Source organism: Mustela erminea, chromosome 4 (genome assembly GCF_009829155.1).
Source record: "Mustela erminea isolate mMusErm1 chromosome 4, mMusErm1.Pri, whole genome shotgun sequence".
In the NCBI taxonomy this organism is placed as follows: domain Eukaryota; kingdom Metazoa; phylum Chordata; class Mammalia; order Carnivora; family Mustelidae; genus Mustela; species Mustela erminea.
The window spans coordinates 133,280-274,741 of NC_045617.1; the positions used below are offsets into that span (position 1 = coordinate 133,280).

At 54.5% G+C, this 141,462-nt stretch overlaps 3 protein-coding genes and 1 pseudogene across 3 annotated transcripts; 1 reads left to right on the plus strand and 3 right to left on the minus strand.

The window, feature by feature from the left end:
• Window positions 1-15,894: 15,894 nt before the first annotated feature.
• FAM120B (family with sequence similarity 120B) lies at window positions 15,895-93,723 on the minus strand. Its single transcript, XM_032338412.1, is given in 11 exon segments — window positions 15,895-16,370; window positions 34,481-34,532; window positions 38,684-38,776; window positions 40,632-40,740; window positions 41,927-42,133; window positions 63,919-64,011; window positions 67,384-67,556; window positions 75,556-75,657; window positions 85,880-86,060; window positions 91,910-92,325; window positions 92,328-93,723. Coding segments are annotated over 11 exon segments (2,787 nt in total). The 5' UTR covers window positions 93,676-93,723; the 3' UTR covers window positions 15,895-16,357.
• Window positions 21,533-29,131, minus strand: LOC116587929 (annotated as a pseudogene).
• Window positions 93,724-102,892: 9,169 nt separating the features above from the next.
• LOC116587913 (translation initiation factor IF-2-like) lies at window positions 102,893-105,374 on the minus strand. Its single transcript, XM_032338399.1, has 4 exons — window positions 104,880-105,374; window positions 104,298-104,822; window positions 103,485-104,140; window positions 102,893-103,298 (listed from the first exon to the last, which is right to left on the minus strand). The coding sequence occupies exons 1-4, from the start codon at window positions 105,372-105,374 to the stop codon at window positions 102,893-102,895; spliced, it is 2,082 nt and encodes a 693-aa protein (XP_032194290.1).
• A 12,936-nt stretch (window positions 105,375-118,310) lies between these two features.
• DLL1 (delta like canonical Notch ligand 1) lies at window positions 118,311-127,533 on the plus strand. The gene is made up of 11 exons (XM_032338413.1): window positions 118,311-119,355; window positions 119,539-119,835; window positions 120,472-120,532; window positions 120,769-121,026; window positions 123,314-123,374; window positions 123,880-124,010; window positions 124,103-124,272; window positions 124,370-124,586; window positions 125,644-126,424; window positions 126,663-126,780; window positions 126,908-127,533. Exons 1-11 carry the CDS (start codon window positions 119,302-119,304, stop codon window positions 126,911-126,913), a joined length of 2,154 nt encoding a protein of 717 aa, XP_032194304.1. The 5' UTR covers window positions 118,311-119,301; the 3' UTR covers window positions 126,914-127,533.
• The last annotated feature ends 13,929 nt before the right edge of the window (window positions 127,534-141,462 follow it).

Sequence of the window (141,462 nt, forward strand, 5' to 3'; positions counted from 1 at the left end):
CATGAAGGCCACAGAGTGCAGGACCCCCTCAGCCTGGTGGAGGGTGGCCTGGGCTGTTCTCCACGCACGCCCCGCACACCCAGGCACACTCCTTGTTCCCGTGAGCACATGTGGCGCTCACGATCGCAGGGCAGACCCTCTACTCGTTGATCAAAGATACCGAGAAGCATCTGTTTCAGTCAGCCCAGGAGGTCGAGATGACTGTAATCATGACCATGCGGCCGAAACAGAACAGCTGTGCGGGCGTAAACCTGGAGCCGGGCCCTGCCAGGGAGGGGCACCCAGCGGGAGGTGCCCACCCAGCTGCCCAGCAACAGGTGGAAGCTTCCGGAGCCAAGGCTCGTCTTTAAATCAGAACGCGATGCCATCCCCAGTGAAGGAAGGCACTTGGGATAAAGAACTAAACGTGCTCCGTTTGGGAAAGATGGTTTTCTGCGTGTTTCCAATATTCCGAAATCACAAAGGCTCTGATGCTCTCCTTTGCCTGCCGCTTGGTAAAGCCATGAGTCCTTCTCAGCTGGGGGATCCGCTGGAAATGTGTGCCAGGCTTTGTGTGGGGCTGCTGGGGGAGGGCGAGGAGGGGCCACTTGCCAACCCGGCTGCCAGAGGCAGGTTCTAGCTCCGCACTCCAGGCCCCGGCGACCCATGACAATGTCTGGCCTGCTCTGTGCGTCCTCTGTGGCCTGGCCGGGCCCAGCTGGGGCCTGCATGTGTTGGGGATGTGACCCGAGTCCCAGGGAGGAGCCATGTCAGCCACATACCCAAGTCTGCACCCCAGAACCAGAAATCCCGTGGTGAACTGCGTCCGGGCTCTGGCCCCTTGGACTGTGTTCACACTGAGTTCATTCTACAGAGAAGATCTAACTTCCATTTCTTCCCTGAGTGAACTCGCCCCACGTGACCCATGGATTCTCTCCTCATCCCTTGAGATGCATTTCCGGAGAGGTGTCACCTCTTGGGCCGAAAGGCAGGGCCCCGTGCTCCCCGTGGGGTGCGGCGCCCCGACCTCAGAAAGCACGTCGCTCATTCTCTCCGTCCCACTCACCCACTCTCAGACCCCTGCCCGCGGCCGGGAGGGGCTGTCCTGCTCCAGGCCCCCCCCCGCCCCGAGACTGAATCCTGGTGCAGTGCACGGGCAGCTTCGTGGCTTTGAACAAATTACCGGGAAATGTACTGAGGGTTTTTCACTTTGTAAATTGTAGAAAGGGCCTAGAGGCGTTGTTTCTGGGCTGCCGTGTTTTCTCTGGGAATTAATCCACAGGCGACAAACAGGCCCTCCCTCGGATCCACACTGACAAGTACAGCAGGAAGAGACGCTCACTCTCCATTTGGGAGACTTAGAAACGCCTCCCAGGGCCTCGCTGCTCTAACCCCCACCTCTACACGCTCCTCTGGGCCCCGGGGCAGCTTGTCTGGGCCTGGCTGAGACTGTTCTCCTAAAACCAGAGAAAGCTAATTGCAGTGCAGGCTGACTTGGAAAAGCCATTTTGAATGGCCCCAGTAGGACCTCGGACTGTATCTTCCCGTCCTCATCAGGGCCGGGGGTGGGGGGGGTGCGGTTCTCGCAGCCCGAGTCTGGCTGAGTGGGAGCAGAGCTCTGCTGTGTCTTGGAGATGAGGTCACCTCGTGGGCCTTAGACTCTGACCTCCGCTACAAACCAACCGGGGGACACAAGTGCCATCCGGACTTGCTTCCTTGGTGGCTGGGTGGTGGGCTCCAATGCCCCTCGGGCAGGGGGCCCAACAGGGGTTTCCCCTGCATTCCACAAAGGCCAGCTCGTGTCCAGGAGTCTGTGGCCATGGTGGGTCCTCCCTCGCAGCCAAGATCCCAGAGGATGCTGGGGCCTTATGGCCCCGTTCCCCTGCCCTCAGTGGGGGCCCTGTGTGACCTCGCAGCAGGAGACTCAAAGCCTTCGGGGCACCACGGGCTCCGCAGTGGTGAGGACTGCTCACCCGCCACCAAGGTTGGGGCCCCTTAAGGCCTACTTATCCAGATCGCCCCCTGGGGCCGCAGACCTCGGGCGCTGGGCAATGCGAGGCCGCTGGCAGCGCTTGGGGGCACGAAGGCGGGGAAAGCCAGGAGCAGACCGCGGCCTGGGCACCGCCCTGTGCGTCTCAGGGCTCGGGCTCCAAGCAGGAAAACCAGGAAAGAGCCCCTGTGTCAAAGCCCCGGAGCTGGAGGCTCTGGAGCCCCCCCTTCGTGCTCACGCGGCAGGCGCCGGTCATGCTCTCGGGCGCAGAGCCGTGCGGACCGCTGGAAGGCAAGGCCAGGAGGACCTCGGGCCTGCTGCGGAGCGGCCCCCCACTCAGCCGTGATGGAGTCTCTGCTTTCACAGCCTCGGTTTGTCCTGCTGTCACAGAGACGGCCCTGCTGCTGGCGTCATCCCGCTGTCCATGGGGAAACGCTACTCCTGGGGCCGGCAGGCTCTCGAACCCAAGGCACAAGTAAGGAAAGACACAGGTTTGGGTGCTGACAGCCCCTCCATGGTTTGGAAGAGGCCCCGTGCTCTGACGGGAAGCAGGACCGTTCTGCGGGAACCATGCGCAACGGGCTGTGTGCTTGGAAACTCCCGCGGCTTGTGGTCATTCTCTGGGGGGGCCCACTGGTGGGCTCCGTGACCCTTGTGGGCAGAGAAGCTGGCGTGGGCGCCACTGCTGGTGGCCCGACAGCCCTTCGGCGTTTGGCGTTTGGCGCCTCCTACCACTGGCGAGGCCCATGTCAGCCTGGGAGCAGCTACATTCCAGAAGGTGCCCTCCTGCTGGTGGTTCTCACCCAGAAGTCTGGGCGCCACCAGGCTGCTCCGAGCCCTGCTGATACCGTAGGAGTCAACATGAGGCTGGGGGCGGGGGGTGGCACGTCCCCTGAAGGTAGGGACCTTACGGTGAAGGGACAAGGGTCACTCTAGGATGGTCTGTGACCAGGAGAGGACACAGTCCCCTTGGTTCTGGGCTCACAAAGCCACTCACACCTGCCCCAAGCCTGGTCCTCACTTCCCCAGCCCAGCCCAGCCCTTCATACCTGGGCCCTAGAGTTTTCCTACAGACGCACCCTCGCACCTCCGTGTCACTGTAGGGAAATCTGCTTCCCAGTGATTTAAACGCTTTTATGCAATGTTTGCGAGCATCTTGGGTCCATGCCCTGCTTGTGCACGTACCAGCGGGACATACTTTGTAGCTTCATGATGCTCTAATATGTGAAACAGCTTTTTCTTTTGGGTTTGTCCAGCCTAATCTTACTTCGTTTCTCACACGAATTTTCATTTAGCCTGTCTAGATTCCTCGAAAGCAAGTTAACGTTATTTAGAAGATTTTATTTATTTTATAGATAGAGAGCCAGGGAGCGAGGGGTGGGAGGGGCCAAGTGGGAGGGAGAGCCTCTCCAGCAGACCCCCCCACCCCCAGCTCGGAGCCCGACGCAGGGCTGGATCTCATCATCCTGAGATGGCGACACCATGACCTGAGCCGAAGTCCAAAGACGCTTCTCGAACGGAGACCCCAGTTGCCCCCCCCCCCGAGTTAGAACTTCACTGGGAGTTTGCACCCCCCAGGCAGGTTAGCTTTGCAGAAAGGGCGTCCTCACCACAGGACGTTCGGTCGAGCACCTGCCTGCGCCGGCTGTCCGGGCCCCTCGGGGATACTGCCCAGTTTTCCTGCTACGGCAGCCGCATGTCCTCCTCACCGCACACGTCCGTGGCGGGTCCTCTGTTGATAAAGGCAGTCTTTCCTTCTAGGGTATTTCCCAGTGGCTCTTTTCCCGATTTTATACACTTCGCCAAATTCTCTCACCTTTGTGCGTCTGTTTCTGTCGTTTCTCTAGGGTTTCCAGACGGACCATAAAATAACCACACGATCCCCTTGACCCTCGTAATTCCACGTTCTGCAGCTGACAACACCGTGCGGGCCGGGGACACGGACCCCAGTCAAGGCGTCCGCGGCTTTGCCTTCTTGAGGCCGGGATGCACTGAAGGCCGTGGGCACGTCCCTGGCGCTCCCCAGCCGTGTGGCTGTCAGGTCGGGGCACGTCATCCGTGATGTCAGGAAGTATTCATCAATTTCTAGTTGATCGTGAACGTTTTAAAAAGAGAGTGAATGTCGAATTCATCCAGTGTTTTGTCAGCGACTATGGAGACAATCATTTTCTTCCCTTTTGTTCTACAAATGGAGTTTATATCCATAGATCTGATACTGAGCCGTTCCTGCTACGGTGGGACGAAACACTTGGTCACAGTATGTCATCTTTTTAACACACTGCTAGATTCTGTTTGCTAAGAACTTCTTTGGGATTTTCAGTGTTATTTATATATTAGATTAGTTGATGGTTTTCTGTTTGCTGAGTTGTTTTTTTGTCAAAGTTACGCCTGCTTCCCTAAAACACCCTGGAAGCGAGGCTCAGGATGTTGTTCCCCTGAAAGAAACAGAACACCGACCGTCCGTCAGGCTTCAGTAGTGAGTGACGGATGCTCTCTGTCCTCTGTCGGGGGCAGACAGGGAGGGGCCCGGCCCGACTCGGGCTCTGCATTTCCCACTCTACCCAAGTAAGCTGGAAACAGGTCTTTCGTGCGCAGCTGCTGGAAATTAGAAGATGAATGATACTGAGGGAGAAATTTATATTTTTAATTTCAGTTGAGATAATACAGACTAATGGGAGTTTTGTTTTTGGGAAATCTCCAAGTTCGATTTGTTCTTGTGCCACTCGGTGCCCAGCACGTGTTCGTCAGGTAGCTTGGAAGTCGTTGGGAGGCCAGATTTTAATTATATTTAAAAAACATTATTTTATGCTCATAAGCTGTAATAATGAATGACAAAGTAAAATATAATTTAAGAAGCAACGAAGTGCCTGCATTACAGAGTTCAGGTTCCTACAAGACAAGGAGGGACTGCTTGCTGGACCAACACCGGGTGGGCACGACACATGGGATGCACACGACACCCACGCGGACACACGTGCACACGGACACATGTACCCACGGAACGCACACAGAGAGGTGCACATGACACCCACAGGGACACATGTGCATGTGAACACCCACATGTGTAAACACATGCACACACACGTGCTCACGGAGGAGGCCTTAGAGAAGCTGGTGTGATTGGAGTTTGGGAGGGGTTTGGGAGGAGGACTCCAGTAAAGGTCGGAGGACAGGTGAGCCCAGGTCAGCCTTGGCTGTGGGAAGGGCCATGCTGATAAAATGTGCGGGGCGCCAAGACCAGGACAGTGACACCAGCCTCGGTGACTGTGGGAAGGTCACGTTCTCAAATTTGCCACAAACCAACCCCTAAAGGGAATTTCATGGAGCACTGGGAGCAGAGTGGGTCACGGCAGTCCAGGGCCTTCTTTCTTTGGGGAACGGGAAGGCTCTGGGTGGGCCTGCCAACGGCCACTGAGGTGGGCTCCCTTGTCACAAGAGGTGGCTCCTCAGCTCGTGTGGCCGCCAGGAGCACTGGTTCCCAGGGAATCTGTGGCTGAGACCGACAGGCTCTCTCAGTACAGCACGTGGCCCAGCTTCTTGCTCACGAGGGCCCAGGGGCTGGCTGGCCTCCATGTGCAATGGAGTGTCTGTGCTGCCGGGCAGCGTCCCCAGGCCCTACCCAAAGAGAAGGCAGCCCCCGAGTCCCATCCAGGGAGGCGGCTCTTGCCGCTGACACTGAGAACTGGTGGGACAGATGGAATCCGGCTCTGTGGTGTCCAATTCCCAGGACACAACAAAGGTTCTGTCTTGCCCGAGACCTCTCATCCCTTGGCAGGTGCCCGATGCTTCAGTACCGGGGACATTTGCCTGCTTTGGGGATGGTCACCCAAGCAGGCAGCACAGGACTCAGGAGGGCTCCACAGCCACACGCCCTGGGCAGCCTCCTGGTGCAGGGGAAGAGCCTGGGCCTGGGGTCAGTGTCCTTACAGCGCTGTGACTGCCCCCCCCCCACCAGATCTGTCAGCGGAATTCCCAGCTGCACCTGCTCACAGGGCTGCCGGCCCAGCGGTGGGGGGGGGGGGGCACTGCGGGCGGCACACGAGCAGGGCGAAAGGGAGACACAGGGGAACCTGCCCCTCCTCACGCCCACCCGGCTCCTCTCCTTGTGGGGCCCCTCCCCCAGCCCGAGGCCTGCCCCCTCCCCCAGCCCCATTCCGGAGCACAGATAAAAGAGAAACCTGAGCAGCGAATGTTTGTGGTGCCACCGCCAATCAAGGACTCTGTTGCCACGGTAACGGGGACACTTCATCAGCTCGGGAGCAGATGGTCAGTGAGCAACAGGCAGCATCTGGTCCGTAAGCGCTGACACGGGCACAGATGGACGGTGGGCAGGGCTCTCGGGCGACGTGTCCCCTCTGCCGCTGGCTGGCGCTGTGCTGCCCGCGGACGTGGCGGGGCCGCCGAGCGGCTCAAGGCTCTCTCTAAGCAGGCGAAGCCGGGCAGGGACCTGGTGACGCTCCTCGGGGCCCTAACGGACAGCCCTGCTGCTGCCAGGGTGTCTGCGGCTTTTACAGAAGAAAGCAAAGGTCCGGAAGGTTTTCAGGCCTGGGGGCAGATGCGGGGCCCAGAGAGGTGGGGGAGGGGAGATGCGCCTCTCGGACTCCAGGTCACCGGCTGCATGTTGGCCAGTGACTGGACTCTCGGGCGGCAAGCAGCAAGCTCCTCATTTCAGTCTGCATCTGGGGCTGCCCCTTGACGTCAGGCCCAACCCTCTGGTTCCACCGAGGCCAACAGCCCCAGCCCCTGCTCACCACGGACGCCGGCCCCCGGATGCGCTGGACCTTCTGCAGCTGGCCAGGCGGCTCGGGCAGGGTGGGTGTCGTGGGCTGGGGTCTTGCGGTCGCAGGACACAGGGCAGGCTGGCTGGGCGCAGCCAGGCCTTGGGGGAGGGTCCCGGCCTGGGGCCGAGCCCCCACCAGGTGCGCGGGCACACCTTGTCCCGCGGGCATTCTCCTGAGCCGGGGCGCCCTGGTGTATCTCTGCAGGGTCCACGGCCGGGAGCGTCTCACACCCGCAGCGAGGGTGCCTCGGGCAGCGCCCGCCCGCCCAGCGCGGTCTGCTCTCTGCCTGCCGGCTGCCGGGGTCTCACTACCTCACCGCTCGCTGGTGCCCGGCAGCAGCGCGGATCTGGCTCTCCGGGGCCCATTCATTCCGGGGAATGTCCCATGGGATTCTGCTCGGGTCCACGTGCCCAGGTCCTCGGCAACCCCCTGGGGGAGCCCCGCCCCTGCCCAGATGCCATCCAGAGCTGCAGAAGTCTCCTGCCAGCTGGAAGGTGATCGGAAGAGGTCTCAACCAGTCCTCCTTTCCATAACAAATCAGGAGAGACCGACTCAGGTCGGTTAAAAACAAAGGCCTGGCTTCCTTGGGAGGCTGCCCATGCCACCTGCCAGGTGTCTCCCCTGCGCTGAGGGGCGGAGGGCCTCCTCTCCCCTCTCTGGATTTACCAGCATGCGACAGCGCAGACCAGCCAGGGCACGGTCCCACTGGCTTTTTTCTCAGAGGCTTCTCGTGTTACGTCCACGTCTGTGTCTCTCCCGGGTAAGCCAGCACCAGAGGAACATTTGAGGGGACAGGCCGCGTCCCTCCAAGGATCAGCAAGGGTCTTTTGAGTACATTTTACAGATGAAGCCCACGACTGTGGCATCCAGTTCATGGCAGCAAGTGCGCTGGCACATCCTGTGACGCTGGGCCTCGCCAGGTCACAGGCACTGTTTTGGGGGGGGCAGGACAGCAGGTAGGGGCTCTCTGGGGGTAAGGTGTCCTGCCCTCTGTGGAGCTGCTTTAGCAACAACCTGCTCTCAACTGGGCCCAGAGGACTAGTGCTCTGTGGCCCGCGGGGCCCAGCACGGTAGCGCCCTGGAAGCCCACTCCCTCTGGTCTGCTCCCTTGGGCATCCCCCGTCCCTTTAGGAAGCGGCTCAGCTCTGCAGGGTGATAGAGCAGGGACCGCACTCCAGGGGCACGTGGCGGAGGTGGGGAGACACAGAACACAGATTTTCTCCATGTGCACTTTCAGAACCAAAACTGCAGAACTGGACGGTCACACTGATGTGTTTCATTCAGAGTCGGCTATGTCCCGGGCTGACGGGGCTTCTCAGATTTACAGAAGAGCTACGGGTTCCAAGGGGCGTGTGGATGATGATTTATTTTTTTGCTCATCTCCACTGGTGTCGATCTTCAGGGCCTGGCAGGGTGGGCCTGTGGAGAGCCCTCCGTCATCTAACAGCCGAGCGTCCCAAATGCCAAACACGCCCTACCCAGGCCGCAGCACCTCCCCGGAGAGCCCTCTGGGGAAGCACGACACAGGCCCGGAACTTGGTCATCGCAGAGGCGTCCCGGGGATGGGACACGGTGAGTGCCCCCCACTGTCCGCCCACACTGCCTAGGTGACTGTGTGGACGGACAAAGGGCCGCTGTGTCTGGGGGCCTGCGGAGGCGCCGGGCGGCTGCTTCTACTCCCTGAGGGGTGCGGGACCCAATCAGAGCGTCACCCTGGCCTGCTGCACAGTGCATGAGTAAAGGTGGGAAACGCCGACGTTCAGAGTACTACCGCACAGTCTGTGCTCTCAGAACGCAGAACACCTGTATCTCACCCACTTCCGTCTCTCTTTTTTGGACTCTGGAGTTTTCAGTAACAATAACCACCAAACACTGTCACGGGTGTGGGGTGAGTCAAGAGCAGGCATTAGGTGCGATACCGACTCAACGATGTCCCTGACATGAACCACGCGAGGCCCGAGTCCTGGAGGGAGCCTTTCTGGTTTCCTAACAGTTGCCACAGCCCTGAGTGCGCAGGGCCTCAGCGCGCCGCCGCGTCGCAGGACGAGCCGGGAGCGGCCCCAGGAGACCCCCGCCTGCCGGACGCCCTCCTGACTCCCACACACGCTGCGGTGCGTCCCTGGCCTTCTCGGGCTCGCGGGGGGCCCCCCCAGGGGGCTCATCTCCTGCCCAGCACGGCACTCGGTGGTCGCTCAGTGAATGGGATGAGCAGACGAGCGACTGATGGTTCCCCGGGAACAGGGGACCCCGGGACAGCTGAGGGCTCCGTGGTTCTAAAAACTAAGCTTCAGGTGAGTTAAAGGACCAGCTGGAATCTGCGTGACAAAGTACCGAACACGGGCGCTGAAACGCGGACGGCTGCCCCCAGGAAGGACGTTCTGCGGCTTTAGGAAGAGTAACTTCAGGCCGGCGCACTCTGCCGGGACGCAGCCGAGACGCAGTCCAAGGGCTGCGCGTTCCCCCCTCTCTGCGAGCACCCTTCCCGGCCGCCTCTGCGGGCAGCTTTCGCGGGGAGACCCGGGGAAGATGGACCCACCTCCTCGGGGAGCTCGGACAGAGCCCAGCGCCGCTGCCAGCAAGCATCACGGGGAGGGACGTCGTCTCGTCTCGAAGGGCCATGGGCCCCACAGCCCTGTCCCCCGAAGCCACACTGGAGCGGGCGTGGGCCCACAGCCCTGTCCCCCGAAGCCACACTGGAGCGGGCGTGGGCCCCCGAAGCTGCACTGCCCTCCGGTCTCCGCTGCTCCCCTCCGGCCCCAGCCGCAGGGCACGGGGCCCTGCGGTCCTCAGGTGCTGACCTAGGGGGAGGTCACCTGCTGGACGGGCAGGTTCTGTGCGCCAGCTTCTTCTCCCTTCCGGACGTGCGGCCCCGGCAGGCTGCCCCAGGGTCTGCCTGCACAGGACCCCCGAGTGCCAGAAGACCCCACCCTGAGGCCTCCACACACAGGCTGACGGGGAGGCACCCTGGGGACACGGAGTGCCGTAGCCTCCTCTCTGTCTCTACCTGATCTGTGATGCACAAGGGGTCAGAGGAGACAGTGAGCTCGGGGCATGAGAGCATTTCCAAACCAAGGCAGGGATTCCCGGGCATGCTGCCCTGGGCCCCGAGAGTGTCGGGTCTACTAGCTGTACCACAGCACAATGCGGTGACCTCTTCACTCTGGCTCTGATGTGCGGCTGCCGCTCCCTGGCCGTGTGGCGGGGAGCAGACCCATCGCTGCTCCAGGAACTGCCTCTGGTGGGCCGGGGCCTGTGCTGAGGAGCTGCATGGAGCTCAGGGCCCGGGGGGCCCACTCACACTCACGGGGGGCCCTACGCCCCACGCGATGGGACACACACCCTGCTCTGTGCACACCCGAGATATACGAGGGGGCTCACTTGGGCAGCAGGGAACAGCCTGTACCCCGGCCCCTCCAGGCCACCCCCAGGCACCCACTGGACACAAGCTTCTGCTTAGGCCAGAGGTGAGAGAAATGGGGGGTCTGGGCGACAGCTGGGTAGGAAATGCCGGGCCGAGTTTATTTTCGGTGAAGACAAGGCGATCTACGGTCCCTGGGGAGACGGAGACACAGACCCAGCGTCAGAGACGAACACACAGAGGGAGATAGCGACACGGACAGACGGAGACCGGGGGAGCACAAGTGAGCTCAGATCGGGGGTGGGGAGTCGGGCCTTGAGCGGACGTCGCGTCTGAGGGCCCCACTGACGTCGGCAAGCTAAATGACACGCAGGGAACTCTTGAATTTAAAAGTATAACCTTGCTTTTTATTGGTTTGTTTCCAACAGCTAATAGCGCAAAAAAAAAAAAAAAAGACCTTTACCAAAATTAAGTCCTAGTGGAAGCAACTGATTGACACAAAACGCTTGCAGTCAGCACCGTGTGGGAGGGAAAGCATCTCCATGAGGCAGGACAGCCCCCGTGCTGGCAGCTGGCGTGTGTCCCAGGACCCTGGAAGCCCAGGCATGCTGCCCGTGTGCCTGCACACACGTGTGCACACGCGGCCCCACACAGAGGCTCACCCCACAGGAGGCGTGCGGCGGTGGGCCCCTCGCGCTCAGAGACCCTACGCGTCATGCAGGCTGGTCCCTGGGTACTGGGCCCTGTGCTCGCTGCCCCCTGCCCGCAGCGGAAGGGCTCCCTGCTCTCAGGTCCCCCGAGGGCGAGTCTCCTGAACACAGGACAGAAACCACCTGAGTCAGGGTTAGTCATCAGACGGACCTGTTTCTTTGACGATGAGTTTCTTATCTGCATAGGTGTTTGGAGTTGGCTACGGGTTTGAATCAGCTTCCCCTGAATCGCTCACATTTTAGGGTTTCAATGCATCCACTTTTCAGAGTCCACTGAGGCGTGAGTCTGGCCGGTGGCGCGCGCCTCCCCAACACAGCCGTGGCGGGGACAAGAGAGGAGAGGCAAGGAAGCATCACGGAACGGCCTTCTCAGAGAAAGGCGCGCTTCGTCGTCGTCTTCACTTCTAGCCCTTCTACAACCGAGACCTCCCCCCGTTGCTACGTGACGGTGCTTTACCGTCACCAGGGGGTCCCGGGCTGCTCTGACCCTGTCCTGCAGCAGCAGTGCTGACCTGGCAGAGGCCGTCTGCACAGAGGGGAGACGCCCAGAGAGAACCAAGAGCCTCCTGCACACCTTGCAGACTCAAATCCAAACCACCCGTCGGTGTGACAACTCCAGAAACCATGTTCTCGGTGGACAGGGTCTGTGACCATTTAGCAAAAGCCCTTCTGCGAGGACCCCACGTGGCTGAGCACAGACCGCAGGCTTGCAAAGGCAGACGCCTCCAAGAGACCCCGTTCTCCCAGCATCTGGACACAGCCGCGGACAAGTGCCCAGTTTCTGAGCGAGCTCGGGAACTGCGGGGACCCCCGTGGCGACGACCGCCAGCCTCTTTCAACCCTGCTCCTCCCGGACGGCCTCCCCCAAACTCCAGGCGCCCACAGTCCAGCCCAGGCCCTGTGGGCATCGGGGTCCTGCGTCCACTCTTCCCTGTCCCTCCCCACGGCCTGCCTGCCAGGTGACAGCACAGGTCACCCTTTCTCTGCTGTCTCGGCTGAACACATTCTGTCCCACAGCTAGGGTGGGCATGCGTGTCCCAGCTGCCCAACCCCAGCGCACACTGGGTGGCTGGTCTGGGTAAAGCCACCTCGGACCTGGCCACAGCTGTCCCTCAGGCGAACGCCACATCTGGAATGCTGCCCTCAGAGCGACTATTGGCAGACGAGGGTTCCCCAGCCTCCCCCACGTCATCCTGAGGCTCCTGGGTGCCTCTGTCCACTCCCCCTTCCTCTGGTTCCCAAGGCTGTTCCTGGGATCAGGCATCTGCACCCCTAACCCCCGACTACACCCTCAGCGCATGAAGGGGCCAGCGCGCTCTTCCCCGTTCAGAGGCGAGGCCTTAGCACGGCAGCGTCTCCAGACCGACTTGCTGCTTTCGGTCCCCGCTTGTTCCGAGCCAGCTGGAGCATACGCAGAGCTCCCGGAACGACCCGGCACCCGCAATCACGGGGGCTCACCTCTGATCGCCCGCGGGGAGCGACCTGCACGGCTCAGCCGCACAAGCACGGCTGGCCGAGGGACCGAAGCGTGTGTGACAACTGCGCAGAGGGAAAAACCCATCCAAGGCGCAAGACAGACCAAGGGACGGAAACCCAGGAACGGGGAGACACCCGTGTTCGCCACGTTTTCAGGTCCCGCACCGCGCCTGGCTGGGAGGCGCCAACGGGGCGTCCACACCTCTCCAGGAGGGCCTCCGTCCCCTCCCCCGGAGGCCTGTGAGGAGGGGTTTCCTCAGGCCTTCAGCCAAGACGATGCACGGCCGCAGGTGAGCGCAGAAGCAGGCGTGAGGGCCTGGTTGTCCTTCATAAAACCAGACATTAAACACATTCGCAGAAGTAACGCACTCCTCTTCCGGTTTTCTGCAGGTGGATACAGGTTTGAACCAAAAATGTCAGCCCTCGGGGCGCCTGGGTGACTCAGTGGGTTGAGTCTCTGCCTTCGGCTCAGGTCATGATCTCAGGGTCCTGGGATCGGGCCCCGCATCGGGCTCTCTGCTCAGCGGGGAACCTGTTCCTCCTCTCTCTCTGCCTACTTGTGATCTCTGTCTCTTTCTGTCAAATAAATAAAATCTTAAAAAAAAAAAATCAGCCCTCATTTGGTATACTGTTATTTTTAAATAAAAATTTCCCTCACTTGAAATTTTCAACATGGTAGAAAGGAAGGAACCCTTAATAATAGTGAAGAGTGAAGGGGTCTGAGACCAGAAAGCAAGGGTTGCTTCTCAAAGGGTGACGTGGCTTTTGGGTAAGAAGCCACGGTTTCCACGACTCCCTAATTTCTGTCCCGACACATGGCCGGGGAGGGCTGTGGCACAGTGACCGCTGCCCCTTTGTGCAGGGACCGGTCACGAGCCAGGGACGTGCAGGTCAGTCCCGTGACACCCGCGCCCTCAGGCTCGCGTTCGCGCCCGCCGGCCCGTGGGCCGTGACGTGCCCCTGGCGCTCCGTGGGGGACGCCGGCCGCCCCACAGAGCTGCGGTCAGCCGTCTCAAGCCAGCTCTCGGCCTCGGGAAGGTCAGACTGGGAGAAGGAAACGTGCAAGAAGAGAGCGGGGCGGGGAGGTTCTGAGGACAGCACAGGAGTCTGACTCTCCGGGAAACGCTTCCAGAACGTTTCAAACCCCGTAGCCCGAAGGGGCCCCGCTCCTTCCAGATGCCCCTCGGGTCCTGCAACGTGGTCTCCTCGGGACAGCTTCCCCCTTCCTCATGGACTCAGGTGTCCCCAAGCGCAGTGGCTTGTCCCCTGCTCCGCTGCCTGGGCCGCGAGGGTGGAGTCAGCTGGAGAAGGCGCCAGGCTGACTTCCGCGGCAGGCGACAGGCCTCCCGACAGGCTTCCGTCTCACTCTGGATCGCACTGCTCTGGGCTGCGGCTTGAAGCATTCGGTTCATCAACAGACAGGTGGCTTAATTTAATGGAATTATTTGCGTTTCCTGTGTTTTAAAGCTACAGGGACCACGACTAGGGAGGGCGTGTCTCAGACCACTTCACGGGGCCTTACAGATCGGAGGCGAACGGGAGGCTGAGACGCCGAGTGGCGAAATGAGCTTCTGAGCCGAGCTGGGGCGGCGCTGCCCGCGGCGCGTGTCCGAAGACGGAGCGCACAAGAGCCGGTGAGAAAACCCCGTCCTCCGATCCTCCCAGAGACGGTCCTTCCCTGGGTTCCTCCGCTCGGTTTCATCAGAAACTACTAAGATCTGAGTGTGCCAGTGGGGACACTCCGTTTGAGGATGAAGGGAACACGGACGTATGAGCTTTAGCGTGACGTCCTAGCGGCGTGGCGTGGCGCTGCAGGTCCCAGGGGCCGGGTCACGCGTGCCCTCGGTTTAGGTCTCCTGGCTGAGGGGTCGCTGGAGACACGCCAGCCCCGGCCAGGCCTGGTCACAGGCCCCCGAGGCATCGCCGGGACTCATCGGGTGTCCCACAGGGTGTCCGACCTCTGCCTCTCCAGGCCCACCCGTCTGTGCTGAACGGCTGTTTCTCACCTCTTCTAGTTCAGAGGGCCGGCCGAATACCGAAGGGTAGAATTAACCTTTTAGTTTCCTTCTAACACTTAATGAAGCTACCATCATGACAGTAATCACCGTCCCGCAGTGGTTTTCAGAACCACACAGAGCTCACGAACGAGGGCTGTGTCGTGTCCACACGCTGCCCAGACCAGTGGCCATGAGAGGGGACGGCCACTGGGGGACAGGGACGGCCACTGGGGGACAGGGACACAGGCTACCAGGCCTCAGGGACACAGGCTACCAGGCCTCAGGGACACAGGCTACCAGGCCTCAGGCATCACCAGAGACTGAAGGGGATTTGGATGACGAAAGACCTTCTGAGCTCGGCTCAGGATGAGGGAAAAGAGGGGCTCCTGGGGGCGGAGTCAGTGCCCGACTCTCGGTTTCAGCTCAGGTCACGATCTCAGGGTGCTGAGGTCGAGCCCCACAAAGGCTCTGCGCTCAGTGGCGAATCTGCTTGCTCTGCTCCCCGCCTCTCCTCTAGCGCCCTTGGGGAGGGGCTTTCTAGCTCTCTCGCGCACTCACTAAATCAAATCTTAAAAAAAGAAAAAAAAAGATGAGATGGGGTGACAGACACGGGGGGGTCACTGGGTGACGGACACGGGGGGGTCACTGGGTGACGGACACGGGGGGGTCACTGGGTGACGGACACGGGGGGTCACTGGGTGACGGACACGGGGAGGGTCACTGGGTGACGGACACGGGGGGGTCACTGGGTGACGGACACGGGGGGGTCACTGGGTGACGGACACGGGGGGGTCACGGGGTGACGGACACGGGGGGGTCACTGGGTGACGGACACGGGGGGGTCACTGGGTGACGGACACGGGGGGGTCACTGGGTGACGGACACGGGGGGGTCACTGGGTGACGGACACGGGGGAGGTCACTGGGTGACGGACACGGGGGGGTCACTGGGTGACGGACACGGGGGGGTCACTGGGTGACGGACACGGGGGGGTCACTGGGTGACGGACACGGGGGGGTCACTGGGTGACGGACACGGGAGGGTCACTGGGTGACCGTCACCCAGTGACCCCCCCCGTGTACGAAGGATGAGGAAGACCGTGACCGTGGCCAGCCCTGTGGACGCTGAGCCTTGCAAACCCCGCGAGCCCAGGCCTTCTTAAATCCACACACCTGAGCTCTCACCACGGCCACTGGCCGTCACGCTTTCCTCTTTTCAACTACGTCATACACAGTCATTCTGGCTGCAGAAATTCATGGCTACCGCCACGTCCCTGTGGAAATCAAGTCCCTCTTGGAAGACGCGTGACAGGCAGCCCGTGGCGAGCCGGGGGAGCACACTGGACGCCCCCTGGGGCTCCGCCACAGCAGAGGCCCTACAAGCTCAAGGAAGGGATGCGTGCTCAGGGCTCCAGTCACGGGCACCAAGGGTGACAGCGATGGGGAGGCCTGTGCCCACCGCCCTTCCCCCAGCATCTGTCCCTCCTGTGGCCGCGGGCGGTGCAGCTCCCGGAGAAGAGGCCTGCCCCATACGGACCTGCTCCTCCCGAGCACGGGGCCGACCAGCCCCCCGGGAGCTGCCGGGGACTGCGGAACACCACTTGTTTCATCACCAAGTTCCACTTTATTGACACGACAACTTGGAAGGAAAGCTGCATTAGGAGAGATCAGAGCAGGAGGACGCGGACACACGTGCAGGTATGGAAGTCGCTCTGGAGCCACAGCGGCGGACTGGCACAGGGGTCACCACGTTTTTGTCAAGGGTGTATGCAGACTTACACTGGGCAACTGCTGAACTCGGCAGAACCCTGGCGTGAAGACGCCGGCACCGAGCCCACAGGAAACCCGGCTGCAGGCGGTCGGCTGCCTGAGGCTCTTCCAGCTGGACAGCAACAACGCCGGGTCCAAACGCGGCACAGGGGCAAAGAAGCGGGTCTTCTTTCCTTGTTCTAGCAGCAAGCTTGTGGCACAGAGGGGCATCAGAACACAAAAGGCCTTGTGATCAACGTCCACGCTTTGAAGCAACTCTTTCTTCGACCGCGAGGGTCGGTCCTGTCCCAGCGGGCCTCAGTTGGGCCACCTGCAACACAAGGGACCGTGTGAGCCTCCGGCCAAGTGCAGGCTGGCAGCCGGCCCATGGGGAGAGGGGCCGGGGTCCCGCGTCCTGCGGAGGGCATGCCTGGCCGGGGTTGGGGGGGGCGGCTGGCGTGTGCGTGCCTGCGCACACCTTACTCGTGAGTCTGGGAGAGGAGACAATGTTCCACGCATGTGCAGCCTGATTCCAGAATGAGCTGAGGACACACCCTCACCGAAGGAAGAACACTGGCCATCACTGTGACTTCCTAGCTCACGGAGCAGCCATCACCTGTCCTGACACCATACACTGCGTGCTTCCTATGTGCTGACTCCTGCGGCCCCGAGGGCCGGCACCCTCCATACTCTGGGGATCATTCCCACCGTGGCGAGGGAAGGTGCCCACTGCCCTCCCTCTGAATGCCCCTCCCCAGGACGCAGGGCACCAGCTCACCAGCCTCTCCAGACCCCTCAAGTGGCCCCTGCATAGATGGTGGTAGATGCTGGCGCCCGGGGTCTGTGCTGACGGACTCCAGCCCTGCCAGCCCCTGCTCCAACTCCTCTGACAAGTGTCCAGTGCTGCAGAAGCCGCAGAGCAGGTGATCACTGCGGGTCTGCATGGTGGTCACACGGGAGCACACGCTCCCTCTCACTGACATGGGGGTGGGGGTGACATCACCCCTTAGGTTTGCTGTCCAAGGCCATACATGGAGCCAGAAGCCAACCCACAGCCAGCAGGCTACAGAGCCAGAAGCCAACCCACAGCCAGCACTGGCACCTCAATCACAGTGTATCCAGAAGCTTTCCTCCCCTCGCATTTCCTACCCAAGTTAATGGCACTAAAATCCGAGCCTGACGTGAGTCAGAGCCCTGAGGATCGTCCCACGGCCCTTACGCACTGCTGCCCTCACCCCAGTTTCAAGTGGCCGCTCAGGGGTTCCCTGGAGTTTCTTAACCGTGTCATTCCCTTGGTGTCTCCAGGAAGAGTGGCAGACTCGTCCTCGGATCGGGAGTGAAAGAGCAGGGACCCCCAAGGGTAAGGGTCCTGTGGCTGGAAGTCCCACCCGGGGCACAGACTTCCAGTGGCCTTTTTAGTACCTGACTCTTCAACACAACGTGCCTCAAGAATTACCAGCCGTGTGAGAAAAAGAAATCTAAAAAACAAGGGCCAAAGCAAACACAGAGAAACCTAGAGGAAGAGTCTGTGAAGGAAAAAGAAAAAAACGAAATAGAACTACTGCTGGCAAAAGAAATGCTGCAATTACAAAGCAATGAAGAATCTGCGTTAAACAAAGAAAAGAATCAGAATTCCACAATTTAAAGAAACCGCAAAATTAAAGACCAGAAAGGAGGGGAGACGAAGCTGGTGAGATCGCCCAGGACAGATACTAAGAGGGAAAACACAGGACGGTTCCGGAGCTGGAATACGGTGCCTAACCTCCGAGACAAAGGGCAGAGAGCCAAGAGGAGGAGGAGGTCAGAGAAGAAATCCCTGGAGGAAAGCTCCAGGTCTGAGAGACAGGAAGCAGCTTCCTGCCGGCACCCGCCAGGTGGGAAGGCTCCAGGGTGGGCGGGCTTGGGAGGCGCTTCCCACTGCCCTCGGGGTGGGGACTCTCTGACCCACCGGTGGTTCAACCTCCGAGCGTTTGTGTTCCGTAATTGAGATCCTGTGAGTGAGGCTACTTTCATACCACCGTGGGGGGAAAGGATGCTTGACATGACTTTTAATCTTTTATTTTTGTTTAATTTTTTATTTTTAAAGATTTTATTTATTTACTTGAGAGAAAGACGGTGAGAGAGAGCACGAGCGAGGAGGTCAGAGAGAGAAGCAGACTCCCCGTGGAGCCGGGAGCCCGATGCGGGACTCGATCCCGGGACTCCGGGATCATGACCTGAGCCGAAGGCCGTCGTCCAACCAACTGAGCCACCCAGGTGTCCCGACTTTTAATCTTTTAAATTAAATCAAAATTTTTTATCTTTTTTAATTTATTGAGACTTGTTTTATAGCCTAACGTGATCTATCCTGGACAATGTTCCATGCGCACTGCAAAGAATGTGTATTTTGCTGTTTGGGGATGAAATGTTCTGTATTTATCTGTTAAGTCCATCTGGTCTAATGTATCATTCATTCAAAAGAATGTTTCCTGGTTTTTTGCCTGGACGATCCATCCACGAGGTAAGCGGAGTGTTAAGCCCCTACACGCCTGAATTACTGTCAACCTCTCCTCATGTTAGTCTTTGCTTTGTGTGTCTAGACGTGCCCACGCTGGCTATCCACACATCCACACTCGCACCCTCTCGCGGGTTGATCCCTTATCGTTACGTAATGTCCTTCCTTTGTTTCTTGTTACAGTTATTTTAAAGTCAATTTTTTTCCAAGAATTGCGACCCCAACTTTTTTCCCGCTTCCATTCTCATGGAAAATCTTTCCCCGTCTCCCCACTTTCCGTCTGCGAGTGTCTTTAGATGGGAAGTGAGCCCCTGTAGGCAGCACACAGATGGGTCTCGTTCCTACCCATTTTATTCATTCCATCACTTTGTGTCTTTTAATGGGAGTACCCGGACCATCGCCTTTTGTGTGTGGACTCCCTGCCACTTTGGTGTTCTCTGGTCTGTCTCTTGCTCTCTTTCCTCGTGACTGACGGCTTCCTTTACTGTTACTCGGTTTTATCTTTATTTCTTATGTATCGATTGTACCTTTTTGGCTTGTCACCAGCTCACACGCGCATCCGCAGTTCGCGGTCGTCTGTGGCATGCTGGCAGGGACGTGAGGTCAAGCACATCCTGGAAGAACGTTTCTAACTCCTTCGCGCTTCCCGTGCGCGCCGCCGTGTCTCACATCTCTCCGCGCGTCCCCTTTGCTTTCCTGACCTGCCCCCTCCTCGTCAGGGCTGTCTCTTCCAGAGAAGTCCCTTCAGCACTTCCTGAAAGGCCAGTTTAGTGGTGACGGACTCCCTTAACTTCCGTCTGGGAAACGCCCTCTTCTACTCTGAATGGCGGCCGCTGGCAACGGTAGTTCCGGCCACAGTTTTCCTTTCGGCACTTTGAACAGATCGTGCCCTCCTGTCCGGCCTGCGAAGTTTCTGCTAAAAACCAGCTGACGGTCTTACAGGGTTTCCCGGGCTTCTCTGGCTGCTTTTAAAACTCTGTGTCTTGCCGCTGACTCCGACACTGCTTCCTCTGCAAAGTGGGCCTGCAGACGTTCCGGTCCACTTAGATGCGTCCTGTCCGGGACCTTGTGATTCCTGAACCTGAACGTCCGTTTCCTTCCCCAGGGAAGGTTTCAGTTATTCCTTCACACGATTTTCTGACCCTTTCCCACTCTCCTTTCCTTCTGGGACCCCTATAATGTGAACGTCTGTGTGCCTGATGTTGTCCAAGAGATCCCTTAGCCCATCCTTATTTGTGGGTGTGTTTTCTGCGAGTCACCATACAATACAGCATTCGTTCCGGACCCCGCGTTCCAGGATTCCTGTGCGCACCACACCCAGCGCCCCACGCAGTCCGCGCCCTCCGTCGCATCCCCACCAGGCTCACCCACCCCCCACCCCTTCCCTCTAAAACCCTCAGTTTTCAAACATTCCTTTTTCTTCCTATCCAGCTTAGGTGCTTTCTATCCCGCTGTCTTCCAGATCGCTGATCCGTCGTCCTGCGTCTCCCAACCTACGGCTGGTTCCCTCTAGCGCGGTTCCCATTTCAGCCGCAGCATTCTTCAACTGTTTCTCTTACTTTCTCGCCATGGAGGTTCTTCTCTGCAGTCTAGTGGGCGTCCTCATGACCACGACCATCAGACATGCTGCTCACCTCCTTTTATGTTCAACCTACTTGTGTCCGGGGCTCTAACAGGAATCTGTCAAACAGAGCACGTGTCCCATTTTTAAAAAAATCTGTTCTGTCAATCTCTTTTGACTGGAGACGTTAATAAATTTAAATCTAAAGTAACTACTGCTAAGTAGGGACTTCTGCCACTCCGCATGTTCTCTACGTGCTCGAGAGCTTTGGTCCTTCCTGTCCTCCATTACTGCCTTTTTCGGTGTTTTAACGGTTTTCTGGTGGATTTTGTTTCGTATAGACACATTTTAACTCTCTTCGCATTTCCTTGTCTGTGTATATATCCAACAGCTATTATCTTTGTGTTTACTGTGGGGATTACATCTAACACCTTCAAGTTGTAACACTCTAAGTTGAATTTAACCAGTAACTTCAACAGCATCACTCTGCTCTGTGGCTCCTCAGAAGGGTAAAAACTGCCCTATGACCCAGTAGCTGCACTAGTGGGTATTCATCCAAAGGACACAAGCACAGGGATCTGAAGGGGCACCTGCCCCCCAGTGTTTACAGCAGAAATGTCCACAACAGCCCAAATATAGAGCCAAGATGTCCATCGACATATACGGATGAAGAAAGTGCTTATGATGTAGAGTGGGATACAACGCAGCCGCCAAGTGAACGCTTGCCATGCGTGAAGGAACGGATGGAACTAGAGGGTGTCATCCTGAGGGAAATAAGTCAACCAGAGAAAGACAAATACCACATGATTTCACTTTTATGTGGAACTTAAGACACAAAACAGATGAACACAGGGGAAGGGAGGAAAAAGTAAAACAAAATCAGAGATTCTTACTGCAGGAAAAAAACTGAGGGCTGCTGGGGGGCGGTGGGTGGGGTGGGGGTAACTGGGTGACGGGCGTGAGGAAGGCGCATGACGTGATGAGCACTGGGCGCTGCACGCAACTGACGAGTCACTGAACTCCACCCCTGAAGCTAAAAATACAGCCTACATTAATTAAATTGCATTTTTAAAAAATCAAAAAAACAAAACTCTGCTCTGATACAGCTCCACACTCCCGTGTGACTTAAGTCACAATCCACATTTTTATACACTATATGCCCAGTAACATATATTGTTAATTGAATTTTTATGTGTTTGTCTTTCAAATCATGTAGAAACTAAAAGGTGTAGCAGGAAACCAGAACTGTAGTGCTGGCCATGTAACTGCCCGTGCATTTGCCTTGCGTTGTCTTCACAAGGCTTTGGAGTTCGGCCCAGGGTCCCTTCATTTCATCCTACAGGTCTCCCTTCAGCGCTTCCTGCACGGCAGGTCCTGTGGGGATGGGCTCCTTCTTCTCGGCTTACACTCATCAGGGAATGTCCTTATTTCCCTCTTATTTTTTTTCATCCACATGCTTTTATTTTTATTCAACTATAAGCAAACAGCAAAATTAACACAACATTCCACAACTCCTGCAGACTGGCTTTTCCTACCAGATGAAGAGGGACCAGTGCAGCAAGGCACAGACTTCAGGGTTTCTGACAACCTCTCACCCAGCCCCTCGGCTCATCTAGATGGCCTTAAGCTCCTGCTTCTTCCAGTCCTGCTCTTTAGAGGAGCTGCGGCAGGACACTGAACCCTGCCCCCACCAGTAACCAGTCTGAGGAGCACCACACTGGGGGGTAGTAGACCTGCCAATCTCTACGGTGAGAGACACAGCCATGAAAACATGGTGCAGAAGTGCCATTATCCACAATTCAGGACTCAGGTTCCCAAAGGCAGAGGAAATGAATCCTTTTTATTTGTTTGCTTGTTTATTTATTTATGACCGTTCGTAAAGACTCTTTGGTGCTCTGCTCTATTGCTGTAGACCAGGGTTTTTTACCTGAAATTTTTCTTCTTTAAATTCTGGGTTGCTATTCTTCTGTTAACAATTTGATGACCACATCCTAATATCAGAATATCCCCCCAAATGGAGTTCAAATTAGATCAAAACATAAATTGGGATGTGACTATCCAGGGTTATAAAAGATAGGCATAAGGAAGACTCACCCTAAGCCAGGATCTCAGTGTTCAAGCCTCACCTGTAACTACATGTATCAGTGACCTTGAGAGCACTGCTTGAGACCTCTGGGACTCTGTTCCCTAACACTCCCCTCCTTCCCAGACAGCTGCTCACAGAGCTGGAGCACAGTCACCCCACTCTCATCACACATGTCAGCCACTGGGGACCTGAGCTGGAACTTTTTGTGAAAGACCCCACTTTGAATTTGCCATGGCGGTCTCTGATCAGTTGCTGAGAACGGACTTGTCAAACGTCAGTGGCCCATCCTGATCGTAAACCAACCAGACGGAATGCTGAAGGCCTGTGCCCTTGAGAGACTCAGAGCCAATGTAACTGGAGAGAGCTGTGTCACTGCTGGTGGCACCGCCCTTCATACTGACCACCAGAAAATGGTGCCACTCCCTGTATTTGGGGTCCTTCCTGCAGGGAGCATCTGGATCTGTCATGACCAAGGTGTAGTGTGTACCTGCGTCAAGGCCACCCCACGCAACAGCGGTGGGCCAGCTCTTAACCTGGGTGGGCATCAGCACTCTGCCCAGCTCACTGACCCCCGCCCCAGCATATCCTGCAGATGCTGTGACCACTTGCCCATTTCCTGCAGGCTCAAAGACATGGACCACTTGCTGAGGTCCACCAGCATTGTGGGGCCAAGCTGGGCAGACAGCAGTGAAGTCACAGGAGCAAGGTACAGGCCTGCAGCACTGCCTCTGATTGACCTGCGAACCGTCTCCCTCATTTCTGAAGGACAGTTTGGCCAGGTACTGAATTTTTAGTGCAGTTTTCTTCTTTCTGTGCTTTGAGTATATCAACCCACTGCCTTCTAGCCTCTGAGGTTTTGGATGAGAAACTGGTGATGATTATTGACGATCTCTTGTATCTAATGAGTCACTTCTCTCTTGCTTCAAGATTTTCTCTTTGTCTCTGGCCCATAACAATTTGATTATGATGCACTTTGGCAAGGGCTGAGTTAATTCTAATTAGTTTGTTGAGCTTCCTGGATTTGTGGGTTCATGTCTTTCATCAAATTTGGCAAGTTTTCAACCGTTATTCCTTTGAATATTCTTTTTACCTCTTCTCATTCTGGGACTCCCACAATGCATATCATACAATTGCTTGCTGATACCATACGAGTCCCTTCAATCTCTGTTCACTTTTCTTCATTCATCATTTTTTGTTTCCGGGTTTAAAAATTTCAATTGCCCCATCTTCAAGTTCACAGATTCATTCTCTGCTGCTCAAATGTGCTTCTGAACCCTTCTAGAGAGTATTTCGTTTCAGTCACTATACTTCCCAGCTCCAGATACCTTCTTGGTTCTTTCCGTAATCTTTATTTCTTTAAATCTTTTTGTGTTTTCAGTTTGTTCACTGTTTTCCTTTGTCCATGTCTTCTTATAGCTCTTTGAAAATCTTTAAGTCTTATCTATTAAATATGACATCTGGGCTTCTTCAGGGACAGTTTCTGTCCATTTATTTTGTCCCTTGGAGTGGGTCATACTTACATACTTCTTTGAATGCCTTGTGATTCTGTTGTTGTTGCAAACTGGACATCATAAAAATTGAATCATACTGTTCTACCTCTAGAAATCACATTCCTCCCATCTCCTTATGCCTGCTGTTTGTTGTTGTGTGTATGCTGGAGACCAGCCTGAGGCAAAAGCCTAAGGTCCTCTCACATCGTCTCTGACCTCCATTTTTTCCTTGCCACACATGGTGGCTTTTTAGATACCCTTGCATAGACAGCTGTTTTTGAATGTCCTGATCCTTAAGTGTCTGGCTCCCACCAGAGCAAGAAGTTGGGGGGGGGGGGGTGCCTACTAACATGCGTTGCCCCATTCAATGCTACGAGAGCCACTTCAGCCAGTGGAGACTGAAACGATGGTGGCCAGCCTCTATGCCTGCATCTCAGCAACCAAACCCAGCAGCCACTACACAAGAGCCTGATGCTTGGACAAGGTCCTCATTGTTTACTCTGGCTCCAGCAAGGTGCCCCAGGACTGTGTGCATGGCTCTCTGCCATGGGGCTGGAGGACGGGCAGCCAGAAATGATGGAAATTAACCACAACTTACCAGCCAAGCCATCCACTGGAAGCTGCAAGTCTTCAGTCTCCACCCTGTTCCAAAACAATTCCTTCAAGCAGTTTCTGGCAATACAATTGTCTAGGTGGAGAGACAGATTCCTGGTACTTCCTATGCCCTCTCTTCCCTGAGATGACGGCCCTCCCATTAATTTTTGAATGCAGTACTGTTACTATGCTTTCTGAAAGTGATTTTGACTTCCTCAATAAATATTTAGAATAGATTAATTTCCAAGTGGAAGACTTTTGCTATTTATTTTTCTGTTGTTGATTTCTAGTTATTTTATTGTGTACAGAAAATACAGCATGTGTGGTTTCTACTTTTCACTAAATTGACTGAGATTTACTTTGGAGTCTAACACATGGTTAGATTTCTGAACTGTCCTTTTGTGGAAAATAACATAAAAGGGCATACACTGCTCTGTATATTTCCATCAGAATAAGCTTGTTAAAGTGTTGTTCAAATGCATGTCACTATTGCTGGTCTATATGACCTATTTATTTCTGGTAGCTATGTGTTAATTAATACTCCCTATCATCGGGACTATTTTTCCTTGCATTTTCCTCATCGTTTTGACTCACGACACCAGGTACATAACAGGTCTGATGGACGCTCATGTACCTATCATCTATTCATCCATCCAGCACCTTCTTCCAGCACATATCCTACATTTTACACACACGTGAACTTCTATTTTTCTAAAACATCAAGATCTGTTACAATTCTATCTGCTCTCTAAAGCAAGATAAGAAATTTAGTTTGTCCTTACTTTTCTTTTTGTCTTATTCCCCAGAAACACTCATCACGTTCTCCTTGTGATCTGGGATTTCAGTCAATTGTTTTCACATATTTGTTTTTCTTACAGTTAATAACTGTTTAGCAATAAAGGCATTTTACTAATTTCTTAGTTCAACACTGTTTCTCAGAGCCCATGTAGCTGTTTTAGGTGAAGTGCTCATTTTGCTACAGCATACCCATTTTCTGTTGTAAAGGACCTGGGAGTCAACATTTTCTGATTCCCGAAAATGTGTTCATTTTTCCTCTTATGGTAGAATGTTAACTTGGCTGATTATAGGTTTCTGGACTCAAAATCATTTTTCTATAAAGCAAAGCAGGAAGTGACACGATTCCTGGAGAAGGTTCTGGAGGGGAGAGAACTGAAGATGCTCACCAGTAAGGGTTCTGCAGCTGCGACACCAAGCAACGAGGAGCAGCTGAGGACAGGAGCACCTGGCCCAGGCTACAAGCACGGTCACTTTGTCCACGAGTAGGTGAAGAGACAGATATTACCTCTGTTATTAAGGATTCGTCCACTTCTCATTGTATTTGGTTATGAATCTAGATGGTGCACAGATGCTTGGGGGAGAACAAATGTGGCTAAAGGAATGGACAGAAAGCAAAGCTGCCAGCTGTGACTGTGGATAAGGAGGAAGTGCTGGACGGCTAGGGATGGGGGGGGGGAGTGCAGGACCTGGAAAGCAGTGAAGCACGGACGATGACCTCTGGACAGGACCAAGAGTTCGCTGAGGTCAAGGAGCATAAATTTAAGGTAGGACCAGGAAGCATGACTGTGGGTCTTTCTCTAGCCACATCCCAAATGCAGAGGATAGGATTTAACCAAATAAACACAGTAAAATGAGAAAGGTAAAGCAGTTGAGAGTACATACAGGGAAGTCACTTTGATCGCTGACCACCGAGGAGAAACAGTAAAGTGAGGACAAGAAGGGGTGTGAGGCCCAATGAAGGGCAGTCGGACCAGTGGACTGGGGGGTCCTAATCTGCCCAAAGGAACATGTGGGTCTGGACACACTGTGCTGGGTGGCTGGAGTGTGTCTGAAACTGAAGTCATGGAGTGGCTGAGCTACTGGGAATGGTGGCCAAGGTGGAAAGCCACACTGCTGGGATGGCAGGTCAAGGCATTGTCATCAGGGAAGACTATCCACAGGCTACTGAAATCGCTAAAAGTTATTACAAGACTCATGGTGGGAAGAGTGCCAGGGAGCCAGGAGCCAAAATCTTGAATCTGAAGGACAATGGCAGGGTAGGTGGTAGGGTTGGATGATAGGAGATTTAAAGTATGTAATTTTACTACTTTGCCAAAATGGCCAAAGAAATACATTTAGTCTCCCATGCTCTTGTGGAGCTTCCCCTTCCCCTGTCTAGAGGAATGTACCCTTCATGTCACCTTCATCTGGACAGGACTTTTTAGCTGCCTTGATGAACAGAACTGGGTAGCAGAGCTGATGAATGACTTGTGAGGCTAGTTCACAAAAGGTGACACGGCCTCTGCCTGGGTCTTTAGCTCTCGGGTATCCAGCTACCACACTGGGAAGAAGCCCAAATTAGTCCCCAGGGACTAGCGGAGAGGCTCCTGTGGAGAGAAACTGACACCCCTGGCCAAGAGGCAGCATAAGCCAGAAATGTGAATGACTAGGACTTCGCAGGACATCATGTCTCCCAACTGGGGCCCAGCCACAATGGAGCAGAGACAGGCCGTGCTGGGCCTGTGAGCACACTAGCTGTATGCTTTACACCACTAAGGCCTGGGATAGCTCATTAGGTAGTTCTACCTACTGGCAGAACAGTCTGGAAGCAGGGATGAGAATCATGAAGGTACAGGAGCAACAGCTACATGAAGGGACTGCCATGTTTGCCAGAGCAAGGTAAGGGGACAGCCAGAGAAGAGGCCACAACAGGGGACAGGCCAGGGGACTTCACTGTCCATAGACATGGGACTGCAGAAGTCCCAGCGAGGGCACGATGGAGGCACGGAATACGGTGGCAGCAGTAGCCATATTAAGAAAAGTGCGAATTCCAGATACGACGTGGTCTTTTGTGGTTCCACATGTCATTGCTCCCAACAGACTGTTTGTCAGGGCTTGGGGAGGTGCAGACGCCAAGGACGATGCCTGGGTTTCTGTGCGAATAATGATCCCCAAATGAGGAAGGCAGGAAGAAGGAAATGGCGAAGATATCTGCCATATACGTGAACATCGAAGACTTAATACCCATAATATCAAAAAGGCCAAATCAATATAAAAAAAATCACCCAAGATTTAGCCAAGGAGATGAATGCGTAGTTCACAAAGAGAAATACAAATGGCCAATAAGTGTATGAAAAAGATACGCTTCACTGGTACTCAGAGAAATGCAAAGTAAACTAAAGTGTTGTTCTTTTTTGACCACAGATGGTAAAGATTAAAAGGGCCGAAAATCTGCATACAGTGAAAAGTGGAGTGGTCAAGACTCTTGTGTGCAGTGGGAACTGACCAGGAAGAGGGGCAGGGGAGATGGTGACCTCACGTCAGAAGGTAACATGAAACACCCAGTAGCCCACAGCTCTCAGTGAGCACAGGCAGGCAGTTCCAACCCTACACACCGTACAGAGTCAATCAGGGTTTCTGGCCGTGAGAATGCTGAATCAAGAAAAACTTTGTGTCTTTGGGTCCCTCTCAAATAATTGTTTTCCAATTCAAGTAACTGTCTTTCTTAACAAGACAGAAATGCAGGAAATGCCCAGTCTCTTGTAGTTTCATCCCCACCTTGAACACAACCACTGCTAGTCAGTCTGATGCTTATGCATCTGTTTAATTCACGTCTCAATTTTAGGCTCCTCGCTTTTTCTCTCTCTTTTTTTTTTTTTAATTTTTTTAAAGATTTTGCTTTGAGAGAGTGAGAGAGGAGAGAGCAGAAGCACCCTAGCAGGGGAGGGGCATACGGCGAGAGCAGCGGACCCCTCGCTGAGTGTGGAGCCCGATGTGGGGCTCAATCCCAGGAGGTAAAGGCAGATGCCTGACCGACTAAGCCACCCAGGCACCCTCTTTTTTTTTTTTTTTCCCCAGCTTTACTGAGGTATGATTGACAAATAAAAACCTGTACATATTTAAGGCATACAGCATGGTGCTTTAATGTAGCTAACCCTGTGTCAGAACTGCCGGGATCAATCTAACCCTTCTATCACTTCACGTAATCACTACTTGTGTGTGCGGAGTGAGAACACTCGAGACCCGGTCTACTCTCACCAAATTCCAAGCATACATTAGTTGTAGTCTACTTACTGCGCCGCACATCAGATGTCCCGAATTTATTCCCCTTGTAACTGCGTATCTGTACACTTCAGCCAACACCTCCCCATTTCCTTACCCAGAAGCCCCTGGCAGCTACCATTACGGTTTCTCTACGGTCGACTTTTTCAGATTCCACATACAAGTGATGCCATGAAATATTTGTCTTTCTATGTCTGGCTTATTTCACTTGGCAGAGCATACCCTGAGATCACCCCCACTGTCAAAAATGCCAGGATTTCCTTTTTTATGGCTGGATATTGCTTGTGTATATGTACCACAATTTCTTGATCTGTTCATCTGCTGATAACTTAGGTTATTTCCACATTGGCTACTGTGAAAAATACCACAATGAACACTGCAGGGCAGATATTTCTTCGAGACACTGATTTCCTTTCCTCCAGGTGTATACGTCCAGAGGAGGACTGCTGGACCACAGGGCAGTTCCATTTTTAGAGGAACTGCCATACTGTTTTCCACAGTGGCTTTCTCCATTTACACTCCATCAATGGTGCACAAGAGCTCCTCATCAGTGCTTCTTCTCTCTTGTCTTTTTGATGACCGTCATTCTAACAGGTATGAGGTGTTATCCCACTGCGGTTCTGATTTGTACTTCAATGATGATTAGTGATACTGAGCACCTTTACGTGTACCTGTTGGCCACCTGTGAGCCTTCTGTGGAGAAATGTCTGTTCAAGCTCCTTTGCTCCTTTTTCGATTGGGTTATTTAGGAATTTTCTTTTTTTTTTTTTTTAACTATTGAGTTATAATAGTTCCTTTTATATTTTAGGTATTAACCTCTTATCAGATACATGGTTTGAAAATGTTTTCTCCCATTGCATAGATGGTCTTTTCATTTTGTTCACCATTTCCTTTGCCATGCAGAAGCTTTTTAGTTTGATGTAGTCCCACTTGTACGTTTTTGCTGTTCTTGCCTATGCTTTTGGAGTCATATCAAAAAATCATTTCCAAGACTGACGTCAAGGAGGTTATTCCCTATATTTTCTTCTGGGAATTTTACAGTTTTAGGTCTTATGTTCAAGTCTTTAATGCACCTCTGTGTAAATTAAGGGTCCAATTTCGTTCTTATGCATGTGGATATGCAGTTTTCCAAACATTGTTTATTGAAGAGACTGTCCCTTTCTCCACTGTGCTCGTGGAGCCCCTGTTGAAGACTGCTTGACCGTACACTTGAGGTTTTATTTCTGGGCTCTCTATTCTGTTTTATCGACCTATGAGTCTACTTTTGTGCCAGTACCAAATTATTTTGATTACTTTAGCTTTGTAACACAGTTTGAAATCAAGAAATGTGACACCCTTACCTTTGCTGTTCTATCTCAAGATTGCTTTGGGTTTGGGGGGTATTTTGTGGTTCTATGCAAATTTTAAAGTTGTTTATCCCATTTCTGTGAAAAATGCTTATATTAAAATTTTCATAGGGATTGCACTGAGCATGTGGATTACTTTGGGTAGTACGAATATTTTAACAATACTCTTCCAATCTATGAACACAAAATATCTTTCCACTTACTTGTGTCTTCAATTTCTTCCATCAGTGTTTCATAATTTTCATTATACAGATCTTTTATCTCCTTGGTAAAATTTATTTCTAAATATTTCATTCTTTTTAATGCTACTATAATTAGAATTATTTTCCTAATTACTTTTCTGGATAGTCTGCTGTTAGTGTATAGAAATGCAATTGATTTTTTTATATTGAACCTGTATCCTGCAACTTTACTGAATTCACTTAATAGTCCTAAAAGTTTTCTGACAGACTCTTTAGATTTTCTATATATGAGACTGTAACATCAAACGGATCTTACCTCCTCTTCTTTTTTTTTTTTCTTTTTAAAGATTTTTATTTATTTATTTGACAGACAGAGATCATAAGTAGGCAGAGAGAGAGAGGGGAAGCAGGCTCCCCGCTGAGCAGAGATCCCGATGCGGGGCTCCATCCCAGGACCCTGGGATCAGGACCTGAGCAGAGGCTTTAACCCACTGAGCCACCCAGCACCCCCCACCACCTTTTTTTTTTTTTTTTAAAGATTTCCCTCCTCCTTTTCAATTTGGATGCCTTTTATTTCTTTTTCTTGCCTAACTGCTCCGGCTAGAACTTCCAGTACTATGCCGCACAGAAGTAGTGAGAGTGGGCATCCTGCTCTTGTTCCTGATCTTAGGGAAAGAGCTTTCAACATTGCATCCTTGTATATGACACCAGCTACGGGCTGGTCATTTGTGGCCTTCATTAAGTTGAGGCACACTCTTTTTATGTTTACTTTGTTGAGAGCTTTAGCCATGAAAGGATGATAAAGTCTGTAAACATATAAAGAAAATAGTAACACAACTAAAGGGAAAGTAGACAGCAATACAACAATAGCGGGGAGTCCGATACCCCACTTTCAACAATGGGTACGTCATCCAAATACAAAGCAATAAGGACACACTTTAGGCCAGACGGACTGGACAGACATCTGTAACAGACGAATACACACTCTTTTCAAGCATTCAAGAATGTTCCTCAGGGTAGATCATATGTTGGGCTATAAAACAAGTCTTAAAAATTTAACAAGACTGATGGGCACCTGGGTAGCTCAGTTAGTTAAGTATCCACCTCTTGATTTCAGCTCAGGTCATATCTCAGGGTTGTGAGATCGAGCCAACTCATTGGGCTTCACGCTTGGTGTGGAGGCTGCTTGAGATTCTTTCCCCCCTCTCTGTCCCTCACTCTCCTAAGTTAACAAGACTGAAATTGTATCAAGTATAGTTTCTGATCCCAATGGTATGAAACTTGAAATCTGTAAGAAGAAAAGTGGAAAATTCATAAATCTGTACAAATTGAAAAACACATTTGTGAACAACCAATAGGTCAAGGAAGAAATCAAAAGGTATCTTGATACAAACACAAACAGAATACAACATACAAAAACTAATGGGATGCAAAAATAATAGGACGCAAGCAAAGCAGTTCTAAGAGGGATGTTTATGGCAATAAATGACTATGTCAGAAGAAAGAGACATCTCAAATAAACCACCTGACTTTCCAGGTCAAGCAACTAGAAAAAGATCATACTAAGCCCAAAGATAGTAGAAGAAAGGAAATAAAAAATATTTAAAAACATTGAGACAAGAAAGAGAGAACAAAAATAAATGAAATTAAATTGGTTTTTTGAAAAGATATACAAAATTGACAAACCTTGAGCTAGACTGCCCAAGAGAAAAAGATAGATGGCTCAAATCAAATTACAAAGAGAATAAATTAAAACTGATACTACAGACACATCCACACCCAAAACTGGATGACGTAGAAGAAACGGATAAATTCCGAGACATACAACCTACGGAGACTGAATCATGATGAGGCAGATCATCTGAACAGACCAATAAATGAGAAAGGAGATTAAGTCGGTAATTAAAAAGTTCCCAACAAATGAAAAGTCCAGGACCAGATGGCGTCGCTGGTGAATCCTACCAAACATTTAAAGAATTAACGCCAGTCCTTCCCAACTCTTCCAAAAACACTGAAGGGTCACGTCCAAACTCATTCTATGAGGCCAGCAGTCCCTGATGTCAAAACCAGACAAGGACACTATCTGAGAACCATAGGCCAACAGCCCTGATGAACAATGATGCAAAAATCCTTGACGAAATATTAGCAAACCAAATTCAACAGAATGTTAACACGTCATACACCATGACCCATGTGACCGTAACACCACCATGACCAGTGGTATTTATCCCTTGGAAGGAAGGAGGGTTCAACACATGCAGATCAATCAACACGACAAATTAACAGAACGAAGGATAAGGAATCCTACGTCCATATCAGTCGATGCAGAAGCAGCATTTGACAAAACTCAAAATTCAACATCCTCCCTCTTCCCAAAGATCCCAATATATTAGATCATGAAGTGTCTTCCCAATAATCAAAGAAATGTGAAAGATTTAATTATGAGTGATATATATATATATATATTTTTTTAAGATTTACTTTATTTATTTATTTGACAGAGATCACAAGTCGGCAAGAGGCAGGCAGAGAGAGGAGGAAGCAGGCTCCCCGCAGAGCAGAGAGCCCGATGCGGGGCTCGATCCCAGGACCCCGAGACTATGACCTGAGCTGAAGGCAGCGGCTTGATCCACCGAGCCACCCAGACGCTCCTACTGTTTTATTTTCATTTTCAAATTGATACGTGGACATTTCATCCCAGCCAGTCTAGGCTGCAGAGGTGACTGACTCACACAACAAGATCACGGAACCCTACCGTAAACACTGCCTCCTCAAACAGAAGAGACTGAACGAACTCAAGGACTTAATCAAGCTTGCTAACGACAACAAACATCTTACTGACAAGCTGCAGTGCAGATATTATAAAGGGGAGAACAATTTTCACGGCGGTCTACTCTTTTCATCTAAGGGATGAAAAATTCATTTCAAAGTCATAAAAATAAGCAGCAAAGAAATGAAACTTCTAGAAGCAACAGTGGTCTCAAACGAGCACAAATGGAAGGGACAGAATGTTGACAGACAGGGACACTGCAAGCGGAATGAAACAAATCTATTTCTAAAGCTGGGGAATTGGGGCGCCTGGTGGCTCAGTCATTGGGTGTCGGCCTTCGGCTCAGGTCATGATCCTGGGTCCTGGGATCGAGCCCCACATCGGGCTCCCTGCCCAGCGGGAAGCCTGCTTCTCCCTGTCCCATTCCCACTACTTGTGCTCCCTCTCTGTCTCTGTCAAATAAATAAATAAAACCCTAAAAAAAATAAATGAGTAAAGCCGGGCCATCAGGTTGTAGGTCTTACAAGACTCGCATGGAAAGTAACCAGGTACACAGTGTATTTCAGAAGGCCTTGCAGGAAGCAGTGAGGGTGTTTCAAACATAAAACCTACATGTATTAAAACACCTGGAGACTGTACCCCATTCTAGTAAACACTAGATGGGATTCTAAGGCCAGACAAAGCCAGGAGCTCTGCATACTTGAGCTGCTGGGGTAATGCATGAAGTACAACACGTGAACTGGTTACTCTGCTTCTACAGGCAGCGACGACTGTGTCTTCGGGAACCATGTGTGAGCATTATCTGCAAGTGCTGGAAACCCCCAGAGCCACAGCGTGCGGGGCCGGACAGGCCACTGACACAGGCCGATCCCCTAAATCAAGATTTCCTTCCACTGTCAATACCCCAGAGGTTGAGCTCAGTAAAACTTTGGCCTTGAAATGACAATTCTTAAGTTATTTGAGAATTCTTCCATGAAACTTGGAAAACCCAGAACATTTTTTAAAACCAAGAGCTGTTCAATGCTTAGATACAGCAAGAAATGAACCTCTCATTAGCAGCATTATAAATTAAGCTTCCTGACAATGAATGAGTGCCTCCTCCCCACGCAACCCTACAGGCCTCCCGTCTAATGCCAGGTGTCTGTCGGCTGGGACCCAGGCCTGCCTCTCATGCACTGTTGTCAGGAACTCTGAGCTGGAGCCTGGCCAGAGTAAAATGGACAGGAGGATTTGGCAGGAACAGACCCGTGGGCCACACACCATTATGATTCCCAGGCAGGGCTGGGCCCTCCGTGCAGAGCTGGCTCTCCTGCCAGGAAGGGAGAAGAAGGCGGTTACCTCTTTCCCTCTATTTAGAGCTAGAAACCACACTTGGAATATCACACCGCCGTAGTGCATCGTGTCTCCAATCCTTACAGTCTTTACAATCTAGCATTAAATTAAAAAAAGCAGGACATGGTAAGATTCCAACTCACTTAAAAAAAAAAAAAACACCACACCTTCGAGACACAGATAAAGCAATGAGAGTAAAGATGTTAGCAGAGTCAGGCACAGCCTCTGAGACTAAGCCGACGGAGCTCTTCTTCATATGCTGCGAGAGAAGTCACTGAAAAGCTTCGCTCCCGAGAAGGGCATCCCAGGGCTTTAGGGCTGGACCTCCCGCCCCCTTCTCTCCACACTTTTTTGAGAGGAAGCAAACTTATTTGCAAACCAAGTTAACCTAGCCCCACGTCAGGATGCAGCATCTGAATTTTTTTCAAGTTAGCAACTGATACGAAAGACACACGTCCCAAAGACAGATGCTCTACTTTCGTCCTTGATCAAACGGATTTGTTCTGGGGATGGAAGTGGTGACTTACCCAGAAGAGGGTGAGTATCTCCTCCAATGGTCAGGGTCATATGGTCTATTTCCTGTACCAAACAGATACGAAAACCAAAACTAAGTTAATTCCATTTCTCTAAAATTCAAACAAAAACCAGCACATTTCCAAGTAGGTATCAAACAACACGCTGAGCTGTACTTGGAGAACAGCGTCTTTCTTCCCTTTTCTGTTGCGGCCACTGTCATTAAGTTTGTTGGCCAACTATTCCATTGGAGTAGGAAGCAGTTAATTAAGAGGTGGCTGTGCTGGCAGAAGGAAGCATGTCCCCAGTGCTCCTCTGAAAGCCAGTTCCAACCACGGGCACGGCAGCCAGACAGCCTCCGCGGCCGCTGACCCTGGGGAAGGAGCGGCACGTGCACACGGATCATGGAGGACACCCGGCCAAGGACGGGGCGAGCGGCGTGCGGCTCTTCCCCTCGCTGAGCGCCCCCCGTGCCCGTGCGGCTGGTCGCTCCTCACCTCCCACGACACAGGGAGCGTCGGGGAGCCAGAGGAGAGCCGCCCGCCGGGAAAAACGGAGGTCGTTCGCACACTCAGAAAATGACATTTTCCTGACACAGCGGCCCGCGCCTCTCCCGCCGAGGGCAGCCTTTGTGGCTCACCCGCTACCACAAATGAGAGCCTGGCAGGGGCTCTGGTCAAGGGCTGGGTGGCGGGAGCGGGTCACAGCGAGGCCAGAAGGAGGCTTCCAGGCCCCTCCTTGTTATCACAGATGCTCAGAGATGGGTTTACGATAGCCCAGCCCTCCTGCAGAATTACCACCAAGGGAAAATCTGAGGGAACCACAGGCAAATGCCATTTGCTACTGACTGTGGAATCTAACACCTCATTTCCCACCAACAAGGAAGAAGTTACAGCGTTCTCACTCTCACTGTCTTTGAAGTTCCCCACCACAGGGAGGGTCTCACCTCTGCCGGTCCCGGGACCCCTCCCCAGTTCCCAGCCCAGGAAGCAAACGTTTCACAGGGAGGCTGGTGCCCCTCCCTGAAAGGCCCCGGCTTCCCCGCCTGGCCCCTGTGGGCTCACGGAGGCGGCCACGGCTGCTGCTGGTGCTCGCCCCCCCTCCTCCCTGACCGTCTCCTGCTAACTCGGTACACACATTCGGAGGCATTTTTAATTTTACATAAAGAATTTTGTCTGTTAACTCTGTCCAGGAAGTACTGACAACTTTCTACTCGGACTACTTAAATATCTCTAAAAGATCCTGAAACCGGAGTTCAAAGGTAGACATAAGGGAGCAAACAGTGTGTGGGCCCAGCAACGATGACGTCATTAATTCTATCACAGTGACAAAACTGAAAAGGTGGATTCCCTGACCTTAAATAACGTGCCAGCTCTAATAAAAGACTTTCTATGCGTGTGGCTCGTATCTCACACAGGAGTATTTGAAATCAGACAACACATGGTTCCACCAGGAACACTTCTGTGAACCTTTCTCCACGTGAGACATCGAGGCTTGGGAGACACCCCACGCTCCAGCTCTCGGGGCGGCCGACTCCACGTCACATCGGTTCAGGCGGTCTGCGCAGGCTTCGGCACATCCGTGTGCTCTGCTGTGTCCTCCACGGTGTACCTGCCACCTGCCACCACACGCCTGATGACACCAGGGACTGTGCTCCCGAAGCCAGCATTCCATCCCCAGATTCTGAAATCTGATCTTAGCTCAGCACCCAGCCGGTGCAATTCTGCCTCTGACCTGTGGTCTCACAGGGCACGTGTTTCAGCCCCGAGCCCTCCTGCACCAGCACCCCCGGTCTTCCGTGTGGCCGCTGCGGTCCTGGCCCTGAGGAGGAGGTTCCTGCAAACCCGGGCACTTGGGGCAGCTTCAGCCTCTTGCTGCTGTGTCTGTTACAGTCTCCTTGCTTCTACGTAACCACAACAGAAGAGGGAAAACAGGCTTCTCCAGGCCTCGGACCCCGTCTGACAAACATCCTTAAGCGTTGCAAACGCTCCCTGAAATCCGGGTGGTCACTCATGTGCGTGGGGGACCTGTGCTCAGGTCAGGTCACTGGTGAGCAGTGGGTCCTGCCTGTGAGAACCCTCTGCAGCAGGCTTCCGCTGGGGACGAGGAGAGACAGAAAGACATCCTCCAACGGCTCTGAGAGACTCAAATCCAGGGACTCAGTAGGGCGACTGCACCCGGCTTGCCTGGAACCCTGGGACCCAGCAGGTAGGACACCAAGGCCTGCCCAGGCTGCCTGCTGATGACGCGGCGGGGACCACAGCCCAGGGAACATCTCCGGGGAAGCACGTGCAGGGCCACGGGCCCCACTGATGTGCTCATCGGCCTGGAGACTCAAGGTCTCCCCAACCTGTGCCCAGGCCTCCCCGGCAGCCCTTCTCCCCATGATGTCGTATGGCCGAAACTCTCCTGATTCCGGAGACCCGGCAGGAAGGAAAGGAGACAAGCCCAGGCCCGAGGGGATTAAGAGGAATGTCAGTCACCATTTCCCACACCAGTGACAGCACGGAGAGGTGCCACTGCGGAGGCCTCTGCCATCTGCTCGGAGGGACACAGGGAGGACTAGGCACGCCCTGTCATGTCAAGCTGCCGGAAACCTGTCCAACGGGGTTGCCCTCACCCTGCTCCCCGAGCCGGGCAGCTGTGCTCTAACCCTCCCTGGAGGGCCTGGGTCGCAGCAGTCTGACTCCACAGCTGCAAGGGTGACAGGGGCCCAGGCTCCTGCTACTTACACGTGGGCTACCTGGGCACATAGGGCTGGACCCCCACTCTGCTCCCGGCCCAGTGCACACTGAACTTCAAACGGTACAGGAGCCTGATTCCGACCCTGTGGGCATCCGCAAACAGCTTTGTGGAGAAGGGGTGCAGGCTCTGAGCTCCGCAGGGCAGGCCGGCGGCCACAGGTAACGCGCCCAGAACGGACACAGGCAGCAACTCATCTGGAGTGACCTCTGGGGCTCTGACCAAGGCTGTGAGGCCCTGGAAGCACCGCTCCTCTGCTGTCCGCCAACCTCACTGCCCGTGAGCCTCCCTCCCGCTGCCCTTCCAGCCCCACGTGGCTCCCTGGGGCCCTGCCTCCCGTGCACAAACCCCCGAAGCGTCTGCTCCCTCTCACCAGACTCTGAGGACGTAACACCCTCAGGAGGACCTCATCGGACCCCTCCAAGAAGACCGCGGGGAGGCGGCACTGCCCGCACACGTCTCCGGGCCCTCCCGGTCGCTGGAGGAAGGCCTGGCATCCTAAGGGGCTAGGAGCCGGCATTGTGCACTCTGCCCACCAGCCCTCAGCAGAGGCAGACAGCCAGCGCCGCAGGGCCACACAGGCACACTTCCTGGGGCTTCCGGGAGCCCAGGGAGGGGGACCCTCCCCACACAGGACCCCTGGGACCTCGGGCGGCGCAGCTCTACCCGCGGCCGGCAGCCCGCCCAGCGGACGCAGCGTGAAAGCGCCGAGCCCGCCCTTGCAGACGCCTGCTCGCCGCGCGGATGCAAACCCGTGGCGGTGGCTGACACGGTCTGACCCCAGGTCGGCTGACAGACCCTCTGTGTCCCCTGGGTGCCCTGTTTTAAGTTTTGTTCCATCAGCAGCAGTTGCTTCAACGTTAGAAGCAACCTCAAGAAAGCTCAAGGTGAGGGAGACGGACGCGCCCTCGTCCCACACACGCTGCATCGGCAGCAACACTCCGAGGTCCGGGTGGAGTCGCCACGTGCCGCCCTGGGCCTGGAGGTGGCAGGGGAGAGGCCACTATGCCCACTGGGTCGGCCGTCTGGTAGCTTCAGGTGACAGTGGGTGCTTCCACTAGCCAGTGCTGGGGGACCCTGCAGCGGACAGCACGTGAGAGGGACACCTACAGCAATGGTCAATACATCCGTACTACACACCCAAGAAGTGAAGGATTCATTTCCTGGATCCCCTAAAGGGTCCCACATATACAAGCCAAGCCACAGAACACGCCACGTGCTCTTTCTTCGTTAGAGCGACGCGTGTGCGTGACAGCTGCACAAGAGCCTCCCTCCGAGCAGCCTGTCAGGAACAGGATCCGGAAGGGAAGAATGAGCGGCAAGGAGCAGGGACAGACCGGCCTGGAGCCTGAGCCTGCGCTTCAGTCCGCAACCAGAACGTGCGGCGCTTGTCCGCCGGCGGCCCTTGTCCGCCGGCGGCCCTCCAGCCCAGGCGCGACGCCCTCGTGAGCCACCGCCGGCCGCCGGCCTCTTACCTGCTCCCTGGTCCCTCCAGTGCTGTCCGCGGCCTGCCCGGCTGTACCCAGAGCTCGTCCTGTGGGAGCCGGATCCTTGCCTCCCCCACCTGCCTGTGGGGACACGAGATCAGCACACGTTAGGAGGCCACCACACACCTAACCCCAAGGACACATCACGTCTAAGAAGGAAGCAAGGTGGCACCAGGTCGGCGCTTCCCAAACTTCCGGTTTCCTTAAGTCACAGGGAAAGCCCGTGAAAAACGCAGACTGAGGGGCCACAGCTGGGACTGGGGGCGGAGGGCGGTGGGTGTCTGAATGTAAACACGGTCCCCAGGAGACCCCATGCAGGTGAGACGAGCGGCCTGGCAGACGCTGGGCCAGAGCAGGTCCTCAGGTCGTCGGTTCTGACGGACCCTGCCTCCGGGGCTCCAGGGCTCGGGCTGTGGGTAGGCAGGGGTCCCGGGACCACGAGAGCTGGACCGAGGAGCGCCCTCCCCTCGATTCCCCACACACTTAACCACCCTCGAGTTCCCTCTTCGAGACTCCTTTTTTTTTTTTTTTTAATTTATTTAACAGACAGAGATCACAAGTAGGCGGAGAGGCAGGCGGCGGGGGAAGCAGGCTCCCTGCTGAGCAGAGAGCTGGATGCGGGGCTCGATCCCAGGACCTTGGAATCGTGACCTGAGCCGAAGGCAGAGGCTTAACCCACTGAGCCACCCAGGCGCCCTTCCCTCTTCGAGACTCCTAAGCTCTGACACCCCGACCACTTGCCTCGACTAGAAAGTACATGAGAAAGTCTGGGCGCCTCCCACCAGCTGACAGCGGCCTGCATCCTGCTACCTGTGGCTCCCGCCCAGGATCCCAAGACTCTTGAGTGCGCAGGACGGGCCGCCGGCCGGCCTTTGTGCAGGCAACAAAGGCAGAGCGCTGCACATCTGTTTTGAGAGGAATAAGCTCTTGCTTGGGGGTCTCAAATCTGGCCTCTCCTCAGCTGGCAGGAGAAAGCTAAAGGGCGCACGAAAGGGTTAAGACAGGACGGGAGTCTCTGACTCCTGGGAAACAAGGAAGAAGCCCCTCTCCTTCCTTCAGGCCCCGCACATGGCACCGGACACAGGAGTCCTGCCCAGCCAGTGCCCAGCAGAGCCCAGCAGACAGTCTGCGGGGCAGGACCCAGGGGAGTTCTCAAGCTCCAGCAAGCACAGAGACGGAGCTGCTGGACTGACAGGCACGGATCCTAACCCAAGAGGGACGTGAAATAATCAGACTCTTCAACAAGCGGACCCCACGACAGTCACCTGCACTTACAGAGACTCATCCGGTCAGTGAGACACACTGTGCGCCTATCACGTGACTAACACACCACACCGGAAAACGGGGCCAGGGGACAGCAGCTCCTCGTCACTAGTGAAGCCGCAGAGGTGGTTTGTAGAAAACACGTCGGCAACACGTGTCGAACTCTGACTACACGGTGACTTCTAATTCGCAAACTGTGGTGCTCTGTTTTAGGAAACAGCGCATGGGAAACGGGAGAAGCTGGTGGGTCGGGACAGGCAGGACACACACCGTGCAGGTCACCACAACGAGCACAGAAACGACGCAGAAACGCCTTATCGGTCCACATTCGTTCTCCTGACAGAACCGAGGCTGCTTCTGTTCCGTTCCGCTTGCCTTCTTTACATGCCAAGGTCTACTCTGAGAAGAACGAAACTCTGGTCACATAAACCAGCACCTCAGCAGCGGCTCTGGCTGCGGGGAGCTCTGCAGGCCGGTGCAGGCCACTGGGGAGCTGGAGTCATGGGGAGAGCAGGCGCGATCTCTGGGGGACACCTTTCCTGAAGGGACAGAAGGGAAACTGGCGGGGAGCGCCGAGCGTGGCGAGTGCGTGTTTCTCCCAGTCTCGTGGGCCGGCTGCCGGCACCCCGCACCGTAAGGCCCGCCCGGCGGGGCCGAGGCCCGCGACACCCACCTGGCTGCTGGGAGCGCCCGTGCCGCCGGCTGACGATGCGCCTGTTTTCCTTCACGCACGCCTCGCACACGACTGACTTCAGAGCGTGGAACTTGGTCAGCCGGGACCTCTGCAAACAGAGCAGACGGCGGGAGCCGTGTCAGGCCGATGCACACACTCAGGAGACACAACGGTGGCCGTGGTGTCCAAGGACACCGGGGAGCACTTCCTTCAACACTGAGACTTGACAAGAGGTTCTCAGAAAACGGTCCTTTACTGCTGACACGGGGCCTCGCCTGCCTGAACCTGTGGTCACCCCGTGTGTGGCCAGCTGAGGAGAGGCCCAGATTTGAGACCCCCAAACACATCAGACACGGGACCACAGCTGGGGCTCTGCTGTCTGCTGTCTGCTCTGACCCTTCCCCGCTTCCGCACACGGCGACGAGCCCGATCTGAGCACACCCTCCCTCACGACCCCGCGGGTGCCTGCACGCAATACTAGTGGCTTCCAAATCCCGAAGGACACCCTGGTGATTAGTCTGGGAGGAGCACAGGGTCGGCAGCATCTCCCCAGAGGCCTTGTACCCAACTGAAGCACAGCACATGCTAACCTCATGGGGACGGTGACTGCTCGGCGGCCGCAGGGTCCCACACCTCCCTGAGGCCACTGTAACACGCTCCCTGGGAGCCTGGCGGGGGCCCTCCCCAGAGGCCTCCCAGGAACCACGGAGCACGCGCACGAGCACAGCCGGCTATCACAGAGCCCACATTCCCAACGGAACCAGCAGCCCCCAGGGGATGTTTTCAAGTGAAGACAATTATTCCTACTGAATTAGTCTGACGTCCGCAAAGGCACCTCTGGGGAAACAGTCCTTGATTGGAGAAGGCCAGGGAGAGAAAGGCCGTGAAGAGGGGGCCACGCTGGACTGGGTGGGGCGCTCCCTGCCGGCCCTCAGCGGGGCTTTGGCTCCTCAAGCCCTCTAGCAGTATTTTGGGAGAAGCTATGAGATCTGGTGACGCTGAAGCCTTAGGCCTCTCCACCCGTGTTCCTGCCTTTCTGGAATAAGCCTCTATGGAAAGCACAGGAACTACAACCACGTAACCCACGGTCGGTGTAAACTAGAATTTCTAAGCCCGGGAACACGTGCCTTCTCCACAGGGAGGTCTCTGGGAAGGAGGTCTGGTCTGCCCATCCCAGGAGAGCGGCCACAGGACACACAGAACCCATGTCTGGCCCAGGATTCGGAGCTCTAGGGCTCCTCCGAGCGCCTGACCTCAAACCCGCTGTCTCGAACACGAAGGAACCGTGGACTCACGTTCTGCTCCACGAGCGCCTCCGCGCTGTGCCCCTTCTCCGCCTGCAGGTACTTCTGATGGAACAGCTTCCCGTCAAACACGTTCCAGGGCATGAAGTCACTTGTCCTCCAGGGGAAGCCGCACGCGCTGTTGACCAAGACCAGAGTGGTGAGGCCGCGGACGAGGAGGGAGCCAAGCTGCACGGCTCGGGGGTCGATGTAGTCAAGCTGTGGGGCGCAGACGGAGAACGGAGAGGAGTCGTCACGCGCGCGTGGGGAAGGAGACACCCCGTCCCTCGGCGCTGCACGGCAGCCACGTGTGCTGTGCCCCCAGGCCCTCGGGGAGCCCCGCGGCCGCGGGAGGGGAGCCGCAGCACGAGTGTGCATGCTCTCACACACCTATTATGCACACCCAGATGCTCGCCCGGACCTGTGTGTGCAACTCAGAACTGCCCCTCCACAGGTCAGAGCCACGGTCCACCAGGAACACTGCAAGGTCAGCGGCTGCGGGCACACAGCCAGGGAAGGAGGCTGAGAGAGGACGGTGTGAGCCACCAGCGAGGCCATCGTATGCTTAAGCAGCACTCAGTTGTCCTAATAAACGGGTTCATTACCTCACAGCACTGATGACTGGGTAACTTTTTACAAATTAAGTCACACGAACCTTAAGTATTTCTTCTTGTGACGTCACACGTTCTCTCCGCGCACGGACGGAGCCACGTCCGCTTCTGGGACGCGGGGCCCGTGCCGACGCACCCACGTGAACGGGTAACCTCGCTCGTGTCTACCGAGTTCCTCGGTGTCTGCCTGACCGATGCTGCTCAAATTACACAGTGGCTATTCTAGGTGTCACCGCACGTCCGGTACAGTTTATAAAACCAAAATAAACTGTGAACAAAGTCACAGACGTTTCATCCCCTTAGTAAGTAAGGATTCACTTTGCTTATTAAAACAAAACTGATCATCATTTTTCAAAAGTTATCACGAGCTACAATTACCCCAGAGTTAACTAAGGGGTGTGTGTGGTTTTTGTTTTTTAAGGTTTTAACTATCTGAGAGCAAGCAAGCACAAGCAGGGGGAGAGGCAGAGGGAGAGGGGGAAGCAGGCTTCCCACTGAGCAGGGAGCCAGACGAGGGGCTCGATCCCAGGACCCCGGGATCATGACCTGAGCCGAAGCAGACGCCTCCCTGACAGAACCCCCAGGCGCCTCCGTCTAGGGTCTAATGAAAGTGTCTGCCGTACGGCACAGCCTTCCACATTCTCCTAGAAAGAGCAACCACCAACAGGTCCGTCGGGCTGAGGGGACGCCGGGTAGTTAGAAGTGGGTGTCTTCACTCCCTCTGCTCTGCAGGAGCCTCCGGGTGAGGCCCGTGCCCGCTGCCGCGCCCCCTGCCACCGCCCTGCAGCGCTGTCGGCCTCACCGCGCATGGAGCTCCCACACGTCCCCGCCCACGCACGTGCTGTCACTGTCTGTCTAGAACCGCAGTCCTAGCCAGGACTCAGGAGCCATGTGGTATCTGATTTAAGAGGAGCCCAAATCAAATACTGTTCCTCAGATGCCCCAGCCACATTTCAGGGGCTCGGGGCCCCACGTAGCTCAGCCCTCCGGTCTGGACAACGCGCCACAGGATAACCGGAGTCTAGGACGTCCCAGCTTTGCTACTTCCTCCTTGCAGACTTCCAGCAGCCCTGAGCTTCCCCACCCCAGCCCCATCACCAGGGGCTCTCACCCCAGCGCTGGGACCACGGTGACCATGCGGTCAGAGCAGCTGGTGGGAAAGGCGCCCAGACACAGACTTGACATATTTTCTCCATGTGCTGGAGGCACTTCTCTAACTTGGCAGATTTTTCTACAACAGAAACAATTCTTGTTCACGCTTTGTGCTCTGCCCTTCTACACCTCTGTGTGTTTAGAGTAAGTTGTAAAGAAGGTCCACCCCGTCCAGAGCACGGATCCCACGTGTACCACAAGGTACCACATTTTCACCAACAGTGCAGCCTACACTTGGGCCACAGAGCACACGCTGCCATGCCCAGAAAGCCTCCCCGGTGCCCTCCCTGCCCCGGAGCCATGAGCGCTAGCCAAAGGCTCAAACTGCGACTGGCTTTGCACGCTCGTGAATTTGTGAGAAGGAATCAGGCAGTGGGCACTGCTGTGTCCAGCTGCTTCTGGGGACACCCCTTGGGAGGCTACCACAGCGAGCAGGGGGCTGTCCCCACTGTCCCAGCACACGCTGCGCCCACGGGGAACTCCTGGGTTCTGTGCGTGACTCTGGGGTCCACAGACGCCTTTCTACGGGGGGTCTCACGTTAGGTTCTTTCAGAAGCGCTGCGTCTGCCAATGTAGACATTTTGTACGGCTTTTGTTTTTTGCTATTTCATGTTCTTCCTTTGATGTTAGTGTAAACGTAAAAAAATCCGGGGGGTTATTTTTACTTGCCTTGTTTTACAGCATTCGTGTGGGTTGTATATGCCGACTCTGTATCCAGCACCTATTAAATTTGGTTACTAACTCTTTTTTTTTTTTTATTTGACAGAGAGAGAGAGATCACAAGTAAGCAGAGAGACAGGCAGGGGGTGGGGTGGGGAAGCAGGCTCCCGGCTGAGCAGAGAGCCCGATGCGGGGCTCAATCCCAGGACCCTGAGACCATGACCTGAGCCGAAGGCAGAGGCTTAACCCACTGAGCCACCCAGGCGCCCCTTGGTTACTAATTCTAAGGGCTGATCTGTAGAAATTATTTTCCATTTATACAATCGTGCCATCTGTCAAAGATGGTTAAGTTTTATTTCTTTTAAACTCTACACCTTATATTTCTTTGCTCAGACTGATTTTCTTGCCAAGGCTCCCTGTTTAACCAAAGTGCTAAAAGGTACCCCCGAGGGGCACCTGGGTGGCTCAGTGGGTTAAAACCTCTGCCTTCAGGCCAGGTCATGATCCCAGGGTCCTGGAATCGAGCCCTGCATCAAGCTCTCTGCGCAGCGGGGAGCCTGCTTCTCTCTCTCTCTCTCTCTCTCTCTGCCTGCCTCTCTGCCTACTTGTGATCTCTGTCCAATAAATAAAATCTTTAAAAGAAAAAAAAAAGTTCCCCCGACTCACTCCCACTAGACAGGAAAAAAAACCTCTCAGTATTTCACCATTAAGTCTGATTTCTACTGTAGATTTAATCTTTGCTACATCAAGGAAGCAGCCTTCTAGTCTGACTTACTGAGAGATTTTATCATGGCCAAGTACTGAACTGAACCATAAGTTTTCCTGCATCTACTAACAAAAACATATGCTTTTACTTATTTATTGCGTTATAGCGAAGCGCACTGGTTTTCAAACGTTAACTTTGTATCAAGGTTATGTATAGCCAGACTGTCTGCTAATTTTTGTGTGGAAGCTTTGAATTTATTTCACGAAACAGAATGGCCTCTAGTTTTCACGTGTTCTCATGTCTTCGGTCCCCCGGTTTGGCTGGGCCTGTTAAGACAAGGTGGACAAACAACCCTCGTGGCACTTCCTCCTGAGGTTCGGGGACGCTGGCCAGGGGCCGGTGGGGTCTGGGGTTTCCTTCACAGTCCTCAGGAGATTCAGAACCATTCGGACTCCCCATCATCACACTCCAGTCTTACTACGGTGTTTTGTTTTGTTTTTTTAAGATTTTACTTATTTATTTGTCGGAGATGGGAAGAGATCACAAGTAGGCAGAGACGCAGGCAGGGAGAGAGGGGGAAGCAGGCTCCCCGCTGCGCAGAGAGCCCGATGCGGGGCTTGATCCCAGGACCCTGGGACCATGACCTGAGCCGAGCCACCCAGGCGTCCCTATGGTGGGTTTTTCAAGGAGTTTGTTCATTTTACCAACTTCCCAATTTTACTGGTATAGTGTTGTTCCCAATATCCTGATTATCTTTTTAAAAAAAGATTTTTGTTTACCTTAGAGAGCGAGCGAGAACCTCACGCTGACCGCACACTGACCCCACTCACCCTGAGCTGAGCCCAAACCCAGTGGCCGCTGAACGGACTCAGCCACGCAGCCCGCTCTAGCGCCCTCAGCGCCTACGGGTGCTACAGGGGGGCCCTCTTCCTCCTCAGATCGGCCACTTAGTCACTGATTCTTGCTCGTTTACTATCTGCTTCCTACCGTCCTCTTTGGGTTTGGTCTGTTCATTTCTAATTACTGAGACATCTACTCATGCCACAGGCTCTGGGCCTCCCTTTTCAAACATTCACTTTAATGCTGTAAGTTTCCTTCTAAGAACAGCTTTTGGCTTTATCTGCTCATTTCAGTATGACTATTTTCACTGTCTTCAAATTATTTCATAATGTCTACTGTGATTTCTATTTGTACATGAGTTGGAAATATTCTATTTAATATTCAAGTGACTGTTTTAATTTTTGTTATTACTGATTTTCAGATCATCCCCACTGTTGTCAGAAAGCAGAAGGATGGCCTCAATGGTCTGAGACCAGCGGGGGCTCTAGGACGGTTGCACGGTCCACGTCAGCCATCTCCGAGCGCAGTGTCCTGCAACTCTGGGAGCCAGTGGGGCCAGGAGGGCCTGTGTTCACTGTGCTCTCAGCCTCTGACCCTTAGTGATTTCCCCTCTGCTTGTTCCATGCTCTGCAGAGGAACGGGTTAAAGCAGGACTCAATAAACTTTTTCTGTAGAGGGCCAAGACGGTTAATACGCCAGGCTCTGTTGGCCTTGTAGAGTCTCTGGTGAATGTTCTTCAAAAACGTAAAAACCACTCTTAGCTCGTAGGATGGTGCAAGCACAAGCTGCGGGCTGGGTCTGGCCCACCGGGCCCCAGTGCGCGGAGCCTGGCTCTCAGGTCTGCCCTGGAGCGTTTCTCTCTGCCGTCCCCGAAGTCTCCGTTTCCCGTATTTCTGAAGCTGCCCACGTGAACCGGCCCAGTTAGGGTCCTGATGCCCCCGGTGCGGACCACCACCGTCTCTCTAGGAAGCACCCCCCACTCGAAGTCTACTTTTCTCATCCTGTCACACTAGTTTCTCAGGGTGAGAGCCCCGTTCACCTCTACCCTCACCTCCCAGAGTCTCCGTGTCCCTCCGTCTTGGGAGTGTGTCTGGGAGGCAGTACATGGCCGGTCCGGGATTCTTATCTTGCAATGACGACAGATTCGCAAGAAGCTGCAGAGGCCGTACCGCAGGTCCCACGGACGCCCCCTCATCACCCCTAGTACTCAACCCTCCGTGCCACAGTGCGGCATCCAGACCAGGAGATGGGCCTGTCCCCACACGTAGACATGTGTGTGATGTCACAGATGTCATCTGCATGACCACCATCACCACGTCAGATACAGAGCCTCCTGGGGGGTAGCCCCGCCCGCCCCCTCCTCCATCTTCCCAGCATGGCTCTCAGAGCGTGGCCGTGTGGGGACTGGCTTCGTCACCCTGCATGGTCCCCCGAGATCCGCTCATGCAGCGAGTGTGTCGGGCCCTGCCTCTCGCCGCCGGCCCCACCGGCCTTGGAGTGTTTGCCTCTGTGTCGGTCTCGTTCCCAGCTCCTGCCGTCACACGTGCACCTGCGGGGAACACTCACGGCCGCGTCTGCTGTGGGCAGAAGCCCCACGTCTGTGGGACAAACACTGTGGGGGGAGCTGCTGAGGCACGCAATACGTGCGTGCTCAGGGGGCTCACGCGCCCACCCCAAGCCCTCCCGGCGCGTGAGTACCCCATCCTGCTGCCATCGGCGTGCTGCTCCGGCCGTCCGGCAGCCCCTCGCTGCCGCTGTGCCGAGCGTGCGACCCGGCAAACATCCTTCCCGGTGAAACATCTGTTTATGTCTTCGCCCATTTTCTACGTGGGCTGGTTTTTACTACCGAGTTTTGAGACTCCTTACGTTTTCTACTTACAAGACCTTCATCAGACGTGTTGGCACACACTTTCTCCCATTCGGCAGCTTGTCATTTCCTCACTTTTTATAGACCAAATGTTTTTAATTCTGATGAAGTCCAACTTACTGCTTTTTTTCTCTTACGGATCACACTTTTGATGCGAAACCTTAGAACTCTCTACCTAGCCCTCGATTCCGAAGTTTTCTATGTTCAACCAGAAGTCCCACAGCAGCACGTGCTGCATCTAGCTCGGCGTCCTACTTGAGCTGCTCTCTCGCAGGACCAGTGAGGTGAAGGTCAGGGCTCCTGTGTTTTGCCTGTGGTTGGGCAACGGCTCCGGCGTACTGCTGCCCAGACCTCAGCCGAGACCTCAGCTTTGCCGGAAGCGGGCGGCGGTCCCCGTGTGGTCCTGCTGCCAGTTCCCTGACCCGTGCGTCCGACCCTCGGCTGATCCGCAGTCCTGACAGGTGCAGCGACATGATGAGCCGCATCAGCAGCCACATTAACAGCGATACTCCTCCGACACTGTTCTTCCTTTCCAGGACTGTTTTGGCTCTATTTTCTCTTCCGTATGAATTCTAGAATAATCTTGTCGTGTCAATAACAACACAAAACCTTGCTGGGACTCTGCTAGGAATCCGTTGGGGAGAACGGATCTCTCCACTGTGCAAGCACGTGCAGTCCACGAGCACGGTGTATCTGCCTCTCCCAAAACTCGAGCCTCCTCGGACCTCTTTCACCAGCATTTGTAATTTTCGGCACACAGATACTGTTAGGGTTATACCTTGGTAATTCGTTTTTATGGAACAATTTAAGTGGTATTATCTTTAAAATCTTAGTATACAGAGATGCAATCTTTTGTTTTTATGTTGGTCTTTAGTCTGAGATCTTGCTGAACCTGAACTCCCACTAGCTCTAGGAGTTTTTTGATGGATTCCTTGGGATTCTCTGTGTACAGAATCATGTCATCTGCAAATTGGGACCGTCTTTCTGTCCCTCAGTGATCCGAATGCCTGTTAGCTCCTTTCCCTGCCTCAGTGCACAGGCCACACCTGCCAGCTCTGGGCTCTCGAGTGGGATGGTGCGGGCAGATGTCCAGGTCCCAGCCGTCGCTGCCGCCTCGGGGAGGCCTGTGGCCTGTCACTGGTTCGCACGGTGTCAACGGCAGGGCACTGAGCAGATATGCGTTATCAGGCTGAAGAAGGCCCCCTCTACTCCTGTTCTTTGACGTTTTGTCACAAATGGGTACTGAATTTTGTGAAATGATTTTTCTGAACACTTGACAGGGCCGTGTGATTCTTCCTCACTAGCCTAGGAGGGAATTACACAGACAGGTTTTTGAATTCTGAATCAGTCATGCATCTCGGCAGTAAACAACCCCACTTGGCCATGGTAAAACACTTCTTTCTACACACTGCTTGGTTCGGTCTGCTACATTTTGTTAAGGATGTCTGTATCTATGTTCATGTGGGACACTGTGTGCTTTTTTTTTGTAATTCATTTATCTGGTTTTGGTATCAGGGTAAATCTGGTCTCGTTGGGAAGTATTCCATCTTCTTATATTTTCTGGAAGATAATGAGAAGAACTGGCATTAACTCTGAACGCTGATAAATGACCCAGTGAAACCAACTGGGTTACAGGTGTATTTTGCAGAGTTTTAAAAACTGTGAATGAAATTTTCTTAACGGTTAAGGGGCTGTCTAAAACCTATTAGATAATGCGTGGGTCGCAGTCACTTGTGCTTTGGGGAGATCTAGTCCACTCCGTCTAAGCTGCTAAACTTGTCTGCGTTCGAAGCTGCCCAGAGCACGTGACCCCTGTGCTCTTGGCAGGGCCTGTGGGACACCTCGTCTACTCCTGACTGTGGCCAATTATGTTTCCTCCTTTCTTACCAGGTATATGCGCCGGAGCAGAAGTGGTTCCCGGTGCTCGGCCGCCCTTCCCAGACTTCTGTTTTCTACAGGCTTGACTCAGCAATTCCTCATGACCCTTTTAGCCATCTGATACTTCAAATCTATTTTTTTTAATACTTTTTTGGGAGGGTTTTTATTAGTCTTCAACAGGAAAATCCACCCAGACGACCTCAGTCTCCCAGTCCTGAGGGCAGTCCCAGCACCCTTGGTCTCCTCAGCCAGGGGTCTCGGCATCTTCAGATCATAAATATTTTTGGCAGTCTGGTGAAACATACGGATTCTTTCTCAGAATAACTTAGAAGCTTGAAGAATTAATTATGATGAAGTACAATTTTAAAAATAACCTAAATTTGAAGCGCCGGTGTAGCTCAGTCGTTAAGCATCTGCCTTCGGCTCAGGTCATGATCCCGGGGTCCTGGAATCGAGCCCCGCATCGGGCTCCCTGCTCAGTGGGGAGCCTGCTTCTCCCTCTCCTACTCCGCCTGCTTATGGCTTATGTTCCCTCTCTCTCTGCATCTCTGTCAAATTAAATAAATAAAATCTTAAAAATTAATTAACTTTTTAAAATAACCTGAATTTATGATCTATGAATTTACCCACTTCTTTGCCTATCTTCAAATGATTACGTGAGAGCAGTGAGTGTGATAACTAAGCTGGAGATGAGGGTACGGGCAAGGACACGCACGCGTTTCCCCAACTGTAAGGTGCCATCAGACCCTCCGTGACCCTCACTGGTGACACACCCACAGCTGCTGCTGTCATTACTAGGATCTGTGGGCTCCGTTGTAAATAAAAGGATGGATTTAAGTTAGACGGTGGTAAAAGTAAAGATGTATTTTTTTCCTGTTCCAGTTCATACACTCTCATTTTAAGAATCCTTAAAATTATATCCCACGTATACCAGCAATTCTGGGCACGACAAAAATAAACACACGCGCTGGCAGGTGAGCACTTTAAATAGACGGGCCACAGCCCAGAGACCAGCACTTGCTTCCTTGTACTTACGGAGTCTTTGCAAAGTGTGTTCATTGAGGATAATTCCACCAACAGACATGGGCATTTTGGGAACCTCTAGTACAGTTTTAATTACCAGGTGCTAAAAATAAACTTTAAATCAAGAAAAACACGTAAACCAGAAATAAAGTCAGAGTCTTGAAGAGCTGGATGTGTTGATAATTTCATTTTTCAAACATAATCACTTCCCTTTGGATCCCAACTTTCGACGTTCACTCTCCTCAGGGCTTCTCTGCTGCCTAGAAAGGACCGAGCCCTCACCGCTGCGAGGGGTCGGGCAATGCCATGCGAGCCAGAGAGACGGCACACACAGCAGGCGGTACTGAAGAGGGAACCTCCCTTCTCCTCCCTCGGGTGCCCCCCCACGCGCACGGCCACCCCGTGAACAGCCCCGTCCCTCCTCCTCCACAGCCCCCAAGGGAGTGTCACTCTCTCCAGCCCCGGCACCTACCCCCCCCGCCCCCGCCCCCACTCTTCAGAAGCCGTTCCAGGGTCAAGTCCAGCACACGTCCTCAAGCCTCCTCCGGACGGCCCTGTGCCTGGGCGCTCTGCCCCCCCCGCACACCCATCTTGTCTCCGAGCTCTCACCCGCCCTTCAGGTGTTTGCAGGACCCCTCGCTGACATCCTTTTGCTACGCCTCTTTCTTCTCCCTGTTGATACATCCCAATGGGCTCACGCTTCCCAAACTCACCTCCAGCGCTAACTCTCCACAAGCTTCAGACTTGCAGGTGCCACTGTGTGCACACACATCGCACGTGGGACCCTCCCCACACTGAGCTCTTGCCGTCTCACCTCTGACACCCAAACCAGGAGAACAGGGTCCCCACACCTGGGTCGTCCATCTCGGCCTGTAGGCATTCCCTGAGCACACCTCACCTTCCGTCCCGCCAGCAGCAGCCCCCACACCCCTGTGCTGGGCCCCTTGCCAGACTCACTCTGTCCCTACCTGTGACCTATTTGGGCTGGCCTATGTGGCCCCTGGAGGGGTGCCTGTCACTTTGCTGCCGAAGCCCTCCTCACACACACACACACGCGGGGGAGTCCCAGCTGTGACCAGAGCCACCTCTTCAGTCTCTAAGCCGCACAACGAACCCAGCCAATGTCTCTGCTCCCTTCTGAGGCACTCCTGTCCTTACCCCAGTATCAGCTCAGACCCGTTACCTTCCAGGCTAGGGGCTAAGGCCTGGAGGAGGCGGAAGAGGGGACAGGAGTGTCCTCCCAGCCCAGGGGGCTGCAGCTCGGCAGTCACACTCCCGCCGAGCCCAGCCTCCTGGGACGAAAGCCCTTCTCTCCCTGCACCCCCGGACTGACAAGAGTCAGAGTTCTGCTCTCGACTCAGTGAGTGAGCGCGCTGCTTAAATCCAGACCCTGCTCTTCAGGATACTTCCTCGGCTGTCGGCTCCTGCTGCCCTATACACGGACAGCCTAAGGGTCTTTACCAGGGCAAGGGGTCGACACCACCTCACGGGAGGACGCTTATGCACAAGGACACGGTCACGGTCTTCCTGGGTACGTGCCGTGTGACACAGGGCAAGCCGAGTCCACACACGCCGGAGGCCACAGTGCGTCCGGGCCGAGGCACGTGCTGGTGAGAACAGGCACACTCGTGCCAGCTTCCGTTCCAGAAGGAGACCCTGCTGACCATTACCTGTGCAGGTGGGACGCGCTCACAGGGAATGCCGTCTGGCGGGAAGCTGCCACAGCAATGGCCACGCAGTGGACAGGCTCCAGAGCTGGGAGGCCCCCGTCCCCGCCATGGGACCGTGGGCCATTGTGAACCTTCTGCGGGGCTCAGCTGTCCCGCCTGGTACTAACGAGCCACCCAGGCGCTGCAACCATGTGGGTCCTGCCCACGGGAACTGAAGAACAGAGGACCAAAGACAGACTTTCCTCTGGAACATGACCTACTCACGTCTTCCAAAAGCAAAGCTCTCTACCTGCTTGAAATACGAAGTCACACGTGCTGCGGGAACAAAGCAGAGGAAAGGTCAAGCTGTGCCACCTGCACAGGTGTCCAGGGACAGCTCGGGCAGCGACGCAGGCCGCTGCGCACCGACCGACAGGAACTAGGACGTCTGCTCTTGGAAAATAACCAACCCTAGAAGACATCAGAATGCGCTGCCTCAGCTGAGAACACCACCCGCAGGGGCCCTGTCAGGTCCCGTGGTCCCAGCGAGGAAATTCGTCCAGCTCGGGCTAAGGGAGTGGCTGCCACGGGACCCCTGCAGGCCCCACCGGCTCCCCTGACTTCCTCAATACGCTGGCTGCCTCCTTCAGGCTCAGGTGAGCTGCACGGATCACGCCGTGCTTATCTCACGCCTAACTGCCGCCTTCTCGGCTCCTGCCTCGAGGGCAAACACGTAACACGTCAGAGCAGGCGAAACGACCAACACGAGACTCTGGTCTCAAGCCCAGTTGCGCTGCCCTGGGGTCACGGGGCGGGGTGACATCACCAGTGCTTCAGGAACTTTTGGTTCAAGAAACTGCATGGCCATTAGTCCAGTTTCCTAAACATGACTTTCTCCTCCTCCCCCAACTCCCTCTTTTTTTTTTTTTTGGAAGGAGGAGACGGAGACTCCTGAGCAGACTCCCCACCAAGCCCGGAGCCCAACAGAGGTCTCGATCTCAGGACCCCGAGACCACCCCCTGAGCCAACACCAAGAATCAAACACCCAACTGACGGAGCCACCCAGGCGCCCTCCGCCCCCCGGCTTTAAGCAAGGGTAGAAGGCCCTGGGAGACCAAGGAACACATGGCACACAGAGGCACAGGTCGTGCTGGTGCTGGGGCCCGAGGCTTGGCTGGTTCTCTCGGATTCAGCAATTGCCGCGTGCGGTCCCGGTGAGGATCTCATGTCAGGGGCAACTGGCAGGTCCGTGGGGTTTCCCTGCACGTCTCCATCTCTGGGAGACAGGAAACAGCACTTCTCAGCCACGGCTGCTGTGTGATTTTACTTTCCGAATTATAATGTAAGGTTTCAGAGAACAGACCATACCTCTCCTGCTCAACGAGGCTGCTAGGAAGAAAGTTCTAACAGGTTGGCTGGAGATGCATGGAAAACCAAGTGGAGAGTCGGGCTGCTGGAGGAGGGTCTTCTCCTGATGACCGAGACCAATTCCCCGCCACTCAGGGAACAGAGAACCCCAGCTTCACGCGAACTGGGGCGCGTGGGGAGCAGAGCATGTTCTCAGGCTGTAGGGCTGACCTGAAGTTCCGAGGGTATCTTCCAGCAAAGAAACCCCACATCAGCTGTCCTTTCCCAGAGAAGTGACACAGGGGACACCTGGAGAGCTCCAACCGCCACGGCGGAAGGCTGGGCCTGGCTCCAGGCTCTGAGTCCCCAGCGAGCACAGACTGGTTCCATGTGCCTAACAGGTGTGGCCTTACAGATCAATTAACAGAGACATGTTCTAGGAGCAGTCAGGGGCTCTGGCGGAACCAGGAGGAAGAGCTGGGCCCTGCCAGACGCCTGCCCAGGTGAGGGGGCCTCTGATGGGGACCCAGAAACTGGAAAGACCAGTTCCAGTTCCAAGGCTGCCCGGGAAATACGGACAGTCAACCGCTCCACGGAATGGTGCCCCTCCCAGGCCAAGAAGGTCCACTAACCGGGGCTTATTGGCAGTTCCACAAAACGACACTAAATCGGAACAGAACTACCACGGTTGCAAGCTGCAGCCCGAGCCAACCTCAACTCCGCTGCGGCCAGGGCCTCGCCAGGGCGACTGCCCCACGGGCACGCGGAAGCCCACACAGGGCGAGGAGGGCACCAGCAAACAGGACAGGAACAGACTCGGAGGTCAGGCTCCACAGGCCTGCACACACTAGCAGGTCCCCTGGTCGCAGCGAGGCACAAACAAAGGAACCCTCAAGGGACCCGCGTGAGCCCGGACAGGCTGGTGTGGGACCCATTCACGCCCGGCTGTCCTCAGCCCTCCAGTCAGGACACTTGGTGCGCCCTGGGGAGTAGAGGAACGACACAGCCGGGTCCGCCCGAGCCACGCAGGAGCCTCTGAAAACCCAGTGGAGGTTCAACGTGTCAGGCTAGTCCCTGTGTGTGGGACACCTGTCACCAGGGCCCCTCACTGCGCACACGGCGGGAACTCTGAGAACAGGTGTCGATTATACACTCGAAACGACAGTCACAGTTCAATTAAAAAAAAAAAAAAAAGGTTGTTGAGTTTACATGTAAACAAATGACCCTGTGTCAAGACTAGATTTCTCCTGACGCACAGGGGCAGGCGCAGGAAGAACCAACACTGTGCCGGGGACAACAGCAGGGTGGACCCTTCCACGGCGCCTGTCTTGAGAGGCCAAGTGCCTTCATACCCAGGGCCACATTCGTGTCCCATCACTGTGCGGGAGATGCCCTCTGGACGCGGACAGACGCCTGCACAGAGAAGCAGGACGCGGGTGCTCACGGCCCCATGACTCTCGGGCACAGGGTCTGGCACACGACCTGCAGAAAGACATGCTCCCCTCCAGGCTGAGCTGCCGTGCTGCAATCCCAGGAGTGCCGTGCCAGCGGGTCTGGGGCTCGGAGCTCCAAGCGGCACAGTGCCGCCCATTCCCATGTGCTACCCTCCCAACACACACCCGAGGTTCAGAACTGACCATCACACGCGGCAAACAAGAAAGACCACCTGTTTTCTGTGGCTTCCAGAACGTACACGAGAGCAGAGCAAAGCAGACAAGCCCAGCCAGGTTTAAAACCAGATTAAAAACAGGTTAAAAAAATGATAATGCTGACCACAGCAAGTCCCGGTGCCCGAGGAAGTCACCATGGGAACTGCACAGCGTGGGAGTGTCCTGGGGCACGAGGCCTCCTGCTGCCATAGGCAAGCACACCACGGACCGCACTCCTTATCCTGGCCCCTCTCCAGACCGAGCCACGGAGCCCACAGGCCATCCCACAGCACTCTACAGCTCCCGAGATGGGCTCGGCCGACCCCTACCTGTCTCCATCATGGCACGTCAAAGCAGCATGGCCCCCTCTGCGGCCACCCAGTCAGACCCACCCCCACCCCCACTGTGAGATTATGCGATTCTACTCCCAAGTGTAAAATGTCGGAAAAAAACAGGTTGAAAAAAATGATAAAATACCAATCTTTGCAAGAAAGACAGGAGGATAATACGCGAACTACCAGCCATAGTTCCACCATTCTCCTGCCTGGCCCTCCGGTCACCTAAGACATCCCACAGTCAATGCACACGAGCAACAGAGTAAAACCACCAAGCCTGGCCCCGGGGGAACTTCAGGGGCTCAGATCCACCACAGGCATGAAGCGTCGGAGCCAGAACGAGGAGACAGGAGCCCTGGGTCAGGAAGACGAGGAGCACAGATGGCCCCCGCGCTCCCAGCACTGCATGAGCTCTAGCCGGCACCCACGTCCTGGGGGCTGGTGCTGTGGGAGCAGGAGGGGGAGCAGGGGCACGGAGCAGGACTGGGAAATCTCAGGACACCCAGCGCCCTCAACCCAGGGTATGCCTCTGCCAACCTGCGGAACAGGGTCTGAAAAAGAGAGGTAAGACGCAAATCATGTCCGGAAATTTGGTTCTGCTATAGAAAAACCAATTTTTATTTGAAGATTCTTATTCATGAAGACAAAATACTCCCGTAAGCATTTCAGTCTGAACATAGACGGTGACTGGTGAAAGTCTCAAGCAGTCGGCACCGAGTACTGACAACGGACAAAGATTCCACGGAAGTTACGAGACTCCGCCTCCACCCCAAGGAGCCGAGGACACACCTCACTCCACGCAAACAACCCCAGCTGAGGGGCTTTCCGGGAAAGTGCGGGCACTGGAGAAGATACGAGCGTGCGTGAAGCCCAGCGTCGGGTCTGGAAGAGCGTGAGCCCCAGGAGAGGGGCCGGGAGTCCTCCAGCAGAAGACAAGGGATGCTCACAGACACAAGAAGGGGAGAGGCCCTGAAGCAGGTCTGGTGACACCGGTGAGGCATCCCTCGGCACGCAGGCAACTGCCCCATGTGTGTGTGGAGGAACAGGTGCGGGTCCTTCCAGAAGGGTAGGGAGTCCCTCCACAGAAGGCGTGCGGAGGAGGCAGCGAGGCCACGGCCCAGCGTGAGAGCTCTGAGCATCAGCCCTTCGCCTCTGCCCTGGGAGCGAGTGACCTGCCAGAGGCCAGTCTCGAAGTCCCAGGGAGGGGTTCCCAGGGAGAAGTGCAGTGACAGGTATCAGGATGGCGTGGGGATAGCAGAGGACAAAGAGGGGGACGGAGGCCCAACGCTGCACAAAGCTCTTCCATTCCGAAGCCCCACAACTGTGAACCTGGACACACAGGAGGCTCCTCTGGGTGCGGCTGGCCTGTGCGTCGGCGCAGACCCACGGCCCCGCCCAGGCTCCACACGAGGCCGCTTGGTGCTGTTGCCGCTGCGGCCGGCCAGCGCTGACAGGCGTGCAAGCTGCACACCCAGCAGCGTCACCGACAAAGGGGACAGTGGCCCGGGTCTGGCCTGCTGTGCTCTGTGCTGCAACTCTGCCAGGTGACGCCTGCTGCTCTCCTCCAGGGCCAGTCAGCTGGGGGGCAACCGGCCGGGCACGGATCGTTCTGGAGCCAGAGATCTCCCCTGAGAACTCCCGTGAGGCATCCCATCTGCTGCCCTGAGCCAGACAACATGTCCTCACTGCTCGCTGCTCCCAGAGCAACCTGGAGGGTGGCTGCGGGGCTCATCTAAGGGCGAGGGTCGGAAGTGCAGGAAGGGCACCAGGCCCGCAGCCGAGCCACGACAGGCCTCTCCTCTTCCTCCACAAACGCGCCTGCTCCCCGGAGCTCATGTCCTCCGAACAGCGCCAGGGACACACGGTACGACCCGTGTCGCCGGGAGCACAGGGCCACAGGCACAGGAAGTGACACTGGCCTCAGCCGCCAGACTTGGGAAGGACGGCCGGGTCCCCGAGAGCATCCTCTCTTCCTTGCCCGAGAAGGCGCTCCATGACCTTCTGCCGGCCATCGGCGGACGGGCACTGCAAAGACCCGTGTAGGCGCGCGGCCGAGACGGAGGGTCAGAGCAGGCCTGCCGCCTGTTGGACGTGACATGTCTGTCTCACTTAACCCGTCTGGGGTGTCTCCATCTTCCGTGCTTACAGATCAACTTCAAAAGTCTACCAGAAGTTCCGACAGATTCTACTTCTACTATCCATTCATTCATCAACTTTTTGAGCGTCTAACAGCAAACGCATTTTTTCTAGATAACTCTTCTAACACGCATTTCCACGATGCCGTACTTCTCTGGCTGTTTCCGTGGTTTCAGCAGTAAAACCTCACTCCGTGGGCTTTACTTTGATGTGCTAGAGCAAACGTGATCTCAGGATGTCTCAGGATGTCCTGGAAGCAACTTTATCTCATCACCAGAATTTAAAGTGTTTGCTCCGGCAGCACATATACTAAAATTGGAACGATATACTAAAGTGTTTGCTCTGGAAAGCGACGGTTCACCAACAGGGGCATAAAGTTCCTTTAATGGAAGATTTCTACCTTTGCTTCTACACGTGTGGCCTCTACTCGTCCCGGAGGGAGGCTGTCTGGGGAGAGGAGACAAACCCTGACATCACCCGACCGCGGCAGGTGCCCCAAACTCGGGCAGGCCACCCTGGACAGGAGCCTGTCACCGGAGCCCGCCCGCACCACCTCCAAGGTCCACGTGTTCCGGCTGCAGCAGACAACACTGTCTTCAGCGGTAAAGCTTCCCGAGCATTTGACATTCACACAGCACCCAGAAGGCGACAGAGGACCCAGCAAGGAGCAAGTCACCAGACCCCACATCCAGACTTCCTCATGGGTGGGCCGACTCCAGAGCTCAGTGGACCCTCACCAGCCCTTCTGAGGGGTCTTGGCCAAGACACCAATCTTTGTCTTCACTTCCCTAGCGACAGTCCTCCTAATTTCTCTAAGAAAAAAGAAAGAAAAAGAAGCCCAAACCCAAACGAAAGCACCCTATTTCTGGAAGGTATTTTTGCTGTTCTCACCCGAGTGGGCTCTAGGCCAGCACGAAGGCCAGTGGGATGGTCTCTGTGCTGAGGACATGCCCTGCCCAGGGACTTCCCAGCTCCCAGAAAAGCCTGCACACCTGCCTGCTCGAGTAAGCTGGGGGCCAGCAGGCTTTTCTGCGAAGGGCCACGGGGACTTACTTCTGGTCTTTGGGGGCCGTGTGGTGTCTGTCCCAGCTCTCAACTCTGCTGTTGCAGTGTGAACTTTAGGGACCTGACAGCATGTCCACACATCCTGAAAGAAGACTCTTCGCGGATTTTTCTCCTTACCGGTTAAAAATGTAAACCTTGTCCCGAGCTCACAGGCCGTTCAAAGATCGCTGACAGGCCAGCTCTGGCCTAAGGGCTGCAGTTGGCTGAGGCTGGGCAAGAGCCGTGGGCAGAATGAGAACGCATTTCAAGTTGGCAAGATAAAGACGTGATCTGGAGAGTCGATGGCACAGACTGATTTTGAATTTCTACTGGTGAGCTTTACAGCTCCAGCTTCCGGCGACTCTCCTGCTGTCAGTGAGAGGGACCGTCGGAGCCACACGCGTGCTCACCCGGGGCCAGGGGAGCGAACCAGCCGTGTGAGCGCTGTGCTTGGACGCACGTCCACTGCAACCACCCCCCAAGACAAGAGGCCCGCAGCACCGTTCATTCTGTGGACTCAGGATCAGGAGTTGCCTGGGTGTGTAAAACGTTCTCCCAAAAGCCTGCAATTCCAGGCTACTCCCCAGCCTGGTGGCTAACTTTCCAGCAAGCTCAAGCTCCCCACGCTCCGTGGGGAAGCCGCAAGCCCCTGGCCCTCGGAGCCCCACCCAGGCACCTGCACTCCTCTCTGGGGAACGGGTGAGTGGGCTTCCCGATGGGTGCCGGCGGCCAAGGACACATGCAGGCAGCTGTGCGCCCCTCTGTCCCCAACGCCCCACCCGGAACCACCTGTCACACAGAGCACAGATCGTGGCCAGGCGGACGCCACTCCTAACCTGCCCTTAGCAAGTCCACAAAACCCTCTGTTCTGAGGCAGGTGCGGACTCTGGTAAGAAGCCTGGTGAGTGGAGCTCATCAGCCCTGTCATCTGACAGTGTGGCCAGTTCCCGCACCCAGGGTGTACCCATCAGACCGCAGGTTTCACCATGGGAGTGCACCTTACCTTCCGCAGGTTAAGGACCTCTTCCCCAAAAAAAGTAATTGAATGCCACCCCCAACAGTCATGGAGAAGCTTTATTTTACCCTAACAATCTGGGCTCTTAACATGTCACCAGTTGGTGGGACTTCCCTGAACCTCCACTTCATTTATTTTCTGTTAAGTGACTTAGGCTACGTTCTTCCCAAAGACGGACCATCACCACGACCAAAGCAGGGAATTTCCCGCTCCTTGGCAGGAAATAGGTCCTTCGGTCCCTCTGTCAGCACTACTTCTGGGCAGCACGGCTGCGTCTGTCCCAAGTCCCTCCAGTAAACGGTGACCACAGAAGCCTGTGTTCAGGAGTTACCCAGTGAGAGGCACGGTGGTTCCGACGGGGGTCAGTGTGTGTCCCCACAATCCTGGCCCACCCTGCGCTCCCTCCCAGGTCGGCCGGCAGCTTCCTGCCCTGGGCTCCCTCCGAGCGGGCTTGCATTTCATGAACCGACACATCAAGGCCCTCGTCTTTGGGGATTCTCTCCTCTGTGGGTCTGTGGTCTGGCACCTGCTATCCTTTAAAACACTACTTGCAAACTGCTCAGAAGAACGTTATTTGAGAACCAGGCACAAGATCAAAGGATAAAGTCAAAGATTCAACTCAGAATCAGAAAACCTCCTGCAGAAATGCTAAAATACTGTTATTTCTTTACTCATATTCTACTGGTTAAATGTCAGACAGTGCTCCAGCAAGACGACACGGCCTCAGATTAAAATACAGAAAACTCAGAGATAAAATCACATGTCGTAGACGAGCTCCACAAAACCCCAGTCGCCACCACGAAGCACTTCCCAAGCGTTTGCTGGGCACTGCTGTAAGCCAGCTGCTGAGGGCTACCAACAAGGACCCTTCCCAGCCTTCCAGAGCCCAGAGTTAGGCAGAGAGACCCACCTCTCCCATACAACACGAGCCCAGTGTGAGTGGCGAAGACCTCCTCCAGCAAGAACAGTCTAGAAGGCCAGTTCTAGAAGGACATTTCTCTGGCCTGCCACCCTTGGGGAGTCCTGCTGCTCAACCGGAACCCGTCCCCACATTCAGATGTAAACATCGAGTTGGAAGTCTCCCAGGAGCTTCGGCGTATCACATTTCAGGCTCAGAAAATCTGAGACACACTTAGGAGCTTCACAAAAACAAACACATGCATTCAACTCCACAGGAACGAGGCCCCAGGTAGGAGCCGACAGAGACAGGAAATGGCGTGGTGTTTGCCTTCCCAGTGGACGAGGCAGAAACGGGACGGGCACAGAGCCCTCTCTCCCACACCCTCCTTCTCTGCCGCCTCTGCTCTACCCTCTGCTCTTTGCTTTGATGCTGTAAGTGGAAGGGTCCTAGCTTTGCTTTTCAGGCCAGGAGCTAAACACATGAATCCCAGACTATTCCACGATCACCCACGCCCACGGGTGTACGGGAGCTCTGGCTTCCATGACTCTGGCTGGTGCATCAGAGGCTACGAGCCACAGCGGTTAAGTTACAAGTCACCAGCTACCCAGAGGATGGCCCAGGGCAGACCACATGCCACAGCTGCCTCTCTGGCTCTGCTGGGAGCTCCAGGGAGAGGTGGCAGAGGCACAGGGGGCTCTGCAAAGGGGGTGTCCCCCCAAGGGCCGCACCTACACAACCACTCTGCCCAGTCAAGCAGGCTCTAGTCAGGTCAGCAGAGTGATGGGCGCTGAAAGCAAACGGGGAGAAGCTCCGTCTCTCCCCCTAGGCAGGCCTTCATCTAGCAGAGGAGGAAGAGCGTGGAAACCCCGCGCAGGACCCGCAGCTCTCCCACCAAGGTACCCCCCGTGAAAGCCTGCCTTGGGCCGCACTCCCCAACGACCAAGCCGGGTGCCAGAGTGAGGCCCGCAGGTCTCTTGGGAAGAAGTCCCGCATGTGAGAGGTACTGTTTCTTAACAAAGACAAACCAATGGCGTGCCACGGGCTCAGAAGGGGAGCGAACGCAGCGCGGGACCCAGTGCTCGGTGGGGCCGGCAGCCGAGTGTTCCCTAACCTTTGCTTTGGCGACCGCGTGCCAGGCAGGCGCGACTGCGCTATGGGGCCGAAGGTGAGGGGCAGCGCAGACCCAGAGACGCTCTCAGTCCCGCAGAGAGCACCCTCCGAAGGGCAAGATGGGCCAGCCACGACGGGCTGGACGTGGGCTTTTCCAGGGGAGGGACACTGGACTCTACCCACGGGAGGGACACTGGACTCTACCCACGGGGGGACACTGGACTCTACCCACGGGGGGACAGAGCCAGTCCAAGAGACCAAGTTTAAGACAAAGGATGAACGGGAATAGAAGACAGAAGGAGAGGCCAGTCAGCAGAGCAAAGGCCCAGGGAGGGCAGAGGGCGTGGCCTGGGGGGTGGAGCCAGGCCTCACCAGAAGCCCCAGGGCGAGAGGTGCCACCCGGCACCTGCCGTGAACCCTACGGCCACGCCATGTTAAGTAAAATCTTCCGAATTCTTTCTACAATTTCTCGTCTTCAGTGATTAAACTATGGAAGCTGAAAACCTACCTGCCACACCAGGAGTTCACAAAGGCTCAGAGACTACCAGCGCCTTGGAGGTTAAGGGCAGCTGTTCCTGCTCACACAACAGAGACCCTGCCAGAAAGGGACGAAGACTGTGGTGTGGAGGAGCCAGGACGAGGGACCCTCACTGGGAGCGCCCCGTTCGGCTGATGGGAACCACGGCCCCCGAAGGTGCCAGGTGCCACTCAGGTGGCCGTGTGCCTGGAACAAGCGAGACTGTGATAAAGTCAGGTCTTCCTGAGGCCCTGGGGGATAATCCAACCAGAAGCTGATGCGGGCCTGGACACTGACTACCCCTCACACTCTAGGACTGTGTGCACGGCTCTCCTGTCTGAGACTTCCTGTCCACCACGGACCAAACTGCTCCCGCATGCACACCGTGCCAGGGGTGCTGGTGTGAGGTCCGACTCACGGTGCGCAACACCACCACCACAGCGAGGGCCCCTAGCATTAGCCTAGCAATAACCCCAAATTCACTTTTTAAAACTGTGTCTTGCCAAAAGGAGGAAAAAAATCCACTTCTAAAAATAACTTTCTTGACTGTAACAGAATGACTCCGCTCACACACACGCCATCTGCACTGTATTTAACTGGGCTGCTACAAGAATCAGTCCACGGAGTAAACGTGGTACAGAGGAGTTCTGAGATTAGATCGGAAGCTGTTTATAAATGAAATTTGTTTTCTGTTTTTTGTTTTTCTTTTTTTCACTAAAAGACCAGTGAAAACGAATTCAATTAACTAGAATCTGTGGATAAAACTCATTACCATTATCCAATGGCATTTATAAAGCAAAGTCTTCAGTTTCCACAAAAACTGACCTGACCTTGGGTTTTCCTCTAGGAAACAGGGGTGGCCACAGCGCAGAGGAGCCAGGCTCAGCTGCCAATAGCTCATTCATGAAATTCAAGGCATAAACACCCATGAGCGGCAACATCTGAATAAAAGCAACACAGGCGCGAAATCTCCATTACTGAACGCTCCACAGGCAAGCCACTGGGAGAGGACACACAGCGGGTGGGACGTGGCCCAGCCCCAGAGAGCAGTCACCAACGTCTGGAAGATGAAGCCCACAGACAAAACAGGCAGGACAAGCCGTGTATGGGCCAAAATCACGAACATCAGAAAGAGGCGTCTTATTTTCCTAAAGTTAGCAAAGCTTATAAGGGATCACGCCGACTATTCTGCTCACGTGACTACAATACGGAGACAGGATCAGTGCTGGAATGAGGGGGCTCTTGTGAGCACGTGACTCGGCAGAGACCGAGGTCTAGAGGGCCACTCCCCAGAAACAGAGTAGTGGCCATCTGTATACAGGGCGCCATCTGTATACGGCTCTGCAAGAGCTTCAATAACCTGGCAAGACCCTGGGCTCCACTGTGCGACGGACAAAACCAACCACAGCATCGTAAGAATACCTTGACTACATACGCTTTCTTATCTTTTCTGTGGAACACCAGCCAAAACTTAAAAAACGCAACAGAAGAAAAGGCTGGCAAGAGCGCCGACACTGGTCAGGCAGGCGGTTGCCAGAACCGCGACAGTTCATCAGGCCAGTACCTGCAGGTCCACAAGCTGCACCGTTGACTTTCCTTGGAGGCACAAGGCCTGAGCAATAAAAGCATGCAGATCCTCCAGGCAAAGAGTGTCCACCTGAAAGGGAGAAGAAAGAGAAGCAGCATGAACCTTGGGAAAAACGCGACACTCTGCACACGGATCCAACGACTGAACACAGGCACACACACAGGGCAGGAGATGAGGCAGAGGCGGAGGTCAGTGGGCCTCTTTGTCCAGAGCCCACAGCCCATAATGCCCAGGGCCAAGCTGGACAGGGCCCTGGTTGCTCCATAGCAAGGGGGGAAGCTCTAGAATTCCTGGGAGAGGCCATGACTCACAGCCAAGCCCAAGTCTTACAGCAACACAAGTGACTGCTCTGGGCACCAGATCCCAGATCTGGCAACTCGGGGGTTTGCAGCGTGAGCTGGGATGATCAAAGCTGGGATAAACTTCCACCTTCGCCAGCCCTGGTGAAACCTGCAGGCTCAGATCCCAGGAGACCCTCTGCTCTTCTGTGGAATCAAGGAGCCCGACCAAAATGTGAGCAAGAACAAGGAGCGCGGGGATTTGGAGACAGATGGGGAGACTCGGGGGCTCGAGAAGAGCCGTGGCAAGGAGGACAGGCCTGGGAGGACCATGGACAGCGGCGGCTCCGGGGCCCCTCCTCCCAGCTTACGGGTGGTGACGTTCCCAGCTCAGCCACCAAATGCTGCCGGCAGAGAAAAGCACTGCGGTTCCCTAGCTCAGCATTTCCAAGGCCATCATAAGAATCGAGAACCTCTTTCTACAGAGGAACACGTTCTGTGGCAAGTAAAGGCCTGAAGGGAAAAAAAAAATCAGGATGACAACCACAAACCGTGGGTTAGAATTCTGATTCTTCCTCAGTGATAAAAGTGGCTCATGTTTACTCCTGATAAAAATGACCCCACCATAATCCACAAAGACAGTTTTCTAGGGACTCCTGCTCTCCCTGGCCAGGACCCACTGCCCTCTCCAGGAAGAGCAAATTATTTCTGGCGTTGGTCACCTCCACCCGGCGCCAAGGCAGCAACCCCGTCACCACCCTGCCCTGTTCCATTGTGACGTACTTACTGCCTTTGTATCAAGGACAGCTGGAACTATTTCAGGGAATAACAAACAAGTCCACAGACGCGTAGCACTCACGACCGAGAAAAAAGACCCCAGTCTACAGAAGCCAGACCCAGCAGAGAACACACTTTTTCATTCCATTAAAGCCCCATCGCTCTCCGTGTAGACTGGTTTTGTGGGAACGTAATTCTACTTCTTGCCGTTAGTGACTTTGGAAGACGGGTGATTTTAAAGCACCAACTTAGAGGAGAGAGAGGCATCCCACAGACCGTCTCACAGGTGACCCACCTCCGCGGTGACAGATCGAAACCACAGAGGCAAGGAACACGGGCTTGCTGAGCATTTCACACAACGGACATTACTCTTTAAAGCACCTGCTCAACTAGAGATTATAAAAACTACGTAGCTCGCTCTGATGTAAACCCACCCTTCCTGAGAGAGTTCTCAGATAAGCCCTCAATAAAAAGTGTTACTGCTGACCTGGAGCCTCGGAGAGCCCGTCCCCACAGGTCCGGCTCCTCATGTCGCACAACGGAACGTCTAACGTAAGCGTAGTCACAGAAAAGTACACTTTTATAAATTTACCTTTTTAGCCCTATGAAACCCTAAGAGAAATTCACCCTAGTAATTTACAGTCCCTTTTCCATCTCTGAGAGGTCACTGATGTGTCCATTCACTGTTTTTCCGTTTCAAAAAGCTCCAATTTCAACATGCTCTTTAAGTCTGCCCCGCGCTGACTCACAACAGAGATTCTTAGTGAAGGTCGTCATTACTGGCGCCTGTGGGAAGCTGCTGTTCCGAGGTCTGGACACAGTCACCTGCACAAGTGACAAGCGCAGAGCCGTGAGGAGTGAGGAGTGACTATCAGCAGGTACAACCTTCTGACTGAAAGACTAAGTCAAAACGTGTGTTCAAGGAATGGCTGTTCGTATGCACACAGACAACACGGAGAAGAAAACACACGTGTTTCTCTGGAGGAGAAACCTCAGCTCCAGGTTATCCACCATTCCCAACCCCCGCAACGGCCTCTCTCAGCCACGGTGGACAGAAAATACTGACGGATACCTGCTTGAGTATTCCGTAAATGACATCAAAAGAAAGGCAGTTTTACACTGAAAAATCCATGCTCTATTCAATTGTATTGCTGAGTCTGGTACCAGTAACGAAATGTTCTCCTCAAAACAGTGAAGCTCAAGTTTACGCTGCAGCCATGTGAAACCGATCATGAAGCAATAAAACCTTGAAGTCATTTAACCACATTTTTTAAAAATGCGAAACGCAGAACTAGCTACAGATGGGCTGAAAGAAAAGGACAATTTAGACATGGAAAAGAACCATCAGTACAAAGCTCCTTGAAATGTAATTCCACGGTAAGAGTGAGTTTCTGGGACAACCAATACTTCATAAAGTGAATTCAGGTCTGAAAAACAGTCACGTATATCTCTATTCCGGGCAAATGAAAATTTGGTGTTTATGCCAAAGGAGCGCCAAGATCCACCAGAGAGAGAGGCCAGAGTAGAAGGCAAGACAGTTCAAAAGCGTCGAGAGGACAGGAGGTCTGGACGGGCTGAAGAGAGAGAGACGTGACCGCAAAGAACTATTTTTATTGTTGTGACAAATGTGAGACCAAATCATCCAGAAAATAACAGAGCGAAGGAAAGAAAGTGGGAGGAAGGGGCTGAAGAGGAGCGGCCCAGCCTCTCTCCCGAGGGGTCCGAACACTGCCCCGCGCACGGACAACTATTACGAAGACAAATGCTCTCATGGGCCTTTGTACTTTCCACACATAACCGAGGCGTAAAACAATGAAACCGAAACTGCCTAACTTGTCGAGGGACAGCCGTTAGGGCCCTGCACGGCATCTGTCACGTGAGGCCTACAACCCCCGGTTCAGACGGGCAAGGAAGACACAGACCATGACAAGGACGGCCCCCGCGGACATTTTACTGGGCATGTCTGCAAAACATGCCTCATGCTTCCCGCAACGCGATGCCCCAATAACCTCAGGGGGCACCCACTGCCTTGCCCTAGACTGGGCAGTGAAGGGAAATGCTCAGTAAACACCACAACACCGGGGCCCTGGCGGGAGCAGCCCCCGGACGCCAGCGGCACCCGGCCAGGCAGCGCACGGCTCAGAGCACGCTTCTGCACCGGGTTCCCACGCCTCTGCCGCACGGACGTGCATCACGAGCCTCTTCCGACAGACAGGCGTCCAGCGAGTGTGGACAGGGAGCCTGTCCCAGTTCGACAGCTGCGAGGGGCAGGTCCTGGGCAGGAGGACACAGGGATGGGCCCACCCAGGCCCCGGAGCGCCACACCGCACACAGCTGAGAGCAGGCGCGAGGTGTCGGTCCAGCACCTGACGAGGGCTGCGGGTACCTGCACGAAGAGGTAGATCAAGAGGCAGCACAGCGCCTTGAAGGGGTTTTCCACCGCCTGCAGCTCTTCTCTGGAGGAGGAGAGGTCGAAACAGCCCAGGAGGGCGTCCAAGCGCCGGCCCTGTACTCCTGGCTCCTGGTTCAGCCACAGTGATTTCAAATTAGGTGTGCCCCCTAGTTTAAAAAAAAAAAAAAAAAAAAGCCCATTTACCATTATTGTTTGCGCCAGCAAGTTATCAACATGCTTCCTGTAGAACTCCAACGAAGAATACAAGACCCTAACCTCTGCTGTTTCTGACAGCCTTGGGCCTGAGGTTAAGGGACAAAGAGTGAGCAGGAACCACCAACCTGGGGGTAAGAAACAAACGCTCAAGGCCAGCAGTTCTGCACTTCACGGAGAACACTCCTGTTCCAGGACTATGTTTGAGGGGAAACTAGGGCTTCTTTCCTACGGTGCTGTGGCCTGCATTATTAAGAATGCTTTCGGAGTATGTTTAGAAGGTCCTGTCTCCGGGTATGGGAAAGAACACAGCCGCGGTGTGTTGCTGGTGCAAAGATCACCCGCTTATCCTGTCAGCTTGCTCTGATTCCTCCAGACCAGCCGTTTTCAAACTTCAAGGTAAAAAGAATCCACTACAGAGACTGTAAAAAACTCCACCTTCCTGGGTTCTGTGTGTATGATGCCGGGAGTCAGCACTGAGCAACCTGGAGGCTTGGGTGCGGGGCATCCGTGGCCCCGGCCTCAGAAAGCATGGCCCTAAAGTTAGCGAACAAGAGCAACAATGTTGTAGCATTTAAATTATTTAAGTCTAAAAAAACAACCCTTACTCATTTCCTTAAATCACAACAAATGGCCCCAGGCCTCTGAAGAAAGGGGGGGTGCTCTTGCCGGCATCTGCAAACACAGGCAGGTCCCAGGCCGAGCCAGGACCCGCTCTGGGCAGCAGCTGTGACTTCTGTTGGGTCATGAAGCCACAACACCGCGCCTCAAGAGCCAGGGCGGCTGAGGTCTACATGTCCCACGTCCACGACGGAAACCGAACCCGGGACCCGAATGGTCAGAACTGAAGGACTCAATGAAGCAGCTCTCCTACTCCCACTGCTCACAGTGTCCTGTACTGCTCTTGGCCACCATCTCCCACCTCCGGAAGTGGAACAACCCAGCAAAGCCACCTGCATTCCTGAAACAGCTGAAGTGTTATCTCAAAAAACTTGTTCATTATTTATTTTGGAGAGAAAAAAAAATCATTTTTCTCTTGAAAGAAAGAAAATAGTGAAGACAATTGGCAAAAAACAATGTATGGCACCAGTTAATAAGATAGAGGTATTATTCCAAGATTATCGAGGGTCAGCCATGACTTCTTAGAAACATACTTTTCAGAAAATCATCTTGTAGGGTCAGCAAACTGTAGCCCATGGGCCAAATCCAGCTCACCGCCTGTTTTTGCAGGGCCCTAAACTCAGAATAAGTTTTCACATGTTTAAGTGATTAAAAAAAAATGCAAGAAAATCAAAGGAAATGCCAATTTCAATGTCTCTGAATAAAGTGTCACCACAACTGCACCACACTTACTCCCCTTAGGTGCTGTCTGTGGTCCCACACGGTCCAAGTGCAGAGCTGGGCCACGGCAGCAGAGATCATGATGCCCCCAAAACCTAAAATACAGACGTTTGCCAAGCCCTGATGGAAGGTAAGTGAGGAACGGCCCATCATCACAGCTATTTCAAATGTACTCAAGTAGCTGAAAAACATTTTTTCTGACTCTAAAAGTCATGCACTGTAAAAAACTAAGGGAAAAAAAAGCATCAGAAAATAGTAAATTTACAATCCCACCACTCACATATAGCTGTGTTTGAAAATACAGTTTCTAGTCCTTTCCTCATGCATACACAACATTTACACACAGCTCAGAGGCCAAGTCCCCAGCAGAGTGAGTGGGGACCGTCAGTGGAAACACGGCACCTTGCATTTCATTTGCTCACACATAGAGTTTAAAACAGAAAAAATGAGATTCACGGGACATACTGAGAGTCAAGTACTTGTGGCAGCAATACACAAGAGATGTCCTGAACAAACAGTTCCATGCCAGAAGCCGTCACTCTGGCCTTGATGTCACCTGGGAATCTGTTATAACTGCAAATTCGTGGAGCACCTGGGTGGCTCAGCTGGTGGAACATCCGACTCTTGGGTTTCAGCTCCAGTCGTGATCTCATGGGGTGGAAGTAAGCCCCGCACTAAGCCCACACTGGGCTCCATGCTCAGCGGGGACTCTGCTTGAATATTCTCTCCCTCTGCCCCCCCTTTTGTTCTTATTCCTGTGTGTGTGCGTGCACGCGTGCGTGTACACGCACACGCTAAATCCTAAAAAAGAGAAAAAAGAATTGCAAATTCTCAGGCCGCACCCCGGGCCTACTAATCTAACTCCAGGGGTCAGTGAGCAGCATCTGCTGTAACGTGCCCTCCAGGTGATTTGGACACAGGCAGAGTTTGAATACCATTCTATATTTTTCCACAAAACAGCCAAGAAATCATTTACACAGATAAGAGAAGAAAAACTCGCAATGATAAAGAAATTGGTTCTTGAGGTCTAATGATAAAACGGATTACAGAAAACCACCAGTTTGAAAAACCACGTCCTCAAAAATTTCTAATTCAATTCGAGAATGTTAATCCTAAATTCAATTAATAATTTATTTGGTCAAAAACTAGGTACTGGGGGCGCTTGAGAGGCTCAGTGGGTTAAAGCCTCTGCCTTTGGCTCAAGTCATGATCCCAGGGTCCTGGGATTGAGCCCCACATCGGGCTCTCTTCTTAGCAGAGAGCCTGCTCCCCCCCACCCCCCGCCTGCCTCTCTGCCTACTTGTGATCACTGTCTGTTCAATAAATGAATAAAATCTTACCAAAAAAAACCAAAAAAAAACTAGGTACTGAACACCTGTTTACACATCAGTATAGGAGACAAAACACCTCTGCAGCCTTCTCTGGAAACCAAGGATCTCTGTCTCCAATACGAGACAACATATCCCGGGGCTGTGGTCCTTTGATGTCACGTGCAGTACTTGCTAGGCTGCATGGGACCCTGAGGAGCCTACATAATGGCCCTAATTATAAGGTTGGTTCTCTTCTTCGTAAGTAGGGCCCAAGAGATTCACTTCTCGGTTGATAGATTTCATCATCTTAAGCCAGAAGATGTGAATTTCCTTGAAGGATCATTTAGATTAGTTCTCCTCCATGGGGAAACTCACTCCAGATGAAGTGGTTTAAACACATGATAATCCAAGAGGGCTGAGCCTACCGAACACAAAGACACCAATCGTAATTTCAGTTTAAAAGAAACCCATTTTGAGACGCCTGCGTGGCTCATTCGGTTAAGTGTCTGCCTTCGGCTCAGGTCATGATCCCAGGGCACTGGGCTCCCTGCTCAGCGGGGAGTCTGCTTCTCCCTCTCCCTCTGCTGCTCCCCTGTTTGTGATCTCTCTGTCAAATAAATAAATAAAATCTTTTAAAAAGTTAAAACTAAATAAAAGAAACCTATTTTGATCAGGACCGGACGGCAGATCAGCCCAGAGCTCCTTACCACCCCCCCCCACCCCCCACCCCCCCCCCCACCCCGCCACACACACACCCTTGCTCCTGGGGATTAATAAGACTGGGCCCGCAAGGATGGCTCCACGACCTCCCCCAGAGCTCCAGGGGCAGCTGAGATATTTCAAAGAGCCACAGACCTAAACAACTGATCTTATCTCTAGGCCACCAATCAGCATCACATCTAGAACACATCAGCTTCAAAAACCAAATCCCATAGCTTGGTCAAGGATTCTGTGCGAACAGATGGACAGGAGCGCCTTAGATCCTTCCGAGGGACCTGAGCCCACGGAGGAAGGAGCAGGGGGCAGGGAAGGAAGTCCCTTCTGTGGTCGCCAACTTTGAAGACCTTCTGCAGAGCCACCTGGAGGGTCTGCCCGGCAGAGGGCTGCTGCCTGCACCCCGTGAGTAACAAGGCCGTGGCGTCCCATCGTTTGTGCTGTCACAGCAACAGAAGCAAGCGGATAAGGAGACTCCTACGACTGCGGCAGCTCTGCACGCGTTTCACACGGAAACACATGACCTCATCAGCGTCCTCTTCCGATGACTTCCCTGGCCCACGGCTGTGGAGAAAAACCATAAGCCTGTCTGGCTCGGGTCCACGGTCAGCACGAAGCGGGTCAGAGTCTCGAGATTAGCGTGCAGGTAGCCGACGTCTCGAGCTCACCTGTGAAGGCTTTAGTCCCCAAGTGTGATTTAAATGAGTGTTTACTTAGCATTCCATTTCCTAGAGCCACTCCCGACCAACGGAAAACAAACTAAAAATCCTGACACCCTCACGTGCAAACTGGCTGGGTGAACTTCAGGAGCCTATTTGTAACAATCATTCAAAACAGGAATTCTGGGCGCCTGGGTGGCTCGTTGGTTGGACAACGGCCTCCAGCTCGGGTCATGATCCCGGAGTCCCGGGTCGAGCCCCGCATTGGGCCCCAGCTCCACGGGGTCCGCTTCTCCCTGACCTTCTCCTCGCTCATGCTCGCTCTCACGGTCTCTCTCTAAGATAAGTAAAAATTCTTAGAAAAATAATAATAAAGGTAAAGGCGCTCCACCGGGGAAGCCTCGGCCTCCGGCTCGTGGTCCCGGGTCCTGGGACCGAGTCGCCCTCGGGCTTGTTGCTCGGCCAGGCCCCGCGGTGCCGTCTGCGCTCCTCCAAGGAGCCAGCACTGCGCTCCCGATGCCGATTCTTCTCCCGGAACGCGGCCGCCGGGGCAGGAAGCGAGCGGGGCCGTCGCCGTCCCTTCGCCGCGAGGCCTTCGCACAGCCACCGGGGCCGCTGCGGACGAGCCGCGTGGACCGCGGCGACTCACGGACCGCGGGGACACACGGACGCGCCGCACGGACCGCGGGGACGCACGGAGCGCGGGGACACACGGAGCGCGGGGACACACGGACACGCCGCACGGACCGCGGGGACACACGGACGCGCCGCACGGACCGCGGGGACACACGGACCGCGGGGACACACGGACGCGCCGCACGGACCGCGGGGACACACGGACCGCGGGGACGCACGGAGCGCGGGGACACACGGACCGCGGGGACGCACGGAGCGCGGGGACACACGGACACGCCGCACGGAGCGCGGGGACACACGGACGCGCCGCACGGACCGCGGGGACGCACGGAGCGCGGGGACACACGGAGCGCGGGGACACACGGACACGCCGCACGGACCGCGGGGACACACGGACGCGCCGCACGGACCGCGGGGACACACGGACCGCGGGGACACACGGACGCGCCGCACGGACCGCGGGGACACACGGACCGCGGGGACGCACGGAGCGCGGGGACACACGGACCGCGGGGACGCACGGAGCGCGGGGACACACGGACACGCCGCACGGACCGCGGGGACGCACGGACCGCGGGGACACACGGACGCGCCGCATGGACCGCGGGGACACAGGGACCGCGGGGACGCACGGACGCGCCGCACGGACCGCGGGGACGCACGGACCGCGGGGACAAGCGACGCCGAGCGGGGCTGACCGACGAGCCCCGTTTCCGGGACAGTGTCGCCCACCTCGCTCCGGGCCGGAGGCGTCTCCGGAGGCGACGGCGAGGTTCCGGGGCGCCGAGCCAACACCCGCGCGGCGAGGACACACGACGTCGCCCGGAACCTCCACCGGGAAGCCCCGCGCAGGCGCCACCGGGCAGCCGCGGGAGCCGGGCCGGGCCGCCTTTCGAGGGAAACCCGCGCCGCCCCGCGCCGCCCCGCCTCTGGGGACGAGAACGCCGTCCGAGCGCCCGCCGGGGTCTGGTCCGAGGCTCCTCAGGCCACCACACGCGGCGCGCCGGGAGGAGACGGAGGAGGACGAGTGCGCCTCGAGGGCCCGCCCGGGGCCGCGGCCGCGTTAAGGAAGCGCAGGCTCCGCGCGTCCGAGGCCGTCCGAGGCGCGTCTCCGGCTGCGCGGGGAGCGAGCGGAGCAGACGCGGCGCGACCCGGAACACGGAGACCCACGACCACCACCCGCGGCTCGCGCGGACCCGCCTGACGCGCGGACCCAGAGCACGGGGCGGCCGCGGGGCTCCCGGAGCAAACTGCGCCGCCCACGAGCCGCCCCCTGCTCCGCCGCTCGATTCCCCGCTCCCCCCTCCGGCCGGTCGGGTCCTCTGCCTGCCCCCGCGTGCGTCCGCCGCGCAGACCCGGGACCGGCCGCCGCTCAGCAGAGCCGGACGCGGCGCGCTTGGAGGGGACGCTCCGGCCGCCCGACCGGGACGCGCCCCGGCAACGGCATCGGTGCAGTCCGGCCGCTTCCAGCCGTCTCGGGACAACAGAACCACCGGACCCGTGTCCGACAGGACGGCGGGCCTCGCCGCGGACCGACGGTCGCCGTCGCACAACAAGGGCAGAGGCACCCGCCACGTCGGGTCTCCCGAGCCCGGGACAGGGACGGCGCCCGTCGGCGCGGCTGCCGGGACAGGGGAGCTGCCGGGACACAGATGGGCGCGGCCTTTCTCGCTTCAGCTTAACACGGTCCGGCGGGCACCTGGGGGCTCCGTGCGTTGAGCCGCTGCCTGGGGCTCAGGTCCTGGTCTCGGGGTCCTAGGATCGAGCCCCGCCTCGGGCTCTCTGCTCTGTAGGGAGCCTGCTTCCTCCTCTCTCTGCTTGTGATCTGTCTGTCCAATAAACAAAATCTTTAAAAATAAATAAATGAAACCATTTGGCACTTTTTCCTCTTGGATACAGAAAAGTACTGAAGTATGGAAACCCTGTCACTTTCGTGCCCTCACGAACAGGAGCACAAACGGTCCTTTGAGTCCGCCACACCCCGGTCCCAGCAGCTAAGGCGGCCCCGCCCTGCCCCAAGCTCTTCGGGGGCCGGGGCCCCACACGGCACCTTCACAGCCCCCGCAGGGCCAAGGGGCACCTGCCCGAGCCCCAGAAGCGGCCTCATGACCACGGTCCGGCCTCCAGAGTGGACGACAAGGTTCTGGGGAGCGGCCTTTCCGACTAACGAATAGAATGAAGAGGAACCCAATGCGCCCTTGAATTCAAACCGTGACGGAAACTGCAGGAATCCCTCTCCGCGTGCTATTTTTGGAAAGATCCAAGAAGACAGAAATCACATATATAATAAAACATGGAAAAATTATGTTGGCTGGCCTGAAAATATATCTCTTGCTGTATAAGCAGAGGTTAATTCATCTTCATTTCTTTTTTTGATAAATACCTTTTTTGGTTCGAGTCTACCACCAGCTGAGAGAATAAGGAAATATTCCCTATAGTAACTTTCCTCACCTTCCTTCCCAACAAGATTCCATTTTTAAGAAAATTGTTTTGCAGTCCTCGCACCCGTGTTTGGTAAACTGGAGACCCGTGTGCTGGGAACAGTGGCACGAGAGAATTTAACGCATACAAAAACGGAATATCAGAGTCTTAGAAAAACATTTGTCCTCTGCAACAATGGCAAGAACACTCAAAATAACCCCTCCCCACGCTCCTCTTCCTTGACCTGCCCTCATGTACAACTCTGTCCCCACTCACTCCGGACTCTTTCCAGGCACTCAGAACTTGCACGAAGAAAAGACTTCAGCTAATTTTTAGGTGAACTTTGCTTTTCATTCCCTCCCATCTAGGTTTTAAGATAACACTCAAGAAGAGAAAACTTATTTTTCAGCTAAAATGACTTTCCTTTGTCTTGCCTTTCCAGTTCACCAACAAACTTCTGGCAGGAGTTGGGAGAGCTGGTTCAAGCAGGACATCAGAATCCCTGTTAATGCAGCACGTGTTTACTAAGCGACACCCAGCTACCGGGCTGGGGATCAGGCAGCAACGGGCCTGGGCCCACAGCCGTGCTCCCCTTGGTGTGTCTTGCTGTCTGCTGATGTCGACCTTGTACAAGAGTCAGGGCAGACAGAGGCAGAGCAGACAGAAGACCGGCCCAGGGTCCATCTGTGGGACGAAGGCCTACTCCTCTGTTTTAGAACGTTATTAGACAGACACGCTCCTTGTGCGTCCAGGGTTGACATGAAAATCAGTGTATGTGCAGTTCCAGAAAAATCTGTTTCTACGGTGGATCCATTACTAGACTTGTATCTGGTGAACAAATGAGTGATTTCCTTAACCCCAACCGTCTGTACCTGGAATGTTCATCTGCAGAGGCCTGACGAGGTCCGGGTGCCTCAGCGGGTTCCCCGAGTACACGAACCACTCCTTGACGGTGGGGCAGGGGCTGGCGCCATCTGAGTGAAGACAGCAGGGTCAGGAGAAGCGCGTGAGTATCAATACTGGTCACCAGGCTAACACGCGAGCACACCCAGCTCCACTGGGGGCCAATTTCAGGTTGGTGAAGACCAGGAGTTCTCACACCCCCGCACCACGCTTCCTCCCGGGTCCTCGCACTGCTCCACACAACACTGAGGGAAAACTGGGAGTAGCACAGTTCTCTCTAGTCTTTAATTCGCTGTTTTGTGCAACTATCAAGACTATTATTACACTAGACAATTTAAAAAGCTAGCAGGAATAATCTAGAACAAAGGCATTTCCGTATGTTGGATTAACGGCTATTAAAAATTCAGTCCGTCTTCCGTTCTAGCTTACTCCGTGAGCAAAGCCAGAAGGTGGCTTTCCTACTCAACATGCTCACCTACCTTGGGGTCACCAGGCTGCTGTCTCTCCAGCACCCAAACCCGATGCTTCCCCTCCCCCAGGGCGCTCAAGACCACCCCCTGGCCCTTTGGGACCTGGCTTCTTACCCTACACGGGCCCAGCCCTGCTCAGACCACCTTCAGACTCACCCCATCCAAGGCATTCTCCATGCAAATGCGAGCTTTTTGGTTTTTGCTTTTTTACAATGAAAACTGGACCAGGACACTGGTCCTAACTGAAGATCCCACAACAGCAGCCCCCTGTGCCAGCAGAAGGGTGCACACCTGGGAGCACGCCAAGCCTCCAGCTCCCACCCCACTGCATGCTGCCGGCCCCAGCACCCCCAGCTGCACCTGCACATGGTGACCTGCAGGGTTCCCGAGTCTCTGGCCCATCACCCCCCAGGGATGTGTGCTGTTGGGCTGGGTCCCCAGGGAAGCCAAAGCTGGCTCTGGCTCACCCCCTGCTCCTCAGCTGGAGAACCTCGCCCCCTCAAACTCACCGTGCCTTTTCTTACCTCCTCGGCCCATGTCCACCACACCCCCACTCCAAGCCCGCTTCTCTCCTCGCCCCGACTTCCGTGCTGTCCGCCGCAGCACTTTGGCCAACACTGCACACGCCACCGTCCCCCCCTCACTGCCACCCAACTGAGCTCCTGAGACCTCGTCCCAGTCCTTAGTCCCAGCACGACGCCCAGGGCAGATGCCTGTTAACGCAAAGTTTAACGAACACATTCAACTTACATCTCACAAACACAAAAAGAAAGAACGAACTCTGAAAAGTGTTCTTGTAGTTGTTAAAAACAACTCCCCCCCCCCAACTCTCTATGTAACCCTCTTGGCCTATGTATTCATTACACTAAAAAGCAGTCAACAGAGTGAATGTTTCAGGTCGCTGTTTCTGAACGGAGCGCACTCTCTCACACCCAGAGACAGACCTCACTAGGCACAGTATCTCACGGACAAGAGCTCTCCACCAGCCTGCCAGCTGTCTTTTTGGAAAATTATCAAACCATTTACAAAACCACATTTTATACCATCTTTCAACTGAAACTGTTCTGACCCTCCAAACCCCAGGGTTTGGGGTCGCCCTCTCAGAGCTTCAACTTTGAAGAACGCAGGAAGAAGGCACGGCCATCATTTACTGGACACTTACTAGGGAATCTACCTGGAGAAGTCAGTTTTGGGAAATGCCACACACCGGTCAGCTACTCCGCTACAACCCAGGAAGAAAGAGCCGCCCTCGAAAACCAGCTCACCAGGCTCCATCCACCCCAGATCTGCACAAACCAGGCCAAAGGGCAGCATGGACTCCAGCGTCCTACTTCTCCAAGTTTACATCACCACAGACAGCAGATTCCTTCTTTTCTTCATAATTTAGACCAGTGAGGATTAAGTCCATATTAACTACAGTTTCTCCTAATTAACAAAAGAACAAAAGCTTTTGCTTTTCAGGTGAATGACTTAATTCCAATGAGTCTCCGTGACCACGCCACGCAGCCACAGACCAAGAGTGCGCCGGCTGCTTAAAAGGCAGTACCTAACGGCTACTGACAGAGGCGTGAACAGGAAAACCCGTAACCCTTACCACATTAGAAATCGACCAGCCAGAGGATGAAAGGTCCAACAGACCTGCTGATCGGAACTGTTACTCCTTGAATGAAGTTTTATCTGAAACTATGGGCAAGGACGCAGGAAATGACAGCGATACAGACAGTGTTTTCTCAGGAGGGGCAGGGCAGGTAGAGGTGAGCGGTCACTATGCAGCGTCTGCAGGTTCCTTGCGCCCTGCCCTCACCCCAGTGAGCTGCCGAGCAACAGGAGCTCCTTCAGGGTGCCCTCCCCTCCTTCCTCTCCCGCAGGAGGGTAAGAGGGCAGCGTACAGTGGCTAGAAAATGTGTCAGCATTTACAAAGAATAGGCATTATGTGATGACTTATCCAAACCTAAATATTCAGACAGCAGCATTTTCACTTTTAATCCAAATTATCCCTCCTACAGACACAAACTTCCCAGTCCTTCAAAACCCAGAGCCAGGAGCAAAGTGTTACCCGAGATCCTCTTAAAATAAACAGATATTGCTGAAAAATCCTAGAGGTTAGCCTATTCTCTGGGGTACCACATAATTTCAAAGGTTTTTCTATAAAACTCCTCAAAGAAAACAAGGGGCAATGAACTCTTGGATACTTGGTCTGAGCAATATTGTTTTTGGATTCATCTCCTGAGGCAACAAAAGCAAAGGCAAAAAAGCAAAAATAAACTATTGGGACTTCAACAAACTAAAAAGCTTCTGCCCTAGGGCACCTGGGTGGCTCAGTTGATTAAAACGTCTACTTTCAGCTCAGGTCGTGATCCCAGGGTCCCAGGATCAAGCCCTGCACTGGGCTCCCTGCTCAGCGGGGAGACTGCTTCTCCCTCTGCCCACCCCCACCTGTGCTCTCTCTTACTCTCTCTCTCAAATAAATAAATGAATAAATCTTTAAATAAATAATTAAAAAGCTTCTGCCCAGTAAAGAAAATCATCACTATAACCAAAAGGTAACCTAGTGAATGGAAGAAATTTGCAAATGACATATCCAATAAGGGTTAGTATCCAACGTATATAAAGAACTTCTATAACTCAACATCAAAAAACCAAACAATCTGATTAAAAAATGGGCAGAGAACCTGAAGAGACATTTCTCCAGAGAAGACATCCAGATGGCCAACAGACACATGAAAAGATGTCCAACACCACTCATCATCAGAGAAATGAAATCAAAACCACAGTGAGATCTCCCCTCGCACTGTCAGAACGGCTAAAATTAACACCACAGGAAACAACAGGTGTTTGTGAGGACTCAGAGAAAGGGGAGACCTTGTGCAGTATTGGTGGGAATGCAAGCTGGTGTGGCCACTCTGGAGAACAGCACGGAGCGTCCTCACAAAATTACAAGTAGAACTACCATGTGATACAGTAATTTCATTTCTGGGCATTTACCCGAAGAAAATGAAAACACAAATTTGAAAAGATCTATGAACCCCTATGAACCCCTATGTTTGCTGCAGCATTATTTATAACAGCCAAGATACAGCAAGAGCCCAAGTGTCCAGTGACTAATGGACGGACAAAGAGCTGGTGCATGCAACACACACACACACACACACACACACACAGAAGAGTATCAGTCAGCCCTAAAAAACAATGAAATTTTGGGCAGCATGGATGGATCCAGAAGGTCTCACGCTAAGCGAAATAAGCCAGACAAACACAAATACCATATCATTTCACTTGTATGTGGAATCTACAAAACAAATGAACAAACAGAAACATACTCCTAAATACGGAGAAGAACGTGGCGGCCGCCCGAGACAAGGGGGTTGAGATGATGGGTGAAAACAGGGGAAGGAGATTAAGAGGCACAGACTTCCAGTCATAAAACCACCAAGGCATGGAGATGAAATCACAGCACAGAGAACGCATCAACAACCCTGGAAAAAGTGTATTCGGTGACCGACAGCGACCAGACTCAATGTGCTGAGTGCCTCGTAATTTATACAAATGTCGGGTCGCCACGTTGTCCACCTGAAATGAATACAGTACTTTATATCAACTTACCTCCATTAAAAATTTAAAAATAAATTAAAAAAACTGCCTAAATAGGAAAGACAAAATTTCAAAGGTTTTAGCCTGGTGTGCACTTTGAAACTATAGCAGAAATGTTTACAACAATTTGGTTAATCTGAATTAGAATGAAATAATCTTCTTAAATGCCTAAAAATCAAGAAAGAGAAGAGGGAACTTGAGTTTGGCAATTCCAAAAAAACAAAAGTCGATTTTCTCACTCAAACTTTCAATTTGCTCGGCTCTGTGTTCAAAGGGATAAAGAAGTTGAGAGAAGTCCTTGCTAGTTTAACTCCCTTCAAGCCGTAATATATTTTTTAAAGATTTTATTTATTTGACAGAGAGATCACAAGTAGGTCGAGAGACAGGCAGAGAGAGAGGGGGAAGCAGGCTCCCCGCTGAGCAGAGAGGCCGACTCAGGGCTCAGTCCCAAGACCCTGAGATCATGACCTGAGTCGAAGGCAGAGGCTTAACCACTGAGCCACCCAGGCGCCCCAAGCTGTAATGTTTTATATAGAAAACGGGAAAACGACATGATCAAACTTGGTCTCCTGCTATTCCCAAACAACAGACACATCGATCCACACTCTACGATCGTCTGTATGTAACGAAGATATTTTGCCTGGAGCAAAGCTGTGCAATGATCCACTCTCGCACCCCGTCCCCCACGGAAGCTCCAGCTAGCTTTCGCTGACCACTCTCACTTGGCCTGCAGGGGCAGGGAGGGCCTGTGGGCAGACGTTGGGGGCAATAGCAGGCAAGGGGAGAGTGAGGAGAAGTCGTTGATTACAATCGCTCAATTTTTAAGTTTAATAAACCATCCCTCAGGCTTTTAAAGAAAACTATTTGTCCTTGTAGTTCTGTAATATAAGGCTGGTTTAATCTGTATTTATATATGGCCTGAGTCCTGAAAAAAATTAAAAAATTCCCCACACGTACTTTTTTGCACAGACAGACCTCAGATGGTAATGAGCTGCTGGCCTGTAGGCGCTCTGTGAAGGCGCCGCACGCCTGGACTGCCCGTGCTGAGGCCACCAGCCTCCTCCTGCCGGGTGGGCTTCCCAGGGTGTCACTGAGCGAGCAGGCGGCTCTTCCCCAGCTCTGCTAACGACCTGAAGGAAGGGAGCAGGACAGGCTCTGCCTTTGGCATCTTTCCAGTTCTTTTCTGTTTCCTAAAATACACAAGGCTTCACGGTGACACAGTAAGCGAAGACTCTCACAAGGAGACAGAGCTGGGATCTGAAGGAAGAAGTGCCGTAAAGTCACGGTGATGACTGCGCGATGCTCCCTCCCGGGGCCGGAACACGACGCGGCCACCGAAGCAGCACACACTCCTCTGACAAAATGCCGGCAGGAGTGTCGCCAGCACCCCCACATCACCAGACGCGCTCTCCAACGTGTGGCCACAATGAGGGATCTGTCCGGTGCCCGCACCTTCCGGCTCAGACCCCCAGGGTCTACAGCTGTGTGGGTGTCAGAGGCTGGGTCTAGGGCTCAGGGTCTACACCCGCGGAGTTAAAAATGCCTTTGGTTCCAAAAACACCTCACTTTAAACAAGTGGCTCCCACTTGTCCACCAGGCGGGGCGCAGAGAAAGCTGCTCAGCTCGTGCTCCTGCCGTCTGCAACTCCACCATCACCATCACCCTTTCCCGAGGAAAGCTGTGCGGAATGGAAACACTCCTGAAAGGCTGATGTTCTAAACATAAACTCAAAAACATGTGTCAGTCACCTAGTTTACACCAGGAATCTGCTGATGCCACCTGAACAGTTTCTGCTAGCTCAGCTGACAGCCAGTGGGCACAAGGGACATCAGGCAAACAAGCACATAAACCGAGAGAAGCTTAGAAGGAAAAGCACATGCTTCTTTCAGAGAACGGACTTCTGATGAGGAAGTTAGTCTGGGGTGGTTTTTACGTTCAGAAGGGACAAACAGAATTAATCAGAAGACTGGCCTGAGCCAGAAAAACAAAAGTTGTATTTGTCAACATGGATAGAGTTTCTAGAGCAATGCAAGTGAATGGGACCATCTGCGCGTAAAAAGGCTAAACGCGGTGTAAGGGCCTTCCACACGGTGGGGGTGGCAGAGGGCAGGGGTTGGAGCAGGGGCAGAGTAGGTGGGGGGTGGCAGAGACGGGGGCAGACCTGCCGGACCAGTCCTCTGACCGACATCTCCATTTCCGGACACATTTCTGCACCACCGCATTCCTGAGCTGGACAGAGGCACTGCACGGACTGCAGCCTAGGGAAAGAGCGTCCAACCAGAACAAGAAAGTCTCTGAGACAAGCAGAATCTGCAGCTCAGGACTGTGTGACAGTCAAGGGACTGGAGCACAGAACACAAGAGCAGGCACTGCGCAGAAAGGAGCTTCCAAAATCTGAAGAGGTGACCCTGAGGACCTCGTTGAGAATTGAGCTCTAATGTGTCCAGAGCAAAACGCAGGGAGGCTGGACAAGACGACGACAGATCCGCCCCGCCATGTAACCAGTGGGCCCTACAGAGCTCCACAACATCAGAGTCCTACCAGCCAATGTGCAGAGACCCTCATTAGACACCTAACACTCAGGTGACAGACAGCCCAGGAAGGTCAAGCCCCAGGAGCAGGGCCATTCCAGCTCCAGAGTGAGAGTCCCCACAGACCCAGCCTAATAAAGCTTAAGGCAATCCCTGAAAGGATCAGGTAAATTTACTGCCTGACAGAACACAATACCCTTCACAGATCCAGAATCTTCCAGGCTGCGATCAAAACACAGTGCGTTTGAGAATAAGCAGAAACACATGCCCCCTTATGAGGATAAAGTCAATTAACAGGCACAGGCCCAGAAGAGAGGGAGCTGATGGAATTAGTGGACAAGGTCTTGAAAACAGGTACTACATAAATTTAAGAATTTATTTATTTTTTAAAATATTTTATTTATTTGACAGAGAGAGACACAGTGAGAGAAGGAACACAAGCACGGGGAGTGGGAGAGGGAGAAGCAGGCTCCTCACTGAGCAGGGAGCCCGACGTGGGGCTCGATCCCAGGACCCTGGGATCATGACCTGAGCCAAAGGCAGACACTTAATGACTGAGCCATCCAGGCGCCCCAAATTTAAGGACTGAAAGGCAAAGCTGAGCATGGGGGCACAGGGGGTGAAGACTGAGACATCGCCCGGGACGGGCTAACAGCAGAACAGGTGTCGCGGAAGGAAGGCTCAGCGAACCTGAAGCAAGCGCAGCAGGACTCACTCACACGGAGCACAGAGAAAGGAGGCTGGAGGGCAAGCCCGGGTGTGTGATGGGCACCATGGGCAGTAACCAGGCAGGAAGGGGGAGGCCCAGAGTGAGGAGGAAGACAACAGGCAGGAGACAATGTTTGATGGAACAGAACTCACTTTTCCTTCAGATTTGGTAGGAAATACCCACTCTTTGGTCTAAAAAGCTCAGGAATCCCAAGCAGAATAAACAGGGTGTATCACTCCAAAGCTCGGCCTCAACAAACTGCTGGAAACCAGTGCAGAGAGAAACCTTACGGACAACCGGAGGGAAACACACTTGTTACAGATGAGGGACAACAGTGGGGATGACCTCAGTCACCACGACAGCCAATACGCGCCAGAGATAACGTAACATCCTTGCAGTGCTGAACAACAACAAAATACCTAAAATTATATATACAGCAAAACTATACTTCTGAAATATAGATATTTTCAGGGGAAAAAATTAGGAAATAAAATGAGCACCAAAAGAAGTGTAAAAGCAAGTTCTCTAAATGAAGAAAGCTGATACCAAAGGACATTTGGAGGTACACAAAGAAATGGAAAGCACCAGAAATGGTGCACTTAAGAGACTTCTCATTTGTAAACTGCTCTAAAAGGCAAGTGACTGTTTAATATAATGGTTGGAAAATGACAGTCAATGGGCCAAATCTGATTTGCTTGTTTTTATACAGTCTGAAAATTATAATAAGCTCACATTACTTTAGATTAGAAAATTATCAAAAGAAGAGTATTTTGTGATAAAGGAAGACTATATAAAATTCAAGTTTTGCCACAAGGAAAAAGTAGATTAAGCTTTATGGAGACACAGCTATGCTCCTGTGAGACTCGTGTCTACACCGCAGTAGCAGAGCGTACTTGTCACACAGACTACAGGGGCCCTCAAAGTCTGAAATATGTATTATCATCTGGCCCTTCACAGAAGTTCGCCAGCCCCTGGTTTGAAGGAAAAGTAAGAATCATATCACAATATTTAAAACATATGCATAATCTCAAAAGATTACACGTAGGTGACATTCTTGACATGACCAAACATTTATGCAACATTCTTGCAAAAACCAAGATACAGAGATTGAGGACGAACCAGTGGTGAACAGGGGACAGAGCCAGAGGGCAGGACACAAAGGGGCAGCATGAGAGAGCTCCTTCATGGGGGTGGACCGATTCTGTGTCCTGACATCGAACAGAATCCACGAAACCATACACACACACAGAAATAAATAAATGAGTGAACGTATAAAAGATGATGAAACTGATTAAGGTCTGGAATGTAGTTAATAAAACCGCACTAATGAGGGGTGCCGGGGGCTCAGTCAGTGAAGCGTCTGCCCGTGACTCAGGTCATGTTCCCGGGGTCCCGGGACCCACCCGCATCAGGCTCCCTGCTCAGCGGGGGACCTGTCTCTCCCTGTCCCCTGCCCCACTCATGCTCTCTCTCACTCTCTTTCTCTCAAAGAAATAAAGACCTTTTAAAAAAAAACTAAAAAATAAAAAATAAAAATTCCCGGCAAATCCTCTACAACGTAAAATTTTTTTCACGGTTATCTTTTTTGTAATCATGACAATCAATGCAAAATCACTTGCAGTTAAGAAGAATATGGAGAAGAAACCACGTGAGAAAAAGAAATCGAAAAAATTATTTACGTACTATCTGGTCCCAAAGTTTATTCCATAGGTTCTTTGGTTTCCGTTGTTCAGTTAGTGTCAATGTCCTGCTCACGCCTTCCTCAGGGCACAGAAGCCCCTGCGCTGGGACAGCACAGGTGGGACAAGGCAGTAGGTGCGAAGACTCTACCGGAAGCTGGGTCCGGAGAGCCTCGCTGCCCCACAGCAACAGAGCCGAGGACAAGGACAGCACTTGGGCCAGACTGTCCCGACCCGCAGGCTACGTAAATGCTTACTTCCTGGAACAACAGTGGGACATCAACACGTCTGCAAGAACGGAGTTCAGGCAAAAGGACCACAGACACGGTTTCAGTGGGATCTTACTGCTTCGGCCTCCGGTCCCAATCACCGTGTGCACAGCCCCGTTTCTCATCTAAGCGCTGTCAGGTGAGGCCAGAGTCCCTGGATGCCTGTCGCAGGGGAACAGGACCTCACCTCAGAGGTAACTACACGTGTGAAGCATCACTCGTCTTTACTATGAAGAGCTGTTCTCTACCCCCGTGCCCCCCAACTCTTCCAAAAACAGAGGATTTTCCAAACGGTGAGGGAGGCCCCCCAACTCTCCTGCTCTGGCCACTGGCAGTCCTCTCCCACTCTCTTGCCGTTGCTGCACAAGGAAAATATAGAGGAGAAAAACCTAAATAAAAACACTAAAGGAGGGACGCCTGGGTGGCTCAGTGGGTTAAGCGGCTGCCTTCGGCTCGGGTCGTGATCCCAGCGTCCTGGGATCGAGCCCCACATCCGGCTCCTTGCTCGGCGGGGAGCCTGCTTCTCCCTCTGCCTCTGCCTGCCTCTCTGTCTGCCTGTGCTCGCTCTCTCCCCCTCTCTCTGACAAATAAATAAAATCTTAAAAAAAAAAAAAAAGTTTTAAAAACACTCTAAAGGAAAACTCTGCTTATACTTCAAAATATGATGTACTAGATTTTATGGAATTATTTTATGAAAATCACATTTGGAAGAAAAAGAAGTAGACATGGTCTTCTCATAATAAACATACCCCACACTCCTGCAGGAGAACAGGGTGTTTTTCCAGAAAACACAAATCCTTTCATGGACTAAAACTACAACATTTTATAAAAACAATGCGCTCCTCTAATGAATACTGCTCAGCGGTCTGCTAATCGGACAGAGCTGTCCCACGGCGATGACCCTGAACGTGGCACAGATGCGAGTGCGCTTCTCAATTACAGATTTTGCAGAGACACAAAAACCCTTTTAATTATCTCTGTGTTCTGACGAGAACGCGTTCGGCTCGATCTGGTGTGTCCCGGCCCGCGGAGCCGGCGGCTCACCTCTGCCGTCGCCCAGCAGGAGGGCGTAGACGCGCTGCCGCACCGGGCGGTAGACGAAGGCCTGGCTGGGCAGGGCCTGGTCCAGGGCGTCCTCCAGCGTGTTGCTGCACTCGATCTCGCCGCTGCTCATGATGCTGTACACCAGGTAGCTCTCGGCCTGCACGTGATGCGCTCTAGCCACCTGCACGAGATCCAAACACAGCTGCTTTCTCCTCGGACACAAACAGTGACCTTCAGAAGGAAAAACCAACACCGGTGCTTTTAGGCCCTCGGAAGTGGAGTCGCGGTCCCTCGGGCTCATGGCACGGAGCCGTCCCTGCATCCTTTCCTCGGCCCTTGGAGGCTCCAAGCTGTCCACTGCGCCTCCTCCACCTCCTACCGCCCGCCGGGCTCCGCGCACGGACTCCGCGGCCCCCGGCCTGCCGGCGCCTGTCGGGAGGCGTCACTGTGCAGACTCCAACCGGCCCGAGCCCACTCCCCGCTCTCCAGCCCGACCTCCTGTCTTCCGAGAAACAGGCCCCGTCACTGCCCTGCTCAAAGCACCCTCACCCTAACTTTTAAGGCCCCAGTGTCCTCTTCCCAGGACACCAATCCACCTCGCAGAAACCAGCCCCAAGGGAGCACCTTCTCTGCTCCTCAGGAATACTCGAACCTTCCTCATCCGCACTTGGGCTCCAGGAAAGGCGCCTCTCAGGGCCCTCCCACCTCACAGGCCCCTCTCTCATTCGGGTCCACCTTCTGCTCCCAACCGGAACTCACCTCCCCTTTCCTAATGGGGTCAGCCCACACGGGTCCTGTAGTAGTTATCTGGTCCGACCTCCCTGAGTAAACTGCACTTTGCTGGGGTCACAAACTGGACCACAGTCGCTCAGCTGTTCAGTAATTCCTCACTGAGCAAACACAGGTACTGCACACCCCGTTTCTGCCTTGTAACCAGCAATGTGGGCACAAGGTAGGTGACAAGACACAGGGCTGCATTCCACTTTCTCCTTAAAAAGAAGCTGTGGGGCGCCTGGGCGGCTCCATGGTAAAATCCTCTGCCTTCGGCTCAGGTCATGATCCCTGGGTCCTGGGATCAAGTCCCGCATCGGGTTCCCTGCTCAGCAAGGAGCCTGCTTCCTCCTCTCTCTCTGCCTACTTGTGATCTCTGTCAAATACATAAATAAAATCTTAAAAAAAAAAAAAAAAAAAGGAGCTAAGGGGCGCCTGGGGGGCTGAGTCAGTTAAGCCTCTGACTCAGATCATGATCCCAGGGTCCTGGGAGAGAGCCCTGTGTCTGGCTTCCTGCTCGGTAGGGAGCCTGTTTCTCCCTTCCCCTCTCCCCTGCTTGTGGTCACTCTCTTGCATATAAAGAAATAAAATACTTAAAAAAAATTAAAGAAAGGAGCTAAGATCACAGGCCTATAGTAATCTACATACAGCTTTTATTTTTTCTGTGAACTTTTTTTTTAGATTTTATTAATTTATTTGACAGAAAGAGCGATCACAAGCAGGCAGAGAGGCAGGCAGAGAGGCGGGGAGGGGGGAAGCAGACTCCCGGCTGAGCAGAGAGCCTGGTGTAGGGCTCGATCCCAGGACCCTGAGATCATGACCTGAGCTGAGTCCTATGCTTAACCCACTGAGCCACCCGGGTGCCCCTGTGAAGAACATTCTCACTAGTACAGGAGTGATTTATCCAGATTACTACTCAAAATTCAAATCCAAACAGTCTGCCACAGAAGGCATCTAAAATGTGGTGTTAGGACAACTTGGAATGTTGAAAACTCTGAATCAGTATTCTTGTTATACATACTTTTAAGCAGTTCTAGTTATTTTGATTTGTTTTTGTAGAATTGAATCTTACTCTATTCCTTCCGTTCTTCAGATATAAAGTAGGTTTAATGCAAGTGCCAACCTCACAGAGCTATCCTCAGGGTTAAATGCGTCAACGCAGACGGTTAATGAGAGCGGCACGCGAGGCCTGGCCCACAGCGCGTGGTTCCCAGCGTCACCACTGTCACGAGGCCACACACATTATCGAACGTCTCTCTCCTTGCTGAAATGTCTTGAAATCAGGATAGCAGAAAGCTTGCAACTTTAAGGTAAGTAAGGTTAAAAAATATTTTTTAAAGGATTGTTATTGGGCGCCTGGGTGGCTCAGTGGTTAAGCCGCTGCCTTCGGCTCAGGTCATGATCTCAGGGTCCTGGGATCGAGTCCCGCATCGGGCTCTCTGCTCAGCGGGGAGCCTGCTTCCTCCTCTCTCTCTGTCTGCCTCTCTGCCTACTTGTGATTTCTCTCTGTCAAATAAATAAATAAAATCTTTAAAAAAATAAAATAAAATAAAATAAAGGATTGTTATTTGATTCTCTAACGGAAGGTCAATGGAAGTGAGCTATTTCTTTCTCTATGTGCTCCTTTTGATACTGAATCTACCAACATTATAGTTGTGTTTTTAACGATCCTTTTGAGGCAAAATAGCTTCTGACTTATTTTCCTATTCCCTCTTCCATATCTGAGTCTTTTTCATTTTCAAGAGAGATGTATTTCAACAAATCTATCTAGAAAGTTGTAACAAATCGTATTCTCCCTACCAAGAAATCTTCAATTTTGCCAAGTGTATAGAATCTGAGGGAATACAGGGGTTTTCAGGTAAGTTCTCTATAATTAGAACTTTAATTCACTAATTAGATCAGAGTCTTCTAATAAGTACCTTTTACCGCTGCCCTTAACTATAGATCTAGACAGCAATCCACACATGGAAAAACCTTAACATATTCACCTAATCTAAAAATCCTAACATAGGATTTTTAATTCAGTGTAATTCAGTGTATTCAACATTATGGAAACCACATAGGTCTCTGGCCATGGTACGTGCCTAGGGTAACCGCCATGCACTACAGCCTTCTACCAAAGGGTTTCTAGGAGACTGTGTGGGGTTGAAATTCTTACATGTTGGAATTGGGGTTACCTATCTGATAGGGCTAGAAGACTCCACTGTGAACAAATTTTAAGGAAAAATGTAAGGAGAACCGAAGAAACTTCACACGATTATCTTCAAAGACATCATGAAGCCCACGATCAATGGGAGAGCTGTAGCGCAGCCAACACGCGGTCCGTCCCTTCACAACGGCCCAACTCCCCCTGCAGGCGGGCTTCCCACTCTCCTCCCCTCTTCCCCATCCGAGGCTCTTCCGCCACCAAACTTCCTGAAGGAGCAAGCACCCCCAGCTCTGGCTTTTGCCTCCAAGGTACTCTTCAAACCCTGGCCATCTGACCTCCACCAGGCCCCCGTGTGACAACGGCTCTCTCAGGCCTTGAACCCCTCCTAACTGCCAACCCCAACAGCCACCTAGCCCTGTTTCCACTTTACTCTGCAGCACTTGGCAGTCCTGGCCATTTCTGCTCTCATTCTTAAAAGCTGCCTCCTTGGGTTCCCCCCTGGGGTCAGCGTTCCTCATTCCCCCCCTGGTCGGAACACCTCTCTCAGCGGATGTTTTCAGAAGGCTCCATCCTACACAACCCTCTCCTTGGAGGGTTTCCATGACCACGTACAGTCAGATGACTTCCCGATGGCTGTCTCCTGTCCAGTAATGGAACTTGAGGCCTGTTTTCGAAGCATCGGATGGTCTTTCCTAGGTACCCTCTGGGTCAAACTTTTCCTCCCCACCCTTAAGTCATGGGGACTCCCATCTCAGAACACAGGAGGACCCTTACCTCCACAGCAAGACTGACTTTTGAATGTTTCTTCCTTCCCTTTGCCATTGTCCTAATTCTAGCTCTTTTGTGTTCTATCTTGGTTTCTGCAACAGCCACACCAGTGCATTCTCTGAAGTATAACCAATGTTTCAAAAAACGTATCCCTGATCACATCACACTCCTGTTTAAAGATATCCAGTACCTCCTCAAAGTGTATAAAAACCAAGTCCTAAATTCTTTCATAATACACATGCTGCCCTTTGTGGTCTCACCCAATCTGTCAGAACTCTCTTTGCTGGAAATCGGGGAGATGGGGGAGATGACCAGGGTGTCCAGTAAAAGAGGAAAGGCCAAGGATGGGTCGTGTTGGGATGGTGAATGGAAGTCAGGGTCCGTGAAGAGCTCACGCCGAGAGCACACTTGCACACCACACACAAATGGGAAATGCGTGTGAGTTGGGAACCAGCAGGGGCCAGGTCCTGTTCCGCAGGAGCTCTGGGCCAGCCAAGCAGCAGAGTGGCCCTCTTCCAGACAGGGAGGCAGCCTGCGTGCTCTACTTTGGCTCTGCTATTCCTCTGCCTGTGTGCCTTTCCCCATCCTGTCCTTCAGGCCAACTGCTACAGGGGCTCCAAGGCCGACACCCCGCGCCACCTCTGACGCCTAAGTCCAGGAGCAGGGGGAGGCTTCCTGACAAACTCCTCCGTGCTCCTGCCTCCACACGACTGACCGTGACGGTCTCAGTCCTCCACGTGTCATCAGGGAACAAAGATGTCATCTAGCGAAGGGTCAGACTGGCAGTCAGAGGACGGGTCAGTCAGAGGACCTGGGCTCTGCCGAGTACGAGCTATGTGACTGCAGATGATGTCAGTTAGCCCTTTCACACCCGTGTCCTCACGTGGTAATGGAGGCAAGTGCATCCAGCATCAGAGCCGTGGGACAATTAAGGGAAATGATGTGGACAGTGCCTTCTGGTCACTAGTGGAGAATCCACTCTGCATGGTCGGTATTAAACCAGCATTCCTACAGCCAACCTCATAGTAAAACCAAATGAATTTGAGCAAAGTTAGATCTAGCCCTTCTCTATTCATTTTCCCGACTTTGAGTAATGAGTCTGTTCAGATGACTTCTAGTTCCCCGCTGGGATCTGGCCTCCCCACCCCCTACCCCGCCCCCCCCGCCCACCTGTACTTCTTCCTACTGCCCGACTACACTTCCACCCGGAGTTCTAACCCTGCCCCCCTCCAACTTCTAACCCACATTCTGTACTTCTATGAAGCACTTAAGGATGCTTCCAGGTAGGATAATTTTAACCCCTTCATACTTTTTCACCTATAACTCTCTTAACAGACACATCACAGGGGTGCCTGGGTGGCTCACTGGATAGGGCCACTGCCTTCGGCTCAGGTCATGATCTCAGGGTCCTGGGATCGAGCCCCGTGTCGGGCTCTCTGCTCAGCGGGGAGCCTGCTTCCTCCTCTTTCTCTGCCTGCCTCTCTGCCTACTTGTGATCTCTGTCTGTCAAATAAATAAATAAAATCTTAAAAAAAAAAAAAACAGACACATCACAGCCTACTTCTCACTATAATTTTTTATGTTAGCAAGTTAGCTTATCTGCTACAATGCATGCAACAGAGAAAGAGGGGAGACTTCTCAAGACGGAAGAACGCATGGACTTGTGGGAAGAAGGAGAGCATCACTCAAGGAGGGGCAGGTACCAGAAAAAGGGAACAGAGCCTTCAAGGCTTCCTGAGCAGCTACTGCAAGACAGTGGGACAGGCCAAAGGGGCTCCACAGTGAAAAGAAACAAACACGACCCCCGCCCTCACAGCACTGTTGCAAGCATGAAGTTCCAGCGAGGTGTATGTCACAGCAGGTGCCCAGCGGCGGATGGCCAGGGGCCATCTCTGAGTGAATGACCCCCCCAGCCATGACAAAAAAGACTAGCAGGCATTACCTAGCATGGGGGCAGAAGAGCACCTGCAGGGCCACGACAGACCAGCTGGAGAAGCGGCCGTGGCGAGGTAATGGCAGGCCATAGCCTGCTTAAGGCTACTGTTTCTACTCTTCAAAGAGTTATGGAAGCAAGGAGTATCTACCCCAGTGGTCACTCTCCTTCCAATTCCCAGAGCTCTCTTCCAGGATAGGCAGGCACCAATATGAAGCACACTTCATAATGTGAGCTGCCAATGCACGTGTCCTACCTACTAACTACACTGCTAGGTCCTGCCCTGTGTCCCCCACAGTGCCTTAACTATGCAAGAAGTCAATAAATATTCACTGGCAAATCCACCAATCAGTCAACGGGTATATTTTCAATCCTGACATCCCAGATTCAGACAGGCATATCTACGTACCTTTAAAATTTCAGGGTCTGAAACCATAGTTACTTGTTTGACTTCAGGCTCCATATGCATGCGGTCTTGTTTAATTGCAGGGTCTGTACACATGGATGCTTCCAGTTTAAATTCAGGATCTGCCCCTAGAGGTAACTTTTGCTTGATTGCAGTGTGTGCATATATGGGAACTCCTTGCCTAGATTCAGGATCTATACACATGGGAACTCCTTGCCTAGATTCAGGATCTATACACATGGGAACTCCTTGCTTGGGCTCGGGGTCCGCACACATGGGAACTCCTTGCTTGGGCTCGGGGTCCGCACACATGGGAACTCCTTGCTTGGGCTCGGGGTCCGCACACATGGGAACTCCTTGCTTGGGCTCGGGGTCCGCACACATGGGAACTCCTTGCTTGGGCTCGGGGTCCGCACACATGGAACTCCTTGCTTGGGCTCGGGGTCCGCACACATGGGAACTCCTTGCTTGGGCTCGGGGTCCGCACACATGGGAACTCCTTGCTTGGGCTCGGGGTCCGCACACATGGGAACTCCTTGCTTGGGCTCGGGGTCCGCACACATGGGAACTCCTTGCTTGGGCTCGGGGTCCGCACACATGGGAACTCCTTGCTTGGGCTCGGGGTCCGCACACATGGGAACTCCTTGCTTGGGCTCGGGGTCCGCACACATGGGAACTCCTTGCTTGGGTTCGGGGTCCGCACACATGGGAACTCCTTGCTTGGGTTCGGGGTCCGCGCACATGGGAACTCCTTGCTTGGGTTCAGGGTCTGAACTCATGGATGCCACCTGCTTGGGTAAAGTTAATAAACCCTTGGGTTTTTGGAAAAACCATGGAGATTTCTGTCCTGGCAAAAGATAGGATGCCACACCCTTATAAAAGAGAGCTTTGTTTGGTCCCAAAGGTAACATCTCTTCCAGCTTTTTCTCACCCTGATGCAAGTGAAGAACTTTAGAGATATGGTCTGCTACAGCTAAAATAACGTTACCCTTTTTGTCAAAGTTCTCCTTGAGAGAGGTGTACGAAGACAAGCATTTGTACCGAAAGCTCTCAAACATGCCCTCTGGGATTATGTCATTGCCAAGGAGGCAGGCCAGAAGAGGAAGGTCTGCTAGGCTGATAGCCAGACTCTCACAGAGCTTCTCTCTACAGAGCATGACAGTACTAAGACTCTCCAGGCAGAGGTCACCAATTGAAAAGTAGGGACAAGTATCATAAATTAAGTAGTCAGTATCTTCTCCAAGAATCCCAAGACAGTTATTCTGGAGGCCATAAGAGGCCACCTCGTAATCAGCCTCCTGTAAGGAACACAGGGTTTCCTGACCCAGGGTCTTCAGAGCGAATCGTGTGAAGATGGCCAGCCCCGACGGGATGAAGAACATGTTTCTGCCGGGCTGCTCCCTGCGTGACCTGACGTACTGGAAGATCCTGGAGATCTCCTTACTGTTCTTGAGCCTCCGCTTCACCCACTCAGCTCTCTTCTCCTGCTCCACCGTGCCGTCAAAGAAGAACACCAGCTTGATGCCAACAGTTGTGAAAGTCTTAACAAAATCCCGCAAAGCAGAAAAGTATTCCCGCCACTGGCCACCGCAGATCCAAGACTCGGGAGTGTACCAGTATCTGAGACAACACATGGCGTCGACCACGATGGTAGGAGTGCTCCCAGGGTGCTCGCTTCGGTGGCGTTCTGCCAGCTCTCGGAAATCCACCACTGTACAGATGTGTGGGCAGGTACTGCCCACAAACCCCTGCAAACCTCTCACGCCCATAACTGAACTCCCGGAAAGCTCCCAGAAAGGACCTGGAAAGGAAAATAAGTAAGTAATTACGGATGACCACTGGACATATGACCCCTTTCAAGCAAACACAAGACAACATTCAATACTCACTCTCTAGCTGCGAAGCACTCGAGCACTAACAAGACACGGAACATGACACACCTGTCAGGAGCCTGAAGCTCTCACTAAAGAGGAAGAGGCTCTTTACCCAAGCAGGAGTCGGCAGGGCTGCCTTCACCAGGGCCACACAGCGCAGCAACGCGCCAAGATTTGCATGAAGGCCCTCATTCAAGGGATTTCCCAACCAAACTAAAAACAAGGCAACGGTTTTCAAAGAAGTAGTGTTTCCCATCTAAGAACTCAAGACTAGAGTTAATTCTGAAAACCTAAAACATATACAGACACACACAATATCCATGTTTCTCAGAATAATTTTGCTGAGTGAAGAAAGCTAGACCAAGGGTGTACATACCGGAGGACCCGTCTGTACGAAATTCGAGTTCACTGAGAGTGGGGCTACAGCACAGAGAGCAGGCGGCGCTGGCCCGGCATGGGGCAGGCAGGAAGGAGGGACGTACACAATGGAAACTTCGGGTGACGGATATGTTCACTACCTCAACTGTGGTAATGGTCTGACAGGCGAACACATGCTAAATCTTGTCTAACTGAACACTGAAACAAAGTACATTTTACTGTCTATCAAGTATACCTGAATGAAGCTATCAAAAAGAAAAAGATAAAAATTCACAATGCCAAATTTCTGTAACATCTGAGTTGGTGAGGGACTTTGAACGGAAAACTGCTCGCTCTAAAGCACAGAAACACGGTGGTGCCGAGTTGGAGCTCAAACTCTAGAGAAAACCAAAGCAGAGTATCTTAATGTCACTGGTCATAAAAAATTCCATGACGACATCTTTGATCTTAACGGCCTGTGATTTTCACTTTGGTTTTAAGACTCATCAGGGCCGCACGTCCATGGATGAAACAAACAAAAAGTCCTTATTGCACAGACAGCTCCAGCGGAACAAAGGGAGCCTCTCCAGGCGTGGGACTGAGGGCGACAGCCATCAGCCGCCAACACACACCGTGAGAGACGACTCTGGCCTCACGGTGCGCACGCTTCCCGCCGCACAGCACCGCGCACTCCAGACACAGAATCTCCAGGCTCTGAAACAACTCTGACAGGCCTAAGACGATCAGCTGCAGCTCACAAACGAAGAAACTGCAAATAATCGACGACATTGAGAAAAGGGACCCTCACACGGAACTCTCTTTTTAAAAACTTACTGCTTGTTCACAGACACTGGCCCCTAAAAAAATTTGAAAAGTTATCTGTTTAATTGCCATTAATACTAACATATGTAAGCATGGAGTGGACATAGATGTCACACATGTGCGCTGACCTTCGGCGAAACCTCGCTTGTTAGCTTATGAAACGCAGCGGAACACACGCGTCCACAGACCCCAAACCACCAGAGAGCTCTCCCCAGCCAAGCTTCTACCCTGGGAACATTCCCCAGGTGTGAGTTTTTGAAGCAGAAACCGGACTTCTACCAGATTACTTCGATGCTGAGGCAGTGCTACAGTCTGGGCCTCTGGGTACGGACCCTGCTCACAAGCTTACACTGTTGTTTCTGAAGCCAAGCCAGGCTGGTTTCTCTCAGGAGATTCCAACGCAGTACTTCGGCGCAGGTTTGGAAAGAGAACGAACAGCACAGAGCAGGGTGCGCAGAGCGAATTAAAAACCATGCTCAGGGCGCACAAGCCCTCGGCCGTTACTCCACGGCTGGCTGCGGAACAGCGGGGTTGGCCCACGTGGCTCGGACTCGGATGCCCCCGCTGTGGCCAGAGGGGTCTCCGCCCCTCCCGCGGGCCCAGAGTGGCCGCTCCACGTCCCCCGGAGCGCAGCGCCTGGGGAGACCTGCCCACCGAGCCCACCGGTGGCCAGGGCCACCTCCTCGTTAGCCGCTGGCAGCTCAAGACACACGTGAAGCTCAGGCTGAAACGGAACAGAACCTGCCTTCAGTCCCTGCTCCCCCGGACGGGGGCTCCAGTTTGCGCGGCAGCTCTGCCACATTTGGGTTGGCTGCCTTCCCTCACCAATAAAAAGGGATTTTTGTTTCAAGCATTTTTCCCCTAAAACTGCAAGTGACAACACTGAGTTGCTCAAAACACTCTCCTCTTTATTTGGGGAGAAGTCGGCTCGGCCTCGGCTTTGGTTTTATTCAAACGTTTTCCTCTTTTCCCACCCAGCGGTGAAAAGCTCACTATTGTGACCAAACATGAGCTGCCGATTTCTCACATTCTGAATCGCAAATTACTGCAGGAATGTCACGTTACAATGTGCTCCTCTATGGCATTTACAAAAAAAAAAAAAAAAAAAAAATTGGGGTAAGCAAAGACCTGGGAACGTGGGACACTGGGTGCTGCCTTCCGGCGTCGGCACTCAGAGCTCAGTGCCCCTCAATGCACTTGGTGTGGCGGGACATGAAATGCCCAAAAATAAGTTCTGTGGATATTACCTTTCTTTTAAGAATTTTTTTTAATGTTGCTCAGAGCATACAGAGTTAACCCTTGAACAACATGGGTTTGAACTGAGGGGGTCTACTTATACCTGGATTTTTTCAATAAAACAGTCCAGTCCTGTAAATGTACTACCCCTTCCTTATGCTGTTAATACTGTTTTCTCTCCTCCTCCTGACTTTACTGTAAGAGTACGGTACACAGTACACGTCACACACACACATGCTCACTGCCCGTTACCAACAAGGCCTCTCCTCCACGGTTGGCCATCAGTGAAGTTCTGCAGGGTCAGAAGGATTTTTGGCTGTGCGAAAGGGTCAATGCCCCTAACTTCTGCACTGCCGAAGGGTTGACCCCACTGAGGTTTTTCATTCCTTAGAGGCAGTTTTAAAGATCATTGCAAGTACATATGTGTATATACACGTATATACAGTCTTCGTTATTTAAATAAATGTTGTTTAGAAAGAAGACAGATGGCTCACTCGGGAGGAGTCTTACTGCCCAAAAGGCAAACCGGGAATCACCTCCATTAACGAGGCCTCCTCGAGCAAACGACATCGCTCCGTCACATCCCCAGTACCCAGCACGGCGTCCGGCACGGCAAGGCCCAGTCCCTGCCTGTGGATGAATGAGTACACAGAGGCATCGAAGGGCAGGCGCACAGAGAGACAAGGAACCGGCAGGTCACAGACTCTGACTGTAGGCAAAGGAAGAGCAGGAAGCAGAGTCACTGGCCTCAAGGAGTTAACAGGCTGGTTTGGGAAGCAAAGCTTCAGCCCAGGGACGCTTATAAGGGAGGGGCCGGCAGGCAGCAGGACAGCGGAGCGGAGCGAGGCCCGCTGCAAGGGGCCTCACCCCTCGGAACAGCTTCCTTCCACACAGGGGCACCGAGCCCAACATCCCAGGTTACCAGAAAATGAGGCAGATGAGGAAAAGAGGAGGCCAGAAGCTCCCTTATTCACAGTCTGTCCACTGAGACATACCAACCTGTCCGCCACCGGTGGAAAGGGCCAGAGTCCCTCAGGACATGGGGACAAACGGACTCAGAGACAGCCCACAGATGGAAGGGGGCACGGACGGACAGACGGATGACAGACACACCGCCTACGCAGACAGCAGGGTCTGCAGGACGACCAGAAGCAAACTGGTGCCCACCTTAGAGCACACCCAGCAGCCGGCAGCGTTAAACGCAGTTCTCCAAGGCTGGAAGACAACCCGAGCACACATCCATTAATGAGCGAGCCCCCAAGGTGGGAAGCTAGTTCAGAGGTCACTGAAGAGCTGGAGTCGACGGAAATAAACTATTTTCATTTGGAGACAAATCAGGTTCAAGTCCTACAGAGCAATGAAATCAAAACCTTTGGGTTTATCAGAGAGAAATAATTTGTATCTCTACAAGACGCAAGGCTACAAACCAGCATGCAACATCAGTGCCTGGGCTCCGGTCCAGAGTAACCCACCGAGTCCCGGAGCCACCTTCGGTCAGAAGACAGCACAGTGTGGGGTGACTGTGCCAAACAGTGACCCATGTGGCGGTGACAACACCAGAAACATGCAGTCCTTTCCCCTGGCTTCATCTCCACGTCTCAATGTTTCTTCCACTGGTAATGCGCGGGCTGGGCCCAGGCGCTCAGGGAGGGCCGCACGCGGCTTGTGGGGCACCTGAGGTCTGCTCTTCTTCCCTGTCTCCCCCTAACCTCTCCAGAAACAGAAACGCAGGGGACCCCTTCAACACAGCAAGGCAAGACCGGGGACTAAAAACTCCCCCAAAATGAATGCTTACCCCATACCAGCATAAGGGACCACGTTAGCTCCGTGTTTACTGAGTATTAATGAGTGCACAAACCAGGTAAATGAGTAAGCTGAGAGGGGCTGCCAACTGCGGTGGTCTCCATGCTTCAGAGGACCACCACCCTGGGCTCATTAAACTACTGACCAGAGGCTCTCCGGGACCAGATTTCAATCAGGCTCCTCTGGGCCCTCCTCTCAACTAGGTCTCAACTTTGGGCTCCCATGCACATCGTGGCTGAATCCAGTTTCAGCACGAGCACTACTGAGTCTGTCCGGAGAAAAACCCTACTCTTGATAGACGGTCACCCTCGAGATCGGATCAAAGGCTTCATTCCCCCCAGTTCTCTGGAGCCCTTCCCTCTGCTGGCCGCACATCCCCAGGTGTTTGTTGCCTTCCAAGCTGAGTCCTAGTTCTCTCTCCCCTAGCACAACAGCCTTAAATAAAGTCCTCCTTACTGTTTTAGCCAGTGTCAGAGTATTTCTTCTTCAACACTGCATCTCTAAGAAGCTTAGTCAAATGAGAAATAGAAGGCCTCTAGTTATTATGACAGACACTGTGTGTCTAGGTACAGGCGTCCAGACTCGGGATGTCCTGGAGGACCCTCCAGCACAGTCAGGCTATGGCCACGTGCCAAGACTCAGAACACAGGGGCAAGGCTGAGGTAGACACTCAGGACTTGGTAGAATGACCCTAACTCTTAGCGGCATCCTAGGGAGAAGTGACAGCAAGTAGGCAGTACAGTACAGCTGATAAAAGGAAAGGCTCTAGAAGTTCAAATTTTAACGTCCACTAAATAGCAGTAAAACTCCAAGCACGTTACTTTATTATATAAGCTTCATTCTTCATATCTATAAGGAGGATTATAAAAGCTACTTCGTAAACTCTGATGCAATTTTACTTATATTACCAATTTATTCATAAAACATACCATCGGTTGCCTAAAGCTTAGTAAATCAGCCCAGCACCAGTCAGAATTTAAAACAAAGCCTTGCAAGTTTTAGTGAGGTTTTACTGTATTTATAATTTTTCAAGATAGTTTACTTTAGTAAATCACAAATGTAATTTACAAAAATTTCTCATTTTAAAAGCAGCTAGCTCTGCAGAAAATTCAGACACAGCACAAAGGAAGGAAAAAAACTGCCTATAGGGGCGCCTGGGTGGCTCAGTGGGTTTAAGCCTTCTGCCTTTGGCTCAGGTCATGATCTCAGGGTCCTGGGATCAAGCCCCGCATTGGGCTCTCTGCTTGGTGGGGAGTCTGCTTCCTCCTCTCTCTCTGCCTGCTTCTCTGCCTACTTGTGATCTCTCTGTCAAATAAATAAATAAAAATTTTTAAAAAATGCCTATAATCTCATCTTCCAAAGATTAACGACTACAACAATTTTAGAGTTCATATTTCTAGTCTTTATTATTATTTTCTTTTAAAAATCGGATACTCTTGTCCTTCCGTAATCTACTTTTGTGTCTTATCATGAATATACTCCCAAATCACCGTGTTAATGTTCTCCTCTAGTGCTATTTTTAATGGATGCCCAGTGCCATAAGTGTGTATCCCATCTCTGTGCATGAATCTTTGAGTACACCCTGAGCATTTCCTTGGGACAAATCTTGGGAATTGCTGAGCCAAAGTAAGAGCACACGCGGCAGTCCTTTTGCTTCCGCGGGGTATCATTTGTAGCTGCCACTTACTAATACTCCGCTCCACCAGGTGATCTTGTGTGAACGTGAATCTGGTTTACACCTTTAGCACGTACCTCTAGTCACTTACCAAAGCAGACACTAGGCAGACACTAGCTATGACCAAGACAGGAGGGCCCTGCCCTCCAGCAACTCACACTCCAACAGGAAAACACTCAACCCACAACAAATCAGCTGGGCAGAGCTGTAGCTGGAGGCGGGGATGCTCAGCAGGGAGACCCAACCCAGATCCAGGATCCACAATAGCTATCCTGAGCAAGGGCACTGGGGAGCCTGACAGAAGGCAGGAAGGACAGGTGCGGCCAGAGCCAGGAGGAGCCGGCAGAAGATGGGAGGCCAGGAGTCCTAAGGAATGAAGATTTTTTTTAACGTATCTTTTTGTAGATTTTGTGATACCTTTTTCTATCAGTAAATGGAGGTTTCTAAGGTGCTTAAAATACCTGTCCTACTAAGTAGTTTAACCTGGGACTTTATTTATATTATAAATGGATATTTTATTATAAATGCTTCAGGACAAGAAGAGGAAAAAAAAAAAAACCACACACACCAACTCTCAGTATGGCCAGAACTCTGATGTACGGGAAAAAGACCGAGGAGACGCTGCAAACAGGGCCAGACACCTGTACCTGGACTTGACCCCAGGGGAAATCAGATACTTGTCAAGGCTGTAAAGCAAATCCTACTTAGAAACACTGCCCTGACTCCCTGGAGGAAAGATGGAGAGAGGCAAGACTGAAGATCAATGAGGGGCTCTGGTAGACTCTGCATGTTCTGGCTGCCCAATACCCAAACACCTACTTTGAAGAACTCTAAGGGATGCGGTCCTAATTCTTTTTGCAAAGAAAAAGGAGGCAGAGACCCTCTTCTGGCCCTCACACCCTTACCAAAGACCAGAGTTCTAAATTCCTGTATTTGCTCAGGAAATCGCTCCGGCCCTGTGCTAGCAGCTATGGACACAGCAACGAACCAGACAAAGTCCCTGACTAAGAAATGAGCCCTGAGAGTGGGACTAAAAGGCACAGGGCCCAGCAGAAAAGAAAGCCTGGCAGTGTGTACACTCGACAAGCCCCACACCAGCCATCTCTAGTCCCACTGGGCCATGATCAGTTTGTCAGACTCATGGAAGGCGTGCCATGCGGCACCAGGCAAAGACCAAAGAGCTGGTGCTGGGCTGGTGCTGGGCAGCAGCCAGCAGTGCGGGCTACGTTAGGGCACCTGCCTGAGGTTACAGACACTAACAGCAAAGCCCACATTTGAACCCACCGGCTTCCGAAGCTTGTGCATCTTTCACTAGGCCACACCCCCACCTAACTGCCCCATCTGAGTGATCTGGTTGCTGCTGGCTCCAGTGCTGGAAAGACCAAATCCCTCATGGCAGGACTGTCCTCAGTCCGGAGAGCTCTCCTCCCAGTCACAAGGCCACTCAGAATCGTCAGGACTGAGGGGACAACCAAGAACACTGGGCTCTTCCCTAACCCTCTGAAGCTCTGCAAAACCCCTTCAAGAACAACGACACATAATGTGAAAACCAGTGCCACTCACTGAACATAAATAAAGACACATGTACGCCTGTACAAATTTATGCTTTGATCCACATTTCAGGATAAGAATGCAATTTAAATTCATTCAAATTTAGTCAAAGCTAAGACAATTTACTCATAGGACACCTCTCCAGGCTCTTATTTATCACGTACGGACGCTTTTCTACTCAGTCTGACGACGAGCTCCTACGTCCACAGTAGAGAAAAATACGGAAAGGCATCTGAGGCAGCACGTGGGTACCGACAGTAGCTGACACTGCTAGGAGCTGACATTAACAGGGAAACTAAGAAGACCTAAAAGACACAAAAACTCCAAACAAGTAACAGGGCAACAGCTGTCCCTGCCTCAACAAGTCCTACAATATTTACATCATAACAAATTCTGTGTAAAATGTTTACATGAGATCATTAAAGAAAGCTTATACCACATCCTGCACATTCTATTAAGCAGGGAAATAACATATTTTAGAAAGACCGCCATCCTAGATGGAAGATTTTGGTGCTTAATGGGCAAAGCCCCAAAACTATGCAGGAGACTCTGCTGTTTCAAAAAGGCTTACTTCTCTCTTACCTTGGCTGGCAGCAGTTTTACTAGCAAATGACTTTACAATAACTCACCACCCTCGGGGCTGCAGCACGAACAGAACAGTACACAGCTGCACGCTCAGGGCACTCTGCGTGCACACGTGGGAGTCCACAGCTAGACAGGCATGCTGACGGGCCTAGTAACTGAGTCCACGCTACAGCAGACGTTCTATAATAAAAGCAACGGATTCCCTCATTTTGAGTAAAATTTCTTTATAAGGAAAAGGGTGCTCAGGAGCTGGTTGGTTTTGGTTGGCAATGGCTCTGATTTACGGTTTGACGGAAGACAAATCATTTAATCTCTTTGTAGATCATTGATTCCCTTTTTGGTAAAACTTAAATAATGATTTACCTCTCAGTTTGGTAAATTTTGAACTACTACTACAAAATCCTTTAATAATATCATATTTTATATAAATAACTTAAACCTTAAGTAACGTTTTTAGTCTCTGAAAATTTTTCCAACAGGACACCTTACAGACATCTAAAAGCAAATTAGAATAAAGTTATTTATGCTAGCTATAAAGCTTTATGAAAATAACTGATAGCACCAGGACTGCCTCATCTTCAAACTAAGAAAAGCAAGCATATAGTGAACTCCTGATTTGCCAACAGCTCCAGCTTCTATAAGGAGAAGAGCTGCCTGTAAGACCTCAATTAGCTGGACGTTCCCCTTTTACAGTTAACCTCTTCTTGAAAGAGGCGGGCACCCAGCAGTGAGGTCCGCCAGTACGCGCACTGCTGCCAGATGCACCGAGCTGGGTCTCCGGCATCTCCTCCCAGAGCAAACTCAAGCCAGGCTACAGCAGGGGTCGGGTCCTCTCCTCCGCCCAAGCCTCAGTAAGGAGCACACACAGGACCGGACCCCAGGGCAGCAGGAGGAGCTAAGGGCTAGTTTCATAAGGATTCAAGTGCAGGGCCTGCAATGAACACAAACGGGATCGTGCGTCTTAGAAAAGACTAAACTGTCAACACAAGACCCCTGAGGCCTTTCCCGGTGCCTTGGAAGGGGCTCATGAGAGGGCGGCACCGGACGCCTGATCCTCATGAGCTTTACAGTAAGTCCACCTCGTCACCGACACCCTGAGTCGGGCTCAGGGACGGGGCAGAACCTCCGAATACGGAAAAGCACAGGTGCCCTCGAGGTCACCGCCGGCCGTCTGGTCCGTCTAACAGAGGAGAAACCCGAGGCCAGGAGGGATCCCGGGTCTCCGCAGGTCTGGACGGCCGCCCGGCCGGGAATGACAGCAAGGAAGGCGGCGGTGAGGTGGTCGAGGAGCGCGGACGCGAAGGTGAGCGGGCGGGCCGGGGCGCAGCCGAGGTCGCGTCGGTGCTTTCCGCAGACACAACTCGCCGGGGGTGGGGCAGAAGGGGCGTTCCGGGCGCCAGGGGCCGCGGGCCGGGGAACCGCGGCGGCAGAGCTCCGGGACGGCAAGCGACGGGCGGGGAGGAAACGGCCACACACAGCGCGGGCGAGGCTGTGCGGGGGCAGAGGCGGTCACACGGGGCAGGCCCCCGAGCGGAGGCAGCGGTCAGGCCGCGAGAAAACAGGAGGAGGACACGGCAGGAGCCCGGGGTGCCGCTGCGCACCGCACGGCCCCCGGAACGGACAGGAGCCCGAGGTCGCAGACCTGCTCCCCGGCTTCCCTCGGAATCAGCCAAACATCTGGGCGCCATGCCCGGGACCAAAGGCTCCTGCCTTCCCCGCCAAACCGCTCTGCACGGCCGTCCTCGGGTTCTCGGCCCCAGGACGTCTCCCCTGCGGGCGGCGGCGGCTCTCCTCCCGGCGCAGGACACTCCCCCACAGCCGCCGGGCCGGGCCGACCCTCCGCGGCCCCCTCGCCCCGAACTCCCCAGGGCTTCCCGCCAGGCCCTGTCGGAGCCGCGCGTCCCTCCCCCACCTCCCCGGGCGCCCGCGCACACGGTCCCCTCGGTCCCCCCTCGGAGGAGCGGCCTCCGGCCCGGCTTCCAGCGCCAAGTCCTCCTGCGCGAACGCGTCCCGCACAGACACTCCCCGGGCCTCCGCGCGGCCGCCCGCCCGCCTTCGCCCCTGCAAGGGCCCCACGGCCGCGGCCAGGGCGCCGCAGCTCTGCGCCGCGGGCGCGCGGGTCGGAGGACGCCCCCGGGGACGACACCGCAGGGCGCGCCCCGGAGCCGGCGCCCGTCCCCGCGGGGAGAGGAGGGTCGGGCGGGCGCCGAAGAGGAGAAAGCAAGGGGCAGAGCCGCAGGGTCGGGCGGCCGGGACGTGCGGTGCCGGCGACGGAGACGCCCGGGGGTCGATGGGCGGCGAGCGCCCCGGTGCCCGGCGCGGGCGGCGGGGCTGCGGGCGGGCAGGGCCGCTGAGGGCTCGGACCCGGGGGCCCCGCGACGGCGGAACCGCGGAACCGCGAGCGCAGCGAGCCGAGCCCGACAGGCCGCGAGCGGTCCGGACGGCGCTGGCCCCGCAGGCCCGGCCCTACCTAGAGATGCGCCCGCACAGCCAGGGACGCGCCCGCGCCGCCCTCGGCCCAGCCGCTGCCAGCCGCGCACTTCCGCTTCCGCTCCGAGCGCTTCCGCCCCGAGCGCTTCCGCTCGCGAGACGGCCCCGCGCCGGGGAGGGGGGGGGCGGGGCCTGCGAGGTCCGGCCCCGGGGCGCCGCGGGAATGAGCTGCGCAGGCGCCAAGCCCGTTGCCTCGGAAACCGCGCGGTGCTCCGTGCTCGCGCCGCGCGCTCCCTCCGCCGCGCGTGGGCGTCGGCGGCGCAGCCTCCTTGCGCTCCCGGGCGGGTTCGCCTGCGGACGCGTGGGGACCGACGGTGACCCCGAGCCCCGGGGGAGCGCCGCGGCCGTCCCGGGGCGGCTGGGGGCGGGCAGCGTCCCGCGGAACCTTCCCGAAGTCCGGCCGGTGCGGAGCGAGGACCCTCCGCGCGCAGGCTCCGGATCCTGGGGCTTCAGACGCGGCGGGCGGGCAGCGAGCGTCCCCCGCTCCGGCCGTGCGCGTCCCCGCGGGAGGCCGGGGGGGCCGCTGGGAACGGGCGCCGGGGCGGGGGCCGGGGCCGGGGCGGGGGCCGGGGCCGGGGGCCGGGGCGGGCTTCTCTGTCCCCTCCGCCGCCTCAGCGGCGAGGTCGGGGCAGTGCCGGGGCTTCCCGAAGCCGGCAGAGCGCTCGGCCACCGCGAGCCCTCCGGGCCCTGCGGCCCTGTCGGCATTGCCGTGACGGTGGCGCGGACGGTCATTGCCCCGAGTCCCCGGGGCTCCGCTGGCGGGTTTTCCAGTCTGGAGCGCGCGAGAGTTGGGGGGAGGAGCAAGGGCAGGTGCGGGGCTCTGCAGAAATTTCGGGGACCGATGCAGTCCTGCCGGAGTGGCGGCAGGTGAAGCTGCACGGTGAACCCACCACCGGGTCAGGCAGCGCCTCCACCGCGTGTCCCGGATTTTGGACCCCGCTCCTAAGCCGCCGTGGGTCCACTTTACTTCTGAAACTGCTTTAAGATCCGTGACGTGCACGTCCTGCGCCTGGCGTGCACCCGGCATCTGAGGATCAGACGCAGTCAGGCAGTCCAGATCACAGCCACTGCCCATTCCTCCCGCTGAAATGAGTAAGCGGGAGAAGCAGACTCCTGACTGAGCAGGGAGCCCGATGCAAGGGTTAATCCCAGGACCCTGAGGTCATGACCTGAGCCGGAGGCAGAGGCTTAACCCACTGAGCCACCCAGGCGCCCCTGTTTCAGGTTTGAAAACTGAAATCCCTCTGCCCAAGGCCCCATCAGTCCCAGGGAAACTGGGAGAGTTGGGCACCACAAGAAAGAGCTGCTCTGGGAGAGGCACACTGGGAGCCAGGCTGGTCCAGGGACCCGTGGAGACAAGTGTCCATTACTCCTTTTCTGAGAGTCACAGGCTCCAGTGGGTTGGTGGACAGACTCAGTTACAAAAGTTATATCCACATTCAATGGGCAGAATAGTTCTGGAAGGGTTCACAAGGGGGTGGTTTCCCCACCTGAGAGCCTGGGGTGTTGGGGCTCAGGGAAGGAAGGGACTTCACTCCTCTCTTTTGAATCTGGTAGCCAAGTGTGATGGCAGAAGAATAGCCTTTAAACCAATCTGATTTATTTTTAAGTAAATTACTGACAAGTCAAATTGTTAATACCAATTTATTTAAGCTGCATCTCAGAATCTGTCCACACAGCATACCTCAGTAGGCTCTGTAAGCCCCAGGGAGCAGCAACCTTCAGTGGAAGGAAAATGACCAAATACTGTTCTCTTCAATGTCTCTTGCAAAGCACTTGACAGATCAGGCACTCAAAAAACATTGCCAAGCTGAAATGACAGCACACACATACGTGTTAAAAGTTTTGGGAAGGAATCTCTCCACTCAGCCTAACGGGCCCTTCTTTCCTGTTGACTTTTTTTTTTTTCTTTTTTTTTTTTTTTTTTTGAGTAAAGTCACAGGTGCTCAGCACCTACTACTGATTGGGTACCACAGCAAGAAGGATGTGAAAGGGTCTCTGATCTTAAGGAGCACACACTGAGGCAGGGAAGAAAGACTGACATACGTTAAATATTAGGAAAGAAGTGAAACCGTGTAAAATCTGTAACATTGGATGAAGAAGGGAGCAAGGGGCTAACGTGTGAACTGAGTCTGTAAGGAAGTGGGATCTCAGAAGCGGAAGAGGAGGGTTTTGCATGCAGGAGAACCTAGAAAACAAGCAGAGCCGGACTTGAGGTGGTGCAAGGGGCCGGCAGGGACACCACTCACAATCTGTGCAGAGCCAGACTGAGGAGGCAGAGGGCACAGGTCAAACAAAAGCCCTATCTGACTGCTTGGGTGAGTCCCATCACTTGGCAGTCTTCTCTACCTCCTGGAGCTTCCAATAGGCATCTCTGCCTCCCTCTTAAATATACACACATGACCAAGGATCAACAGACAGTTGAGGAAGACAGAAAAAAAGGAAAAAACGAACTAGGAAAAAGAAAAATATTAAAAACATTTTTTGCAGTCTCTGAAAGTAATATATCCATGAGAGAAATAGAGAGGGGTATATAAAAGAACATTCCAAAAATAAGAGCTCTTGAAAATTATACAAGAAATAATACGTCTAAGAAGTGTTTACATTTAAAATGTAAACCTGATGATATCTCTCAGATATTAGAACAAAAAGAATAAGAGACGGAGAAAGATAAAGCATAAGAAAATTGGAAGATTAAAGTTTGACCTGTGAAAAATAGGAATTACAAGAAAGAGAACAGAGGTAATGAAGAGGAAATTACTCAAGTAATTCAAGAAAACTTCCCAGACTTAAGAGACGTGTTCTCAGATTGAAAGGATTGCCAGTGGACTCCGGGAACCCGACTTAGAGTTACAGTAGGGAGGGGCTGGAGGATGGGGTAACGGGGGACGGGCATTCAGGAGGGCAGCTGCGGTGACGAGCACTGGGTGTTATACCCAACTGATGAATCACTGACCACTAATCAAAAACTAAGGATGTACTATATGTTGGCTAGTTGAACATAATTAATTATTAAAATTAAAAATTTTAATTAAAAATTTAAATTTAGGGGCGCCTGGGTGGCTCAGAGGGTCGGGCCTCTGCCTTCTGCTCAGGTCATGGTCTCAGGGTCCTAGGATCGAGCCCTGCATCCGGCTCTCTGCTCGGTGAGGAGCCTGCTTCCGCTTCTCTCTGCCTACCTATGATCTCTCTCTCTGTGTCAAATAAATAAATAAAAATCTTTAAAAAATAAAAAAATTTAAATTTAAAAATTTAAAAATTTAAACTTTAAAAATTAAAACTAAAAAAAAAGAAAGAAAAGAGTTGCCAAATACCCAGCACAACGAATCTGAAATTATCCACAGTAAGGCACATCACAAAATTTCAGGACACCAGGGATAAAGAAAAGATCTTTAAACATTTCCATCGGGAAAAATAAAAAGTCACATTTGAAGTTTTGGCAATCTGAAGAGCATGGGAATTCTCAATCGAATCCCAGGAAGCTGAAATTCAATGGAGATTTAACTTCAAAATTCTGAAGAATATAATTCTAACATGGAATTCTATTCTCAATCGAAATATTAGTTAAGTGTGAGAGAATAAAGAAATATTGAGGTATGGAGCTCAAAAATATTATCTAACAAATACTTTATTCGGAAACCTGCTGAAGGTTCCCAAAGGTCTCCAAAATGAGTCAAGAGAGAGGAATATTTAGGACTTGGGAAGCAGGGAATCCAAGTGAAGAGAAAAGAGGGGAGTCCTAGCAAAAGACCATTTGAATTGGAGCAGGAGGCCCCACAGGGACATTGTTCCAGGAGGGTGAGCCCCAGGGAATACCAGGTGTGTCTGAATATTTTAAAAGATCTTTCGGAGTTAGTGATGGCAAGCAATAGGTCCATAGAAAAGTCAACAAGCAAATAAATCAGGCAATTGCTGAATCCAGAAAACAGAAAAATCTGTACAAAAAAGAAAATGTAATCACAGCATATGCCTCGGCTATAATTACATAGTTTTAATAAGGTAAAGAAGGAATGTCATTTAATATAAATGATGTTATAATCAATTTTTGAAAAAATGGGAGGTGAACTTCTGTGTGTTCATAAAAGTGTGTGTGTTGGAAATCTGGTAGAAGAACTAATCTTCCTCTGCTAGAGCTGGGGAGTCCGTAGACAATAAATGCAAGTGAGAACGGAAGACACAGCGTTAAGAGGCTCTTTTTTAAGAAATTTAAGAGCAGGAGCGCCTGGGTGGCTCAGTCTGTTAGGCATCTGCCTTCAGCTCAGGTCCTGCCCCTGGTCCTGGATTCTCTCTCCCTCCCCCCAGGAGAGGGACGGGGAGAAAAGAGAAGAAAGGAAGGAGACATCAGTTTCAGGGAGAATCTAAAAATGGGATGGGGGATTTAAGTAGAAGAAAAATAGGAAAGGGAAGAAGAAAAACAAGCTGTCCGTTGAAAGTAGAGAGAGGGAATTAGGGCGAGTAAAATGTTGAAGAGAAAGACTTCACGCCAGCTGTGAGAGCGAAACTCGGGAGATGACTCTGGCAAGGGCGGGATTAGGGCAGGTTTCTCTGGGTAATAAATAGCCTTCAAAATTTATTCAGAGTCAGTTTTAATTTTATTTGAATGCTGAACTGACTTTCTTTGAATGCAGCAACACGTGGGTTGATGTGTTTTTTTAAAATATTTATTTGAGAGAGCGAGAAAGAGAAAGCACTAGAGAGAGAGCAAGCACAGTGGGGTCAGAGGGAGAGGGAGAAGCAGGTTCCCCACCCCCCCAGCAGGAAGCCTGGCATGGGGCTTGATCCCAGGGCTCCAGGATCATGACCCAAGCTGAAGGCAGACGTCCAACTGACTGAGTCACCTAGGTGCCCCGGATTGATGTGGTTTTATTTGAATAATAATTCACCATCCAAAAATTGGGAAAGAAAAAAAGCCCCACCATAACAATATACTGATTTCTAAATATTACCAAAGTGTTTTCTTGCTGGTGAAAATGGCATACAGAAAGACAGTGTACGTCTTCCTCTCCTGGTCGTCATTATGCTAACTTGGGAATTCTGGGTCCCAGCAGCTTTCACGCAGCCGTGGAAGGGAGCCCACCGAACACTTGGGCCCGCAGTTTGAGAGCACCGGAGCAGAAACATGGGGGGCGTCTTGTGCCTGGACAATGAGGGTGAGCCAAAAATTAACTAACACCAAAACTGCTCTGCCTCTTCATTCTCTTCGGTGATGTGCCTTCCTTCGGGCTGTGGGTGCTGTGTGGCTGTGGGTGTTAGGGTTTCCTGTTACTTGCTGCTGGGCACCCTGCTTCGGCTTCTGCCCACGAAAGGGTGATTCCTACAGAACTTGTCCTTCCACTTTAAACCTAGAAAACCAGACAAAATATATGAAATTACTATTTTCAGCCAGTAGAAACAGGAAGCGGAGGACGGAGATTCCTGAAGAAAGGAAAGCAAGCCTGGTGACTGCCGTGACTTTCTGCCCGAGTCAGCAGAGACCATCGGTGAGACGAAAGCCTGGTTCCTTGGTATCAATGAGACTGATGAACCATCAGCCACAGTGACCACAACGAGAAGAAGACAGAGATCACTCACACTCACGATGGAAGACGGGACCACAGATTTTACTTACACTGAATGGTTAAAAGCAGATGATTTGAGCAACTTTAGATGAGGTGGACAAATTCGTTGAACCAAAGAAATAACCGAGGCTGACCAAAGAAGAATAGAAAATCTGAGGGGCGCCCAGATGGCGCAGTTGGTTGAGCGTCTGCCTTTGGCGCAGATCATGATCCCCAGGTCTCAGGATGGAGCCCCACTCAGTGGGGAGCCTGTTTCTCCCTCTCCTGCTCCACCTGCTCATGCACTTTCTCTCTCTCTGTCAAATAAATATGATCTTAAAAAAAAAAATTCTAAGTAACCCTATATTTATTAAGCCATATATTTATTTGTTAAACTGAATTTCCAGGTAAAAACCTTCCAACAAAGAAAACTCCAGGGGCGCCTGGGTGGCTCAGTGGGTTAAGGCCTCTGCCCTCGGCTCAGGTCATGAACCCAGGGTCCTGGGACCGAGCCCTGCTTCGGGCTCTGTGCTCATCGGGGAGCCTGCTTCCCTCTCTCTCTCTGCCTGCCTCTGCCTGCTTGTGATCTCTGTCAAATAAATAAATAAATTCTTTAAAAAAATAAAAAAGAAAGAAAACTCCAGACCCGTGGAGCCTCACTGGTGAATTATATCAAACATTTAGGGAAAACATCTTAATCCTATACAAACTCTTTCCGAAAATAAAAGACTTCTCTGTTCATTGTGTAATGCACATAAGTGGCAGAAAGCAGGTCTAACTTGACTTTGGACTTCCAGCCCCTAAGACAGGTGAGTTCACGAATGAGTAAATGAGTAAATGCCATGTGCTTTGGGCAAGTGGGTCTGACCATGGCCCCAGCTTTGAACAGTTATTTCCGTAAGCCAGTCTCGGTTTTTCCACTTGCCTTCACTGCGGTTGGTTCTGTGGTGGCCTGTGACTGGTTCTAGCCACTGAGAAATGAAGGTGGCGGTGGGTCATTCATAACACACTCACACCGGACCCTTAACACCCTGAAAACAGCTACATTTCTCACCTCGATTAATTAATTAACGTAAATAAGAACAGTTCCACCTACCATTAAAAGAAAGCAAAATTTTATTACTATTCCTAAAGAAATCCAGACTTAGCAGTCTTGCCCCTCCATACCTACCAGCAGCGACCAGCACCTGAAGCACTTTGCAGTCATTAGTTATTAGTGATAATGACTGATAAACAGCCACCGCCCTGTTCCTGTTTTCCTAAAAGAAGATAGTATTTTGAAAGAAATCCTTGATGGAGTGCCAGTGCTGTCCCCATTCTGTTTCCTGGAAGGTGGCACAGGGGAGGGACTAAAAATTTAATGGTCTGGAGGGAGGAAACCGAAAAGCAAGGAATGCAGCTCAAGAAAGCATGAGATGACATTCTGAGACTAAGAAATGTACTGATTTGAAGGTGAAAAGACATTTGCCTAAACTTGTCCCGTTTTTTCTTTTTTCTCCTCCGATACTTAGGCTGTTTATTGGGGTCCCTTTCTCTCCAGCCCATTTGCTGGAGTAGGGCTCTGCAAAGCCGGTCTCCTAGCAGCCGAGTGCAGAAGGCCCATTCGTATCACAATGGACTGAAGGAAAGAAAGAGCCTGGTCTGTTTAAACTGCCTCTGTCTTCATTCACAGCCTGAGGTCCGTTGGCATTGTGACACCCACAATAGCACTAAAGGACTCATTGTGGCCGAAAACAAATCAAAACAGAATAAGGGTGCTAAGATAAAAGAGTCATGCCACAAAATTGCTTAAAAAACCCAAGTCTTACATCTGAGATTTATGTTACCTCTTGGCTGTGTGGCCTGTTGGCCAGTGTTTAGAACAACCGCTGGAGTTTAATAAACAAAAAGATAATTGGGGACTTCATGTACATTTTTAAGGGCGCTTCCACAGAAAGGGTGGGCATGCTGGGTTGGGTTGGAAGCTGTTTAATAATTATCATTCTTTGTTTGCACAACATTTGGGGAGCCACACTCCGCACTTTGTGCTTATTTTCCTTCTGATAAACATGCCGGAGCTATGCCCATGTGGCCCAACAGTGGCCCCCACACAGTCGCTCCCAGCCCCCACCCCCACCCCTGCCCGGACCGACCTCAGATGTTGCGAGAACCCACGCCCAGTTCAGCAACAGGTGGAAGGTTGAATAGCTTCACACGTTTTTCGGGAGAGGGGGTGGGGAAAAGAGGGGAAAGAGGAAGGCTGAAGGGCAGGCTTCTGGGAGCCGATTTAGGGATTAGATCAGATGTTATTGCTAGTGAAAAATTAAACAGCCCGGTGCTCTGGGGAGTGCAGATTAATATATTTAGTGACTGCGCGCACAAAGGCTGCTCATTGTGGCCACGTCTGAATGCCTGTGAATAGGATGGAACATATGCGGCCTGTCACCGCAGGTGCCCACATCTGTTCTTCCCCGGGCAGATGCTCACAGAAAAGGGGAGGTGGGGAGGCCAGGGAAGGACAGCGTGCTCGAAAGCTTCGCCTCGCCCAGGGCTCCCGGGCCGCGGCCCCGGGCTGCGCGGTCCGGCGGGGACCCTCCGTGGGGAGCGCAAGGGCTGCGCCACCTTTCCGGGCGACTCCCTTTTAGAGCCTTGGGGCGCGGGGCCGAAGCCCCCGCGCGCCCCCGCCCCCGCGGGCCGCGTGATTGACGGGCCGCCCCAGGGACAAGGCGACAGGTGCCCGAGACCTCCCCGGGCGGGGCGCGTCCCGGGAGAGTAAGGCCTGGGGAAAGGCCCGGCCGAAAGGCGCCCCCGACGCCTTTTCTTCCCCTCCTCATTGTCTGCCAAGTGCAGGGCCGCAGCTCCCAGGTGCGACGCCCGCGCCCGGGACCGAGCGTTCGCGCAGGTGACAGGGAGCCGCGAGCCTTCCTGGCCTGGCCGCGCTGCCCGGCGTGGGCGTCTGGGATCCCAGCGGCCGCACCCATCCGGGAGGGCACAAAGGGCGCGCCGAGGCCCCGCTGGAGACCCCCAACCCGCGGGGTCGCCGCAAGGGCCCCTCCCCGGCTGCATGGACGCGGCTGGCGTGGAACCATCCCCAAATCGACCTGGGTCCGCGGGGTGGCCCTGCGCCTCCTCGCGCCGCACCTGCCAGTGGCTCGGGGACGGGGTGGGGGTGCGCGTCCACGCCCGCCTGGCCCTTTTGACCCCGCCCAGACACTGCTTCGAACAAGCGCCCTGCCGGGCGCCGCCACCACCTCTGGGAAGCCCTCCGGCACTGCGCCAGCGTCCGCTACAGCCGCTCCCGGGCCCCGCGGCCCCCCCTCCCGGCCCTGGCGCGCTCAATCGCTGCAGAGCTCCGAGGGGCCACTCGGGGCGGGCGCGCGGCGGCGGGAGCAGCTGCGCGGTCATCCGACCCGGGACAAAGGCGCGCCCGCCGGTGCTGGGCCAGGTAAACACGCGCTTTGTCATGGAGATGAGCGCGGGACAGCCCGAGCAGATGATCCGCGGGCTCGGGAAGCGGCGGCCGCGGCCCGGGGCGGGGGAGGGGAGCGGCGCGGGGGGTGGGGACCCGTCATCTGCGCCGGGGCCGCCAGCTGAGCACGCGACTCGCCCTTTCTCATGCAAATCAGCACATGCCTTTGCAACTTGCTGCAGACCTGCGGCCTCCACCCGCCGCCCCGCGCCCGCGGAGCCGGGGTGCCCCCCGTGCGCCGCACCCCGACAGCCAAACCAGACCCGCCAACCACGTGGGCTTGGGACAGTCCCTCCTCTCCGCGCCACGGCGGCCGGCCGCACTCAAAAGAAAGGTTATCCGACACGCCGTGACCCTGCCCCACAGGGAAGGCCACCGTCCCACTCCCGGGGGCTCCAGCGGCAGGCCTGCGCTTAGAAAGGAAAGCTTTCGGAGACACTGCTGGGCTCTGTCCTCCTGTCACCCTCCTCCACCCCGCCCCACGGGAACCTGGGGCCCGTAGTTGCTGTCCTGGCTGGCTGCGGGGCCAGCTCTCCTTTGGGGGGGCTGCGGCCAAGGAGGTCAGAAGAGGCCACTGGATGGGGCCTCCCGGGATTGGAGGTGTGCTCAGTCCCCAGCAACAGGGAAGCCTCCAGTGTCTAAACGGAAGCCGGCTCTGCCCCGCCCCCCCTTCTCCCTGCTGGGTGCGGATGGTGGCTTAGGTCAGAGTGTATCCTCAACCAGGGAGACCCACACCTTGCTCCCTCAAGTCTAATCTGTAGACACTGGGGTCGGTGTGCGTCCCGTGAATGTGCACAGATCTCTGCGATGCAGTCCTTGAGACAGCTTAAGAAATGAGAAGTAGATATCCAGAGTAGCTACACCATGCGGAGGGCGGCTGTAGATAACCTGGAGAGCTCCCTGTAGTGAGGAGCCACCGGTCAGTTCCCCTGGGATTTTAACAGCTTTGGGATTCCCAAACTGCCCTGGGAGGTTACGGAGTAAGTCGCGGGGACGGCAGGTACAGCACAGGGGTTACAGTCAATGGTACTGTAGTAGCATTGTATGATTAAAAAAAAAAAAAAGATTCCCAAACTGCAACTGATGGAGAAGGGGTGGGCGATGGGAGGCACTGGTGGGGGGTGTGATACTGATTAACAAACGTGTTTTAGCCCCCACCCCCACTTCTTCTTCAGGTAACCTGGCTGTTTGATCAACACCAGGTTTGCTGCTTGGAAGTTTTTTATTTAGTTGTTCAGAAGACGGACCTTAATTCTTAGGAATAAGAGCACCTCTCTGTTGGGTATACCCCATTCAGTTGGTCTAAGAAAACACAAACACCACTCTTGTCTCCAGACTTGTTTACACAGAAAACTCAACCTGCGGCCCAGTCAGCAGCCTGTTCTGGGCATTGTTTTTTGCAATGTGCCCTGACCTTCCTCCCTCCGCCCACAACCCCCCCCCCCCCCCACACACACACATACCTTCAGAACAGAACTTTTCTTTGGGCAAAGGGGATTGAATCAGGTTTGAGTGACCACAGCACTTGGTCTCACCACGATTAAGATGGGCATATTTAATTTTATAAAATGATGGCTGTGAGCTTTTATTCCCAAGTGGCCTAATAAAGTGGTGGGGAAAATAATCAGGGTCTCCGGTAAACAGAACTCAGCAGCAGCTGTCGTAGGTACAGTTCTGATGGGCATACGACCGGAGCGTACCTAGCGCATGGGGTTTTGAAGGCTCCCCGTGCCTGGCAAAAATAAACCACCACCACCAGGTGGCAAATCTCTGTCCTCTCCTGCGTCTGATGGATTGGGTGCCTTCTAAGGCCTAATGAGCCTCACTTTGTACAGTAAATTTGCTGAGAAATCAAAAAGTATTTAAAAGAAAGTTTCCTGCTTTTTCCTAATGAGCAAGGTAGGATTTATGGTGTGCAGGGAGGGGGGACTCTGGCTGCCAGGGCCCATGTGGAGGCTGGCCTTTTACCACACCCCAGCTTGAGCGCCTCCTGTATTTAGGGGTTCAGAGTGCTTCTTTGCAGGAGTATAGAGACATGCAGTTAGGGAGTGAAAAAACGCCATTTGGTTCGGAGCAGATGGCTGGCTAGGGGGCTGATGGCGTCTAAAGGCGTGTCATCCCCCTTCAGCCTGAATCCCTAAGGGCTCCCCTTGTCTTCCCAATCAATGAAAATTAAAGTGGGAAGAAAGGATGAATAGTTGGGCCTCGAGTCTCTCCTTTGTGCATCTCAGCTACTGGCGTGCAGGAGTTAAACTACAGCAGCCCCCACAGAAACCCAGAAGTTAAACAGTCTCCCGTTAGCTCAGCTTTGAAAGGGAGAGGGGGAGAGGGACCAGCGTGAGGTGGGGAAGAGGGAGAGAGAGGGAGAGGGGAGAGAGAGAAGGAGAAGGGTGACGGGGAGGAGGAGGAAAGCAGAGGGAAGAACAGGAGGAGGAGGAAGGGGAAGAAAAGGCTTTCTGCTTGATTTCCCCAGCACAGAATCGCGTGGCATAAATTAAGTTGGAAAAGAATGAGCGCTTTGGGAAGGGTTCTGATGGATTTTACGATGCCTTTCAGTTCCGCTTTGCCGCTGTAATCGAGAAATCTGTGCCACGTCAGTTGAACAAATACTTGATACTGAGGGGGGTTTGTTAAAGATTTGGGGCAAGTCTTTCCCCCCAAGGTTTAAGCCCTCGCGCGTGGAACTTTTTATTTCCAGTTTTCTAAACAGGCATTCACATGAGACTGTTTCCCACTTCCATTTTCTAATTAAAAGGTTCCTGAAATTTCATTTCTTACTGAAATCTACTCTTGGTCTCAGAGGCACAGAGGATTTACAGCTCACATTCCTTTCTTCTTTTGTGGCTCCCCTGCTCCAGGAACCCTCTCACCTCCCCCTTCTCTCTCCCCCCATCTCTCTCTCTCTCTCTCTCTCTCTCACACACACACACACACACACACACACGTCAGCTTCTGTGCTGTAGAGAGCAAAGTTCTCAGAAATTGGCTTTCAGAGGAAACATGGACATAGCGGGAAAAGGATGCTGACACTAGGTGGCAAGACTAAATTGGGATTCATGCTGACCCAGCCCGGTGGGGAGGTAGCACATCCGTGCAAAGTCCGCAAAGGGTGACCAAACTGGGGTTGCTACCATCCTGGGGTGGGGGGCAGTACCTTTGAAGTGTCCATTTGTTCTGAACCAGACAGGAGGGGTTCTGCTGGAGTCCGAGCCTGCCTTTCTCACCTCACCCTGCACTTCCGACTAATTCTTTGCTTCTCTATGATGACGCAGCGGTGGAAAACCTGAAGTGTACAGACCTGTCAATCCAGAAACTACAGGTGTTTGTGAACGGAGGAATCAAGGGTCTTGTTGCCTAACAGCCAGAGGGACGGTCATAGGTTACTTCACCAAGCGATTGTGAGATTGCCCTTTACAGGGTTTTACTTGGTATTTCCCCTCTCCCTGTGCAGGGCACGATGCTGTGTGATCTCCACACCTGCTGCAATGAAAATCCCATTTTGCTGGGACAGTGCCAGGTCCCACCCATAAGGGGGCTATAGCACACCCGGGACGAGGCCATTGTGCCCAGGCACCCTGGGGCTGTGCCACCAGCGGAGTGACATTTACTCCAACAGTCACACCTTCCATCCTAATGAAGCTGCCCTAGGTGGTGCTGGGGGAGGCTGAGGAGGAGCAGACAGGGTTGGGAAAGAGATCTCGAAGTGTGCCCAGCATAAAGCTGGATGCCGGACTAGGAGTCTATGCCCCACCTTATTCTGCATTGAGCCCCAAAGCATGAGAGCAATTTAGATAATTCATTGTGTGATACGTGTGTTCTCGGCCCTCCCAATAAACTCATTTCCCTTTAAAAAAATGAAAACAAAAGTTCTAGTGTCTGAGGGACGTGTAAAAACCTAATAAGGTGATGGCTGTGTAAAGATTTCGGGTCGGGGGGGCTGGGCTGGAGGGTCTTTAGAACATGTGCGGGACAGTGTTGCAGAGGCCGCGGCGCGCGCGGAGGGGAGCTCTTTCTCTCGGCATTGTGCGGGGAGCAGGTGCGGTCTGCATTACCATACAGCTGAGCGCACAAAGAACCACTGATTCAGCCTTGCACAATAACAGAGTGCCTTAATGACAGCCACGCGAACGACACACACCAAACTCACTTTTTACCAAGCGGAGGGAGGCCGAGGGGGGAATACCCAGGAGAGAGGGGCTGGACACCCAGGAAAGGTGGTGGTGGCCGAGAATCGCTCCGGGAAGGACATGTGTGTGTGCGCGCGCGCCCGTGAGCGCGCGCGCGCGTGTGTGTACGCGGGGTGGGGTAGGGGGACTAGTTGGGATCTCCCTGGCGGCCGGGGGTGGGGACGAATCGCTCCCCAGACCCCGCCCCCACCAGCGGCCTCGGACCGCTGCAGGGACACTGTGGGCGCGCGGACTCCGGGGTCCCCGGGGGCGCCGCGCGCGCCCCCAGCCCTGCCCTGCATGCGGGCTTTGCGCTCCCGGACGCAGAGCCGCCGTCCTCGGCCGGTGGCTGGTCGGTGTCGGACCTTCCCAAACTTCCCCAAACTGCCGCCGCGCTCGCCGCCCTCTGCCCTTTTCTCCTCGCGCCCGCCCCCTTCCTGCCGAGCCCCCGGCCCCCGCCACCCCCCCGCCCGCCTCCCCCGCCAGGCTCCTCCGGAGGAAGGGGCTGCCCTGGAGAAGGAGCGGCCCCGGGGCCCCAGACCCGGGGACACGGCCCGCGCGGGGAGACGGAGGGCGGACGCCGCGGCGGCCCCGAGAGTTTCCCAGGCCGCGTCCGGCCGCTCCAGGCCGGCTGCACTCGGCGGGGCTGGAGGCGCCGCGCCGCCCCCGCGCGTCCCCGCGCGTCCCCGCGTGTCCCCGCGGGCCTCCGCGGGCCTGTGGCCGGCGGGAGAGCCAAGGGGCCGGAGCCGCGGCCCCCGCCTCGGGAGCGGAGAGGACTCTCGCGGCGAACATTTTGCAGGAATGTAAATGAGCGCGTTTTGTGTGGTGCGGAGGAAGGCGGGGGCTGGGGGCGGGGGCAGAGGAGGGCCGGGGGCGGGGAGGTGTGGGGGCGGGGAGGAGGTTGCACATTTTACAGCTCACTGACCATTTGGCGATCCATTGAGAGGAGGGTTTGGAAAAGTGGCTCCTTTGTGACAGCTCTCGCCAGATTGGGGGGCTGCTTATTTGCATCTCATTAGCCATGCGGGCGGCCGGCGGGATATAAGGGCAGCCGGCGCCGGCGAGCGCAGACCTCGGCGCGCACCCGCGGAGAGCGGCCGGCCCGGGCGCGCAGAGGACGCGTCGCCGTGGCGCAGCGCCTCCGCCCGCCACCCGCCGCCCCGCGCTCGGACCCCGCGCTGTTGACGTGGATGGCACCGGCTGGGTTCTTCGGGAAGACGCGTGTCTCCGCGGGGGCGCAGGGGACACGAGTTCAGGGCGCTCCGGGAACGACCGCCGCCGCGGCCGAGTGACACGGGCCCGAGCCGCGGGGCGCGCCGCGCACCCCCGCCGCCGCCGCCGGGCGTCCCTGCGCGCGCTCCGCTGGGGCCCGGGATTATCGCCTCGCGCGTGGGATTTCCCGACCGCGGCTTTCCAGGCGGACTCGGCGCAAGCCTCGGCGCTCTCTGGGAATTAAGCCGAATCTCTGGACGCCCTCTCTCTCCCTCTTTTTTTCCTTCCTTCAAAGAAGCTTGAGACAAAACCAGGAAGCGGAGGACCCTCACCCACTCGCGCGTCCGAGGGGCGAGGAGGAAAACCGAAAGTTGCGGCCGCACGAGCCGCCTCCCCGAGCTCCTTCTCGTGCAGCCCGAGCCGCCGTCGCCCCCGGAGGGCGGATCCGCGGAACCGCGGCCTGGGAAGGGACCGAGCTCCCGAAGAAAGAAGTCCGGGTCACCCCAGCCTGGGGCCGAGCGGCGGCGCTTTCCTGCCCGCGCCGCTCCGGGCACGGCCACCCCCGCGCACTCCCTGCGGCTTCGGGACGGGAACGGGGGGCGGGGGGCGCGGCCGGCCGAGCGAGTCCGGCGCGGCACCATGGGCCGCCGGTGCGCCCTCGCCCTCGCCGTGCTGTCAGCCCTGCTGTGCCAGGTGAGTCGTGAGCTCGGGGTCCGCGCGGCCCGGCGGCAGGTGGGTCGTCCGCGGGGGAGGGGGGGGACCCCGGCGGGGACCCGCGGCGCAGGCCGCGCGCGGACGGAGCGGCGGAGCGCGGGGCCGGCGCCGCCCGCGGTCAGCCCGCTCCGCGCGCCCTCACGCCCGCGCCCGTCCCCGCAGGTCTGCAGCTCCGGGGTGTTCGAGCTGAAGCTGCAGGAGTTCGTCAACAAGAAGGGGCTGCTGGGAAACCGCAACTGCTGCCGCGGAGGCGCGGGGCCGCCGCCGTGCGCCTGCAGGACCTTCTTCCGCGTGTGCCTCAAGCACTACCAGGCCAGCGTGTCCCCCGAGCCGCCCTGCACCTACGGCAGCGCGGTCACGCCGGTGCTGGGCGTCGACTCCTTCAGCCTGCCCGACGGCGCCGGCGCCGACCCCGCCTTCAGCAACCCCATCCGCTTCCCCTTCGGCTTCACCTGGCCGGTGAGCCGCGGCCCGGGGCGAGAGGGGGCGCGGGAGGGGCGTGCGGGGCGGCGGCGGCGGCGGCGGGGGCCGGCCCGGAGCCTCGCCCGCGCGCCCGGAGTGCCCGCCAGGCGGCCGGGGAGTGACAGCCGGGGTGCGGCGGGGCGCGGGGCCGGGGTCCGGCCCGGGGTCTGGCCCGGGTACGGAGCTCCAGTCCGTGAGCGCCTTCCCGCGGGCGAGCGCTCGGTGTCTTGAGCCGAGACCGGTTGGGTGTCGAGCTACCCTGGTAGCCTGACAGCCCTTGGCCCTCTCTGTGCAGCCCCCCACCCCCGACGGATGACAGCCCCCTCCAGCCGTGTGCTCCTGCGGGGCTTTTTTCTTTCCTTTCTTTTTTTCTTTTTTTTTTTTTTTTAAACGTGATATCCTGTACTAACAGGCTGAAACAACATGTCAGGAAACCACTCTTTAAAAAGTTCTCCCATTTCCTTAAGGAAAGTGAAAACAGACAAGAGCTGTGCAGCACCCCCCACCCCCACCCCCACCCCCATGGATCTGCTAGGGAGACCCTTAGCGGCTTGGTTGTCTCCGGTGCCTGGGTTTGGGCTTTGTTTTCTAACATTTCTGCTTTAGCTCAGGTCTCCTCCCCCTTTCTTCCAGGGCACCTTTTCCCTGATCATTGAAGCTCTCCACACAGATTCTCCTGATGACCTCACAACAGGTAAAAACAAGCCCCAGACCCCAAAACTGAGTGAACTGCTTCCCCAGTTGGTGTGTATTTGATTCCATGTCCCCGCCAGAAACAAGCTCCTGTAGACCCTCATTCTGCAAGTTCCTGCCTGCGGTTCAGGACGGAGGACCTCTGGCCCCTTCTCCTTCATGACAGTTCCAGCTCCCCCGGGGCCCCAAGCCCCTCGGCTCTCAGTCAGAACCAATGGCATCATCCTCTCCCTACAGAAAACCCAGAAAGACTTATCAGCCGCCTGGCCACACAGAGGCACCTGACGGTGGGTGAGGAGTGGTCTCAGGACCTGCACAGCAGCGGCCGAACAGACCTCAAGTACTCCTACCGCTTCGTGTGTGACGAACATTACTACGGGGAGGGCTGCTCTGTCTTCTGTCGACCCCGAGATGATGCTTTTGGCCACTTCACCTGTGGGGAGAGAGGGGAAAAAGTCTGCAACCCTGGCTGGAAAGGCCAGTATTGCACCGAACGTGAGTTCCTGCTTCCCTCCCTTGATCCACCTCTAGGCCGAGCTCCCAGGGAGCAGGGGAATGTTCTGTGAGCAGGGGGGGTCCTGGGATTTCAGCACTGGAGGAAAGCTCTGGTGGGGACACTGAGGCCAGAGAGCTGGAGAAACTTGCGAAGACCTCACAGCTAGCCAGTGGCAGGGCTGGGGTCAGCCCAGACATTTTCACTTCCGCTATGGGAAGCTGCCTTTCTTAATCAGGGAGGATTTTGGAGACGGGGCCAGGGGTCAGGAAGTAAGCCCAAGGGAGAGGGAGAGGAGGAAGGAAGGGAGGACCAGAGAGGAGAGCTTGTGCGTGTAGGCGGGCTGCCCCGGTTCTGTAGGCGGGCTGCCCCCAGTTCTGTAGGCGGGCTGCCCCGGTTCTGTAGGCGGGCTGCCCCGGTTCTGTAGGCGGGCTGCCCCCGTTCTGTAGGCGGGCTGCCCCGGTTCTGTAGGCGGGCTGCCCCGGTTCTGTAGGCGGGCTGCCCCGGTTCTGTAGGCGGGCTGCCCCCAGTTCTGTAGGCGGGCTGCCCCGGTTCTGTAGGCGGGCTGCCCCGGTTCTGTAGGCGGGCTGCCCCCGGTTCTGTAGGCGGGCTGCCCCGGTTCTGTAGGCGGGCTGCCCCGGTTCTGTAGGCGGGCTGCCCCCCCGTTCTGTAGGCGGGCTGCCCCCGGTTCTGTAGGCGGGCTGCCCCGGTTCTGTAGGCGGGCTTCCCCCCGTTCTGTAGGCGGGCTACCCCCGGTTCTGTAGGCGGGCTGCCCCGTTCTGTAGGCGGGCTGCCCCGTTCTGTAGGCGGGCTGCCCCGGTTCTGTAGGCGGGCTGCCCCGTTCTCACTGTCACAGCGCTTGCTTCTCTCCAGAGCGGGTGTGCAGGGCCTCTTCGCAGAGTGAGCGCGTTTGCAGACGCTCCGTGTGACCCCACACACGTCGCTCCTGATGTTTTCACTCGTGGGGTCTGCGGGCGCTGGGTGGGGACGAGCCCACCTGCCAGTGCTGGGCCCTGCGCCCACCGGCTTGTGTGCTGCTGGCACAGCCCCCTGCCTGGCAAAGAAATACCTTCACAGACATGAGTGGGCCACGCCTGCCCTGCTGCCCAGCGTTCTCCAGGCAGTCAGGGGCTGCCCCGGTGCAGGAAGCCAGGCCTTGGAGGGCAGGAGGCTCGTGCGGGCCGCGGTCCCAGTTCAGCTTGGAGGTCTCCCTCCAGCCCGTACCCCGGTGTCAGCCTCCTCTCCCGTCAGGGGTGCAGGAGGCTCTGGAGGTCCCCAGAAAGCCATGGGGCTTTTCCTTGTCCTCCCGTAGCCGGTGACCCTCCGGCCCTCCTTGGTAGGCCCAGAACCCCTTGCCTGGGAGGTGCGGTTCCCGGTTTTGATCACTGCCTGGGTAGGTCTTCACAGCCTCCGAGGCCTAGTTTTGAGCTCTGCCCCGGGCTGGAGCCGGCAGTGTTGTCTTCCACGCTCGCAGGGCAGCTTGTGGACGCGTTTCGTAAGCTGGTGAAGGCGGCCTGCTCAGCCTCAGCGCCCACCCCGCGGGCACCTCCTGCCTGCTCCCTCCCTCTTCTTCACGGCAGGGTAGCGAAACTTAAACTTTTTTCTTCTTATTCAAACACTGGAGTCTCTCCCCGCCCCCAGCTAGCGCGTGCCATCGATTAGATCTCTCTGGGGATAGGCGGCAGGAACTCACACCGGTTCCCATTGGTGGGAAGGGCGTGCACGGGCACGCGCGTTCCTATGTGCGTGCGTGTGTGTGCGCGCGCGGGCGCGCACTTGCGTGTGTGTGTGTGTGTGTGTGTGTGTGTGCACGCGGGGGGGGGGCGAGGGGCGGGGGAAGCAGTATTGTTGCGCGGGCAGCTGCTGGGGAGCAGAGACAATAGAGCAGCTGTCCTGCCCTGGTGCTCTGCACACCAGCTGTCCACCCTTATCTACACACACACTTTCTGGGTATTACGAGGTGGAGCTTTGTGCAGAGAATTGGGAAGTGGGGGAGGAGGAGGGGAAGGACTTCTGACCCTCTCAGAAGAAAAGGGGATGGGGTGGGGGTGGGGGCTTCCGTGCCCTTTTGTCCTGGAGCCACTGCGTTAAGAAGAATGCTGGCCCTGGGGCTGAGCGAGTCCTCAGTTACTGGGCAGGACCTGCAGTCCCCCACAGATGGGAGGAGCTCAGCTGGGGTCGCCAGTGGAGCGGGACAAGTTTGGTGTCCCCTGTGTGGAGTGGCAGCCCCCGTGATGCTGGGGGGCACTTGGGGTGGGGCTTGACCCTGTGTGTTCTCTTTGCCTGTAGCGATCTGCTTGCCGGGATGTGACGAGCAGCATGGATTTTGTGACAGGCCGGGGGAGTGCAAGTAAGTCTGCAAAAGTGCTTTTTCCCTTTCCTGGTTACCCTTTACACCTAGTGTATTTGTAAAGTAGCACTAGGTGTTCATTTGAAAAACTCTGGTAGGATCAGCTGACTGTTATACTGGTGTTTCTCCTTAGTAAGTGTGTAGAACGTGTAGGGTCGTGGTTGTCAGTCCCCTAAGTGCCTCAGTGGGTATGGGAACTTACAGATTCCTTGGCAAGGAATTGACATAGAAAATGGGTCTACGTCAGGGAATCTCAAACATTTTGGCATATTAGGACCACCTGGGGAGTCTGTAAAAACACGGTGCCAGTGGCCCTCATTCCCCGAAGTCAGACCCTTTGAGGCTTTGGTATGTTGGAAAGCTCCCAGGGAGACGCCAGTGTTCTGCCTTGTTTGCGAGCCGGTGGGGTTGGTGCTGCTGCAAGACCGTGTCTCGCAAGTCGGTGGTGTGTGTCCGGGAGCCCGGGGACGCCCGTGCCCGCCTGACTGTGCTGCTCTCGTCCTAGGTGCAGAGTGGGCTGGCAGGGCCGGTACTGTGACCAGTGCATTCGGTACCCGGGCTGTCTCCACGGCACCTGCCAGCAGCCATGGCAGTGTAACTGCCAAGAGGGCTGGGGCGGCCTCTTCTGCAACCAGGGTGAGCCCCCTCCCCACACAGCAGCCCCGGGCTTCCCGGCCTTACTGAGGACTCCAAGTGTAGCCCCCACCTCTCGTCTTTTCCCCTCGCAGACCTGAACTACTGCACGCACCACAAGCCCTGCAGGAATGGGGCCACGTGCACCAACACGGGCCAGGGGAGCTACACCTGCTCTTGTCGGCCGGGTTACTCGGGAGCCGACTGTGAGGCTGAGGTTGACGAGTGCAGCACCAGCCCCTGCAGGAACGGAGGCAGCTGCACGGTGAGTCCGGCCGCAGGACGGACTGGGCCTGGGTTAGCTCCGCACGCGTGGGTCTTTCGGAGCTAGGTGTGAGCTCTGTCTCTTCTTCACGACGCAGGATCTTGAGAACAGCTACACTTGCACCTGCCCGCCTGGCTTCTACGGCCGAATCTGCGAGCTAAGTGCCATGGCGTGTGCCGACGGCCCCTGCTTCAACGGGGGACGGTGCTCGGACAACCCTGAGGGCGGCTACACCTGTCGCTGCCCTGGGGGCTTCTCCGGCTTTAACTGTGAGAAGAAGACGGATCCCTGCAACTCTTCGCCCTGCTCTAATGGTAGGAGGGCGGCCCCGTCCGCTCGGAGACTTTGGCGAGTGCTCAGCACTGATAAGAACGCGTTAGAAAGCACATGCATTTCATTTCAACCCAAGCATGGCATTTTGCTACCCCGAGTTTATGGAGCCTTTCAACTAAACAGTCAGAAACTCTTCACAGAGATTGTACCCGTGAGTCTGGAAATGCTCAGGGAGCAAGGAGGGTGGGCAGGAGTGTGGACTCTCACGTGCCGTGGGGAGAGCCCGAGGCGAGAGGTGAGAAGGCTGCCCAAGGCCACGCGGCACCTCAGGGGCCCGGGTCCGGGCTGTGACGCAGTGCCCTGCGCTCCGATGGCCACCCAGCCTCTCTGTCTCTGGAGGGAAGCCCGGCTCGGCTCTGTCACCCAAACGTCGCCGTCTGGTGTGTCTGTGTGTGCGGAAGTGTGGTCTGCCGGCCCCCCCCACCCCCCCGCCGCTGCCGCGCGAGTGGGTAGAGGAGCGAAGCAGGGCCCCGACAGGCCGGGCCACGGTAACTGATGGAGAAGAATCACGGTTCCCTTGCCTTCCACCTGCTGCCCGGAAGGCCTGGCCATCTTGTGGGGCCAAGCTTTGCCTCCTGTCGGTTTCTATCCGAGGAAGCTCCGGAAATACTGGAGGCTTTACCGTGAGAGGCAGACTAGCTGGAGGGTTAGCGACCTGGCTCGGGACGGACAGAGGTCTCTCCCCTCCTTCCTTTCTCCTCTTCCGTTCTGTTTCCAACCGCGCTCTTCTCACTAGCTGCGGAGCCAAGGGCAAGCACACGGCCTCACTCAGGCTCCATTTACTCATCTGCCACCTGGGCCCCTTGTGGGCTGTTGTGAAGGTGAGTGTGTGTTGTGCACGGCGCCTGCCGAAACACGACCGCTCCAGACACACGAGCTGTCCGACTCTCAGTATACCGAGCTAGACCAGACTGCTGCCCTGGGGCTTGTGTCCCAAGTAGCCAGCAGCTGGTTCGGGCTGCCGGCTGGCTGTGTGTGCGCGGGGGTGTAGCGTGGGGGTGTAGCGCAGGGGTGGACACCGTGTGTCCTGTGTTCCAGGTGCACAGTGCGTGGACCTCGGGGATGCCTACCTGTGCCGCTGCCCGCCCGGCTTCTCCGGGAGGCACTGCGAAGACAACGTGGACGATTGTGCCTCCTCCCCGTGTGCCAACGGGGGCAGCTGCCACGATGGCCCGAATGAGTACTCGTGCACCTGTCCACCCGGTTACACAGGCAGGAACTGCAGTGTCCCCGTCAGCAGGTGTGAGCACGCACCCTGCCACAACGGGGCCACCTGCCATGAGCGGGACCGGCGCTACCTGTGCGAGTGTGCCCGAGGCTACGGGGGCCCCAACTGCCAGTTCCTGCTGCCGGAGCCTGCGCCCGGCCCTGTGCTGGTGGATCTCACCGAGAAGTACGTGGAGGGCCAGGCCGGGCCCTTCCCCTGGGTGGCCGTGGGCGCCGGTGTGGTGCTGGTGCTGGTGCTGCTGCTGGGCTGTGCCGCCGTGGTGGTCTGCGTGCGGCTGCGGCTGCACAAGGCCCGGCCCGCTGCGGAGACAGAGACCATGAACAACCTGGCCAGCCGCCAGCGGGAGAAGGACGTTGCCGTCAGCGTCATCGGGGCCACGCAGATCAAGAACACCAACAAGAAGGTCGACTTCCACGGGGACCACGGGGCTGAGAAGAACGGCCTCAAGGCCCGCTACGCCGCTGTGGGTTATAACCTGGTGCGGGACCTCAAGGGGGACGCCGCTGCCGCCAGGGACCCTCACAGCACGCGGGACGGCAAGTGCCAGCCTCAGGGCCCCGCAGCGGAGGAGAGCAGCCCAACGCTCAGGGGGTGCGTGCGGTGGGCCGGGCGGGGCGCGCGGGAGGCCGGGCTGCGAGGGCCCCACGCTCGGCGCTGCGGGCGGGCGGGGTCCGCCGGGTCCCTTTGCTGGGCGCTGCGGGCGGGCGGGGTCCGCCGGGTCCCTTTGCTGGGCGCTGCGGGCAGGCGGGGTCCGCCGGGTCCCTTTGCCCGGCGCTGGTCGCTTCCGGAGCGATTTCCACTGCTCATTGTGATGCTCTTCCCCCTTCAGCGGAGACGCGTCTGAAAGACAGAGGCCGGACTCGGTGTACCCCGCTGCGAGAGACACAAAGTACCAGTCGGTGTACGTCATCTCGGAGGAGAAAGACGAGTGTGTCGTAGCGACTGAGGTCAGTGTGCGGTGCGAGGCACAGCGGCGCCCCGGGCCGGCCTCAGGACAGAAGCGGGTGGAGAGGTCAGAGCATAGTGACCTCTCTCTGGAACTAACCTCCCATTCTGTCTTGTGGGCCCCTCTAGGTGTAAAATGGAAGTGATATGGCAAAATTCCCGATTCTCTTAAAAATAAATAAAATTCCAAGGATATATGCCCCAGTGGATGCTGCTTGAAAGAGGAAAGGGAGACCCCCGGACTGCTGCTGATAGCCGATCCGGACGGAGCCGGTTCTCTCCCGGAGGTCGGCCGGCACGCCGCCCAGGCTGCCGCTCCGCAGCGTCCGAGGGGGCCCGTTGCACTGCCTTTTCGGGTGTTTCCATTGCACTATGGACGGTTGCTTTTAAAAGATATATATTTAAGTGAACGGACTGACTTGCTGCGTAGGAAGCGTGAGCTGCCTGAGGCGTGTGTCTCGGACCCTTACAAGCCGGTCTGTTCTTGAGTTAGAAACGCGAACACTGCCTTCATCACCCTTTTTGATACTAAAAGGTGTTTTTTCTAGGTGGAAAAAATGTGTGTTATTTTTTGGACTTGTAAAAATATTTTTCATGATATCTGTAAAGCTTGAGTATTTTGTGATGTTCATTTTTTATAATTTAAATTTTTGGTAAATATGTACAAAGGCACTTCGGTTCTATATATTTTTTGTATATAAATGTATTTATGGGATATTGTGCAGATGCTATTGGAGGTTTTTACTGTTTTGTTAATGAAGAAAATCCTTTTTAAGATATTTTTCCAAAATAAATATTATGAATGACGTCGAGAGGTGTGTTTCCTCAGCGCTCCTGGATCAGACTGGCGCTCGCTCCCCAGCCCCAGAAATGGCTTCCGACTCTCTCTTTGAAACATCTCTGCTTGGCTGCGCTGGGCTGATGGAAAGCAGTTTTGCTCACTCCTCTGCCCGGCTCTCAGAACCGTCCACGGTCACCATCAGGGAAGCCCCAGGAGAGGCCCAGTGTGGCCCCTGAACTCCCTGGGAGTGTCATGGCACACGCATTTGATGGGTGCCAAGAACCCTCAGAGCTGGTCACCTACTTTCAGAGCCTTCTTTCTCTACGGGACTGGAACAGAGCCTCATTTGGGATCAAATACCCATGAGACTTTGGTGTATTGCCATGGAAAAGGCTCTTTGTCTCAGAATAATACTTCTTCGTCCATTGGTTTATGGGTTACACCCAGTCAATTCGAAAGAGTTAGTTGCCTTCTAACCCAGCAGCTGTGGGGGGACAGCGAGCAGTAAGATACTGAGTACCCAAGGCCCGCCCCGGGGTGATCCCTCCTCCCGGGGCTGTCCCGGGAGCCGGTGGTGTTCCTGCCTCTCAAGGCTGAGGGGGCTGAGGGCTGTGGACCTGCGGGCCCTGCTCAGGCTTGTGTGCGGCAGGGCCCATGTTTGTCGCCGGGAAGTCTGGCTTCAGACCGCAGTTCATTCACTCATTATTCGTGGTCACAAACTCCGCTTCTTATTGTGAGCCGGTCTCCGAGACTTCATGAACCCCCTCACTGGTGTGGTTTGGTGGTTCCAAAGGGTCAGGGCCCACTCTCAGCTCCCTAAGATGACAAGTCCGTGTTGGGACAGGTGGCTTATTTCCGGGGTCAGAGGGGAGCGGGCAGAGCAACAGAATGTCCTGGCCTAAGGAAAGGGAGAACATGGTGGCCCACTGTTGCCTCCGTCCAGCGATGGCGATAAGCCTCCCACCCCCAGATCTTACGGGACAGTTGGAAATGTGGCGTCTTGTGGGAGGGGAGGCAGGCGCACGCGGTAACCACCCACACGTCACGCTCACGTGCACAGGTGAGGGGGACCCACGAAACGGCACACGCGGAGCCTCGGGACACCCCCACAGGGGCTTCCGGATCCGACCCCGTCTACCCTGAACCCTCGGGCCCCCGGGGCCTGCTATTTTGGAAGAACCACCGACGGACAAGGGCTCCAGCAGAGGGATTTCTCCGTGGAAGGAAGCCAGTGGGGCGGCCAGTGGGTGAGCGGGGCAGAGTCAGGCCTCTGACCCTTCCCCACCCTCGACCTCCCCCCACGCCCAACCAGAGCACTGTGCGGGGCTAGCTAGTCCGAGTCTGGAATCACAGAGGGACCCCCCAACATTGCTCAGGGGAGTCAGGATCTGAGCAGGAGCAGGGAGAGCTTGTGCCCGGGGACACCTGCCAGCCTGGAGTCATGCTCAGTGCCCCTTCGACTCTCAGAAGTGGACTGGCCCTGCCCAGCTCTGTCAAGTTACCCCGAAAACAGGGTGACAGGTAGATGCACCCCAGTCTGGAGTTTCCGGAGGGCTTCCTGGAGGTTGGCGTGTGGAGGAAGAGTTGGCTAGACCGTGGGGTATCCAGTCGATGGGAAATCATGTCCAGGGTCCCAGCCTCAGGGAGGGTGGGGGGCTGGGAGCCAGCGGCCAGTGTGCCTGGAGCCCAAGTGATAGAGGGAAGAGAGGCAGTCAGAGTCCGGGTCTATGCAAAGGCCTGACAAACCAAGTGAAGAATCTTGAACTTGATGCCAGAAGCAGTCGGATGCTTTGCCGGGTTTGACCAGGGTTGACACGCTTGATTTTGTGCTTTGGAAAGCCCCTGGTGGCCTGTGGACAGGCAGACGCATGTGGCGCTGATTCATGGAGACCCTCGGTGTCTACCTCGACTAGGCTCGGGGAGCACCAGGCCGACAGGCAGAGCCTGGGCCCAAACCCAAGACTCGGGCACCAAGCCCTTGAGCAAACCAATTTGCTGGTTTTTTTTTCTGGCCGTGCAGATGTGGACACCACCCTGAAACACTCTGCGCCATGGACATGCTGTCTTGGAGACACAGCCTGGCAGTGGCATCTACACATCTTACCATGAGGGTGTCTGTTCACTGCACCACACATCTCAGTGCGTGTGCTCACGCCTCGAATATGTGGAGCGAGGGATGGCCCAACGGACTGCTGTGCGCCTGGCATCCCGCTGCAACCGCAGCCCTTCCTGCTCCGTGTATGCTGCCGGGGCTGCCCCAGGCCATGCTCCTTCTTGGCTCTTTCTTTCTTTTTTTAAAGATTTTATTTATTTATTTGACAGAGATCACAAGCAGGCAGAGAGGCAGGCAGAGAGAGAGGAGGAAGCAGGCTCCCCGCTGAGCAGAGAGCCCGATGCGGGACTGGATCCCAGGACCCTGAGATCATGACCTGAGCCGAAGGCAGAGGCTTAACCCACTGAGCCACCCAGGCGCCCCATTTCTCGGCTTTTTCTGAGGCAAATTCCAAGTTCCAGAGGTAACAGTGTCTCATCTGTAAATATTTCAGGATTTGTCTCTAAAAGTTAAGAGCTCTTTTTCGTTTAAGTCAACAGCAATAACCTCTCACATCTAAAAAAACTCGATGAATTTACTTAAATATCACTAAGATGCTGGGTCGGAGTGTGCGTTCCTCCAGCTGCCTCGCGAATGTCTGTGACTGTCTCGGAGTCCCCCAACTCCCGGGTCTCCCGACCTTCCCTCCCCGCCTGCTTTCTCCCTGCGCCCAGTGGTGCCCTCACGGTGTCCTTCTATTCTGCCATTCCCGTGAGCTGGTAACCAGATCAAAGGGTCTGGTCAGATTGTGTTGGACTTTCTTTGCACAAATAGCTCATCGGTGGCGGTGCTGGCCTACCTGCCCGACCGGCCGGCGTCAGCAGGGCGGAGCGACCCTGGGCTTCGGAGCGGAGGCCTCCCCAGCCCCCGGCCGGATTTCGCACAGGCAACCCCGTCTACGTCTTGGCAACCACGCATTGCTTTGAGACTCACGACGCACACACTGGAAATGCAGCCGTTGCTGTTCTGCCCTGAAGGGAACCGGGGCTCCCCGGAAAGAGGGAAAGCTAGAGCGGAGAAGGGCCATGTCTGGGGGCCTGGGGACTCTGCCTAAACCTGCCACAGCGAGCATCAAGGCAACAACAGGATCAGACGGCAGCCCCCAAAGTGCGGGGCATTCAGACGTCCACCCTGTGGGAGCACGAAGGAGCAAGGGAGGCAGAGGGACCCCTGCAGCCATGAACTGCTATTCTCACAACACTTCTGGAAGTCTAAAACGATGTCCCGATGGAAAGTTAGAGGGAGCAAGTCTCAGGAAAAGCACGTATGCCTCACTTCACTTGTTGGTCTCACTGAAGCCCCAGGGAGGCTGGAGGGCTGGCGAGGCGATCCTGGCCTGGGGTCGTGTGGGTCTTAGTTCCTGGGCTGTTTCTTCCAGGACCGGGAAGCTGCTCTCATGGTTGCTCCTTCCTTGTTCCCGGCAGGTACTTGCAGACACGGCTGGGAGCCATAGTGCCCAGCCTGAGGGTGAGTCACCGCAGGCCCTTCAATGTCCATGCGTTTGTATGGCCATGACCCATGCCCCTGACCTCCGGCTGCAGGGAACATAAAGCCTGAAGGCTGAGGAGCCATCTGTAAATGTCACATTAGAGCGTCTGCTTGATACTTCATTCATCTGCTGGTGAGACCGAGAGAAGCACGAGCAGGGGAGCAGCGGAGGGAGAGGGAGAAGCTGACGAGGGACTCGATCCCAGGACTCTGGGACCATGACCTGAGCCAAAGGCAGGTGCTTCACTAACCCACCCAGGCGCCCTGTAAATGTCAAATTAAAACATCAGTCTCAGAATGGACTCGGGGAGCCTCATTGAGCAGAGCCCAGAGAGCACCAAAGCTCCTAGTTTTAAGGTCTTTTACAGAATGGGCTTTGCAAGTATCCCAACATATTCCATATTCTTGAAAGCAGATGAGCTCATCAATGTATTGTCCACATCAGGCCACTTCTGAGAGTCGAAGGGGCACTGAGCATGACTCCAGGCTGGCAGGTGTCCCTGGGCACAAGCTCTCCCTGCTCCTGCCCAGATCCTGACTCCCGAGAGCAATGTTGGGGGGTCCCTCTGTGATTCCAGACTCGGACTAGCTAGCCCCGCACAGTGCTCTGGTTGGGCGTGGGGGGAGGTCGAGGGTGGGGAAGGGTCAGAGGCCTGACTCTGCCCCGCTCACCCACTGGCCGCCCCACTGGCTTCCTTCCACGGAGAAATCCCTCTGCTGGAGCCCTTGTCCGTCGGTGGTTCTTCCAAAATAGCAGGCCCCGGGGGCCCGAGGGTTCATGGTAGACGGGGTCGGATCTGGAAGCCCCTGTGGGGGTGTCCCGAGGCTCCGCGTGTGCCGTTTCGTGGGTCCCCCTCACCTGTGCACGTGAGCGTGACGTGCGGGTGGTTACCGCGTGCGCCTGCCTCCCTCCCACCAGATGCCGGTTTCCAACGGCTCTATGTCGCTCCAGGTCGGGAGGACAGGGAGGCTGGGAGTCTGGCTGCTGCACATGCCAGCCGAGGGAGAGGGCCCTGGTTTAGACCGTCCTGACCTGGCATGTTGACAGGGTGCTGGGTAGGGGCAGCACGGTGAGGAACGGAGAGAAATAAAATGTTTCCGGTGGGTTCAATCAGCAACACAGAGCGGCAGGTGGAGGTGGCCATCAGAGGCTCTCAGTGCAGGAGGGGTCCCCGTGACAGCAACTCTGTCTTCCCGGAGGAGCTCCTGGTCTCGGGCTGCGATTCTCAGGCCCCTCTCCTGACTCAGACCCAGTTCCAAGGGCATGAACTTGCCTCCTGCTCCGAGTGCAGCAGAGTCCTGCAGAAAGCAGGACGCACTCTGATGCCCACACGCGGCAAGGTGGGGACTATTTCGCGAGTTAGTCATGGTAGCTTGAGGTTCCCCGGATGTCTGCACGGATGCGTCCCCCAGGGACAAGAAGCTGATTTTAGCAAACTGCCCGTGGGATGTGGACGGTCACCACCCTCCGTTCCTGTCACAGGGTTTGTTCCAAGAGCCGAGGGTCTATCTTTATCACAGCTACTTTGGGCGACCTTCCCAGCAGCCCAGAGCAAGGCTCCTGCAGGTGGGGCCCCTCCAGCCCGGAGCAGGCAGCCTGGGACATGCTGGGTCTGCGCCCCCCCCCTTCCTGGGTGCAGGCTGCTCCTGGCTGAGGAAGGGGAGCGGACTGTGGGAGTGGCCAGAGCCACCTGTCCTGGCCCAGGCCCCCCACTCCCGACAGGTGGGGATGTGTGCAGGAGCTGCAGGGGGGGTGGTCCCCGACTTGGAAGCCGCAGACCCAGGGAGCCAGGCCTTGGCCCGGGCAAGTTTGCCAAAGGAAGCCTTTGGACTGACAGTCCTCTCCCTTTGTGAGGTTCCAAGCAGATTAGTAAGTAACTTAAGACCCGTGTGTGTGTGTGTGTGTGCACGTGTGTTATGTACCTGGAGAGTAGATGGTGTCACAGGTACGTTCTTGGACTATTTTTTCCCAAATTTCTTTCTTTTTCCTTCTTGAAAAGTATGAGTCTGGTTAACAAAATGTTTCTTGGTTACTGGGGTAATTGGACCTTGAAATCCTAAGATAAGTGACACCTGCTTGTCGAAAGTCTGGCTGCTTCCTTCGCTCCTTCCGTCTTTACCTGGGAAGCTTGTCCGCCTGTCCCTGGTTCCAGTCGCCTGCCCTGTGCGGCGCTCCGTTCTGATAACGGGGTGAAGGCTGAATAAGATGCCAGGTCGTTGCCAGGAGCTCACGGGGAAAGGCGGTGGACATGGCGAGTACCTTCCCGCGTTCTGTCCCCCTGGCCCGAGCACACAGAGGGTCCTGCTTCCCGAAGCGTGGGTGGAGCGTCCGGTGGCTAGGTGTGGCCCACAGGTGGGAGTGGGAGTCAGGTCCCTCAGGCGGGAGGGTCGCGTGCTGGGGTGAGGCTCTCCCACATCTTTTCTTCACACCCGAGCCCCCGGTGTCTCGGGTCTGAGGGATGGAACGGAGCCTTGCCCAAGGAACTTCCCTTTAAACATGCGTCATTCAAACCCCCCGACCGATACGCAGATGCAGCTCGGGGAAGCCTCTGCTGGAGAAGGACCACGACTCCATCCCCCATTCTACCCCAATAAATTCCATCTTTCCCCTGTTCTTAGACATTTGGATTGTTTCCAAATTTTGGCAGTCTAAGTCATATATTATTGAACATCATTACCTAAATCATTGATTGTTTCGTGTTTTTCTTTATGATACGTTTCTAGAAGCAGAATTACATTGTCAAAGGGAATAAACATTATAAAGACACTTGTTATCTGTTTGTAAATTCCTACTAGAGAAATTTATAACCAACCGTTCTTCACTAACAATATGCATTAGGGTTTTGAAATTTGCTGACCAATCTGATGAGCGGTACATCCAAGTCATTTCCATCTTAGTTTGTTCGACGGCAGCTGAAGCCCTCTCCGTCTGCCGCTCGGTTCATGTTCCTCCCATTACACCAGCGACCTTATGCCCGGTGGTAGTGAGGATCTGCTGTGTGTCTGGTGTTTTAAATGACATTATTTTAGAGTTCATAACACTCCTGAGTGAGTATGATCGGTTCCTCTCGTGGGGGCTAGACAGGCCACTGGCGCCGTGGAGGCCCCACAAGGCCCATGCGGATGGACGGCCCTTCCTTCTGGACTTTCCTCCACAGACCGCGTGAGTATACTTGTAGCCAACGCTGCCCGATGTCGACTGTTCATTCATCTTTGTTATTATATCTTTATTTAATTGAATCATCTTTGGCTTTTTATTTTTATTTTTTTAAAAGATTTTATTTATTTGACAGACAGAGATCACGAGTAGCAGAGAGGCAGGCAGAGAGAGAGGAAGAAGTAGGCTCCCTGCTGAGCAGAGAGCCCGACACGGGGCTCGATCCCAGGACCCTGGGACCATGACCGGGGCCAAAGGTAGAGGCTTAACCTACTGAGCCACCCAGGCGCCCCACCTTTGTTTGTTTAAACAACCTCGAGGTATAACTTAAACATGGTAAGATGCGAGCATGTGACGCTCACATTTGGACGAGTGAAATCTTTGCTCTCGTGAGACACACCCCATGGTGAAGACAGAGCACGTACCCGTCACCCCCAGAAGCGCCTTCTCAGGGAAAGTGCCCTGCCACCCCTGTTAGCTGACCTCGGAAGTGACAGGTTCTAGAAGCTCACAGCAAGGGAATCTTTTCCCACCGTGCTCCGGGCTTTACCTCTGCCCTCGCACAAACCACTGCTTCCCTCTTGCTCTGCTCAGAAACGTGTGGAGTGGGATGGGGCCTCCCGCAGACCCTGTCCCTGCAGACCCTGTCCCCATGGACCTACCCGGTCCCTGTGGACACTGGTCTCTGCCCCTGGTCTACTGTGGAGTCTCAGGCTTTGCCAATCTCGGCTCAGAGAATCCTGTCCCCATAGGCGCAGACAGCGTCACCGGCTTCCTCTCCGGGGGGCTGACCGCAGGGGGGCTGGCGCGGTAGGGAACACAGGTGAGAGCAGTGAGGAGGTGGCCTCCGCCGGAAGCTCTGCAGAGAGATCCAGGAAGAGGCTGCGACACCCCTGATCCTCCCCGTGTCTGGGGAAGGCACAGCTAGAACAGGGTCTTGGAGGGGGATTGGCTGAGACCAGTTTGGTGGGGAGGAGAGGCTGGGGAGGCCCGGATGCAGCTTATGTGGGTATAACAAGGAACATCTCACACCCGTCCGCCATGAGGCTCACAAAGACAGCGCTCCTCCGTACCTGTTCCCAGCCCACCGCCTTCCTGGTCGTTGGTAGAGAAAGATGGGTTCAGAGCACAAATATGAAGTTATTTACTTCTGCACAAACCAGCAGTACTTCCAGGCAGCTACCCTATCATTTCTCTCCTCACGATGCTGCCTGGCCCCTCCAGCCCTGCCCTTGCTCCCCGTGACGCCCCGTGTTCGAGGTGTAGACACACCTGCTTAGAGAGACCATCTGGCGCAAAGAAGGGCTTCTCCCACGACTCACGTTCACTTTAACTCAGTCTGTGTCTGAGCACGTGTGCTCCCGGATACTCCGTGGGGACGGCCTGGGGCGGCTGAGTGGATTCTGAACACCTGGCCTCGGGGCGCATGGCAGTGTGGCTAGTCACCCCTGAGTCCTGGGGTTCCTCATGTTCTGGGCCAGCGTGCCGAGAGGTTGCCCCCTTGTCTTTGCCCTATGCTGCTCTGGGTCTGTAGACGCTGAAGAAAGCCCTGGGGGCAGCCGGTCTCTGTGAGACGATCCCGCGGCACCCCACCCACAAGGCAGCAAGCTCTTCCACCGGCGGGGGCTTGGGGTCTGCTGAGGGGCAGGGGCAGGGCTCAGCGACAGGCGAGGACAGAAACAACTGCGATTTCCCAGTGCTGACCCGCTGAAGCTGGCAGCCGCCGTGGACGCTGACTGTGTGGTCGGAGACAGCCCCGGCATGTGTCACCACACAGACAGTGGGGGGCATGTGCTAGAAGGCTCGTTTTTGGTGAAGTTGGGATAAGGTTTGTCCATTCTCCACGTCCTGCTGAAGGGAGACGTGAGCCGGTCACGCAGGGCCCGGAGGGGACAGCGAGGTGGACCCTGGTGCTGGCCATAGCCCAGAGGACTTATGGGATTAGGGCAAGCTGGTGGGCACTCGAGACCAGAGTGTAGAGACATGGGCATCTGAAGACCGCGGGAGGCCAGCTGGAGTCCGTGTGGCAGATGGCGACACGGCCCACGTTCGAAGCCCTTCGCCCCAAACTAAAACCCTGCCTGCAAGCTTCCCACCTGACACCAAAGAGGTGACGTTTGAATGATTATCCAACCAATTTGAAAACACTTTAAACTCAATCAGAGCCTGGGGCACCCGGGTGGCTCAGCTGGTTGAGCAGCCGATTTTGAGTTTCAGCTCAGGGTATGGTCTCAGGGTCGAGCCCTGCACCCCACTGCATGCTTGAAGAGTCTCTCCCTCTACCCCTCACCCCACTCAAATAAATAAATAAATTCAAAAATTAAATCTGGACCTGGGGTGCCTGGGTCTCTCAGTGATTGAGTGATTGCCTTCAGCTCAGGTCATGATCCCAGGGTCCTGGGATCGAGTCCTGCGTCGGGCTCCCTGCTGGGCGGGACGTCTGCTTCTCCCTCTGCCCTTTCCCTGCTGTGTTTTCTCTCTCTCTCTCTCTCTCTCTCTCTCTCTATCTCGCGCGCGCGCTATTAAACAACAAACAAACAAACAAACAAATAAAAATTAAATCCAAGCCTAAACTCAACCTTATGGTTCAAATGATTGGATTCCACGGATTCAGGTAACCTGTTATTACAAAGGACCTTTTGATGTCATGCTGCGGACATTCCATGTAAGTAAAAGCCTAATTATGCCAAATAGAGAAGCCGCGGGAGCAGAGCTCTAGCTACAAGCGGACAGGTGTCCCTGGCCAGAGGCGGCTCTGCAGACCCCACCCTCCGGGCACGGCTGCGCGGCGGTGCCTCCTGTCCGGGCCTCTTCAGGGCAGATTTTGTCCGGAGCCGGCCCCGAGGCCCCGAGGCCCCGAGGCCCAGCCTGCCCATCTCCTGCACCGCCTTGCGGCCCCCCGCCAGTGGGCTCCTGGGAGTTCTGGGGGCTCTGCCCTGCCCTCCCATGAGATGCATTTCCCACAGTTCCAGTGGACATGTCCAACCTCCCCCACACCACGTGGCTTCCTGGTGGCCAGGGTCCCGTTTAAGCATCTTTCCAAGACCATTTCCAACATGTCACTGTAGATGCACTTCCCAGAGCCTCTGTGCTGCATGAATCTGGATTCTAGTAGGATGCGTGATTTCCATTCTGTCAACAGGGAAACTGAGGCTGGGACCCATAGCTCCTCTGTGTGCTTGTCACACGTGCAGGGCCCCACTGTGTCCTATCCATGACAACTCGCCCTCTGCCATCCAGGAGGCTCCCCCCTTCTGCTTACTCACCCCTCCTGGGAGTCTGCCGGCATAGGCTCAGGTAGCACCGTGGGCCTGGCAGGACCTGGACCTGGGGAGGCTTCAGGCCTCGTCCCTCCCAGCGCCACAGAGCTCCCCCAGGCCGTGAGCTCTCCGCAGATGAGCTTTCCATCTGCTGCCTGTCATCTGCTGGCTTCTTTTTTGCTAATTTTAAATTCAGTTAATTGACATAGAGTACATCATTGGTTTCTGGTGTCACAGTCAACGATTCGTCGGTGGCATAGAACACCCAGTGCTCGTCACACCCCGTGCCCTCCCTTACGCCCGTCGCCCAGGGACCCCGTCCCCCCACCCCCCACCCCTCCAGTAACCCTCAGTTTGTCTCCCAGAATCGAGACCTCACATGGTCTGTCTCCGTCTCTGGTTTCTCCCCCTTCCGTTTTCCTGCCCTTCCCCTGTGGTGCTCTGCCCTGTTTCTTACATTCCACACACGAGTGAGACCCTATGATAGTTGTCCTTCTCTGACTGACTTATTCCACTCCGCGTGATCTCCTCCAGTCCCGTCCACATGAGGTACATGGTGGGTTCTCGTCCCTTCTGATGGCCGGTCGTCTTCATTGTGTAGATGGACCGCATCTTCTTTATCCACTCGTCCGCTGAAGGGCATCTCGGCTCCTTCCACAGTTTGGTGACTGTGGCCATTGTTGCTGTGAACTTTGGGGTGCATTGTGTACCTTCTTTTCACTACATTTTATCTTTGAGATAAATACCCAGTAGTGCAATTGCTGGGTCGTAGGGCAGCTCTATTTTCAACTTTTTGAGGAACCTCCATGCTGTTTTCCAGAGTGGCTGCACCAGCTTGCATTCCCACCAACGTGCAGGAGGTTCCCCTTTCTTCACGTCCTCGCCAGCATCTGTTGTTTCCTGACTTATTAATTTTAGCAGTTCTGACCCATGTGAGGTGGGATCTCATTGAGGTTTCTATTTGAATTTCCCTGATGCCGAGTGATGTGGAGCACTTTCTCATGTGTCTATTGGCCATCTGGGTGTCTTTTCTGGAGAAGTGTCTGTTCATGTCCTCTGCCCATTTCTTGACCAGATTATTTGTTTTTTTGGGTGTTGAGTTCGACAAGTTCTTTATAGATTTTGGATATTAGCCCTTTACCTGAAAAGACATCTGCAGGTATCTTTCCCCATTCCATAGGTTGCATTTTAGTTTTGTTGACTGTTTCCTTTGCTGTGAAGAAGCTTTTGATCTTGATGAAATCCCAATAGTTCATTTTTGCCCTTGCTTCCCTGGTCTTTGGTGATGTTTCTAGGAGGAAGTTGCTGCGGCTAAAGTCGAAGAGGTTGCTGCCTGTGTTCTCTAGGATTTTCGTGGATTCCTGTCTCACATTCAGGTCTTTCATCCGTTTTGAGTTTATCTCGGTGTGAGGTGTGAGAGAATAGTCGAGTTTCAGTCTTCTGCCTATGGCTGTCCCGCGTTCCCAGCACCATGTTGAACAGGCTGTCTTCTTTCCATTGGACATTCTTTCCTGCTTCGTCAAAGTTTAGTTGACCATAGAGTTGAGGGTCCACTTCTTGGCTCTCTATTCTTTTTTTTTTTTTTTTTTAAAAGATTTATTTATTTATTTGACAGAAATCACAAGGAGGCAGAGAGGCAGGCAGAGAGAGAGGAGGAAGCAGGCTCCCTGCCGAGCAGAGAGCCTGATGTGGGGCTCGATCCCAGCACCCTGGGATCATGACCTGAGCTGAAGGTAGAGGCTTTAACCCACTGAGCCACCCAGGCGTCCCATCGGCTCTCTATTCTGTTGCATTGATCTATGCGTCTGTTTCTGTGCCCGTACCATACTGTCTTGGTGATCGCAGCTCTGTAGTGAAGCTTGAAGTCTGGCAACTGGTAGGTTCTGACACTGTGGAAGAGGGGGCGGAGAATCATGGAAAATAAGGCCAAAGATGCGGGGTCAGGAGGGAATTTCTTGGTGCTGAGAGCTTTGTTTCTCTTATTGTGATGCTGAGTTTTTCTGCTGCATTATCAGAAGGGAGGGGCCACTGCTGGCCCTCTGCCCACCCCGTTAGGTGTGCCTAGCTCAGTGCCATGGGTTCCAAACATTTTCAGGTCTTCCTTCTGCCATCAGAGCACATCCGGTCCTGGGACTGGGTCTCCTAGAAATGATGCAGACTTTACCTATGATGCTGACAGTCCTTCCCCAGAGCTCACTAACAAGGGCAAAGAGGATAAAGAACTTGATGGATATGGAAAGATCAACAGCTCCGAGTTCACACGGGGTGAGGCAGCTGTGAGACGCAGGTGGTCCAGGCCCAACTCAGAGCTGCTGTGAGCCACATGGACGCTCAGGTATGTGACTCCAGGACCCGCCGCCGGCAGGTGAGGCTTGGAGCCGGCTCCTCTCAGCTGCACTGAGAATCGTCTTGCCCCAGGGTCCAACGACTCTCCCATACCTTTGCTTTCTCAGTGTGGTCTGCTATGGAGGTGAAGCTTCCAAATCAGTCTGAGAGACGCATTCAGAGCAATATGATTTGGGCTAGCTGCATTTTCCCACATCGCGGCCGCCCGCAGGAAGCAGGACTGGCGGGAAGCTTCTCATCCTCCCCGTCGGCTCCCGGACCAAGGAAAGGGTTGAGGGAAAGAGAGGTTTTTTGAGTCTGTGTATGGCAAGAAGTCTCCTTCTGACGGCTGCTCAGGGCTGCGTCCTTCCCTGGCCCACGACTGGGTGGCCGGCCGGTGTATGGCCTCTTTGTGTCCCCCGTCACTCTGAGCCCAGGGTCCTCTTGTGGTGGCTGCTTCTCAGCACTCGCCGAGCAAGCTGTCAGCAGAGAAGCAGTGGTCCTTTCCGTTGCCAAGAGTCCTCTGCGGAAGGAGCAGCCACGTTCACGGGTGGTGGAGAGAGCCGTCGGCAAGGATGACAGAAACCGCTCCGGTCAAGGAGATGATTTAAGAGTGACATGATGGTCCGAGGCTTCCTGACAGGAGGCGGCCTGTCTCTGGCGGTCCAGGGGGCGACTCCGCTCAGCTTCATGGGCCCTTTGTCTCCAGCAACAGTTGGGTGCAGTCAACTGTGTACTCCAGAACCCAGAGGATTTCTCCAGGAAAAATGCTCAGTTCTTTCCAAAACGCCACGAGAACGTCCATGTGGGAATAAGTAACAGGTGCCGGGAGCAGCTGCGCCTGATTCATGAATCTTCTTCTTTTAAATGTTTTCTGTGGGGAACCAGGGGCTTTCAAGAGCACTTTGCTCTGAAATATTCAAGGAATGTTTCTTCCTTTTCTTATTGTAGCAACAGTTTTCGTATTTTGAAGCTGAATCATGAGGCAGCTTGAGTGGGAAAAACCTCTAAGTTACTGACCCCCACCGTCACTTTGAAAGAGCATCTGGTTCTCCACCGACTCTTCTACAAACCCAGGTTAGGCAGCCGGCCAGAGATGACGTGGCTGGGCAGGGGACCCACGGAGGTGGGCCTGGAGGTGGCCCTGACCGGTTTCTGCCATGCCCAGTTTTCTGCCATGCGACCGACGGGCGTCTGTTGCTGGGACGAGCTGTGGTGGGTTCTCCTGCACACACTACAGGGGCTACTTCGTGCTGGGCGAGAAGAGCAAACACGACGCTGGGGCCCTGGGTGCTCATTTATGGCCCCAGGGCAGATGTGAGGTGCCCCGTGTTCCCTGGACAGGAGATAAAACAAGGTTCCAGTGTTTACCGAGCTGGGATCCTTGTTCCCAGAGGACTCTGAGGTACCAGACTCTCAGACTTGGGGGTGCCTTCATGCCAGGCATGGGCACTTGATTTCCATCCACTGTTTGCACTTCAGGAGAAGCGCGACTTAAATCGCTGGAGGTATTTCTTCAGTTTGGCGACTGAGGCTCTCCCCCTTCCTTTGAGCCCCGTGCCCCTGAGTGCTGTCTCCAGG

What these genes read in the sequence shown, in the direction of transcription:
- LOC116587913 (XM_032338399.1), bottom strand. Translation starts at nt 105,374, where the DNA reads ATGGGCAGTGGCTGTGATCTGGACTGCCTGACTGCGTCTGATCCTCAG. An exon ending in GGACAGAGAAGCCCGCCCCG is followed by an intron (nt 104,823 to 104,879) that starts GCCCCCGGCCCC and finishes GCCCGTTCCCAG; the next exon opens with CGGCCCCCCCGGCCTCCCGC. An exon ending in CCCGGGCATGGCGCCCAGAT is followed by an intron (nt 103,299 to 103,484) that starts GTTTGGCTGATT and finishes GCCCCCGCACAG; the next exon opens with CCTCGCCCGCGCTGTGTGTG.
- DLL1 (XM_032338413.1), top strand. Translation starts at nt 119,302, where the DNA reads ATGGGCCGCCGGTGCGCCCTCGCCCTCGCCGTGCTGTCAGCCCTGCTG. An exon ending in AGGCCAGTATTGCACCGAAC is followed by an intron (nt 121,027 to 123,313) that starts GTGAGTTCCTGC and finishes CTTTGCCTGTAG; the next exon opens with CGATCTGCTTGCCGGGATGT. An exon ending in CTCTTCGCCCTGCTCTAATG is followed by an intron (nt 124,587 to 125,643) that starts GTAGGAGGGCGG and finishes CCTGTGTTCCAG; the next exon opens with GTGCACAGTGCGTGGACCTC.